Source organism: Myxine glutinosa, chromosome 5, assembly GCF_964187855.1.
Source record: "Myxine glutinosa chromosome 5, kmMyxGlut1.1, whole genome shotgun sequence".
Taxonomy (NCBI): Eukaryota; Metazoa; Chordata; class Myxini; order Myxiniformes; family Myxinidae; genus Myxine; species Myxine glutinosa.
In genome coordinates, this window is record NC_136265.1 from 134,493,665 (window position 1) to 134,634,263 (window position 140,599).

At 46.1% G+C, this 140,599-nt stretch overlaps 3 protein-coding genes, 1 long non-coding RNA gene and 2 other non-coding genes across 8 annotated transcripts in view; 2 read left to right on the top strand and 4 right to left on the bottom strand.

Annotated features, from left to right (window-relative positions):
* LDLRAP1 (low density lipoprotein receptor adaptor protein 1) overlaps nt 1-11,760 on the bottom strand; it is a 13,605-nt gene extending 1,845 nt beyond the window's left edge. The window contains exons 1-8 of the mRNA XM_068100870.2: nt 11,521-11,760; nt 6,427-6,569; nt 6,226-6,338; nt 4,154-4,268; nt 3,963-4,035; nt 3,728-3,808; nt 3,424-3,557; nt 3,248-3,282 (exon numbers count right to left, since the gene is read on the bottom strand). Coding sequence (XP_067956971.1) covers nt 3,248-3,282; nt 3,424-3,557; nt 3,728-3,808; nt 3,963-4,035; nt 4,154-4,268; nt 6,226-6,338; nt 6,427-6,569; nt 11,521-11,602 — 776 coding nt within the window. The 5' untranslated portion in view covers nt 11,603-11,760. The remainder of the gene's footprint in view (nt 1-3,247; nt 3,283-3,423; nt 3,558-3,727; nt 3,809-3,962; nt 4,036-4,153; nt 4,269-6,225; nt 6,339-6,426; nt 6,570-11,520) is intronic.
* Nucleotides 11,761-18,051: 6,291 nt separating this feature from the next.
* Nucleotides 18,052-83,807, bottom strand: LOC137428242 (uncharacterized). Its single transcript, XM_078777211.1, has 4 exons — nt 83,655-83,807; nt 61,418-61,626; nt 61,157-61,241; nt 18,052-18,989 (listed from the first exon to the last, which is right to left on the bottom strand). The coding sequence occupies exons 1-4, from the start codon at nt 83,663-83,665 to the stop codon at nt 18,761-18,763; spliced, it is 534 nt and encodes a 177-aa protein (XP_078633337.1). The 5' UTR covers nt 83,666-83,807; the 3' UTR covers nt 18,052-18,760.
* Nucleotides 83,808-84,327: 520 nt separating this feature from the next.
* Nucleotides 84,328-101,824, bottom strand: LOC137428241 (uncharacterized). The gene is made up of 3 exons (XR_010984671.1): nt 101,705-101,824; nt 101,097-101,265; nt 84,328-84,463 (listed from the first exon to the last, which is right to left on the bottom strand). It is a non-coding gene; the product is annotated as an uncharacterized LOC137428241 (long non-coding RNA).
* A 12,233-nt stretch (nt 101,825-114,057) lies between these two features.
* On the top strand, nt 114,058-114,130 carry TRNAR-CCG (transfer RNA arginine (anticodon CCG)). The gene has a single exon. It is a non-coding gene; the product is annotated as a tRNA-Arg (tRNA).
* Nucleotides 114,131-121,556: 7,426 nt separating this feature from the next.
* On the top strand, nt 121,557-121,629 carry TRNAR-CCG (transfer RNA arginine (anticodon CCG)). Its single transcript has one exon. It is a non-coding gene; the product is annotated as a tRNA-Arg (tRNA).
* A 14,775-nt stretch (nt 121,630-136,404) lies between these two features.
* Nucleotides 136,405-140,599, bottom strand: part of LOC137427038 (inositol polyphosphate 5-phosphatase OCRL) — a 112,863-nt gene continuing 108,668 nt past the window's right edge. For 2 of the 3 annotated variants that reach the window (XM_068116158.2, XM_068116160.2), the window contains one exon: nt 136,405-136,651. In XM_068116158.2, the coding sequence (XP_067972259.2) occupies nt 136,539-136,651 (113 nt within the window). In that variant the 3' untranslated portion in view covers nt 136,405-136,538. The remainder of the gene's footprint in view (nt 136,652-140,599) is intronic. The other variant, XM_068116159.2, reaches the window with a different exon arrangement.

Here is a 140,599-nt window from a genome sequence, read left to right on the forward strand (position 1 = left end):
GCAAAATATTACAAACCACAAACTATTATTAGCTTTTCAAACCGTCACTAATGCTGTTTGTAACATTAAACAAATAAATTTGGAGGAATCTCGACATCCATGAGGTAAGTTTTACTTGCAGAACTGAGCAAAGATCTACTGTAATCTATATACCCCACAAGGGTTAGAGGTGTGATCCTTTACCAAGCAGCTGGCTAGCGCTAGTCAAGCCAGCCGTTCCTAAATGGTTTTGAATCGAGTGCTTGCTGGGATGCTTAAACCACTTGGCAATCTATACAAGAAACTTTGTAAATGAGCACACACCCAATGTTCTTTAGACCCGACCATATATCAACTGTAATCTATATACCCCAAAGAGGAATGACCTTTCCTGCCGAACTCAAAGTGAGCGGGTGTTTATGCCGTAATGACATAATATACGTCATGACATAGCATGATGGCCGGACACAAAACTTTCACTACTTTTATATACAAGATATATATATACAGTATTTAACCTCCAGTAACGTTGGTCACTACAAAGGGATTAGTGTTACGATTAGATTTTCTATAATAATAACGTTACGTTATTACGAAAATTATATATATTTAAAAAAAAAAAAAAAAAAAAAAAAAACAGAGGTAAATTCCTTACTTCCACGGTTACACCGCTTCAATCCATCAACCTTCCATTCACGACATTGGGATTAAAGTGTTGAGTTATATTTACTATAATATTACTATTACAAAAACAATACTACTGAAAACACCACTGTATTAAGAAACCTGAGCTTAATTTGTCTGAAGCGGAAGGCGAGTCAACGCCTAAGGCCTATACGTACCGTATTGTTGGAAGAGACGTAACGACGATGCCTTCGATATTTGATTGTCATTTTAACAATCGGTTTGTTTGCGTTTCACACTGAATGAAAAACGTCAAGGTAGAGCATGGCGATTGTGATATACGACAGGTTCGACGATATTGCTGCAGTTTTGAGATTGGCACATTGAAGGCATTAAAGGTTAAAGGTTTCCCCCCCATAGTTAGTCACACGAGCAACATATAGGCCCATTTGTAGCATAGTTATGTCTTAGTATGTGTAAGAATAGGCCATTTCCCCTCTTAGTGCCTGCGTTGTGTAAAGACGAGAGTAGGCCCCATTCATTTTGCGTCCAATCTCCAATTCTACCTCTATGGGCGTAATTGATCCCGCGCCCCATTCGGCTGACCACTAGTCGAGTAACACGAGGTAGGCCTGAAAAGACGGGGTGCGGGGTCGGGGTGAGCGGCGTGGGGGAGACGGTAAGAGACACCAGCCAATCAGAGCTCTAGCGGCATGGCGTGAGAGGGCGTGGTGAGGCGCGTCTGGTGAGTTCCAGAAGGTTCGTGGGGCGTGCCTATATAAGTCGCTGCGCAAAGCCCTCGAAAGGACTAGGCCTTGAACGGCGGTGGCGAAAGGATAAGGACTTACAAGCAGGTCTAGCGCAGGAACACTTGATTGAGAAGGACTTGCGGAGGATACGCGCGTTGTTTGAGGACTTGCGCAGAGAGAGAAGAAGAGGCGTTGAACTGTACAAAGTACGCAGGCACAGCCAGACGCGCCGGTAACGCATATTGCGCTTTCCAGCCACGCGAGTAAGCGCGGCCATAGCCGCAAGTGAATAACCGCCAGCCACGTCAAAGTCCGCTCCCTACCAATTCGCCCCATGATAACTCGCTCCGTTCAGACACGGAGAGCTCCTGCCTTCACCTACTTCCATCTCCAAGGGACGTGCCGGGGACCGGAGAGAGAGCTGCACGGAAGCCATCCCTGGACGCGCTGGTGAACATCAACCTGCTCATCAGCAAGCCCCATGTGAGTGAGATGGGCCCGTTTGTCCTGGGTATTAAGTAAGACTGTATAAGGCTGCTCTGTGTCCCCTTTTCTTCTACCATTGTATAGTGTAAATAAATTCTGTTCTTCCTTCCAATTTGATCGTCTTTGTGATTTTGCCATTGACTAAGCGTGGTACGAATAAGAACCGCTTGAATCTGGGTCTAGTAATTAATAATAGCACGAGTCACGTGTACGCAAACCGCTCGGCGTATCACCAACACACGTGGTTCGTGTGGGGCTTATTTCCTCGCTTCCAGGGCAGCGCGAGTACTTAGGTAACAGCGAATTTGGTCTTGAAACCCTATTTCGCGCTGTCCGGAAGGGACGTAATAGGTCCCGGGTCGCGCCAGGTCAGTCAAAGACAAGGGGACTAATCCCCCCTTGGTAAGGGGAGAAGGCCGGCGGCGGATCCACAACAATATGTTTGGCATGAACGGCATATAAATCAAAATGGCGGTGCGTGGAGAGTCAGCCACAGCACCGCCATAATGACATCAGACGTAATCACATCACCCTGTCATGTGACCAGATTATCAGCTCTGATTGGTATACATTTGAGGGGACATGCATACATACGGACGGACAAAAACTGTTCTAGATGGCTCTGCCCGATGGGCTACACCGCAAAAACCTACCCCAACCCCATATACCTCCTCATACCCCAATTTTTCTAATGCCATGAACAAACATTGGTACTTCACGGGTGATGAAGGTTGTGGTGAAGTTTCATCGAAATTGCGTGTGTAGTTTGAGTAGAAAGCAAATACCTACCTCGTATTTGGGGGGGCAGGTCAAACCTGGAACAATTTGGACCCCCCCCCCATATACCCTCTTAGACTTCGATTATCTCAGTGCCATGAACAAACTTCGGTACATCATGGGTGATTAATGCTGTGGTCAAGTTTCATCGAAATAGTGTTTTTAGTTTGAGGAAAAAGCAAATTCGTATTTTTGGGGGGGGGGGGGGCGGGGAGGGGGTGGGGAGGGGGTCAAACTTGGATCAAATTTGACCCCAGTAAACCCACTTAGACCGCGATTTTTTTTTAGTTCCGTGAACAAACTTTAGTCACAACACAACAAATCATTTGTGCCAAGTTTGGTCACAATCCCTTCAGCAGTTTCGGAGAAGTTGCAAGTGTTTACGGACGGACGACATGCCATTGCATAAGCTCCCCTGAACTTCGTTCCAGGTGAGCTAATAAGCACTCAATCCCAACTAACCCCAATAATGGTCATTGTACAAAGGGCTTTGGACCCATTTCAATTCATGGTGGTCACACTTGTGCATGAGAGAAAAAAAAAAATCCAAATTATACAAACGTAAATGCAAAAACATTAACAGTTTAAATGGTACCAACGAGGTATCATTTACTCAGTCAGAAATTGCTTACTTGGCAAACGCTTCATCCAAATCATCATCGATCTCCTGCAACAAAAGTCAAGATGAGATCAGCACGAAAACAAAGTACTAGCAATTGGTCAGAGGCATCTATCAATCTCTAGAAGCACCTTACAAAGCTCAAGGCCATGGAAGCAAACGGTAACAAAACACCTGGGCCACACCTACCACGACATTATTGTTGCCAAGCGAGCCAGTCAACTGCAAAAAAGGGTTTCCAGATTGTACATGCGGAGGAGCAGCCATGGTACGGTCATCCAGGTCCAGCAGGGCCAGTGGTGGTGAGTACGGTACTTCAACCACTACATTAAAAAAATTGGCAAAATCACAATGCAGCTTCACTTTAGATACAAGACTTCCTGGTATTGTACTGGAAGTGGCAAAACGAAGCTTATCGTCGAAAGAGCTTCATCTCAATATCCGAACATCTACCCAGAGCCATTAGTAGTCAAGCAGAGAATACAGAACCCACCATTTTCATTAATCAGGGCAGAAACAGCAATTTGAACTTTTTCCTTCTCTTGAGAATGCATCACTTGCTTTTGAGACTTGGCTGCAGAGAATGGTGGGGGAAGGGAGGAGGAATGGCATTGCATCTACGTACAGGCAATCCGCTCACCAAGGAGAAACAACGTTCCAAAGATTCCAAAAAAGGCATTTCAATCCTATGATAAACTACCACATCAGGAGCATAATATGGAGACTACCTTCCTTTGCAGTTTGCCAAAACTCAAAGGCCACACGGAATGCCTGAGCCACCGTTAGTGTCACTGCCTGGGCCTAGTTGAGTATAGAAACAAAACCCAATCATAAATAAATAAATAAAAAATATGCACCAACAAAGCAGAGCATAAGTTTCACGAAATTCAAATTAAACAGCAAACAGGTGTCTACTTACCACCTTCTTCTTGGAAGACAGGAAGGCATGGCATTCCAGTGTCTCACTGTGCACGCTCTGTGCTACGTAGGCAAACACCTTGTCATATACCTTATCCGCAGTGCAATACGATATCCTGGAAAAGTTGAAAATTCAACACCTTTCAGTGACAAAATATAAACATTGAAGGCACACTTGTACACCAAAGATCACTCTTTTAGAAGACAGTCCGTTGCAGTCATGGTCAATACGCCCAGGAATGCAAATGATACCCAGACCATATTGAAGCTGCCGTTTCCTCAGATTTGGCCCACGCATGGATTTGCACTGTTCCAAACACCACAACACGAGAGTTGGCAGTAAATGCCAAATAAATAAATAAAAACGACCCAAACAAATTGACTACAGTACAACTTACTAGCAGAGAATAGTTAACCTAACCATCAGAAGTATTACTTCCATAAACACCTTCAACAGGAACTACAAAACGGGAAAGCACCTCAAAATATGTAGGCCATCTGCATGGCACTCAAACTAAACCTAAAAAACAGTTCACAGAAGAATAAAAAGCCAAATTTATCAATAGTTATGTTTGTGGGGTAGTGATATGTAGAGTCAGATAGATTTGTATAAGTAGGTGCTCCGATGATCATGATGAGACCCATCACCATGTAATAAGTTTTGTCACCAACACCACCATGGGCTACCAATCCCGCCTGGCAGGCACACATCGCTCAGGCAGGCCGAGAGCTACGCCCAAAAGGACTGATTGGGCGGGAGTTGACCAACAGGATGGCTGGGGTAAGAAGGGACTCGCTGATTGGCCAGGGCAGAGCAAGAAGGCACCGAATGATTGGCAGAGAGAAGGGCGAGCAAGAAGCGGCACGCCGATTGGTGGAGAGCTGGACGTGGCCTGCGACCATTGGTGGAGAAGCGCTGATGACGTCACGACCCGATGTTAAAAACTGACGGACATTTTCTCTCTTGTTCATTGCTCAGACCACTGGTTCGCTGCTGGTTCCCTCGTTCTTCTCCCTCGCACTCTTGTGCCTGTTCTCGTTCTGGACCTCGGGACGATTGTGCTTGGACCGACCGTGTTCAGACGCCACCGGGAGACGTGCAGAGTTTTGCCAGCAGAAACGACACGCGGCAGTGCAAACGGGCGCAACGAGGCCTCTCGCAACACTAGACGCATTCGCAGACCCTGACGAGACCTCACCAGTGATCAGAGCTTAAAAACACACACACACACACACACACACACACACACACACACACACACACACACACACACACACACACACACACACACACACACACACACACACACACACACACACACACACACACACACACACACACACACACACACACACACACACACACACACACACACACACACACACACACACACACACACACACACACACGCGTTGTGTGTGCAGGAGCGCTCCATATAAGAAATTTAGTTTATCGTCACGCTTTTCTTTGTCCCGGCATCCGTTTTAATAAACCCTTTTGTTATTTTACCTGTACATTTCTAAACCCGGTTTTTGTCCGAGTTCTTTTCTGCAGGTTGAAGACTGCCCGGCGTGATCGCTCAGGTAAGTGCTTCAGCTTCCTCCCCTTTCCCTTTCTTCCCCTGCATAGATGAAGTCCACAATTGAACTGAACACTTCAGAGTTAAAGCTCGCTATTGGCCATTCGTGATCCCTGTGGTGTTCACCTGGGGAATCACATGACATTATTTTACTTTCTCAACAATTTGAAGAAAACCTGATGAGAAAAGCTCAAATGCTAAAAATATATATATATTGCCTGTAGACACCAAAACGGTAAATATAGAAATACGGAAGAGATCAAAACATGGCCCTATCATGCCAACAAGGCCTATTTCTAATTGCCAACTGCTCAAATTATTTGTTTTCTCCATATTCTCAAGGTTCGTTGAAAACCAATGACGAAAAAGTTATACAGACACAGACAACAGTCTCTCGCTGCACAGGTGGACTGAACACAAACCGCCCATCGAATCAGCTTTTCTCGACTGATACTTGTCACGTCGGTCACAGTGCAGTGCAAATGGATTTTACCGAAAAATAGAAATGCTCTCTATAAGCTCATGGGTCTCCAAGTCCTGCAGCAAAATACCCTTCGGTGAAACGGTCAGCATCACTTTCCGAAGTTTCTTACTGCTGCCTTTGGCCTGAAAAGAAACAAGGGGGACATTTTGGAATTTAACAAAATCTAATGTAATATTGTACTAGATCAAATGGGCACCACATTTCCCTTACCATGACTACTATCCTTTTAACAGCCATTGCAGCCATGTCTTCTCCTTTTGGCTCCTCCACCAGTGTCATTCCCAGGTATTTCAAGGAAAAAGCCATTCCTTCCAAAAGGGTCTCCTTTGTGTCCGTCCAGTTTTCAGGGAGTTCTACAAAAGATGAAAATGCGTTTGAGATCATTTTGCAGTCAGACCTAAACCGAAAAGTGGAACAAACAGTGGTTACTACAAACAATGTCTGAGACAACCAAACACCCAACCCACACCTAGGGCACATCACCTTTTGGTCTACACCAGCAATAGGCTCTTTACAAAATGAACACGAAGGTCGATACTTTGAATGCTTCTCGATCACAAAGATCAAAACCCACATCATATCTAGAGTGAAATCAATACCCTGAGAAAGAAAATATGTTAACCCAAAAGTTTTACATTAGCAACTAAAACGGCACTCGGTAGAGCGAATTCCTCCACCAGGCTGAACAGTTTATGTTTTGTATCCTACTGATAGGCCGGATCTGGATACAGACCTGAACCAAAATCCAATCGACTTGTTCTTGTCACCTGTCCAACTCATATACGTAGCTTTGACATAACTCGTCCACAACTTTTTGAAATATCATGCTATGTATAATGGTTGGCCCAATGGCCCAATGGCCCAATGGCCCAATGGTCTCAATGGTCTCAATGGTGAAGAATTGATTTTAAAAAATGTTTTAAATTCTCGTATCTGGATCAATATCTTCACCAAAACCGAATCAATTATTTGTCATACTTGCAACATGTCTACCAAGTCTCGTCCAAATCCATCCATAGCTCATTGGAGATATCCTGATCACTCGAACATGACTGAAATCGCACTCCAATTACAGACTGGGGTAAAAACAACCTCCATTAGGGTGGTTCTTAAAAATGAAAGTTAGAAAAGTCATGCTCCTAACACTTTTAATTTTTGTATGTATGAAAAAACCCCTGTGGTGAAATTTTAAGACATTTCGACTAAACTTAGGGGTTGCACACGGTTTGTAATTTCACACATTTGGCTCGCATAAATGTTTGGAGTTGATCATTTCTTCTCCACTGCTATACTTGTGATTTTGACCATTACAGCTGACCTATGACCTTGCTATGTACTGCACATTTTGAAGTTGTTTTTAAGTTAATTGACTACAGTACAGCTGTACTCTGGTGTATGCAGTTTCTCTCATTGAAGAATGCAATTGTCTCCCGACAAGGGATGAACAGCAAACCCAGTATCTGCTTCAAGTTGTGACAGAACATCGCAAAAGGTTTCCCCGATTGCAGCAAATAAACGCTTATCGGACACAAACATCGAGTGGCAGGCAACCATGAGTCACTGTGCAAACCCTAAAACTATGTATTCAAAACATATTTCAAAGGCAGAAGTTTTACCTTCATACCAAAAAAAATGAAAGGTTAGGAGTAAAACAATTGAATTTTTTTTTTGCCTTATGTAGCTAAGAACCACCCTAACCTCCATGGCATTTGTTGATTGAGGCAATAATAAAACGAATGAAATGCCAAGTTACCACTTTACCCATTGTTTAATCACAAACCCCGGTTCAATTCATGGAAACAAACTCAAGTGATTATTGAACAAGGTCAGAGTTCAAAGGCAACTCCAAAAGCTTGTCGAGCAATTATTGGGGGGCAGGAGGTCATGTTGACTCAACATTTAGGGAAACAAACCCCATAAAGGATCCGCTAGACCCCAGGTGACAAACTATTCTGCACTGAACACGTGAGAAAGGGCAGGAGATGAAGGGGAATATTGAAAAAATATATATGTATTCTTCTTTTAATTAAAATAACTAGGGCATGCCCGTACTATATATATATCTAAAATTATATCCCCCCCCTCTATTTACATGAAATGGTTTGGTCCAAAGCGAACGGCTTGCGAGTACGGTGACAATCCCCCCCCTCTATTTACATGAAATGGTTTGGTCCAAAGCGAACGGCTTGCGAGTACGGTGACAATCCCCCCCTCTATTTACATGAAATGGTTTGGTCCAAAGCGAACGGCTTGCGAGTACGGTGACAATCCCCCCCCCCCCCCCTCTATTTACATGCAATGGTTTGGTCCAAAGCGAACGGCTTGCGGAGTTTGGTAAAGAAATCGCCATAGCTCGGTAACTACTTGTCCGATTAATATGAAACCTTGAAAAGGCACATCCTCGGGTCCCCAGCAATATACCTGGCAAGTTGCAAGTATATCGGACCGGTAGTTGTCGCGAAACAGCGGTCACAGACAAACACACAGACACACAGAGATTACTGGAATTATAGATAGATAAATAAATAAAAAGCAAACGAACACAAACTTAGCCCCACCCCCAAAAAAGCTTAAATAACGTTTCATTGGGGCAAAGACAATGACGTCACGTCCAGCAAAAATGAACACAAGGTTTAAAAAGCTTATTCGCTCCAACGACCAGAAAAAAAACAAAAAACTAGAACGCCACTCAGTAGAGCACATACTCCCGCCGTGAGTCAAGTTGGAATAGTACGATTTCACAAAAGTTTGAGGGAGTAGTTCAGTGACAACACAAGACAAGACAACACAACACAAGACAGACACTGCACAGATATATTGTTGTGGTTTTGGAATAAAGGATAATTCCCCCTCGTAGGTAGACGCACCACAACATGAAGCCTCGCGATAGTTCAGTTATTCTTAGTCAGTCTCCCTTCGAGCAGGCCCGTCAGTAGGGCTGTCTTTTGGCGATAGCATGCCACGTGGCAGGCCTGAACAAGTCTGGCGAGGCCTAAGGGAGGCGCTGCAGGAGAGAGTGGCCGGTAAGCAACAAGCCACCAATCAGGGCTCGAGGGGAGTGGCTAATCACAACGATGTGGGGTTTGGAACATTCGAGTAGGGCCAGGGCGGAGCCATATAACCCTGCTCCGAGCCCTCCCACCTCAGTTCCCTGTGAGACGAGAGTCGAGTTCTCAGATGAGTTGGGAGATGAGTTGAGATGAGTTCAAGTTCCCTGTGAGCGAGTTGAGTTGAGCTTGAGAACGCACGAGAACACGCCGCAGAACGAGTGCATTGAATTGCCGGTTATCGTGATTGTACACGAACTTTCCCCGTGCCCTGCGCTGTATTAATCGCGTGCTCGAGACGACCCGTGCCGGGCCACAGACGCACGATTTCTTCCTGCCTACCTTCGCCTGCATACATGCCGTGACCGCCAGAGAGTGACGCTGGGTGAGCTGCCCCGGAGCGACCGACGACAAAGTGCGTTTGGCGCCCGAACCTCTTCTCTTCTTCTCCCCGTGTGCGTGAGTGGGCCCTGTGTCTGGGGATAAGTTGATTGATTAAGCTTCTGCTCTGTGTCCTTTCCTTCTGCGAATCATTGTACATAAATAATAAATAGTGTTATTCCTCCGATTTGACTGTTCCCGTCCCTGCCATTAATTGGCCTTGCATGGTACGACTAGAACCGCTCAAATCGGGTTCCATAAAAGTAACGGCACGAGTCACATGATACGCATACCGCTCGGGCGTACTCGATTAAGCGTGGCTTGTGCGAGGTTCGGGTCCCCGCTTTCGTGGCAGCGTGGGTTAAAGGTACGTGCAACGTTGATCCGATACCCTTTTTCACGCTTGCTCCGGAAGTGGCGATTCGGCCCTCGTGGACACGAAGACCCAGGGGGGAAAAAGGGGTTTAATCCCCCTTGTAACGGGAACGGGCTTCAGGAGATCCGCAACAATATATATATATATATATATATATATATATATATATATATATATATATATATATATATATATATATATATATATATATATATATGATGTTTTTTTAAAAAAGGCAATTTCACTTACATTTTCGGATTCAGCATTCAATTCTATACAAGCGAGTATATTTTGAGGCATGTGCGACTTCAAATAAAATTGAAAGCCAGGAAAAACGTTCGTTTCATTCCTTAGGGATACAACATGTAAAACTGACCCAAACGTGAAAACAAAACTCGCTCATTTTAAGTCGTACAAGCTAATGCGACCACTCATTCTTCTAGGAAGAATCCCGTGCACATGCTTGTCACACTTATAAGTCACCTAAGTCTTTATAAGTTCATCAAATACTGACACCGCGATTGACATTCCCTGAGGTAAATGTTCTCTTCTAAGGTTAAAAAACAAACAAAAAAAAACAGTTTTAAAGCATTATACGTATCAAACGATACATTTTATGAAACGGGGAAACTTAATACACTTTGGCGTTTTTAAAATGACAGAATATATCTTTATTAGAAAAAAAAAATGAACATTGAAGACGATGCGAAACAATACACTGCTCTAACACATAACCACGAGTTTAAACTACATTTACAACAAATATGAAAACTATTTTCATATCACAATGTTAAATATGGAATATATAGAAGATAATGTTTAAAAAAATGAGCCCCATCTTCCAATGGTAAAAAAATTCCCAAAATTTTCTCCTGGATCCAGAATAATAATAATATCCTGAGCTTTACGAAAAACTAATCAATTCTTCTTTATCCCAAGGGCAATCATCCCACCAATTTTCATCCAAAACTTTTCCAGATATGTTGTACGTGTACGTACGTGTGTACACACACACGTGTACACACGTGTACACACACACACACACACGTGTACACACACACACGTGTACACACACACACACACACGTGTACACACACACACACGTGTACACACACACACACGTGTACACACACACACACACACGTGTACACACACACACACACGTGTACACACACACACGTGTACACACACACACACACGTGCACACACACACGTGTACACACACACACGTGTACACACACACACACACACACACACACGTGTACACACACACACACACACACACACACACACACACACACACACACACACACACACACACACACACACACACACACACACACACACACACACACACACACACACACACACACACACACACACACACACACACACACACACACACACACACACACACACACACACATACACACACACACACACACACACACACACCTCCCTGGCGGGAGTAACAAACCCCTCCACCCGCCATTCACTTACTCTTATGGCGACTTCCACTCCATTGCTTCGCCTTGCTGGGTGTGCGAATGATGGCCCTGCCCGCGGATTTCAACGCGTCCATGACGCTCACCACGATTTGAGGTTTAAATGGAACCAAACAGATGAACAAGACCCCTAGAGTTCCGTGACCGAGCTCGCACCGCCTACTACGAGCCGTGAACGATGAACCATGGCGAAGATAACCTCACATCACACGGGAAGTTGTAGCCAAGTGGGCGTGGCGAATCGTCTCGGGTAGGATAAATTATGCTAATACGTTGAGCGGACCAATGGGAACGCGCTAAAGCTCTGACGCTTATCAATATGTACATAGAGTGTTGTGGGCAAATCAGGACGTAGAACGCCCACTAATGCGTGTTCTATGCTAATTTTGCACATATTTTACGTTCGTGCACATTGAGGGCGTTTAAATATCAGCAGCTGTTTCGGCACAAATAGGTTTTTAAGATCGTTTTAGTTCCGGTTTTAGTTCCGATGAATTAACAATTTCTTTGTTTTAATGCTTTGTATCATCAATCACTTTGCATGTGGTTGAGAATGAGAGAGAGAGGCTGAGCATGAGGTTGAGAATGAGAGTGAGGATTTGGATGAGGATGATGAGGGTGAGGTAGAGGATGATGAGGGTGGAAGTTTTGAAGAGACCTTGTAGGTTGTGACCACATTTACGTCACATTTAATTCAAGCACTTCGATTGCTGAGGTGTTCTGTGTGTTAAACGGTGTTAGGGTTACGATGATCAGATTTATCATTGGAGACAACGACTCGTGAGTGTGAGGAGATGAGGGTGAGCCTGTGAGGGAGAGGTTGAGGGAGAGGCGGATGAGGGCGAGGGGCTGAGGGTGAGGATGATGGAGATGAGGTTGAGGGTCACGGTGAGATGAGGCCGACGGTGAAGGTGAGGATGAAGATAAGGGAGAGGAGGGTGAGGATAAGGGTGAGGAGGCTGAGGGTGAGGATCACGGTGAGATGAGGGTGAGGATGAGGTTGAGAATGAGAGGCTGAGCATGAGGTTCAGAATGAGAGTGAGGAAGAGGATGAGGAGGATGTGGGCGAGGTTGAGGTAGAGGGGATGAGGGCGAGGTAGACGGGGAATGAGGTAGAGGAGGATGAGGACGAGCACTAGAGAGAGAGAGAGGATGAGCATGAGGTTCAGAATGAGATTGAGGAAGAGGGTGAGGTAGAGGGGATGAGGGTGAGGTAGAGGATGATGAGAGCGAGGTAGAGGGGGATGAGGAGGGTGAGGTAGAGGAGCTGAGGGCGAGCATGAGGTTGAGAATGAGAGAGAAAGAGGATGAGCATGAGGTTCAGAATGAGAGTGAGGAGGAGGGTGAGGTAGAGGGTGATGAGGATGACGTAGGGGGGCTGAGGGCGAGCGTTAGGGGAGTGAGGATGAGGTAGAGGAGCTGAGGGCGAGCATGAGGTTGAGAATGAGAGAGAGGATGAGCATGAGGTTCAGAATGAGAGTGAGGAAGAGGAGGAGGGTGAGGTAGAGGGGATGAAGGCGAGGTAGAGGAGATGAGAGCGAGGTAGAGGGGGATGAGAGTGAGCTAGAGGAGGGTGAGGTAGAGGGGATGAGGGCGAGGTAGAGGGGATGAGGGCGAGGTAGAGGGGAATGAGAGTGAGCTAGAGGAGGATGAGGGTGAGGTAGAGGAGGATGAGGGCGAGCATGAGGTTGAGAATGAGAGACAGGATGAGCATGAGGTTCAGAATGAGAGTGAGGAAGATGAGGATGAGGGTGACGTAGATGAGGGCGAGGGTGAGGAGGGTGAGGTCGAGGGCGAGGTAGAGGGTGATGAGGGTGACGTAGAGGGGGGAGAGGGTGAGGAAGAGGATGAGGGGGTGAGGTAGAGGAGATGAGGTTGAGAATGAGAGAGAGAGAGAGAGGATGAGCAAGAGGTTCAGAATGAGAGTGAGGAAGAGGAGGACGCGCAGGGTGAGGTAGAGGGGATGAGGGCGAGGTAGAGGGGATGAGGGCGAGGTAGAGGGGATGAGGGCGAGGTAGAGGGGATGAGGGTGAGGTAGAGGGGGATGAGGGTGAGCATGAGGTTGAGAATGAGAGAGAGAGGATGAGCATGAGGTTCAGAATGAGAGTGAAGAAGATGATGAGGCTAATGAGGATGAGGTAGAGGATATGAGGGCGAGGTAGAGGGTGATGCGGATGACGTAGAGGAGGATGAGGGCGAGGATGAGGCCACGGGTGAGGAGGGTGAGGATGAGGACGAGGTAGAGGGGAATGAGGTAGAGGGTGAGGATGAGGGCGCTTTGGCGGTTAAAGACCAGAAAGCACCTCGATGGGGGTTAGGTCACAGGTGGGTTGGGTTGGGTTGGGTTATATGCAGGTGGGCAAGGCAGGCAGGTGGATGGGATAGGCTGCTTGTATGAGGTATACAGGTGGGCACTGTACGAATGTGGCAGAAATTGAGAGTTGAGATCATGTATCAGATGTAGAGAAATACTAGTCGGAATAGTTCGCGCTGGGGTCGCGCAGTGCTTCGGCCTCAGCAAGTAAAACAAGAAAGTGTGACGTCAGCACTCGGACTGCTGTTGGAGTGTTGGTGTGTTTCCCACCTTCCACTGTTCTACCTGTCCTCTCCCATGATCTAGCTCTTTCCCATGAGCCTCAACTTCAACAATAAATATTGATGCACATTTTTCAGAAAGTAGCATCCCAGAAGTTGTGGGTTCAAATGGATTTCAAATCCGGATAAACGCAGAAGTTTAAACTCTTTGGATACCGAGTTCGTGTCCAATCAGAATCACTGACTCGTCGATATATTTAATTAAAAACCCCACCGACTCATCCATCACATTCACAAAGGGTAATGGGGTTGCCCCAGCTGGTGTGGGCCACCCTTTGTATAACTGTATGTTGACGCTTAACGTCGTCAGGGCAACTTGGGTTTGGCGCCAAAATCCCTCAAACCGAAAACTTTGGTGAATTTGGTTTTGACTCTGGGTGAGGCTGCACCTGCACCAAGCACCCCACAAAAGAAGGTACCGACCACAATCACCGCTCCGACCACCTGGGGTCAAGTCACGACATCGTTTCAGTTGCTTTACATTGGCCGACAACGAAAGGGTTAATGAAGCGAAGGTCACGTGGTCCGAATCGAATGGAGGCTTGTGTTAAGGCTAAAGCGCAAGACAAGTCACGTGGGATGGGATTAGATAAAGGTACGGGAAGACGATGGAGAATCACCACGATGTTAGAACGAGACGGTTACAGAACAACAACAACAACAACAACAACAATAAATCCCCTGACCGACCATTGGAACTCACAGTTCAGTTCAAAACTCGAAGGGCACTCGGTAGAAAGCATACCTGATACCTCCACCAGGCTGAACAGGTTACGGTTTGTATCCCACTGATGGACCGGATCCAGGTTCGGATCTTCACCAAAATCGAATCGTTTTGTCCTTGTCACACACTGACATACACAACCTGTCCACCAAGTATCGTGCTCACAGACAGCCAGACAAACGAGGTCGAGGCTCCTGGAGGAGCTGGAACACAGAACAGACCACAACTTAACAGGATAAGGAGAACATAGTAGAAAAGGGGGGAAAACACAACAACGGCAAGGAAGAGGAACACAACGAAGGAACGTGGGGAAGACTGAACGTGGGGAAGAATGAATGTGGGGAAGAATGAACATGGGGAACAATGGAACGTGGGGAAGAATGGAACGTGGGGAAGAATGAACGTAGGGAACAATGAACATGGGGAACAATGGAACGTGGAGAAGAATGAACGTAGGGAACAATGAACATGGGGAACAATGGAACGTGGAGAAGAATTAACGTAGGGAACAATGAACATGGGAGAACAATGGAACGTGGAGAAGAATGAAAGTAGGGAACAATGAACATGGGGAACAATGGAACGTGGAGAAGAATGAACATAGGGAACAATGAACATGGGAGAACAATGGAACGTGGAGAAGCATGAACGTAGGGAACAATGAACATGGGAGAACAATGGAACGTGGGTAAGAATGGAACATGGGCAAGAATGAACGTGAGGAAGAATGAATGTAGGGAACAATGAACATGGGGAACAATGGAACGTGGAGAAGAATGAATGTAGGGAACAATGAACATGGGGAACAATGGAACGTGGAGAAGAATGAACGTAGGGAACAATGAACATGGGAGAACAATGGAACGTGGAGAAGAATGAACGTGGAGAATAATGAATGTGTGGAGGAATGAGCATGGTGAACAATGAACTTGGGGAACAATGGAGCGTGGGTAAGAATGGAACATGGGCAAGAATGAACGTGAGGAAGAATGAACACAGGCAACAATGAACGTGCGGAACAATGAACTTGTGGAACAATGGAACGTGGAGAAGAATGGAACGTGGGGAAGAATGAATGGATGGAACAATGGAATGTGGAGAAGAATGAACGTGGGGAAGAATGAATGCAGGGAACAATGAACGTGCGGAACAATGAACTTGTGGAACAATGGAACGTGGAAAAGAATGGAACGTGGGGAAGAATGAACATGGAGAAGAATGGAACGTAGAGAAGAATGAACGTGGGGAAGAATGAATGCAGGGAACAATGAACGTGGGGAACAATTAACTTGGGGAACAATGGAACGTGGAGAAGAATGGAATGTTGGGAAGAATGAACGTAGGGAAGAATGAGTGTGGGGAACAATGAATGTGGGGAACAATGAGCGTAGGGAACAATGGAACGTGGGGAAGAATGGAACTTGGGGAAGAATGGAACGTGGGGAAGAATGAAGTTTATCAAGGGTTTTGTCAAGGTGTGAACAAAGGGAACTAGAGGCTGCTGTCTGTACCTGTCAGAAGGATGAGGGATGTCACGAGTCACGACAGAGGGTTGAATCATCAGCAAAGAGATAAAGAGGTTTTTCCAGAGAGTCAGAGAGATCATTGATGAAAACCAGGAATAGGATTAGGATCAGAACACTACCTTGGGGTACTCCAACCTGGGCAGGGAGAGGAGATGAGAGGATTCCAATGAGAGCCACACGTTCGCTATGAGAGTAAAGGAAGTCAGGAATCTATTTGTAGAGTTCACCTTGGATTCCATAGGTAGACATTTTGGAGAATAAGACGTGATACCAGACTGTATCAAAACTTCGAGATATGTCTGGACCACAGAGACGGCCCTGAGCTCATGTCTGACATTAATGGCCTTCATCCATTGTTGGGAACACGTCCAAAGTAGTTTGACCTCGTCTCAATCCGAACTGAGGAAGTGAGATGAGGCCGTTCAATAAAATAAAGGATTTGATGTCAACAGTGTTGATGAATTCCATGACTTTCTTCAGAAGTACAAAGTAATACTAATAGGATTCCATGGCTGATGACGTCATAAGCAGAGCGGAATTAAAGTTCAAAACTAATGAGACGAGACGTTCAAAGAGTTTTGATGTTTCAACAAAACTTTATTTTCGAGCTACCTTTGGATGTAATGTGACTCACACTCACCTGATAATCCTAAATCTGTCACATCGAATCCTTAACGTGTTCGAGAGTGCAATTATCTTTATAATTCTTCTTCTTCATTAAAGGCCGCAATTATTCCCACGTGCTTGTCGCATGAGCCGGCTTCCCTCAAGTCTTTCACGAATCGGATGGCCAGGCCTGACGTTCGGCTAAGGTTAGAGCAGGAATTTGTAATCTGTTCAGGATGCCGGCGATAGCTCGCCTACTCTTCTCGAAGGACACCGTGGGATGTTTAACGACCACCGACTAATGCCGGCAGACGGGATGCCCAGCTTAACGTCCATCCGAGGGACGGCACACACCTTATGATTCACCTTAATACCTGCGAAACACCAGCATGACAGTTTGTAGCTGGGTCGGGAATCTATACCAGTGTAGACGGCTCAGAGCAAAGTGTGTGTACCTCAAGGCCATGTCCTTCCAGCCCTCATACGAGTCATACCTGCAACCTGCAGGTGTAATCGACCATAAACATGGGGAAACACGTTCACGGGCTGAATCGCCTGCACGGAATGGCAATTTAACATGTATCTTCAGCTCAGAGAGAGGGATGTACACGGAGAGGTAGTGGTGCGTGTATGTGTGTATGTGTGTATGTGTGTATGTGTGTGTGTGTGTGCGCATGTGTGAAAGTATGTGTGTGTGTGTGTGTGTGTGTGTGTGTGTGTGTGTGTGTGTGTGTGTGTGTGTGTGTGCATGTGTGAAAGTATGTGTGTATGTGTATGTAAGTGTGTGTGTGCGCGTGTGTGTATGTGTATGTAAGTGTGTGTGTGTGTGTGTGTGTGTATGTATATATATATATATATATATATGTGTGTTTGTGTATGGTGTGTGTGTGTGTGTGTGTGTGTGTATGGTGTGTGTATATGTGTGTGTGTGTGTACGTGTGTATGTGTATATATGTGTATGTGTATGTGTATGTGTATGTGTATGTATATGTATATGTATGTGTGTGTGTGTGTGTGTGTGTGTGTGTGTGTGTGTGTGTGTGTGTGTGTGCGTTTACCATTTGAGATATTGTCATCAATTTTTCACCAAAGCTTTATTATGACAATACAGAGAAGACAAATTTATTAATAATTTTCTCAAAAGGTTGAAAGGTTAAAGGTCAGCATCACCTAAAATCATCAATTTTCATCCAATTGACCTGAAATTTAAATTTACGATTTGAGTTTTATCATCAAATTTTCAACAAAGCTTTATTATGAGAATATGGAGAAGACAAATTAAGATTTTGTCAAAAGGTCAAAGGTCAGCATCATATAAAATCGTCAATTTTTATTCGAATGACTTCAAATTTTAAGAATTTACTCATTAGGTCACTGAATTGGTTCAGCAATCAAAAGCTACAAACTGATTGTTGTTTTTTAATTCAAAAGGTCAAAGGTCAAGATTGCGTAAAATCGCCAATTTTCACCTGATTGACCTGAAACTTTAAGAATTTTCATATTGGGTCACTAAGTTGGTTCACTAATCAAAAGGTAGGCGTCAATTGTTTTTTTTATTATCAAAAGGTCATAGGTCAAGGTTGCGTAAAATCATTAAATTTTCATTTTGTATTTTTTGTTACTGTTTTCGTTATTTTGAGCATACAAAACAAGACGAAGACATCTGAATGCAAATGGACGAGGATGGGCTTTGCATTTTAAGATTCTTTCCACAGTTTCTTGTTGGGATCTGAAAACATGATATGCCTGTGCAGGTGAAGGTCGTACAGGTTATTGGGGTCTCGTTAAACAAAAGTAGTGTTCGGGATGTTCGGGATATTGGGGATGTCAAAATCTCGCAGAAAGTCGCTCCGCCGCTCCAAGACGATCACACTCACGGACTCACAACTCTGCCTCCGTGGCACGGGGACCGGGGGTCGATCCCCGACCGAGACCCTGTTCGATCTTCGTGCGGAATGCACAGCCCTGGGTATCTGCCGAAGACCTCGATTGACGTGTGCACCGCCTTTAGACCTGCACGTAATGAATGATCCACTTTTCAAGTGCACAATGACTTAACAATCCTCTTCAACTACCACTTCAACATCGTTAAGATGAATACCCTTCGTGAAGAGTTTTGATCCTTTTAACAGAAACAAAATAATCAAAACAAAAAGGAACTTACACACACACACACACACACACACACACACACACATCTATATATATATATGTATTTATTTATATAGATTACGTATTTATGTCTGTGCAGTGTCTGTCTTATCTTGTGTTGTCACTGAACTACTCCCTCAAACTTTTGTGAAATCGTACCAAGCCTCTGGTATGCACATATCTCTCCCGTCGGTATGTCCTAAGGGTATTTTGTTTGAAAAATTTTCCAATATATATATATATTTTGGGAATTTTTTTGGGAATTTTTTTTTTTTCAACTTAAGTTTTCAACTTCAATTGTTTATAAAACGTAATATCACGTATATTACAAATACATTTGTGCATTATGATTGTTTGAATTATGATTGGTGTTAACCATGGAAAAACAGCAACTCAGGTTCAGTCATTTATCTATATATCTACATATCTGGGCAGTGTCTGTTGTCACTGAACTACTCCCAGAAACTTTTGTTTCCGTGGTTGTGAAGTGTTTTGAATCACATGGTGGTGAGGTGTTTTTAAATGACGTGGTGGTGAGGTGTTTTTAAATGACGTGGTGGTGAGGTGTTTTTAAATGACGTGGTGGTGAGGTGTTTTTAAATGACGTGGTGGTGAGGTGTTTTTAATTATGTGATGGTAATGTGTTTTCAAATGACGTGGTGGTGAGGTGTTTTTAAATGATATGGTGGTGAGGTGTTTTTAAATGACGTGGTGGTGAGGTGTTTTTAAATGACATGGTGGTGAGTTGTTTAAATGACGTGGTGGTGAAGTGTTTTTAAATGACGTGGTGGTGAGGTGTTTTTAAATGACGTGGTGGTGAGGTGTTTTTAAATGACGTGGTGGTCAGGTGTTTTTAAATGAGGTGGTGGTGAAGTGTTTTTAAATGACGTGGTGGTGAGGTGTTTTTAAATGACGTGGTGGTCAGGTGTTTTTAAATGACGTGGTGGTGAGGTGTTTTTAAATGATGTGGTGGTGATGTGTTTTTAAATGACGTGGTGGTGAGGTGTTTTTAAATGATGTGGTGGTGATGTGTTTTTAAATGACGTGGTGGTGAGGTGTTTTTAAATGACGTGGTGGTGAGGTGTTTTTAATTATGTGATGGTGAGGTGTTTTCAAATGACGTGGTGGTGGTGTTTTTAAATGATGTGGTGGTGAGGTGTTTTTAAATGACGTGGTGGTGAGGTGTTTTTAAATGACATGGTGGTGAGTTGTTTAAATGACGTGGTGGTGAGGTGTTTTTAAATGACGTGGTGGTGAGGTGTTTTTAAATGACATGGTGGTGAGTTGTTTAAATGACGTGGTGGTGAAGTGTTTTTAAATGATGTGGTGGTGATGTGTTTTTAAATGACGTGGTGGTGAGGTGTTTTTAAATGACGTGGTGGTAAGGTGTTTTTAAATGATGTGGTGGTGATGTGTTTTTAAATGACGTGGTGGTGAGGTGTTTTTAAATGATGTGGTGGTGAGGTGTTTTTAATTATGTGATGGTGAGGTGTTTTCAAATGACGTGGTGGTGAGGTGTTTTTAAATGATGTGGTGGTGAGGTGTTTTTAAATGACGTGGTGGTGAGGTGTTTTTAAATGACATGGTGGTGAGTTGTTTAAATGACGTGGTGGTGAGGTGTTTTCAAATGACGTGGTGGTGAGGTGTTTTTAAATGATGTGGTGGTGAGGTGTTTTTAAATGACGTGGTGGTGAGGTGTTTTTAAATGACATGGTGGTGAGTTGTTTAAATGACGTGGTGGTGAGGTGTTTTTAAATGACGTGGTGGTGAGGTGTTTTTAAATGACATGGTGGTGAGTTGTTTAAATGACGTGGTGGTGAGGTGTTTTTAAATGACATGGTGGTGAGTTGTTTAAATGACGTGGTGGTGAGGTGTTTTTAAATGACGTGGTGGTGAGGTGTTTTTAAATGACGTGGTGGTGAGGTGTTTTTAAATGACGTGGTGGTGAGGTGTTTTTAAATGACGTGGTGGTGAGGTGTTTTTAAATGACGTGGTGGTGAGGTGTTTTTAAATGAAGTGGTAGTGAGGTGTTTTTAAATGACGTGGTGGTGAGGTGTTTTTAAATGACGTGGTGGTGAGGTGTTTTTAAATGACGTGGTGGTGAGGTGTTTTTAAATGACGTGGTGGTGAGGTGTTTTTAAATGACGTGGTGGTGAGGTGTTTTTAAATGACGTGGTGGTGAGGTGTTTTTAAATGAAGTGGTAGTGAGGTGTTTTTAAATGACGTGGTGGTGAGGTGTTTTTAAATGACGTGGTGGTGAGGTGTTTTTAAATGACGTGGTGGTGAGGTGTTTTTAAATGACGTGGTGGTGAGGTGTTTTTAAATGACGTGGTGGTGAGGTGTTTTTAAATGACGTGGTGGTGAGGTGTTTTTAAATGACGTGGTGGTGAGGTGTTTTTAAATGACGTGGTGGTGAGGTGTTTTTAAATGACGTGGTGGTGAGGTGTTTTTAAATGACGTGGTGGTGAGGTGTTTTTAAATGACGTGGTGGTGAGGTGTTTTTAAATGACGTGGTGGTGAGGGGTTTTTAAATGACATGGTGGTGAGGTGTTTTTAAATGACGTGGTGGTGAGGTATTTTTAAATGACATGGTGGTGAGGTGTTTAAATGACGTGGTGGTGAGGTGTTTTTAAATGACGTGGTGGTGAGGTGTTTTTAAATGACGTGGTGGTGAGGTATTTTTAAATGACATGGTGGTGAGGTGTTTAAATGACGTGGTGGTGAGGTGTTTTTAAATGACGTGGTGGTGAGGTGTTTTTAAATGACGTGGTGGTGAGGTATTTTTAAATGACATGGTGGTGAGGTGTTTAAATGACGTGGTGGTGAGGTGTTTTTAAATGACGTGGTGGTGAGGTGTTTTCAATTTCGTGGTGGTGAGGTATTTTGAATTACTTTGTGGTGAGTTAAAGTATTTAACACACAACACAACAACACAACACAACAACTCAGGTACAGTCATTATCCTCAGCTAAAATAAGCCCGTTCCTCAGTAACGACGCGTGGTGAGGCGAGCGTAGCGAGCCGAGCCAAGCTAGTATGTATGTATATATATATATATATATATATATATATATATATATATATATATATATTGTTACAGACGTGGCTTGGATGTTATTCACCGAGCGGTTTATTGGTATGACCACGTCTGCACAAGTTTACCCGATTGTGCCCGAACGTTGACTAGTCGCGCTATGCTGGCTCAATAAGAAAAGAAGACACCCGGCTGGACTACAATAACACAATACGACACCAGGGGTTCAGTTCTCAAGACCTCCGAGGAGGTTATATTAAGGCGGAAGGTTAGATTACAACTACAAGAGGGACAGCATAGAAAGACAAGCACTTAGACACAATCTTATATTATTCCCAACAGACGACAGATAAACGGGACAAAATGCTGACTCACACGGGATTGATGGCAAGAAAGGCAGGTAGCGATGGCTCAAGGTGCACTCTTGGCTCAAAGCAGGGTCCAGTACGGTCCGGTCTCAAAGATGCGGGGAGGTATCGTCGCGCTGGGGGTGGCGGTGGCTTCCTCTGCTCTCCGTAGTTTCAGGCGCATCTGACTCAGCGCTCGCAGGTGGCTTTCCTTCTCCAAGCTGGGTGCGCATCTCTCTTTCCATCCGGCGCGTGGCCGCGTATATCCGGCGGGGAGTGACACGCCCTCGGCTCGTTAGCTCCGCCTCGTGGAATCGGCACGTTGCTTCTCATTGGGTGCGTGCGGGGGGGTTACCAGGCTCCGCCCTTGACGAGGAGCTGACAAGGAGCCCCTTCGTGGTAACCCCGTGGAGCGCATGGTCTGGAGCTAATCGAGCCGGTGTGAGGACGCATCCTCCCCCGCTCCGCCGCCATCTCCTCCGTTGTTGTTGTAATTGTTGGGAAGAAGATGAAGGAGGTATGGGAAAGGTCCTAAACTCACTACTGATGCCATATAATCACATTCTGGTGCAACGAAGAGTCATAATTAATGGAGACGAGGCCTTAACTGACATAGATTAAGAATAACTAGGAAGATGTCCGAAAGTTGTCTACGTGTGGTGCGGTGGACCTGGGCACGACATTTAATGGGGGAATAAGGGGAAGGTCGGCTCTACTGATTGTTATTTACATGCAATGGGACTAGGGAATGGGGGATTGGGGAAAGTTGGGGAGTATTGGAGAAAATAGGGGAATATTTACAAGCGGATATGGAGGCCAAATTCCATATTCGCAACATTGCACCCTTCTCTACCCTCGGGGCGTCCCGACCCGATAAATTTTTACCTACTTTAGTGTGGCACGCAATGTAGTTCCCTCTACCATTAACTCTACCCTGAGTGCGACAGTTTTACAGATATTCACAAATGAGTAAATATGTCCCCCTGCGACGTTGCACCCTTCTCCTCACAGAAACACACCCACAGGATAACCGAATCCGGAAAGAATCCTCAAACTAAACATACAGCCGGTATGGGAGCATTATCTACAAGATTACGCTGATATCTACACTACGATCCAGGACCTGTCTTTGGAGGAACACATGCAGATGTTATGCATAGAGAGAGCGCGCTTGCCAACATCGATACACCAACCCACGAGTGCTCTGTGGCGCGACGCCTTTAATAACGTGCAGAGCACCCTTCCCGAGCATCAACAGCACCACCCCACCACCAATCGGTGCAGTCACCATTGTTCATTGGAATAAAAATAAATTCGACAACCCCTAACCCTGCAGGTGTCTCTTGCTCTTCTTGTGATGCACTTGGTGGTGTTAACTATTAGTGGTTCACCTGTATGGCATAGGTGCCACGTTGACCCATAGGGTCCATCCCCGGGTGGTGCTTGGCCGCAAACGAACTGCGGTCCATTGTGGGTGGCCACAAACATTGCGGTCCATATGGTGTATCGATCCCGGCAGCAAACAGCGAAAGTGCAGGCCCACAACTGCGCAGCCAGCACCTCTCTCTCCTCTCTCTCTACCCCAAAGCCAGACCCTCGAGGTGGGTGACAAAAGAAGAACCAAGTGAGTAAGGTGGTAAGGGCGCAAAAGTGCACGCAATGTAAGGTGATGCACACTGGGGGCACATGGGAACCAGGTGAGACAGGTACGTTCCTATCGTACGCCCCCCCCACCAGGTAACCTACATGGCCCCTCCCTTACCCCTTACTGCATCCACAAAACACAACCCTACTCATAAACATCTACTTTACAAATCAACAAACATCCCTACTGTCTTCCCGTTCCTCCCATAAACCAAATTCGTCTTCTCTCCCTCCTAACCAATCAAATTTGCCATTTTCAACTCTCATCAAAATTTGCCATCTCCAACTCAACATCATAATTTGCCATCACCCAATTCATCATCAGTCCTCCTAGGGAGGGAGAGATGGAATCACTCCAATGTCTCATCCACGTCGTGATGCGTCTCACAAATCCTCACAGCAATCCTTACTTCTGCACAAAACAAAGGAAACACAGGTGTGGAGTCATCATCATCACCTCAGGTAAGTGGCTGCGTATGGTGCGACAGGTTCTTCAATCCTAACTATTTCCTAAATGACCTTTAACAACTTTACACTACCGGGGTCTTTCTCCGGCCAAACCATTGGCCCTCTTACTCTATGGGTTCTAAAAACCAATTCCCATTGGCCAAACTGTGGTGCTCTTCAATTTGGGGTCTCACTCCCCCGATTCATCTCCCGGTGCCCTCGTACAATTTCTGGCTGCGACGTGTACCTCTCCCAGTGGGTCTACCCACCTGCACACCTCCACCACTGCAGTTGCCTCCGAGCTTACCTGCTCCTTACCCTAACCTAACTAACTGGGGCAGGCCCTCTGGCACTCTCCCCACTCGGTGCCCTCTCTGGCACTGGGCTACCCGGGTCCGTCCTCCGGATCCTCGGGCCCCATCCACAACTCTACCGGCTCCCAGAGCCCACCTGCGGCCTCACCTGGCCGACATCCTCACAGTGGTGGAGTGCCCAACCAACTACACACACTAACAGGCTACACGCCCAGCCATTTCCACAACACTAATGCACCCATTCACAACACCATTCTGCAACCGCACCACAAATGCCAATATCCATCCACAATTTACCTGTACCCTCTACCTAACACTTACACTACCCGCCCGGGTACTCGTGAAAGGGGGTCCACTCTTCCCCCATCCACACCTTCGCACCATGCACACCACTCCGTACCACTTACTCCAACTCTCTCCACACACCTGTACTTGCACACCTGTGCTCTCACACCTGGTGCCACCTGCACCCTTCTCTCCCCAAGCGCATTCGCGCTGATCCACAACACCCACTACTCACCACACTGCTCCACACACCTGTCCAGTTGCACACCTGTGCAATCACACCTGTTCAATCCGTCACACACACGGCATCATCTCAGCTAACTACTCCCTTCTGAAACTTGCGCTTCCCAGTCGTCCCTTTAAACTATTGCGCTCCCACGTCATTATCATCACACTAATCTACCTGCGTCCCCACTACAGGTATCAGTCACTAACTAACCTTAACGTTACCTAAGGTCATCTTCTCTAGATCCCTACACACAATATCCTAACCCACCCGGGCTAGTTTTCACTGCCATACACCCCATAAGCTATTGCTCCTTTGCCCCCCATATGGGAAGGATGGTGGATTTGCATCCCCCCACATCGGGGGTCTCTCACTACCAATTTTGCACATCAAATTTCAACAAATTAAAAATTTGCCAATCACTGCCCATCATCTGCCAATCACTACTGCCAATCCCTTGCCAATCATCAAATTTTTGCTTTTCTCTAATTTTGGGTCCAAAACACTAACCTCATCACCCAGTCTACTCACTAATACCTCTCGGTGCGCCAATCCCTGTCCAAAGCCCGGCTTCGTAAAGCCAAGCAATGGATGCTGGTTGTTTTGTGCCAGCGGCTGGATGCGTCCGGCACTCGGTGCAGGGACGGGGGCTTACCCGGGCCGAGATCCACGCATCACCTCGGCGTGGAGCCATCCAATGTCCCGATCTCGACCTGCCGGAATGCCTCAACAAAAGGTGGTCGCCATGACGACCCTTTCTATCGGGCTGCCAGCTCCGCCTAGTGGAGCCTGGACGCGGCCGTTCAAAGCGAGGCCCGGCACGCACCGAGGGCCTGCTTCGGCTAAAAGTCGCTCTAACCTCTAACCCGTGTAACGTCGATGCTTCACCTGACGCTTACACCCCGCAGCCCGTTCCTTGCTCACACATCCAGCTGTGCCCATGCTCCTCGTACCCTTCCTTACACACCCAGGTACACCCATTCCACTCACAGCCTTGGACACACACCTGACCACCGAACACTTTGGCACACATTCGTTGCTCGCACACCTCACCAATACACCTCTTCGCGCCCCCCTCCTCGGTCACCTCCTCTGTGACAATCACAGGTGTGCTCTCATTCGCACACCCAACCACGTGCCTCACCACCAACTCCAGCGTGCATTCCCACTCACGCTCTACCATTCCAGGTGTGCATCCTTCCATCCCAGGTGTACATCCTCGCTCACCTGTCACAACTAACTCACGCTCCATGTCACTCTCACTACTTTCACCTCCATTCCTGACAACGCACTCACCCTTACTCTTGACAGCACACTCTTTCCCCATGCACCTGCCGTCACACACCTTTCTCGCGCACACTCTCCCGTTACACCCTCTGTAACACTCACCACAGGTGGACACTCTTCCTTACTTCTGACAGCGCACTCTTTCCTCATGCACCTGTCGGTCACACACCTTTCTCGCGCACACTCTCCCGTTACACCCTCTGTAACACTCACCACAGGTGGACACTCTTCCTTACTTCTGACAGCGCACTCTTTCCTCATGCACCTGTCCGTCACACACCTTTCTCGCGCACACTCCTGCGCACACTCTCCCGTCACACCCTCTGTAACACTCACCACACCAACGCTTCCATGTGCTCCCTCGCACACGCGCTACGACCGACTCATTCTCGCCAACACCCTCACTCCTGGGCACACACTTTTTCCTCACACACCCCAGAGTCGGACTTCTCGCACACCTCCTCTTTCGCACACCAGACCTGTCACACACCTCACCAACGGCCTTTCACGAACACCCGGATCCAAACAATCCCCAAGCTTCTTAAATCCCCTGGCGCATCATACGCACGACCATATTGGTCACCACTTACACCGGGTCCTCTTCCTCTTCGCTTCTCCTCCATCACCTGCGAATCCCTCATCCGGTTAATGAGCACATCATCACGATCCAAACACAGACTTTGGACCAATTCTTTTATCTCCTCTTTTATCTCTTTGTTATCCCCTCTCCGTCGCTTCTTAATTTCGCTCATCCCTTCTTCCACTTCTTCTAATTTGTGCTTCACCTCTTTTATTCCCCGGTACGTCTCCTCAAGCTCGTCCTCCAAGGCTACCTTGACCGTTTCCATGTGCGTCCTCACCTGCCGGTCCTTCGTCTCCATTACCTCTATCACCTCGTCCAACCTCGTTGTCAGTCCCTCACGTACCATCTGACATTCCCTCTTCGTCGCTACAAGTCGTTTTTTATGTCGTTTTGTGTCGCTTTTAAACCTCCTAATACCGCAGTGTTCCTTCGAACCTGCTCCACTAACTCCGTTTGTCCCACCGTCAGCTGCTCCACCTCCTGCGTCAGGTCCTCTACGCCCCCTTGTAACTTTACAGTCCCCTTTCTCACCTCCTTCTCCATGTGCTCCTTACAGTGCCTCACCTCCTCGCGCACACCTCCGACCTCCTCACTCACTCCTCTTCTGATCTCTTCTCCCATCACTTGCATCTCCTGCCCAGATGCCACCCTCATCTGCTCCATTTCCTCCCTGTGAGCATCCAGTTTGGTTTCTACCCCCATTCTGACCCCCTCTATCTGCTGCTCCATTTGTTTAACTTCCCTTTCCGCTTGGTCCCTCATGTCCCTCAATTTGGTCCTGGACCGACCCTGCTTCACTCTCCCCTACCGGACCCCAGCCGTCTTGATCCGCCATAGCGCGACTTTCAAAATTCGGTTTTTTATTTTATTTTCGTAAAACAAATTCAAATTTCGCCGTTATAATTTCGCGCGGGAAACGCGCTCCGAATCGATTCGGTCGAGCGCCGTACGCGCTCCGGCTCGATTTTCCCTCCCAAAATTTGGGCCTAACTAATTTAGTCCCGGGTTCGAATTCCACTCCTCGACACCAATTGTTACAGACGTGGCTTGGATGTTATTCACCGAGCGGTTTATTGGTATGACCACGTCTGCACAAGTTACCCGATTGTGCCCGAACGTTGACTAGTCGCGCTATGCTGGCTCAATAAGAAAAAGAAGACACCCGGCTGGACTACAATAACACAATACGACACCAGGGGTTCAGTTCTCAAGACCTCCGGAGGAGGTTATATTAAGGCGGAAGGTTAGATTACAACTACAAGAGGGACAGCATAGAAAGACAAGCACTTAGACACAATCTTATATTATTCCCAACAGACGACAGATAAACGGGACAAAATGCTGACTCACACGGGGATTGATGGCAAGGAAAGGCAGGTAGCGATGGCTCAAGGTGCACTCTTGGCTCAAAGCAGGGTCCAGTACGGTCCGGTCCGGTCCAAAGATGCGGGGAGGTATCGTCGCGCTGGGGGTGGCGGTGGCTTCCTCTGCTCTCCGTAGTTCAGGCGCATCTGACTCAGCGCTCGCAGGTGGCTTTCCTTCTCCAAGCTGGGTGCGCATCTCTCTTTCCATCCGGCGCGTGGCCGCGTATATCCGGCGGGGAGTGACACGCCCTCGGCTCGTTAGCTCCGCCTCGTGGAATCGGCACGTTGCTTCTCATTGGGTGCGTGCGGGGGGGTTTACCAGGCTCCGCCCTTGACGAGGAGCTGACAAGGAGCCCCTTCGTGGTAACCCCGTGGAGCGCATGGTCTGGAGCTAATCGAGCCGGTGTGAGGACGCATCCTCCCCCGCTCCGCCGCCATCTCCTCTGTTGTTGTTGTAATTGTTGGGGAAGAAGATGGAAGGAGGTATGGGAAAGGTCCTAAACTCACTACTGATGCCATATAATCACATTCTGGTGCAACGAAGAGTCATAATTAATGGAGACGAGGCCTTAACTGACATAGATTAAGAATAACTAGGAAGATGTCCGAAAGTTGTCTACGTGTGGTGCGGTGGACCTGGGCACGACATTTAATGGGGGAATAAGGGGCAGGTCGGCTCTACTGATTGTTATTTACATGCAATGGGACTAGGGAATGGGGGATTGGGGAAAGTTGGGGAGTATTGGAGAAAATAGGGGAATATTTACAAGCGGATATGGAGGCCAAATTCCATATTCGCAACAATATATATATATATATATATATATATATATATATATATATATATATATATATATATATATATATATATATATATACATATATATATATTGTTACAGATCGCGGTTAGATGTTATAGACCGAGCGGTGGTGTAAGACCGCGACCTAACAAAACTCACCCGATTCACCCAGACTTTGGCCGTATCGCACCCCAGCTGCTCAATGAGGGAAAAGACGAAAACGACGCAATGCAAAGAGGAAAACGAAGGCAAAGAAAGGTTTGGCAATACGACTGAATTTATTGACTATTTACACACAAGCAAAAAGAAAGCAGTCACGTTTATTTACAAGCACATAAGACGCAGGTGACACAGGGAAAATACTAGCTTATACAGACTTAATTAACCCAGGACAGAACAAACAAAAGACGACTCACACGGGGAATTGCAGGAGGTGGATGGCTGGAGGTGAACGCTTGGTGGAGCCAACGCGGAGCTTGGTGGAGCTGAACACTTGGTGGAGCCAACGCGGAGCTTGGTGGAGCTGAACGCTTGGTGGAGCCAACGCGGAGCTTGGTGGAGCTGAACGCTTGGTGGAGCCAACGCTCGGTGGAGCCAACGCGGAGCTTGGTGGAGCTGAACGCTTGGTGGAGCCAACGCGGAGCTTGGGGGATTGGTGTGACGGGTTCTCTCTCCTTCCTTAGTCCCACCCAGTCCAACAACTTCCTCTCTTGCTTCAGGACTCTTTCTCTCTCTTTCTTGGTCCCTCACTCTTTACCACCGACTCCTCACCGCAACCAACGCAACCACTTGACCACCACCTCTCCTGACTGACTCTTCACCACTCTGCACTTGACGACCGACTCCCAACCAACTCAGACCAACTAAAAGTCCAACTCCAGGCCTTTCTGTCTTCTGCTCTGCTCTCCTCTGTAAAAACGCATCTCCTTTGGCCACACCCCTGCCTTGGGTTATATAGGCCCCCGCCCCTCAACCTTTGCGAACCTCCCCGACCGCTCTTCCTCCGCCCTCTGTAGCCAAACCCCTGGCTCATGGTTGGTCGAGCGGGGCTGGTTCACTCCTCCCCCTCTATGACGAGGTGGAGACACGCCTTTCTTCCCTGACTCGAGCCTCGTGGTCAATGGCGGTTATTGGAGGGGAGGTAATATGGGCAATCGAGGCTCGGCAATGACGAGAGGGGATGTAATATGGGATGGAGATTTTGGGGATGGGAAGGAAAGGGGATCTATTCTCTTTCACTGGTGCAATGGAGTACTTTCAATTAATGGGAGACACAGCCTTATCCTAAAACACAGAATAAGAGATAACTATCAACAGGTATATTCTATTACTTGGCTGACGTGTATGCTTGTGGACTATGGGACGCCCTTTTGGTCTTTACACAGCTCCGGAGGCAGGAGGCACAGAATAAACAATAATCACAATAGTACAGCACACAATCAAAAAATATACAGTCCTCATATCCACAACACTGCACCCTCCTCCTCTTAGGCACGTCCCGGGCCTACAACTTTTATTTAGTGTGACACGTAGGTGTAGTTCCCTCTACTTTTAACCTGACCCTGAGTGCGACAGTTTTAAAACATAAATAAATGTGTCCCGCTGCTCCATTGCACCCTGCCTAACAGACTTACGCCCACAGTTAACCGAATTGCGGAATGGTCTTCAAACTATACACTGACGGTGGGGAGCATTATCTACAATTGACGCTACTTTTATTTACAAAACTAACCCAGGACCTGTAATTGTTCTTTCTGGGGGGGAGACAGTCTGCTCTGCATCAATGCACCATTAAAAGCACCCAAAAACGCACCCAAGCACCAATCGGTGCAGTCACCATAGTTCATCAGTGTTCCATAAAAATAAACCAACAACCCCTAACCCTGCAGGTGATCTCTTGCTTCTTCGGCTCCCTCTGCTGGTTATTATTATTTGTCTTCCAGATGTTGTCATTCTCTTTTGCTTTGCTTACTGGCGGCCTATTTGCAATAAAGTGTGCCCAATGTGTCCTTCTTATTTATTTTATTTATGGCCCACAGGGCCGACTAGTGTGGTTCACCTGTGGGGCATCGGTGCCCTGTGGCCAAGGTCCGCCAGCAAGATTTCGGGCCCTCATGGCCGGTTCCAGCAGAGGGGCCATGCCCCAACCCATGGGGTCCATAAGTGGTGCTCGGCCACAGGCATGTGGTCCATAATGTGGTGCATCGATGCAGACAGCTGGTTCTGGGAATTTCGGGCGCACAATGGCCGACCCACGCACGCTCCCCTCGGCGCCCAACGGCGCACAGGTCATGTGGGAGACAAAAGAAAGACAATTGAGCGAGGGGTAAGGTCACAAGGGTACACGTCAAAAAGGCAATGCAAGGCGAAATGCGTACGGAGGGCGAAGTGAGAAAGCTCGTCCCTACCGTACGTCACCCCCCTGTTACCTAGCCCACCCTTGCCCTTACCCCATATGTACAAAACCTACACATTACCAATTCGTCACTACTGTCACGTCTTCCCCATATTTCCCCTATACCAAATTCGTCTCCACAATCCCTCTACTTCAAAATTTGCCATCACCAAATTCATCATCAATCCTCATAAGGAGGCAGAGATGGAACATCAAAGCACAATGTCACACCCACGTCATGATGCATCTCACAATCCGAACATTTGCATCATAAAAATAATTAAACCATGGCATGGTGTGGAGTACCTGTCACCTCAGGTGAGTGGATGCAGATGGTGCGAGGAGACTTCATCCTAACTACTTTCTAAATGACATTAACACACTTTACACTACCCGGGGTCTTTCCCTGCCAATCCATTGGCCAACTTACACTATGGGTTCTAATAACCAATTCCCATTGATCAAACTGTGGTGCTTTTCAATTTGGGGTCTCACTCCCCCGATTCATCTCCCGGTGCCCTCGCACAATTTCTGGGCCGCGACGTGTAACTCTCCCAGCAGGTCTACCCACCTGCACACCCCCACCACTGCAGTTGCCTCCGAGCTTACCTGCTCCCTGCCCTAACCTAACTACCTGGGGAAGGCCCTCTGGCGCTCTCCCCACTCGGTGCCCTCTCTGGCACTGGGCTACCCGGGTCCGTCCTCCGGATCCTCGGGCCCCACTGACACTAACAGCTCCCAGAGCCCACCTGCGGCCTCACCTGGCCGACATCCTCACAGTGGTGGAGTGCCCAAACCAACTACACATACTAACAGGCTACACGCCCAGCCATTTCCACAACACTAATGCACCCATCCGCAATACCATTCTGTCACCCGCACCACAGATGCCAATATCCACTACAATTTACCTGTACCCTCTACCTAACACTTACACTACCCGCCCCGGGTATCCGTGATGGGGGTCCACTCTTCCCCCATTCACACCTTCGCACCATCCACTCCACTCCACAATTTCCACCATTCTCACTCCACGACCATCCATTCCAATACTCCAGATATTCCACACTACCATTTATTCCACACAGCCACATACACCTGTTCTTCATTCACCTGTCGTTGCACACCTGTGCAATCATACCTGGTGCCACCTGCACCCTCCTTTCTTCCTGGACCATTTGGTCAACACCACACGCAATCACCACTACTCCCTCATACACTGCTCCACACACCTGTTCAGTTGCACACCTGTGCAATCACACCTGTTCAATCACACCTGTTCAATCCTCACACACACGGCATCATCTCAGCTAACTTCTCCCCTCTGAAACTTGCGCTTCCCAGTCGTCCCTTTAAACTATTGCGCTCCCACGTCATTATAATCCACACTAATCTACCTGCGTCCCCACTACAGGTATCAGTCACTAACTAACTTAACGTCACCTAAGGTCATCTTCGCTAGATCTCTAACAATATCCTAACCCACCCGGGCTAGTTTTCACTGCCATACACCCCATAAACTATAGCGCATTTGCCCCACGTCTGTGAGGGATGGTGGATTTGCCATCCCACCACATCGGGGGTCTCTCCACTATCAATTTTGTTCGTCCAAATTCCAACCAATTCAAAAATTTTCCATTTACTGCCAAATCTACCCACTATTATAAATTTCGTATCAAATCACTACCATCATCATCCGTCTACTTATTACATCCTCTCGGTGCGCCATGACATCATTAAACTCGGTTTCGCAAAGCCGAGCAATGAATTCGGGTGGTTTGGTCGCCTGCAGGTTGAATCCGTCCGGCTTTCGGTTCAAGGGAGGTGGTTTGGTTGGACCGAGGCTCCACGCACCATCTCGGCGCGGCACCTTGCGGTCCCGGGCCCGATGGCTCAATCTCCCCCGGTCGGAACCCCGTCCCCACGAGGGGGCACCGTTCCGCCTCCTCCCACTCGCCCTTGAACCGGACCGGTCGCCTCGCCCGGCAAAGCCCGGACTCGACCGTGCGGGGCGGGGCCAAGCCCGAATCGGCAACGACGCTTCGAAGAGAAGCGACGCAGCATCGATCCGCGCCGGGCCTCGCACCCAACCAAGCACCGCTCGCACCGAGTGCTCGCATCGGCTATCCGTCGCTCTAACCACTAAACCGGTCACCGTCGGTGCTTTACTTGCATACTTACAAGCATACGCTACCCCTTTCACCCTCACAAAACCTGGCGTTCCAACGCCGTCCGTACATTCCACCAACGCTCTCTCTGTTACACACCACACCTCTTGCGCACACTTCGGTCCACACCTCTCCTCCGTTACGTCCTCCGTAACACTCACCATGGGCGTGCACTCCGTATTGCTCTCACTCCCTGTGTCACACCCCGTACACACCGACGTGCATTCTCGCTCGCACTCGGTTTCACTCCCACACTTTATAACACACCCACTCGCCGACGCACACTTTTTTCTCCCACGCGTGCCATTTCCACTCACACGGGACCCTTCACCAACGCCCGGGTGCTTCCTCGATCCCAAGCGCGCGAAAATTCTTTTGTCGCTAAACATCCTCCTGCAAAATCTACCCGCACAATATACAGCACGACTCACCTGGGGGATCCTTTTCTCCACGCGAACCTGCAAACTTCCATTCGGGTTAGCGAGTACAGCATCAGGATGTGCATTTAGACTTTGAGCAATTTCCATTCCTTCCTCCGATTGTTGCTCTTTTAACTTTAAGTCCCCGGTCTCTCCAATTTCAACTATACCCATAATTTCTTTGTTCACCTCGACGACCGTTGGCTTTAATAAAATTCCCTCTACCTCATCGGTCGCCGGCTTTTTCAAACCCCGTGTCGCGATTTCTACCCCCGTCATTGTACCCGTGCTTTCCTCCGCTTCGCTCAACCAGCGCTTTTCGACCCGCTTTACCTCCTCGTGCACCCGTGGGACCTGCTCGCCCAACCTGCGGTCTCTGTCCCTCTGCTCCCTTTCCTCCCTATCGGCCCTCATTCCGTTCGTTATTGCTTCCATTTTTGCATTCATTTCGGCCATGAAGGCTTGCATCTGGGCCACCGTTGGTAGTACAAAGGGTGCGGCCGCAGCTGCCCCCTCAACCACGTGCGCGAGGCTGCCATTTTGTGCACCTGATACACCCTCAACCACACCTTCTTTACTCTCCTCCACCATTTTTTTTCCTAAGTCCTGGGTCGATTCTACCCCGTCTATCTCTCCCACCGGCATCCCGTCGCCTTGAACAGCCATGGCGCGATTTCAAAATTCGGGTTTTGCTTTAAAAAAACAAATTTCGGCAGCTCGTAATTTTGACCAAAATTTTTTTTCTAGATGTTTTAAAAATTTGGTTCGGGCCCCGAATCCCACTCCCAGACACCAATTGTTACAGATCGCGGTTAGATGTTATAGACCGAGCGGTGGTGTAAGACCGCGACCTAACAAAACTCACCCGATTCACCCAGACTTTGGCCGTATCGCACCCCAGCTGCTCAATGAGGGAAAAGACGAAAACGACGCAATGCAAAGAGGAAAACGAAGGCAAAGAAAGGTTTGGAAATACGACTGAATTTATTGACTATTTACACACAAGCAAAAAGAAAGCAGTCACGTTTATTTACAAGCACATAAGACGCAGGTGACACAGGGAAAATACTAGCTTATACAGACTTAATTAACCCAGGACAGAACAAACAAAAGACGACTCACATGGGGAATTGCAGGAGGTGGATGGCTGGAGGTGAACGCTTGGTGGAGCCAACGCGGAGCTTGGTGGAGCTGAACGCTTGGTGGAGCCAACGCGGAGCTTGGTGGAGCTGAACGCTTGGTGGAGCCAACGCGGAGCTTGGTGGAGCTGAACGCTTGGTGGAGCCAACGCTTGGTGGAGCCAACGCGGAGCTTGGTGGAGCTGAACGCTTGGTGGAGCCAACGCGGAGCTTGGGGGATTGGTGTGACGGGTTCTCTCTCCTTCCTTAGTCCCACCCAGTCCAACAACTTCCTCTCTTGATTCAGGACTCTTTCTCTCTCTTTCTTGGTCCCTCACTCTTTACCACCGACTCCTCACCGCAACCAACGCAACCACTTGACCACCACCTCTCCTGACTGACTCTTCACCACTCTGCACTTGACGACCGACTCCCAACCAACTCAGACCAACTCAAAGTCCAACTCCAGGCCTTTCTGTCTTCTGCTCTGCTCTCCTCTGTAAAAACGCATCTCCTTTGGCCACACCCCTGCCTTGGGTTATATAGGCCCCCGCCCCTCAACCTTTGCGAACCTCCCCGACCGCTCTTCCTCCGCCCTCTGTAGCCAAACCCCTGGCTCATGGTTGGTCGAGCGGGGCTGGTTCACTCCTCCCCCTCTATGACGAGGTGGAGACACGCCTTTCTTCCCTGACTCGAGCCTCGTGGTCAATGGCGGTTATTGGAGGGGAGGTAATATGGGCAATCGAGGCTCGGCAATGACGAGAGGGGATGTAATATGGGATGGAGATTTTGGGGATGGGAAGGAAAGGGGATCTATTCTCTTTCACTGGTGCAATGGAGTACTTTCAATTAATGGGAGACACAGCCTTATCCTAAAACACAGAATAAGAGATAACTATCAACAGGTATATTCTATTACTTGGCTGACGTGTATGCTTGTGGACTATGGGATGCCCTTTTGGTCTTTACACAGCTCCGGAGGCAGGAGGCACAGAATAAACAATAATCACAATAGTACAGCACACAATCAAAAAATATACAGTCCTCATATCCACAACAATATATATATATATACTGTGTGTGGTGTGGAAAAATATGGCACACATTTCAGGGTGGAATAATTTGATGATAATGGAAGGTAATGTTTTTATTCTGGTTGTATCAGACGAATTGGAGACGAAAAAAAAAATGATCCTCAAGGGTGTCAGATTGGACACGTGACCAACTCGCATTTGTGGTTCACCGGTATTTCTTCCATCGATACATTACACGATTTCAGCAAAAGTCCAATACAATACGGGACTTTGAAATGATGGAGCCTCACTCCAATTCACGGACTGGTGTGTTATTGATGTTGTTGGTGTTGTTGTTGTATGGCCCCGGACAGTTCTTTTGAAAAGCCCGAGAGAGGGAGAGAGTGAGAGATAGCGGGAGAGGGGACAGAGGGAGGAAGGGAGGGAAGGACAAAGGGAGGGGAAGAGATGGAGAGAGTGAGGGAGGGAGTGGAGGCATGTGAGGGAGGGGGTGAGAGATAGTGGGTGGGGGAGAGAGGGAGAGAAGGAGAGAGGGAGGAAGGGAGGGAAGGAGAAAGGGAGGGGAAGAGATGGAGAGAGTGAGGGAGGGAGTGGAGGCAGGTAAGGGAGGGGGTGAGAGATAGCGGGAGGGGGGAGCGAGGGAGAGATAGTGGGAGAAGGGAGAGAGGGAGGAAGGGAGGGAAGGAGAAAGGGAGGGGAAGAGATGGAGAGAGTGAGGGAGGGAGTGGAGGCAGGTAAGGGAGGGGGTGAGAGATAGCGGGAGGGGGGAGCGGGGGAGAGAAGGAGAGAGGGAGGAAGGGAGGAAAGGAGAAAGGGAGGCGAAGAGATGGAGAGAGTGAGGGAGGGAGTGGAGGCAGGTGAGGGAGGGGGTGAGAGATAGTGGGTGGGGGGAGAGAGGGAGAGAGGGCGGAAGGGAGTGGAGGCAGGTGAGGGAGGGGGTGAGAGGGAGAGAAGGATAGAGGAAGGAAGGGAGGGAAGGAGAAAGGGAGGGGAAGAGATGGAGAGAGTGAGGGAGGGAGTAGAGGCAGGTGCGGGAGGGGATGAGAGATAGTGGGAGAGGGAGAGAGGGAGAGAGGGAGGAAGGGAGTGTAAGCAGGTGAGGGAGGGGTGAGAGATAGCGGGAGGGGGAGAGAGGGAGAGGAGGAGAGAGGGAGGAAGGGAGGGAAGGAGAAAGGGAGGGGAAAAGATGGAGAGAGGGAGGGAGTGGAGGCAGGTGAGAGACAGAGAGAGAGAGAGAGAGAGAGAGAGAGAGAGACAGAGACATAGACCGAGACCGAGACCGAGACCGAGACCGAGACAGAGAGACAGAGAGAGAGAGAGAGAGGCAGCAGGGAAGAATGGGGATGATTTTGCCCTCCACTTGCTTTGGAAGGTACAACTACCATGAGGTGGCGTCCCTGATAGTTGCTGGTGTGTGTTTTAGTTTGTGTGTGGTTGTTTGTCACACTACTCCTAAAGTTCTGGGCCGATTACATCCAGACTCTCCACATGGAATCAGCATGACCCCATTTCGTGTATACAGGTGGTTTTATCTTTGCCGGTGGTCTTGGGGGGAAGGTGGAGGGGAGACGCAAGTTCTCGAAGTAAATGTGTGTAGTGTAGCACCACTCCAGGTGAGAGAGGGTATTACAAGTCCCACCCTTTACAGTGTCCCTGGGGCACTTTGAGCCTTCATTTGCTAGCACAAGATCTGTAAGTCAAATAGTTTTTACAACACTAGTAATAGGGCAATATCCGTCCACAACTACCCTTGACCATGTTGTGGAACATCGGCCGAGGCCATCACTGTTGTTTTTTCTACCGCCCTCACTTTGCACCTTTAAATTCGTTTTATCCACAACCGCTTAAGCGTTTGATTCAAAACTTTCAACATAGGAGCACCTACACATGGATTTTTTCTTTAATCAAAGTTCCACGATGATTGAATGGAAGATGTGACCGTCATTCCAAAAAGCCTGTTTTCTGTAGGCCCGGGTTGCAGGGTGTTTCCCGTAGCAGGAATAAACGGCTTTGGCCAAATAACTATATAACAAATTTCCGCATCTTTGCGCATTTGTTAGTTTATTCCTGCACATGTTCTGGACCCAATCAGATTCGTACATGTGCAGGAACAAATTTGCAAAGAAAAGGTCTGGATCTGAACCCATGGGTATGTCCACTGTCTGCTGGAGTATGTTGGGTTCTGAACCCATGGGTATCCCCACTGTTTGCTGGAGTATGTTGGGTTCTGAACCCATGGGTATCCCCACTGTTTGCTGGAGTATGTTGGGATCTGAACCCATGGGTATCCCCACTGTCTGCAGGAGTATGTTGGGATCTGGACCCATGGGTATCCCCACTGTCTGCCGGAATATGTTGGGATTTGAACCCATGGGTATGCCCACTGTCTGCTGGAGTATATTGGGATCTGAACCCATGGGTATCCCCACTGTTTGCTGGAGTATCTTGGGATCTGAACCCATGGGTATCCACACTGTTTGCTGGAGTATCTTGGGATCTGAACCCATGGGTATCCCCACTGTTTGCTGGAGTATCTTGGGATCTGAACCCATGGGTACGCCCACTGTCTGCTGGAGTATATTGGGATCTGAACCCATGGGTATCCCCACTGTTTGCTGGAGTATCTTGGGATCTGAACCCATGGGTATCCCCACTGTTTGCTGGAGTATCTTGGGATCTGAACCCATGGGTATCCCCACTGTTTGCTGGAGTATCTTGGGATCTGAACCCATGGGTATGCCCACTGTCTGCTGGAGTATATTGGGATCTGAACCCATGGGTATCCCCACTGTCTGCAGGAGTATGTTGGGATCTGGACCCATGGGTATCCCCACTGTCTGCCGGAATATGTTGGGATTTGAACCCATGGGTATGCCCACTGTCTGCTGGAGTATATTGGGATCTGAACCCATGGGTATCCCCACTGTTTGCTGGAGTATCTTGGGATCTGAACCCATGGGTATCCCCACTGTTTGCTGGAGTATCTTGGGATCTGAACCCATGGGTATCCCCACTGTTTGCTGGAGTATCTTGGGATCTGAACCCATGGGTATCCCCACTGTTTGCTGGAGTATCTTGGTGCCAAATGTAAAGAAACTGTTGTTTAGAAGAAATCGAATACTTTCTTTAAGTTTACCTTTTGAAAAACTACATGAATATTGATTTCCCTTTACAGACCAGTGTGCTCTTTGTTGATAGACTGTAATGTATACTTTATTATCTCCGACAAATGCTTTGTCTATTGCTCTGTCCAATGCGATTACTAGCTTGTCATGTGGAATGTTTGTGTACAATGTGGAAAAATCTGAAATTGATAAACATTTAGTCTTACCCTTGTTATTAATGTTGTGGACACTGTCGATTACCGGTTTGGAATTGTCAATGATCCAGAATTTCTTAATACCAGAATAAAACTTCACTTTTTCGTGGGAGTTTTTAAAGCATTTATAGATTAGTTTCATTGCCGCTGTAATACTGCCCGACAAAGGTTTCAAACTACATTCTCTACTTGCGATGATGAACCTCATCTTACAAGGTAATCATCATCATATCATCATCATAGTAATTTAGGGTGTTTATCTGGAACTAAAAGTCTTCTTGCTTTGAGTGATCTACAAGTATATGGTGTTGTATCAAGTCTATTTTATTTGAAATTCCCAACTCAAAGCCCAATTCTTCCAAAAGTGTTTCAATGTAGAATGTTTTGCATACAAATGCAATATTATTATCTGCTTTGTCAACTGGATTCAGATAAAATTTGATAGACAGATTGGGGGTGTGACAAGGACAAATTCATTACATTTTGGTGAAGATCCGGATCCGGCTCATATGAATTTGTACGTGATTCTTCACCATTAAGTGATGGGGCCAAAAATGATACATAGGACGATATTTCAAAAAGTTGTGGATGGATTTGGACGAAATTTGGTGGACAAGTTGGGTGTGTGATAAGGAAGAAATGCTTCAATTTTGGCGAAGATCTGGATCTGGATGTGAGAATTTAGAATTTTAAAAAGTGATTCTTCATAACTAATTGAAAGACGGGGCCAAAGACAATATATAGCAGGACATTTGAAAAAGTAGTGGACGGATTATGACGAAACTAGGTGGATGAGTTGGCTTCGTGACAATAGCAAGCAGATTCGATTTTGGTGAAGATCCGGATCCAGATCTGGCCTATCAGTGGATAAGTAACGTAAACTGTTCAGCTTGGCGGAGGTATGCACTCTTCTGAGTGCCGTTCTAGTTTCTCTCGTGGCCCTGGAACCAAACAAACAAGATATTTACAATAGCCCTCTCAGCTCTCTCAACCAACCTCTCCCGCCCCCCCCCCCCCCCCCCCCCCACATGACTAATAGTAAATGTAATCATTTTAAAAGTTGATTTTAAACTTACCCTGAACTTTCACAAGCCCTAGATATGACCTTCTCATCAGTGCTAAGAAGTACCCAAACGAGATACGATGTCTCCCTCAAACTCTGACCACAGCTTTCTCTCAAGTATCCAAGTATTTTCAGCTTCTTTTAGATGCTTAGTGAGCCTTTTTAGGTAACAATCCTTACCGCACACGCACGATAGAAGTTCACATTCCCCCAAAGATCGCCACTTCTAGGGGTTTCTGCAAATGCTCATTGAGCATTAAAATATATTTATATTTCAAACGTGTCCCATCTTTTTGCCACACCCTGTAGTTACTGATATCTGTTATTTCATATGTTTACAGTGATCTAAGGTTAATGAAGGAGCTTTTACATATAGCACATGGAGTATAAATATGTGAGGAGACATGATTGCACCTTCAACATTAATTACAAGAGATGAGAAGAGGATTGGCAAATACATACTACTACTACTACTACTTCACATATCCAGCTAAGGGGCATGAGGGGGTTGATCCTTTTGCACTTTGTTCCCTTGTGACGAGGGAACGCAAGACTAGGACAGGAATTTTGGAATTTTTTTGACACTTCGTGAAGGACACCGTGGGATGTTTAACGTCCACCAACTAATTCCGGCAGACGGGATTCGCGTTTAATGTCCATCGGAGGGAAAGCACACACATCGGTGGGATGACAGTTGATAGTAAAACACCGGGATTACAATTTATACCTGGGCCGAGATTTGAATCCAGGCTCGACAGCTTAGAGGCGAGTGTGTGTACCTTTCGGCCATCGTGCCATCAAATGGACAACAGGCCAACAAGCAAATTAACTAGTTAATTGTCTGTGTTCAATTATTAAATAAGAAAGTCTCATGTGGGAGGCCCTGTCAGCCCAATTAGGTAAACAGTGGGTTAGGGTAATTGGGTAAGCTGAATAAGTCCATTAGGCTCACTGTTGGGTCGTTTCTTCCTTCTGGTCTTGGTGGTGACGTGGTATGAGTGCTGTCAAAGGCCACTCAGTGATGCAGCAGATATCCGCCCGTGGGTGGACGTAATGCATTACTTGCTTTTCATCCAATGGATGATTCACACAAAAGTCGGAGTACAGTATTTAATTAGCATTTTTAGATATTCTGTATTTGCAATATAATGCATCCCATCCCCACTCCTCCCCACCTTCACCCCATAACCAGGAAGCCTGCACCAAGGACACTCAGCACACATGTTAGTCTATAGATTTTGCAGTTTTCCAACCAATGTCACACAATTCCCCAAAGGTGGGTGTACATTTGGTGAGTATTCTGATCCCATTAAAAATCATGCTTTTCACTCATAACATTTTGAAAAATGGAAAAACCGTTTTGATCCCAACTCGTGTACGATAAGTTGGTGAGGCATTATTATATCGACATTTCACGTGCAATGTTCATATATTGTAATGTTGCTGGGCATCGCAATCGACTCGTGCAAGTGCAAAACGAACACCAGTGCACTTTCCATAGCTATGGTGGTCACGTGAATAGATATACAGTCTATATATATATCTATATATATATCTATATATATATATATATATATATATATATATATATATATATATATATATATATATATATATATATATATATAAATATAAATATATATATATATATATATATATATATACAGTATGTATATATATATATATATATATATATATATATATATATATATATATATATATATATATATATGTATGTATATATATATATATATATATATATATATTGTTACTGATCGCGGTTTAGATGTTATGATGGGCCGAGCGGATGGTCCAACCGCGACCGTTACAGGATCCCCAATTGGCCCGATTCCACCCGACGTTGACCAGATCGCACCACAGATATTCAATTGGGAAACCTCTAAAGCGACCGAAAGAGAAGGAAAAAGAGAAGAAGACAGAGTACGGAGGAAGAACAGATTTATTATACACACACAAGCAAAAAGGAGCAATCAAGTTTATTTACAACACATAAGACGCAGGTGACACAGTGCAAATACTAGCTTATCCAGACTTAATTAACCCAGGGACAGAACAAACAAAACAAACTCACGTACACAAGAAGGGTGGAAAGGCAGGAGGTGGATGGCTGGAGGGAGAGGAAGGTCCAAGGGGGTCCTGCAGCACGATCGGTGCGTTTAGCAGCCGCCGTTCCTTCACGGCCTTGCTCAGTACCGCCGTCCAGGCCCAAAGTGGCTGTTGTGGCTGCTGTGGACGTCGCGTGCTTTCCCAGGACTTGTCCGACTCGTCTGGTCCAAACCCTCAACTCTTTCTTGGTCCACTCACTCTTTACCACCGACTCCTCACCGCAACCAACGCAACCAACTGACCACCACCACCGACTCCTCACCGCAACCAACGCAACCAACTGACCACCGACTCCACTGACTGACTCCGACTCTCTACTGACCCTCAACGCACGACTCTCTCACGCCACTTGCGCGCGCGCCTTTATAGCGCCTCTAGCGATCAAGCCGCCGGCCTTCAGGACACGCCCATCGGTGTGCTCACCTCGGCCCTGGTTGGTCATGCGACCCTCTGGCTCCGCCCTTGATGACGACGGGCGGGCACGCCCCTCTTCCCCTCTATGACGAGGTGGAGGACACGCCTTTCTTCTCCGACCCTGCCTCGTGGTCAATGGCGGTTATTGGAGGGGAGGTAATTGGCAATCGAGGGTTGGCAATCACGAGAGGGGATGTAATTGGCAATCGAGGGTTGGCAATCACGAGAGGGGATGTAAAAGGAAATGGAGATTTTGGGGATGGGAATGAAAGGGGATCTATTCTCTTTCACTGGTGCAATAGAGTACTTCAATTAATGGGAGACACAGCCTTACCCTAAAACACAGAATAAGAGATAACTATCAAACAGGGGTATTCTATTATTTGGCTGACGTGTATGCTTGTGGACTAATTATGGGATGCCCTTTCACTTTTACACAGCTCCGGAGGTAGGGGGGCGCAGAATAAACAATAATAATAATAATACAGCACACAATCAAAAAAATACAGTCCTCATCTCCGCAACAATATATATATATATATATATATATATATATATATATATATATACATATATATATATATATATATATATATATATATATATTGTTACGGTTTTTAGAACCTTCACTAGTAAATTTTAGTGAATGTTTCCCTTATAAATGATCCCCTGTAAATATCCCCATCAATTGGCTTTGTTAAAGATCGCACCCTAGTTAGTCCATGTACAACACGTAGCGAACCATAGGACCTCTCAGTAGTTATTTCATTATTATGTGTTTCAGTTAAGGATCTGTTCCCAATAGTTGAATCTGCGTTGCATTAATCAAATAAGATAGGCCCCTTTCAATTTCTCCAATCGACTCACCCGCTCTTCAAAGTAACAGTAGGGCAGCGTTCGCTGCTCCTTGCCTTGATTCGGTTGTTGGCCCCAAACCGCCATAAGCCATGCGGTCTGAAGCCGAGGAAGAAGGGGGCGGGGCCACAAGAACAAGGTGTGGCACGTCGACGCATCATCAGAGGTGGAGTCAGCGAACCCTTTGCCGACCAACCAGCGCCGAGGTGAGCCAACCGGTAGGCGTGTCATCAGAGCCGGCGGCTTGATTCCGACACGGACAATAAAAGCGGCTGCAAGGGACTGCTTCGGGGGTCGAGTGAGAAGGTTCATGAAAGAGTTGAGTGAGAAGGTTCATGAGCAGTTGAGGAAGAAGACGTGATCCGGCAGATCAGTGAGGTACCCGACGAGGATACGGAGCATTGAAAGGTGGAGAGTGGGTCCGTTTGACGGCGACAATCCCGTGCTTCATTCGCATTGTCTGACCGTGTGAGATACGAGACCAGAAGCTGCCGCTGGCTGTTCGCTTCCAGCCCGGAGCATGGACCTGGAGTGGACCTCAATGCTGTGCCTCTGCCAGAACCTTCCAGCCCTGCTGTCCTACCTGGACCTTCTCCCTCTTCCAGTCATTCCTGCCTGCTATTCCCCTTTCGTGTAAGTCCGTGTGTTCTGTCCTGGGCGTTGATAATTAAGACTGTTTAAGGCTGCCTGTTTATCTTCTTCTTCTTCTTCTTCTGTATATTACTTTCGTTTCTTCTTTGGTTTTGGTTTTGTACATAATTAATAAATGTCTGTTATTTCTTACCCTTTTGGTTTCATTCTCCCCCGATCGCTTTAGTCCGTTCTTCCCATTGAGTACCTGTGGCACGATTCGGCCAACGCGCAGAATCGGCTTAGTCAATTGCTAACGGCTCGAATCGCGGATTGCTAAACCGCTCGGCAAATACCATCTTGTCCGTGGTTCGAGCGGTACTTGTCTCCCTGCTTTGCAGAGGGATTGGTAAAGGTATTCGGGAGAACACCTTGACCAATAACCCTGACCAATTTCACCCCGCAAAAGAGCGTTATAAGTACCAGGACTAGAGACGGCTAGCTTAACAGGCCAAGGGGATTAACCCCCCTTGCTAAGGGGAGTGCTGTCTCTGAGATCCGTAACAATATATATATATATATATATATATATATATATATATATATATATATAAATGTATATATATATATATATATATATATATATATATGTATTATATATATATATATATATATATATATATATATATATATATATATATATATATATGTATATATATATATACATACATATATTGTTGCGGTTTTGAGTTTGTACAATAAAGGTTAAATTTCCCCCTCATAGTTTAGTCACACAACAACATGTTGCCCCACGATAGTTCAGTTATTTCTTAGAATGTGTAAGCATAGTCCTTTTCCTGTGTTAGTTTTGCATTTTTTTTTTTGTGTACAACATCGAGGTTCGTGTAAGAGCTAAACACACAGCTAAACAAACATCAAAATCCTTTTTTTTGTATACAAGATCGAGGCTCGTGTAAGAGATAAACACACAGCTAAAGAAACATAAAAATCCTCTTTTTTCTTTCTTTTTTTGTATACAAGATCGAGGCTCGTGTAAGAGCTAAACACACAGCCAAACAAACATCAAAATCCTTTTTTTTTTCTTTCTTTTTTTTGTATACAAGATCGAGGCTCGTGTAAGAGATAAACACACAGCTAAACAAACATAAAAATCCTCTCTTTTTTCTTTCTTTTTTTTATACAAGATCGAGGCTCCTGTAAGACCTAAACACACAGCCAAACAAACATCAAAATCCTTTTTTTTGTATACAAGATCGAGGCTCGTGTAAGTCCTCAACACACAGCTAAACACACATATTGTTCATATGTGTTCTGTACCGTCCCCCAAACAGTGATGACTCCATCTACATTTCACTGTCTGACAACATGGACCAACTTCTATCCACTCATCCAAACTCTCTCTTCCTCATATGTGGTGACTTCAACTGTCATCATGCCACCTGGTTGGGTGTGGGTTCCTCTCTCACCAGTCATGGCACCTCAGCAAAGGACTTCTGTGACTCACTGGGATTGACACAATCTGTCAATTTCCCGACCCGGATCTCAGCCAATGGAGTATCTTCTCTTCTAGACTTGGTTATGACAAACTTCTCTGCTAATGTCTGCTGCTCTTCTTCTGCTCCAATCGGTTCTTCTGATCATGTGCTTGTCAAAGTGGACATCTCTCTGGCCATTCTCAGAGAGCCTCCTCAGCGTCGACGAGTCTGGCATTTCACTCAGGCCGACTGGGACGGTCTTCAAGCAGCCATCAATCATCTGGATTGGTCTCCCATCTCCACTGCCTCTGACATCAATTCTTCCTGGGAATTCTTCCAAAGCAAACTGATCTCTCTCATGCACAGATTTATCCCATCTCGCCTTCAGTTGTCTTACCCTTCCTCCCGTCCATGATACACTGAATCTTATGGTGAGGCAGTTGCCCTGAAACAACTTGCCTTTGCCTCTTGGAAGGCTAATCCAACTGAAGGCAATCTCAGTTCCTTCCACCAAGCTCGGAACAAGTGTGTGTCTACCCTCAGGAGTGCCAGGAAGCACTATCTCTCCTCACTCAAGAATGAACTCTCAAACCTGTCTCCTTCCTCCAAATCCTGGTGGCATCTGGTCAAATCCGTTTCTGGTGTTTGTTCCCCCTCCATCCCCTCCCTTACCTCAAATGGCCACACAGTTGACATCGCACGTGACAAAGCCGAATGCCTCAACTCTGTGTTTGCCTCAAAATCCTTAGTCCCAAACCCATCCCTCTCTGTTCCCACCTTTCCCAGTCGAACCCAACTGCTCCTGGACTCTGTGTCCTTCTCTCCTGACAAGGTGGAGGAGTTTTTGTCAAACCTCGACTCTGATTCTGCAACTGGACCAGACGGCATCAGCCCACGGGTCCTAAAATCCTGCTCTGCCGCTCTATCTCACCCTCTCTCTGTTCTTTTCACCCTATCTTTTGCTCAAGGTCATCTGCCAGCATCCTGGAAATCAGTAAACATTACCGCTTGACACAAAAAAGGTGCAAAAACAGATCCTTGCAACTACAGACCAATCAGCCTGCTCCCAATTATCAGCAAAGTCATGGAATCCATCATTGCTTCGGATATGAAATCTTTCCTCTTCTCCAATGGCTTGATCTCTGATCATCAATTTGGTTTCAGACCAGGTCACTCTACTCTGGACATACTGCTTCTGCTGTCTCAACAATGGATGGAGGTCCTCAATGCCAAACAGGAAATCAGAGCTGTCTCCCTTGACATATCACGTGCCTTCGATACGGTCTGGCACCCAGCTCTGCTCACCAAACTCTCCTCCTATGGTATCCATGGAAATCTCCATGCATGGCTTGCGGACTTCCTCTCTGGTCGTAGTCAACGTGTGGCCCTGAATGGATTTCTCTCATCTCCCCTTCCTGTTCAGGCTGGAGTTCCCCAAGGCAGTGTGCTGGCCCTGTGCTTTTTCTGGTCTTTATCAATGATCTCTCCGACTCTCTGGAAAATCCTCTCCATCTCTTTGCTGATGACTCCACTCTCTGCCACTCCATTCCTCTTCCCTCAGATCGGCAGTCTGCAGCCTCCTCACTCTCTGAAGACCTGGACAAAATCACAGACTGGTCAAACAAGTGGAACATGTCTTTCAATCCTGACAAATCTCACACTCTTACTATGTCTCTCCGAAAAGATCGACTGGACAACCCTCCCATCTACTTTCTCAACAATCCTCTCCAAGAAGTTCTGTCGCTCAAGCTTTTGGGTCTCACTATCTGCCATGATCTTTCTTGGGAAAACCACATTTCCAAGCTGGCCTCCAAAGCCAGTCGCCGACTGGACATCCTCCGTAGTACAAAGTCCTTCCTAGGCACACCTGAGCTCCTCACCACATACAAGGCTTTCATCCGCAGCTCAATGGAATACTGTTCTCCCCTATGGGCTGGTGCTCCTGCCTCACACCTGGCTCGGCTTCACGCTGTTGAATCCAAAGCTTTCAGAATCATTGGAATCTCCCGCGATGAAGCTATCTCTGAGGGCCTTTCACTCACTCACCGCAGGCAGGTAGGTGGTCTTTCTGTCTTCTACCGACTCCTCTCCGGCCTTGCTCCCCCAGCTCTCTCTGTGCTCTGTCCCCCAAATATTCCTACAGGTCGCACAAGATCTGCCAGCCACCCTCTGATGGTTAAACTGCCGAAATCTCGGCTCTCTGCTCACCTTCACTCTTTCATTCCTCTTTTCTCCCGCCTCTGGAACAAACTACCACACTCACTTCAATCACACTCCTCCCTCCAGGTCTTTAAAACAGCTGTTAACCACCACCTCTTATCTTCCCCCATCCAAAACCTTGATCTTTTCTACCCCCACTAATTCACCCCAGATCCACCTTGTTTGAAATTCCAACTTCTTTCCTGGAAGTCCTGGCAGTGTCTATATGTGTTTATACCTCTCCCACCCCCCCCCCCCCCTTCCCATGCCTCCCCCCCAAAGCCCTCTCCCTCCCACAGTTCTCTCGATGTCTCCATGTCTCTCGGTCCCTGCTCTCAAATGTTGTGTTTGTGTCCTTCCCCCTCTCTCCCCATCTTGTCTACCGCTCCCGATGTTATTTGTTTTATGTGTCTGTTTGTCTTTCTGTGTGATTAATGTTCGCTCTTTCACGAGCCTCGATCTTGTATACAAAAAAAAACAAAAAAATAAAATAAAATAAAAACATCTAAATCCTCCTCTTTTTTTTCTTCTTTGTTTTTGTATAAAAGATCGAGGCTCGTGTAAGTACCAGCTTGCTGGGATGAATGATCATGGTGTGTACCCCGATTTAGAATAGGTACACCGTATCCCTGCGCATCGTAAGAACGTGACCAACGGTTGGCGTCAGGAAGGGCATCCGGCCATAAAAACATTGCCTCAAACAGGGAACCATGATTGTCATGGGGCCCGCAAGGCTAACCCCCGCTCTAGCGGGGAAAATGGCCTTAAAATGATCATTCATTCATTCATTCATTCATCGAGGCTCGTGTAAGACCTAAACACACAGCTAAACAAACATCAAAATCCCTTTTTTTTGTATACAAGATCGAGGCTCGTGTAAGAGCTAAACACACAGCTAAACAAACATCAAAATCCTCTTTTTTCCTTTCTTTTTTTGTATACAAGATCGAGGCTCGTGTAAGACCTCAACACACAGCTAAACAGTAGAAAAATGAGAGTTAGGTCCTTTATTGCCTTATGCCGCCTTATGCCACCTTATGCCCCCTTTGGCTTTTTGGCGCAAATTAACATGAGGCAAGCCTGGCAAATCGAGGCAAGACCGAAGGAGGGCGGAGGAGAAGCAGACGGTAAGAGCGAGCCGCCAATCAGGGCTCGAAGGGAGTGGCTGCGGCACTGCGTCACAAGGCGCGATTAGAACATTCGAGAGGGCTAAGGGGGTTGGCAATATAACCTGTTGCGCGAAGCCCCCACCTCAGTTATGGGAGGGGCGCTTGACAAGTGAACGAGTTATGGGAGAAGCGCTTGTGAGAGTCAAAGTGGTTCTGTGAGAGTGCAATTCTGCGGGTGATGAGTTTGAGAAGTTGTGAGAAGGGCATGCGCTGGGTGTTGAGCTTGAGTAGTTCTGAGAGAAGACGTGCATGAACCAAGCTATAAGCGCTCTTACCAATTAGACGCTCGGTTGAGCTTGAGGCAGAGCCTCTATTGGGTTATGCGAGTGATAGCGCTCCGGCAACTAAACGCGCTGTGGAAAACCGCCAAGCCGGCAAGAGACGTGTACAATTCCCTCCTGCCTGCTGTGCCCTTTGTTCGAGAGACGTGCTACAAGGACCCCTCCCACCGCCTGCTTTCCTTCATCGCGGGACGTGCTGTGACCGTGGAGAGCCACGCCAGGTGAAGCCGTTCCTGGACGACCAAGGCAGCGAGTGAACATCATCCTACCTTCATTTCCCCTCTGTGAGTGTGATCGGGCCTGTGTCTGGGGTTAACATAAGACTGATTAAGACTGCTCTGTGTCTCTGTGCTTTTACCGACTTGTACATAGTAGTAATTAAACCTGTGTTCTTCCTTTATTCGACCGTCTCGTCTTTTCCATCATTGACTAAGCGTGGTACGAATATAACCGCTCTAATCGGGTTCCAATACTAGAAAACTGCACGGACCACGTGGTACGCAATCTGCTCGGTGTACTCAAATTACACGTGGCTCGTGTGAGGCTTGATTCCCCGCTTCCGCGGCGGCGCAGCTTTTTAGGTACGTGCGAGAATTGTCCCGAAACCCTACCTTGCATTTGCCCGGGATGGGCGATTCAAGTCTCTCGGTTGCGCCGGCCCAAAAAGAACAAGGGGCTTAATCTCCCCTTGATAAGGGCAGGAAGGGCGGCGAAAACCGTAACATTTGGTAGTCAGGAGTGGGATTTTTGGACACCAAAATTTTGGACACCAAATTGTACATATTGGCCATAATATTTGGTGTCCGGGAGTGAGATTGGACCGGGAGTGCGCTTCACGCACTCGAAAATTATGAGCGGCCGAAATTTAATTATTAAATCCAAAATTTTATATTTGTACCATGGCTAGCCAAGGCGGTCGAATGCCGGTGGGGGTAGAAGACGAGGTAGAGGTAGAATTGATGACCCAGGACCCACAGGAAGAGTTGGTATAAGAGGAGGAAATTGATGAGGGGGCGGCAGCAGGGGAAGAAAATGGTGGCGCCTCGCACGTGGCGGCGAGAGCCGAGCCCGCGGTGCCAGCGGTTTCGGACCTGTACATACTCCTAACTCAATTACGAGCAACCATAGAAATGGCGAGTGACAAATCCACCCGGGACATGAAAAAAATGGGTGGTCAAATGAAAGAAATGAAGGGCGAACTGAATGCGAAAATGGACGCCCAAAAGAATGACATAAATAAAATAAATGAAAGAATGGACACCCAAGGGGAGACATTAAAAAAGATGAAGGAGGAATCCAGGTGTGATATGGAAAAATTGGGGGAGGACATTAGGCGCAGGTTGAGCGAGGAGGTCGCAATGGGACACGACGAGGTGACGTGGTGTGAGGAGCGCGTGGAGATCGAGGTAGAGCATTGCACAGCTAAGTTGACTGGGGCTATAGAAATCGCGATGCGGGGTGTAGAAGAGCCGATGGTCACCGAATTGGACGAAAAAATTTTATGCGCGCCGGCGGTCGTCGAATAAATAATTCAAATTGAAGAAACAACTGGGGCCGAAGAGATGGCAGAGTCAGAAAATAAATCATGGGAGAAGGTAATGGAATGCACACAAAGTTTGCATTCACACCGTGATGCCGTGCTTGCTAACGAAATTAAAAGTTTGCAGGTGCTGGTGGAAAAGGAGGTCCCCAAGGTGAGTAGAAATTATGGCGCGAATGTGTTTGGCGCGAAAGGGTTTTTGGCACGCTTGGGAGAGAAACGAAACCCGGGCGGTCGCGGAAGGTACATCGTGCGGTGTACGAGGACGACTGATGCGCGTGTGAGAGAAAAGTGTGCGCCGAGGTGTGAGAGAGAAAAGTGTATGATGGAATGTGCAAGAGAAGAGTGCATGGAGAAAAAGTGTGCGATGATTGGGTGTGTAACAAGAGAGTGCACACCCGTGGGTGTTACAGACTGTGTGCGGGAAGAGTGTGTAACAGGAGAGTGTGTTACAGAGAGTGTGCAGGAGTGCACACCAGAGCGTGTTGCAGAGTGTGTGCAGGAGTGCACACCCAGGGGTGTTACAGAGTGTGTAACAGAAGAGTGTGTGCCAGGGTGTGCGCGAGGGTGTGCGATAATGAAGTGTGTGGAAGGCACATGTGAGCCTGCTTGTGCGGTAGAAGAGTGCGTAGAAGAAGAGTGCGTACTGAAGTGTGTGAGGGGAGTGAGTGCGCCTGGGTGTGCAGGTACGAGTATGGAGTGTGTGAGAGGCACGGGGGCGCCTGGGTGTGCGAGTGTGGAGTGCGTCACGAATAGTGAGAACGCGGCTCAAGCATCGACACCGAACGGGGTAGCGTTTAGCACGACGGATAGCCGACGTGAGCCCTCGGTGAGTTATGTGCAGCAGGGACCGGCTGGGATCGGTGCCGCGGCGGTTTCACAAGGACCGCCATGCATGACCCGTGCCGGCCCCCGCACTGTATGGTTGGTGCCGTGCCATGGCGGCAAAGGCAATCGGTGAGGTTCAAGGGGAGGTAGGAGATTTCGGAGCAGCGCACCCTAGCGGGTGCGGTGCTCCGACCGTGGGCGGTTGGGTCACCGTGCTTGGGACCGCGAGGCCCCGCGTAGGGATGGAGCCCTGAACCTCGGCCCATTCATACCGCCCCCCCCTGGATCGAAAATGCCGGACGGACACCACATACAGGAGACCAACCACCCGCATGGATTGCTCAGCCTTTCGAAACCAAGCCGTGATGACAATGTATATCCACATGAAGAGGCTCGTATAGTGTAGCGGACGGATGAGAGGAGTGTACCCTACATGGAGGAATGGTAGTTTAACCATTCCTCACACACCAGGGCCCATGAGCATTAGTTTAGTGGGATGGCAGTGACAGGCACATGGAGGTGCCAGCCATGGTTACCTCCATGGGGCACCGAAGCTGGCCGAGGGAGGGCTAGGATAATGTTAGGGAATTAGCAGACTGTAGAGACAAAAGATTTAAGTCGTGACATCTGAACTATAGTGGGGACGTAGGTAGTTTAGATGGATGATAATGACGAAGGGAGTGCTTAGTTTAAAGGGAAGACGGGGAAGCACGAGTTTTAGGGGAAAAGCAGTTAGATAGATGATGCTGTGTGTGTGAGGAATTGTGTGAGAATAAAAGGAATTGTGTGTGGAAGAGAAATGGAACTGTGTTTGAGGTGTGCGAGGAAAAAGATGTGTAAGCACAAAGGTGTGCGAGGAAAAAAGGTGTGCGAAATAAATGCTGTGTGAGAATATTTGGTGTGGAATGCTTGGTGTGGGAACAAAAGGTGTGGAATGCATGGTGCGAAGGATTGAATGGGGGAAGAGTGGAACCCATTCGCGAAAGCCCGGGGGGGTAGTGTAAAGCCAGGTAGAGGGTATAGGCAAAATTTGTATGGATATTGACACCTGTGGTGCAGGTAGTGTCAAAGTAGTGCTTTGGAGGGTGCATGAGTCAGTGACATGGCTGGGCGTGTGGTTTAATTGGTGCGTATGGTTATTGGGGCACTCCGCCGCTGGTAGTTTGTCGGCCAGGTGAGGCCACAGGTAGGCTCTGGGATCCAGTTAGGGTAGTTGTGAGTTGTTGAGTGGGGCCCGAGGATCCCAGGAGAGGACCCGGGTTGCCCGATGCCAAGGTAGGCATCAGGGGGTAAAGAGACAGGAGGGGGCTTCCCCAGTTAGGTAGTCGCAGGAGCAGGTAAGCTCGGGTGGCGACTTCAGTGGCGGAGGTGCACAGGTAGTTGGACCTGCTAGTGGAGCCACACGACCCAGCCCCGAAATTGTGCAAAGGCACAGAGTGAAAATTTGAGGGAGTGAGACCCAAATTTCAAGGGCACAACAGAGTGGTCAATGGGAATTCGGGGTTTTTAGAACCACATAGTTTAAAGAGGCCGATTGGCAGGGTACGACCCCGGGTAGTTTAAAAGTAAAATGTCAGTAGTGTAGTTAGGAGAAGAGAAATCCCTTCGCGCCATCCACAGCCATTCACCAAGGAGGACGAAGCTCCACACCAGGGCTTGGTAAACTGTTTGAGTAAGTGAGACGCATCATGACGTAATGGGACATTGTGTTTGTTCCATTCCTTCCTTCCTGGAAGGGATTTGGAGACGAATTTGAATTATAAGGGGATATGGGAGACAAGACGTAGGGACGATTTTGTAAATACAAGGAAGGGCTAGGGTAGTGTAAGCCGACGATGGGGGGGGGGGGGGGGGGTATGGAAGGCTAGGGACAAGCCTGCTCTGCTCGCTCTTCCGCGCCCCTTGCACTGCATTACCTTGTTTTGCTGTGTACCTTTGCGCCCTTTCCGCTTTGCTGGTCGTGCTTTGTCTCTCCCCCCACCCCAGGACCATTTTGGAGGTGGAACTGTGCAGCACCATCGACCTGTGCAGCACCCTTGCTGCACTTTGCGACATATGTGCAGCACCCATGCTGCACTTTGCTACATCTGTGCAGCAGCCTTGCTGCACTTTGCTACATTTGTACAGCACCCCTTGCTGCACTTTGCTACATCTGTGCAGCACCCCTTGCTGCACTTTGCTCCATATGTGCAGCCGAACGGCACAGCATTTGCTGCAATATCCTTTTGTTGTAACTTTGCTGCACCTGTGCAGCACTTTGCTGCCACAAACACTTTGATGCACTATATTACACTTATGAACCACAAGTCTTGTGGCCTTACACCTCTGCTGTGCAGCACCTTGCTGCAGCATCACCTTGCATCTTCGGACCACTTGTTTTGAGTGGCATTAATGTCACGCAGTTGGACCACATGAGGTTGGCCCTGCTTGGCAAAGACATACAATAAACGCATTTGTTGTGCATTTTTATTATGGTGTGCTAGGGACGAGAAGATTTGTAAGGTAGATAGCCCTGAAGATCAGGAATAGCCTGTATGCTGGTCCGGGGGCTAGCCGGTTTGATAGGCACACAGAAGAAGCAAGAAGCAAGATGCAAGAAGCAAGCAGCAAGTGTATTGAATTTTTGAGTGTGTTTGGTTTTGCTGTGCGTTCTCTCCCCTCCAATCTTCTTTCCAAAAAGGACAGGTCCTGGGTCATAGAACTGTAAATAAATGAAGTTTTTTTTGTGCTTGTATAGTCAGGTTCACTATGTTAACAAATATAATTTCGTTCAAAATTTTGGTGGATTAGCAAAACTATACATTTTTGGAATATTCAGAGCATGAGGAATCCAAAAATTAATGTTTACATTTGCGTAGACACCTTTGCGAAAATGACACTCAGGACAGTGATGAAGATAGTCAGGTTCACTATGTTAACAAATATAATTTCGTTCAAAATTTTGGTAGATTAGCAAAACTATACATTTTTGGAATCTTCAGAGCATGGAGAATCTGAAAATCAATGTTGGCATTTGCACAGACACCTGCATGGCCGCCATTTTGGATTTTGAAAATGGCCGCCATAAAATACATATTTTGCGCGATCTCGGCTTCTAGTCAACCTAGAGACTGAATTAAATATGCTAATCCTATGTTTTCTGGGTCAAGGAATCCAATAAAGGCCTCAAAATAGTGCTCAGGATTATAGAAAAGCAACAAACAAAGGTAATTGAAAACCATTGTCTTTATATTTGTGATATAACTGTATTACATAATACATGATATTGCAAGTCCTTTGAAGTTATAGGTTGTTATAGGAAGTTATAGGTAGTATCAGATTGAACTATAAGTCCTATACACAGGATCTACGAGTTCTATACCGTTCAGGAATATGCTTTTACAGATCTTCATCACTGTCCTGAGTGTCATTTTCGCAAAGGTGTCTACGCAAATGTAAACATTAATTTTTGGATTCCTCATGCTCTGAATCTATCTATAATTCCAGTAATCTCTGTGTGTATGTCTGTGTGTCTGTGTGTCTGTGACCGCTGTTTCTCGACAACCACGGGTCCGATATACTTGAAACTTGCCAGGTATATTGCTGGGGACCCGAGGATGTGCCTTTTCAAGGTTTCATATTAATCGGACAAGTAGTTACCGAGCTATGGCGATTTAGCCGTTCGCCGTTCGCTTTGGCTTTGCGAATGGACCAAACCATTTCATGTAAATAGAGGGGGGGGGGTTCTGTGGTCGTTGCGAATGGACCAAACCATTTCATGTAAATAGAGGGGGGGTTCTGTGGTCGTTACTGCCACGTGGTTTCAAAGTTTTTTTTTGTTGTTGTTGTTTGCACGCATGTTTTTTTGCACGCACGTACGGGCACCCACGTACGGGCACGTCCTAGTATTCCAAAAATGTATAGTTTTGCTAATCTACCAAAATTTTGAACGAAAAAACATAGTGAACCTGACTAGTATATAAAAATGCTGCCCACCAGCTATATGTTTAGTTTGACAAATTCCGGATTCGGTTAGTTGTGGGCTTGATTCTGTTAGATTAGCTACTCAACGCAATAGGAGGGACATATTTAGTGTTTTAAAACTGTCGCACCCATGGGTTAGAGTAAATGTTAGGGGGAACCACACCTATATGTCACATGTAAAAGTAAAAGTAATTTTCCAGATCATTCGCAAAACCGGTCGTTCCATTTTTGTTGGGTTTGACTCGGGGACGAGTCTGACGAGGGAGAGGGGTAGTGTTGTGGTTTGAGTTTGTACAATAAAGGTTAAATTTACCCCTCATAGTTTAGTCACACAACAACATGTAGCCTCGCGATAGTTCAGTTATTTCTTAGTATGTGTAAGCATAGTCCTTTTCCTGTGTTAGTTTTGCGTTGAGTAGACAAAATGAGAGTTAGGTCCTTTCTTGCCTTATGCCGTCTTTATTCCCTTATGCCGCCTTACGCCACCTTATGCCGCCTTTGGCTTTTTGGAGCAAATTAACACGAGGCGGGCCTGGCAAATCGAGGCAAGACCGAAGGAGGGCGGAGGAGAAGCAGACGGTAAGAGCGAGCCGCCAGCTCGAAGGGAGTAGCTGCGACACTGCATCACAAGGCGTGGTTAGAACATTCGAGAGGGCTAAGGGGGTTGGCAATATAACCCATTGCGTGAAGCCCCCACCTCAGTTATGGGAGGGGCGCTTGACAAGTGAACAAGTTATGGGAGGGGCGCTTGACAAGTGAACGCGTTATGGGAGAAGCGCTTGTGAGAGTCAAAGTGGTTCTGTGAGAGTGCAGTTCTGCGGGGTGATGAGCTTGAGAAGTTGTGAGAAGGGCATGCGCTGGATGTTGAGCTTGAGTAGTTCTGAGAGAAGACACGCATGAACCAAGCTATAAGCGCTCTTAGCAATTAGACGCTCGGTTGAGCTTGAGGCAGAGCCTCTATTGGGTTACGCGAGTGATAGCGCGCCGGCAGGTAAACGCACTGTGGAAAACCGCCAAGCCGACAAGAGACGCGTACAATTCCCTCCTGCCTGCTGTGCCCTTTGTTCGAGAGACGCGCTACAAGGACCCCTCCCACCGCCTGCTTGCCTTCATCGTGGGACGTGCTGTGACCGTGGAGAGCCACGCCGGGCGAAGCCGTTCCTGGATGACCATGTCAGCGAGTGAACATCATCCTACCTTCATTTCCTCTCTGTGAGTGTGATCGGGCCCGTGTCTGGGAATAACATAAGACTGATTAAGACTGCTCTGTGTCTCTGTGCTTCTACCGACTTGTACATAATAGTAATTAAACCTGTGTTCTTCCTTTATTCGACCGTCTCGTCTTTTCCATCATTGACTAAGCGTGGTACGAATACAACCGCTCTAATCGGGTTCCAATACTAGAAAACTGCACGGACCACGTAGTATGCAATCCGCTCGGTGTACTCAAATTACACGTGGCTCGTGCGAGGCTTGATTCCCCGCTTCCGCGGCAGCGCAGGTATTTAGGTATGTGCGAGAATTGTCCCGAAACCCGACCTTGCGTTTGCCCGGGAGGGGTGATTCAAGTCTCTCGGTTGTGCCGGACAAAAAGAACAAGGGGCTTAATCTCCCCTTGGTAAGGGCAGGAAGGGCGGCGAAAACCGTAACAATATATATATATATATATATATATATATATATATATATATATATATATATATATATATATATATATATATATATATATCAACAACATACGGCGTGATGAGTGCTGTCCCGATCTCCTGTGGACACAAAGTCCTAGACCAAAGAGTCACCTCCATCACCCAGGCATCAACCCGGCCACTCTGTCAGCAGACAGATTTGCTTCTTCAACATTGGTTTGATTCTTCGACTTCAGTCGACATTGGTCCAACATCAAACAGAGCCGCCGATCCGGATTTCGTGCTTATTTACCCTCTGTGCCTTTTTATATAAAGAAGGTAAAAAATCAAAACATTTAAACACAACTTGGGACAGGTACTCCAACCCCATGGCCAAAGCACACAGTCCAACAAGACTGTCCCATAAGCATAAACATGCACCTCAGCTGGAAGGCTGAAGCACATGGTCAATCAAAAAACAAAACTAATACATCCTAATCCAAAAGGGCCAGAATGCATGGTCATACAATTCGACCCCTCCTCCACAGGAGTGAGTCCCCACGACTTCAACACCATGCCGTGCTGATTTCGGCCTTTACCCTTGTCAGGAAGGCACACTGCATAAACATCCAACCAATGAGGACGAACTTCATCTATTAAATGAACAAGTACAAAACGTTTTAATTAAAACAAAAGCCGCATCGATGTTACACAATGCCTAGATGCAGCTGTGCCTATAACGTCGATGTTATAGGCACAGGACATTCCTATTGATTCGATTACTTGATGTTATTTTTGTGCAAAGTGAAAATATATCTCGGCAATTTCCCGTGTGTGGCGACGAATTTTTAATATATCTCGGCATTTTCCCGTCTGTTATTTCAGGCGGTGTATGACTGACCATGCCGCGATTTAAAAAAAATATATCTCGGCAATTTCCCGTATGTGGCGACACGTGAACGAAGCTATGCTCCTCTCTCCACATTATTGTGACGACGTATAAATTAAATATTTCATCGTGACGATTGTCATCAAATGGACGAATTTTTAATATATCTCGGCATTTTCCCGTCTGTTATTTCGGGCGGTGTATGACTGACCATGCCGCGATTTAAACAAAATATATATATCTCGGCATCTCGCGAACCCACCTGTTCAGCACTGCATTCAACATTCAACCCACAGCATTTAACCCCTGACTATCACTTCTCCTTCTCCCTCCTTTTGCTTTAAATATTTCCCTATTGATTCTTGTCTTTTTGCAATTGTTGTTTTCATGTTTTGTTATGCATTATGTTTTGCACTCTGTCAAAGCGCCTTTGGGCTTCATGAAAAGTGCTATACAAAATAAATGAATTATAATTATTATTATTATTTTCCCGTCTGTTATTTCGGGCGGTGTATGACTGACCATGCCGCGATTTAAAAAAAAAAATCTCAATGGACTTGAAGTTACAGGCCTTTGAGAATTCATTTCGTTCTATAAAGGGCAACTTTCATCGGAATTTCTTCCCGTTTTTTTTCAACTGAGTCTAAAACTATGTTAGCGACTGTGAAAAATGAAATGATATATCGAATTTGATTTGAAATAAAACTGTGTGAGAGAGGAAGACACCACGGGCCTACAAAACAGGCCTCAAAGCTATGCGAGTTAATAAAATGGTGGATATTTGTTTATATGAAGCCTCTCCCACAATGGGTGGAGCTATGGTTCCCAGAATGGGTGGAGCTTTGAGGTTCTGTCTTCTCTGCAAGAAGAACAAGAAGAACAAGAAGAAGAACAAGAACAAGAACAAGAACAACAGCAGAGGGCACTCTATGACCAGCGTCTTGCGACGCGGCTAAAAAGGCACCTCCTGGCTTTAATGGTGAGCACCAGCCACGGATTATGTCTCACACGGTGAAAACCACGTAATCGCAAAGAACGATCAGCCTGTCTGCCACCCAGACCATCGTTCCAAACAATGCAAATCAAAACTAGATTTTGATTGGTGAACCAATTCTGTGACCCAATATGCAAATTCTTTAAATTTCAGGTCACTTTGATTAAAATTGACAATTTTATGTAACCTTGACTTTGACCTTTTGATCAAAAAAAAAACAATTGACGTGACGTTAACATATACGTTAACATGACGTTAACATATATGTTAACAATTACGTGACGTTAATTAACGTGACGTGATGTGATGTGACGTTAATTACATAGTTAATGTGACGTTAACAATTTCATTAGTTAACCAATTATATGACCCAATATGCAAATTCTTTAAATATCAGGTCAATCGGGTTAAAATTGGCGAATTTACGCAACCTTTATCCAATATTGATCTATACATTATATCTACAGTATTGTTATGTTTTTTGTCTCCGTCCTGATATAAAATTTTGTCTCCGTCCTGTCTCCGTCGTTAGATATAAAAATTTTAGGTATTTGAAGTAGTGATAAATGTAGGGGTGTACTTACTTTTTCCACATGCGAAATTTGCATTTATGTTTATTTAAATTATACAATGGACTACAAAATGTAAATGTTTAATGATATTTGTTATATTATATCACCTTTATCTATCAATATTGTTGAAATGAAGATCAAATAGCTGTATGTTGAAATATGTTGAAATAGTCTGAAAGAAGACTTTCTGGTGCACCAGAAACCGGTCAGTGCGGCACACTTGTGACCAGGTGTGTTTTGAACTTATATGTATATATATATATATATATATATATATATATATATATATATATATATATATATATATATATATATATATATATATATATATATATATATATACAGACACATGAAACGTTGCAAGTAGACTTTTTCAACATATTTCAACATACAGCTATTTGATCTTCATATATATATATGGGTGTGTGTGTATGTGCGTGTATGTTAGTTCGTCAATCATATACGAGTGTTAAATGACTGTGAAGCGTTATGAAAAGGAAAGTGCAAGTATTTTGACGGGAGTGCAAGTGTAAAACATGAAAAGGAGGGCATTATATCACTGTTTAGACTTTAGAATCACGATACATGATTGTTAAATGGTGATGTAGGATTTTATTTTTGTTCAGCGAGTGTCGTATTTAATGTGTGAGTGGTACGTACCCCGAGCGAACGAGGAGAATCAGGAAGCAGAACATGAATAGGATGAAGGCAGCGAGTCCGAACCAGAACGAGATGACGATCGAATCTGCAGGAGGAGAGGGGACAGGGGGGATTTGAAACGAGAGAAAGAAAACTCGCAGAACCCGCAGGATGAGGGAAGACTCGGCGGGAATTACAACACGAGTCAGGTCGTCGAGTCAGACAAACGGAACTGGCCGGTGTTACAGGTGTGGAGCAACATGTTTCATTCACTATACTTACACCTGTTCACACGCAAACCATCGAATGAGATAGGAACGTAGTCGTAATATTGAAAACTCCAGTAGTAGTCCAGTGAGTGGTTGTCCCGGGCGGGGTCGGCCTTCGTACGGTCCCCGTAGTTCATTTTCCGTGGTGGTTCGAACTGCAGGCGAAGGGATCGCTGCAGGTGCTGGACAGCTCCAGATGGGATTTCATCCTCGTAGACCTGCCTGAGGCACGACAGGCACCGCCCCCTCTTGAGGCAACGTCACGTGCATTCCGTTCATTCATAAAATCCGCTATAACTGCCTTCAGGGAGAGTCCTCATTATCAAGCCAACAAGAATAATATTCTGCTCAATAATATCCTGTGATTTAAAAAAATAAAATGACGTCAGAGGTGTTCCACATTGGCACTATCTCTAAGGTTGCACTTTAAGCTGGATACTTCATTCTATTGCCCGCCGATGGTACAACCAGCATAACGTCCAACCATGGGATGGAGTACTCCTTAATGCATCCCCTTAACCTGCAAAACACCAGGGTAGCAGCTTGTAACTGGGTAGAGATGCCATATTCGAAGTTAGACAGCTCGGAGGTGAGTCCAAGTACCTCGAGGATATTTTGTTATTGGGGGGTTCGTATGTGGAATACCCTTCCAGGTAAAGTACTGAAAGTAAAGATGTAGTTCACAAGTTTTAGGAAGAATTAGAAATGCATGAATGGTGTTCAAAAGTTATACAAACGAGACATTCACGATAGTCCGAGGCACTCCAAAAATGGCGTATGCAGTATATGAAAATAAAATTTCATTCATATATTTCCTCACTAATTACATATACATATACATATACATATAAACAGTGCCTTCAGAAAATATTCACACCCCTTGACTTTTTATGCCTCTGCCGACAGTCACCGGAGGCATTACGTTTTCAGGTTGTCCGTCCGTCCGTACGGGCTAAACCTCGTTTTTCTCAGCATCCACATGTCCAATTGAGACGAAACATTCAGGGTAGGAGTGACACCCATGCAAAATGTTTATATGATAATTATGACGTCATAGGTCACGTGGTATGGCAGCCATCTTGGATTAAAAGCACATAATTAAAAACATATTTCTCGGAAACCGCTGAATGGAAAAATTTTAAACTTGGCACATTGTCAAGTACTCCCAATGGGGAACAAAAGCATGATAATGATGACATCATCGGTGAAGTGGTATACCAGCCAAAATGTTTTAATCTAATGCCTTATCCTAAAAATCTGAAATTGCATGCACATGATCTATGGCCCATTTGTATTGAAATATTAAATTTATGACATCATATGTCACATGGTTTTGCAGCCATATTGCATTGAAGGAAAATATTAAATAATTATATCTCCGAAACCGCTCACCCTATCGATGCGAAATTTTACAAATATCTAACAGCACTGTTGCATATAGTTTGAAAATGATGATGTCGTAGGTCACGTGTTTTTGCCATCTTGGATAGAAAAACGAACCTTGTCCGATCAACACGAAACTTCACAAACGTGATCCCCTACCCATACATATGCAGAGCAATGGCATCTATCCGTTGTGGGACTACGCAGAGGCATATTGGCGACACAATCGCATTGTTCTAGTTTCACTATTATTCACACACGATAAATACTATAAAGTATTCACATTTTGTTTTTTTACTGCCAGAATTGAAAATGGATTCAATTGAGATTTTTTTTGCCTCTGATCTACATATAATACCCGATAATGTAAAAGTCGAATTTATTTTATATAATATTTTACAATTAATTAAAATGAAAAGCTGAAATGTCTCGAGTCAACAGGTATTCAACCCCTTTGCTATGACACTCCAAATTGAGCTCAGGTCCATCCAATTTGCTTTGATCATCATTGAGATGTCTCTTCAACTTGATTCGAGCCCACCTGTGCCCAATTCAATTGATTGGACATGATTTAGAAAGAAAAACACCTTTCTATATAAGGTCCCTAAGATGATAGTGTACTTCAGAGCATAAACTCCACCGTGAAGTCCAAGGAACTGTTTGTAGAACTCTGAGATATAATTGTGAGGACGCATAGATCTGGGAAAGGGTATTAAACAATTTCTAGAGTGTTGAAAGTTCCTATGAGCACAGTGAGTTGCATCATTATAAAATGGAAAGAATATGGACCTACCCAGACTCTTCCAAGAGCTGGCCATCCTACCCAACTGAGCAACCGGGCAAGAAGACCTTGGTCAGGTTGATGACCAATAAACGAATGACTACTCTGAAAGAGCTACAGAGTTTCTTGGCTGAGATGGGAGAACCTGCCAGAAGGACAACAGTCTCTGCCGCACTTTACAAGTTACAAGTCTCGGTTTTATTGGAGAGTGCTCAGACGGAAGGAACTCCCGAGGAAAAGGCACAAGACATCATGCTTGGAATTTGCAAAAAGGCCAGTGAACGATCTGAGAGCATGAGGCAAAAAATTATGTGCTTTGGTGAGTTGGTAGCATCAGGCAAAGTGTCATCGGACGCTGAGAAGAATTCTCCTGGGAGACAATGCGTTGCACTGTACACTAATTCTACAGGAGCATCCAAGGTCATATTTTCAATGATCATCCATGATGAGAAAACAATTGAAGTCTTTGGCCTGAATGCAAAGCACTACTTCTGGCGGAAACCGAGCACAACTCATCACCCATCTAAAACCATCGCTACCGTGAAGCATCGTGGTGGCAGCATCATGCTATGGGGATGCATTTCAGAGGCAGAGACTGGGAGACTTGTAAGGAGAGAGGAAACCATGAATGGAGCCAAATACAGGCAAATCCTTGAGGAGAATCTTTTTCAGAGTGCAAAAAACCTTAGGCTGCGGTGAAGATTTACGTTACAACAGGAAAATGACCCCAAGCACACAGCCAAAGCAACACTGGCATCGTACAGCCAAAAATGCAAATGGCATCTTCTGTTACGGAGCCGGCAAGCTGGGAGCAGCAATTCACATTTATTACCATATCTGATGCAATGTAAACGCTCTAATGGCACGAGGTACTCCATTTGAAACTATTTACTTGATATATGTATATTTTTGATGCCTAGGGTCCGTAATAAAAATTTGGATTGCCGTAAAAGCCAGTGACCAATTGCAAATTAATAGTATAAACTAGGAGCCAGAACCAGCTAAAAATGGTTTTGTTGAACTCCCACTACTCAGTTGGTTTGTCACTCCAGGCTACTTGAGGGATGTATCTGGAACATTTCTAGTGCTGATGTACAGTTTAATTGTGGTAAAAATAAAATTTTACAGCCAATTTTCCATTAGGGGGTTTTGGCTGATAAGGCGCAAATCTTAAAAATCATAATTTTTTTGGTCTTGTCAATTCACATAGGCCAGATTCATTACGAGCCATTACTAATTATATTCGCATGCTGCTATGATAGTAGTTATTGTGTTGTTGCTCAACAAGTTTATATTTGAATGAGATATGATATATAAAGTTACCAATAAACTCAAAATTACATTTAAAATACCTCCGTTTTCTATATTTTTTTGCAGCGTAGCCCATGGGGGAATGCCGCCTGGAACAGCGTATATATGTATGTATCTACATCCCTTCCACCAGCATTTTACGGGTTTATTACCCTCTACCATCAAAGGTGGATGTAGGTTACCCTTGAATGTCTTTGTTTGTTTGTTACTTGGCCCAAAAAAAATTTTTGGACAAGTATGTTGATCCCTCCGGTTTAAGTGTGTTTGTGTGTTTGTTTGTCTGTCCGCTCACATATACTTGCCTGCAGGTCACAATTTTAAACCGATCTTCACGAAACTTCACCAAATGGTAGAGTCGTGGTCCGACAAAATCCTATATCTTTTTGAGGTCAAAAGGTCAACATAGGCCAAAGATCATCCACGTTTTTTTCAAATTTCTAAAATCCTCAATTTTCATCCGATTGACTTGAAATTTGAATAGGATTAACATATCATTAACTGAATTCAACCAACAATTACTTTGAGGTCAACATAGGTCACAAGGTCAGCATAGGCCAAAGGTTAACCACTTTTTCAGATTTCTAAAATCCTCAAGTTTCATCCGATTGACTTGAAATTTAAATAGGATTTTCATATTAGCTAACTGAATTCAACCAGCAACTATGTTTGAGCTCAACATAGGCGAAAAGGTCAACATAGGCCAAATTTCTAAAATTGTCAATTTTCATCCGATTAGCTTAACATTTGAAGACGATTTGCATATCAGATCACTGAATTCAACCACCAATGGATTTGGATGTTCTCTCTTTACAAGTGTCACTCTATGAGTGATTTTTCATTTGTCTGTTTGTCTGTCTGTTTCTTTGTTACTTGGCCAAAATAATAATAATTTTTTACAAGTGTGTTGATCATTCTGGTTTGTGTGTTTGTGTGTGTGTTTGTCTGTCCGCTCACTTATACTTGCCTACAGGTCACAATTTGAAACCGATCTTCACGAAACTTCACCAAATGGTAGAGTTCGTGGTCCGACAAAATCCTGTATATTTTTGGGGTCAAAAGGTCAAAAGGTCAACATAGGCCAAAGGTCAACCACTTTTTTCAAATTTCTAAAATCCTCAATTTTCATCCGATTGACTTGAAATTTGAATAGGATATACATATCGGCACACTGAATTCAACCACAAACTATTTTTGAGATCAACATAGGCCAAAAGGTCAACATAGGCCAAACGTCAACCACTTTTTTCAAGTTTCTAAAATCCTTAATTTTCATCCGATTGACTTGAAATTTGAATAGGATTTTCATATCAGCTAACAGAATTCAAACACCAACTATTTTTGAGATCAGCATAGGCCAAAACGTCAACATAGGCCAAAGGGCAACAACAATTTCGAATTTCTAAAATCTTCAATTTTCATCCGATTCACTTGAAATTTGAATGTGATTTTCATATCAGCTAACTGATTTCAACCACCAACTATTTTTGAGATCAACATAGGCCAAAAGGTCAACATAGGCCATAGGTCAACAACAATTTCAAATTTCTAAAATCCTCAATTTTCATCCGATTCACTTGAAATTTGAATGGGATTTACATATCAGCAAACTAAATTCAACCACCAACTATTTTTGGGATCACCATAGGTCAAAGGTCAACAACAATTTCAAATTTCTAAAATCCTCAATTTTCATTCGATTCACTTGAAATTTGAATGGGATTTACATAGCAGTTCAATGAATTCAACCAACAACTATTTTTGAGATCAGCATAGGCCAAAAGGTCAAAATATGCAAAGGGTCAACCACTTTTTTCAAATTTCTAAAAGCCTCAATTTTCATCCGATTGACTTGAAGTTTGAATTGGATTTTCATGTCAGCTAACCGAATTCAACCACCAATTACACAAGAGGTCAAAAGGATGCTCTACTGAGTGCCCTTCTGCTTTGTTCTCTTTTGCTAAGTGTCCCTCTGAATAAATGAATGAATGAATGAATATGAATGATCGTTTTAAGGCAATTTTCCCCGCTAGAGCGGGGGTTAGCCTTGCGGGCCCCATGACAATCATGGTTCCCTGTTTGAGGCAATGTTTTTATGGCCGGATGCTCTTCCTGACGCCAACCCTTGGTCACACTCTTACGATGCACAGGGATACGGTGTACCTATTCTAAACCAGGGTACACACCGGGATCATTCATCCCAGCAAGCTGGTGCTCAAATTTGCCGACCACGGAAGGATGACAGGCTGAGTCAACCCCCCTGGCGTTAATTCAGCGATCGACCGGGATTACGAACCCAGGATCCTAGGATCCCAAACCGGCACCCTAACCGCTAAGCCAACACCAGGCTTTATGAGTGTCCCTCTATGAGTGATTTTTCATCTGTTTGTCTGTCTGTTTGTTTGTCTGTTTGTGAACAAGATATCTCAAAAAGTTGTGGACAGATTCGGATGAATTTCGACAGAGAGGTATTATATGTGACGAGGACGAAATTAATAGATTTTGGTGAAGATCCGGATTCTGATCCGGCTCGTAGAATTTTTAAAGTGATTCTTCACCATTGGGAAATAGGGCCAAAAACTATATATAGCAGGATATCTCAAAATGTTGTGGACGACTTATGACTAAAACATGGTGGATGAGTTGCTTGCGGCACCAATGCTTGCTTGCGGCACCATCAGCGGCACCAATTGGATAGTGGTCAAACTTGCTTCAGCCCAACATGATTATTGGAATCACCTCCACCACCAAAGGTGGATGGAGCGTCTATTTTCACTAGTGTTTGACTGTGTGCACAATATCTCAAAAGATTATGGACAGATTTGGACGTATCCTGGTGTACAGGTTGTGTGTGTAACAAGGACTATTGCATTCAATTTTGGTGAAGATCTGAAAATGGATTCGGATACGCGAATTATTTAATTTTGAAAGTGATTCTTCAACGTTGAGTGATAGGGCTAAACTGATACATAGCATGATATCTCGAAAAGTTATGGACAGATTTGGACGAAACTTGGTAGACCAGTTGGGTGTTTGACAAGGACGAATCGTTTCGATTTTGGTGAAGATCTGAATATGGATTCGGATACGAGAATTATTTAATTTTTAAGTGATTCTTCACCATTGAGTTTCTTGGCTGAGATGTTAATGACACCCAAATTATGTTAATGATGAAGGAATTGATCAGGCGAAAAGCGATATATAACATGATATTTTAAAATGTTATGGATGCGTTATGACTAAACTTGGTGGAGGAGTTGGTTAGGTGACAAGAACAAGCCGATTAGATTTTGGTTCATGTCCGAATCCATATCCGGTCTATCATTGGGATACAAAACCTAAACTGTTCAGCCTGGTGGAGGTATGCGCTCTACCAAGTGCCGTTCTAGCTCCCTTTAAAATTCGTTTTCTCTGTAACCGTTGGTCCGATTGACACGGAATTTTCACCATAGGAGGGCCTCCTTCTGTAGAAGTTTTGATTCATAATTATGACCTCATAGGTCACGTGGTATGGGCAGCATCATAGTAAAAAACGAAAAACTTTAAACCTCTATTTCTCCGAAACCGCTCCATTAACAAAATTGAAAGGTGTCTCACTGTAAAGTACACCCCATGGAGAATAACATATACTAATGATTATGTCATATGTGCCTTCATTATGACGTCATAAATCAGGAAGTAGAACGCTTAATCTGATCAGTATGAAATTTCTTGAGTGTGATTTCAGGGTAAATTGTTCGAGAAAACAAATTGATGACGTCATCGGTCACATGGTGCAGCAGCCATGTTTTTACAGCGCAGCCCTTAGGGCAATGCTGTTTGGAACAGCGTTTGTCTGTCTGTCCAGTGTATGTATGTATGTCCCTCACAAATGTCCACCAATCAGAGCTTTGGATCTGGTCACATGACAGGAAAGCAGATCCTCCACTCAGCATATTGAAGTCTGGATACGCTATTGTTAGACTATCGGTTTTGTTTTTAACATAAGTTGACAGTAATGCACATGGATGAACCGCAAGTTTAACGATGCTATCAGAGCATCTGCTAACTAAATATATGTAATTTTCAAGAACGCAGATTTTATGGCATTTAAAGAAATACATAGGTGTTTCCATTCCCCTACCCATAAACCACAAAAACTGCGCAACTTCAAGAAAAATTATATTAAAATGTTTAAATTCAGACATGCACACATTTATGATACTAGCAACCGTACCTGCCCTATGGGTGGGGCTTCAATTGAGAAGCCCAAATGAAAAGGCAAAATATGAGAAATTGAAGGCTTTTTTTATTTTAAACGATTCATATAACATCCGTTGAATCATATCACATGCAAATCATCAAAATCTAAACAGTACATGGCGCCCATTTTGAAAAAAGATTGAATTCTGCAAAACGGAAATGGCCGCTACACGTCTTTCTCAGTCGCACGTTTATGTGTGAAGAGTGCGCGCCGAATCTGTAACACGGAAGCGGCCGCTACACCTGTTTCTCAGTCGCTTTGCACGCGCTGCCATGTTACTTCGGAGCCGCACGTTTATATCGGAAGAGTTCGTCAGGAGTCGATCTACTCTCTCCTGGTATGTAGAATTTCAACAAAAGCCACATCACTGTTCATATCGGTAAATATTATTCCATCGTGTTTGGAAAAACTGAAAAATTGGAAAATTGGAAAATTGGAAAAATTGGAAAAAAACAATCTAGCCTATTTTAATCCAGGGGGTCCTAGGATTACCCACCCAAAATATCGTTACGATCGGTTCAGCCGTTTTTGTGGTATCTTTGAACGGACAGACAGACGGACGGACGGACATTTGGTGAATTATAGTGAGATTACATTTAATTCTATACATTTTGTATTTTACAAATGTCTGAATGAGAAGCAGTAAACTCAAATATGTGCAGGGAAAGCAGGTTGTGGCCTAGCTGCTGCAAAGAAGATCATGCGAAATGTGCTGTATAATCATATGAAATGTGTTAAAATTTTATAAGTACGGTTATTTTGATGACAATAATTTTGATATCATTTCCTGTATGAGCCCGGATATGAGATGACTTGATTTCTCACACATTAACCTAAGCGTAAAGTGAAAAGACGTAGCTATATATGAGCAGTAATGGTTAAACTGTACATTAGGGCTAGAAATGTTCCAGATACGTCTCCCAAGTAGCTTGGAGTGACAAATCAACTGTGTAGTGGGTGTTGGTTTAGCCTGTTGTTGGTTTAGCGGTTAGGGTGATGGCTTGGGATCCTAGTTTGATCCTGAGTCCTGAGTTTGATCCTGAGTCCTGAGTTTGATCCTGAGTTTCCTGAATCCTGAGAAACTCAATCCTGAGTTTGAATGCCGGTCGATCGCTGAATTAACGCCAGGGGGGTTGACTCAGCCTGTCATCCTTCCGAGGTCGGCAAATTGAGTACCAGCTTGCTGGGATGAATGTGCGAGTGTGTATCCTGGTTTAGAATAGGTACACCATATCCCTGCGTGTCGTAAGAAGCGACTAAAGGGTTGGACGTCAGGAAGGGCATCCGGCCATAAAAACATTGCATCAAAAAGGGAACCATGATTATTGTCATGGGGCCCGCAAGGCCAACACCTGCTCTAGTAGGGAAAAGGGAATTTTTTTTTTCTAGTAGGATGACTTACACTTGCCTGTGTTTACGCAAACATTAACAGACATCAAGCGTCACGCAAGTAGGCACAAAAAGGAGATAAATTGATCAATTTATCCATTCATTCACTTTGCTAAACTGTCTACTCATGAACATATTTGTCATCTAATTCGATGTTGTTTCGTACATCACGTTGTACGTGCTAGCCACAAGCTAGGGCTAGTGGTATTCAGCTGACACACGTGATGAGGGCAGTTGCGGTCCTCGCTTGCACGTGTGCTCTTCCTCTCCACCCGTATCTCTGACCCTTCCGAGCCGTCCATCTTATAGCTTTTTGGTATTCGGCCTCCGTCAGCCAATCAAATGTCTTTTGTCTACCATGTTGTTTTTTGCCGAAGGAGTCAGTTGAAATTTGAAATTGAAAGACCGACCAGGGCAGACAATGAGAAGCTTCACCAAACCGTTAATTTTATTCAAATTCCATCTGCTTGAAGAGAACGCTGCAAGGTTACATTTCCACGTGGGAGTCGTGCTGGGAGCTCGCGGCTCAATTCGCCTTTTCCACTCTGCCTAGCATGCCATGAATGCATGCCTTGTCAGGCTCAAGGAGTGGAGCCAGTTTTGCTGGTCACAGGGACCTGAAATTGAAGCACAAACTTTTCAACCCTATGGGATACTTGCTCCTCTTTGTCCTTTCATGTTTTGCACAAGTAATGTAAACAACAGGTGTGTCTAGACTGGAGTTGCATCACTATGAGCCCTCTGTGTAATAGGGAAGCAAACATGATAGAAATGTTCACCCCATCCTGCTCCCAACTCCCACACCGATATGTTCCAGACATGCCTCATTCCTTGCCACCATTTACTCCAATACCTCCCAAACTTCTTCCCCTTCCATCCAATCCCCTTTTAACACACTCAACTTCTCTCCTACCATCGATCGTTCCCGCTCTCAAGTTTAATTTTCTTCATTTGGTCGCAACCCCACACCCACTTCAATGCGTATGTAATTAATTGATGAACCTTTAATGCAACCTTTGTTTGAGAAATATTTCGGGTTTGAGATGAAAGTTTAATGTGTTGAATGAATCAAAACTCGTGTGTGTGTGTGTGTGTGTGTTACTGTGTGTGTGTGTGTGTGTGTGTGTGTGTGTGTGTGTGTGTGTGTGTGTGTGTGTGTGTGTGTGTGTGTGTGTGTGTGTGTGTGTGTGTTAGTTATACACCCCCGACCATAAGCCGAGTCGCCCCCGAGGTTGACCCCATGTCCACAGCTGTGAGGAAACTTCATTCAACATATTTAAATCAGCAAACAACAATACTGTATTAACTAAAACGGCACTCGGTAGAGCACACCCCTCCACCATCCACCAGGCTGAGCAGTTTACATTTTGTATCCCACTGATAGGCCGGATCTGGATTCGGACATGAACCAAAATCTGATCGGCTTGTTCTTGTCGCCAAAGCGATTCATCCACCAAGTTGTAGATGGATTATGACGAAACTTTTGAAATATAATGCTGCTAGCAGGATTACCCGGCATTGCCGGGGGGGGGGGGGGGGGAGGAGTGGGAGGGAGGCGGCAGGAGAGGAAAGGATGAGGAAGGGAGTGGGGGGAGTGGAAGGGGGAGGTGTGCGAGAGGTGAGGGGAGACGTTAGGGAAAGATATTGTTGCGGATATGAGGATTGTGTTTTTTTTTATTGTGTGCTTTATTATTATTATTGGTTATTCTGCGCCTCCTGCCTCCGGAGCTGTGTAAAGGTCAAAAGGGCGTCCCATAATTAGTCCACAAGCATACACGTCAGCCAATCATAGAATACCCCTGTTCGATAGTTATATCTTATTCTGTGTTTTAGGGTAAGGCTGTGTCTCCCATTAATAGAAGTACTCCATTGCACCAAGTGAAAGAGATAGATTCCCTTCATTCCCATTCCCAAAACCTCCATTCCCCCTTTTCGTCAATTGGAAACTACCTCCGCTCCAATTGCCACCATTGGCCACGAGGCAGGGTTGGGGAAGAAAGGCGGGTCCCCACCTCGTCATAGAGGGGAGGAGTGAGTCAGCCCCACTCAACCAACCACGAACAAGGGGTTGGACTTGGAGAGGGTGTGGAGAGAAACATCGAGGAGGTTCGCGAAGGTTGAGGGGTGGGGCCTATATAACCCACGGCAGGGCGATTCCAAAAGGAGATGATGAGCTTTTACCGAAACTGTGAGAGAAGTCCAGAGTTGAGCTGCAGATCGAGCCACCGAAACTGCGAGAGAAGTCCAGAGTTGAGCTGCAGATCGAGCCACCGAAACTGCGAGAGAAGTCCAGAGTTGAGCTGCAGATCGAGCCACCGCAACTGCAGCCACAGCAGCGTGAGGCCTGGACGGCAGTTTGGAGCAGGGCAGCGAAGGGGCGGCGGCTGCCCAACGAGTCGATCGGGGCAGGACTAGTTGGACCTCCCTATCCCGCCAGCCATCCATCTCCTGCCAGCCCTATCATCATTCCCCGTGTAAGTGTGCTCGTAGTCTGTCTTTTGTCTTGTCCCTGGGTAGTAACAATAAGTCTGTATAAGCTAGTATTTTCACTGTGTCACCTGCATCTCATGTGCTTGTAAATAAACGTGACTGCTGTCTTTTTGCTTATGTGTGTAAATAGTAAATAAATTTAGTAGTATTTCCAAACCTTTCTTTGCCTTCGTTTTCTTCCTTCTCTTTCGGTCGCTTTAGAGGTTTCCATATTGAATATCTGTGGCGCGATTTGGTCAACGTTGGGGGAGTCGGGCTAATCGGGGATCCTGTAACGGTCGCGGTTGACCATCCGCTCGGCCCAAAGTAACATCTTGTCCGCGACCCGTAACAATTGGTGTCTAGGAGTGGGATACGAGGCCCGAACCAAATTTTTAAAACGTCTAGAAAAAATTTAGTCAAAATTACAAGCAGCTGGAAATTTGTGTTGTTTTAAAGGAAAACCTGAATTTTGAAATCGCGCCATGGCTGGTCAAGGCGATCGGATGCCGGTGGGTGAGCTATAGGAGGGGTTAGGAGTAACCCAGGACTTCGGGGTAATGTATATGGAGGTGGTGGTTGAGGGGGTATCAGACGCACAAAATGGCGCTCTCGCGCACAAGGTTACGGGCGCGCAAAATGGCGCCTCGCACATGGCCACGGCGACCGCGCCCGCGACCGTAGCAGCGCCAACGGTGGAAAACATGCAATCATTTATGGCTGAAATGGAAGCCATTATGGACAAAATGATAAACGGAATGAGGGCCGATAGGGAGGAAATGGAGCAGAGGGACAGAGACCGCAAGTTGGGCGAAAGGGTCCCAAGGGTGCACGAGGAGGTAACGCGGGTCGAGAAGCGCCGGTTGAACGAAGTTGAGAAAAGCACGGGTACAATGACAGGGGTAGAAATCGCGACCCGGGGTTTGGAAAAGCCGGCGACCGCTGAGGTAGAGGAGGGTGTTTTATTAAAGCCAGCGGTCGTCGAGGTGAATAAAGAAAAAGCAGTGCTGGGAATTAAAATTGAAGAGATGACGGAGGTAGCCCGGGAATTGCAGGAAAAGATGGAAAATGTGCAAAGTCCCTGCTCACATCACGATGCTGTGCTTAACCCGAATGGAAGTTTGCAGGTTTTGGTGCAGGGAGGAAGAAGAACCCCGAAGGTGAGACGTGCTGTGTATTGTGCGGGGAGATTTTGTCAGAGGATGTTTGGCGACAAAAGAATTTTCGCGCGCTTGGGATCGAGGAAGCATCCGGGCGTTGGTGAAGGGTCCCGTGTGAGTGGAAATGGCACACGTGTGAGGAAAAAGTGTGCGTCGGCGAGTGGGTGTGTTATAACGTGTGGGAGTGAAACCGAGTGCGAGCGAGAATGCACGTCGGGGTGTACGGAGCGGGTGCGAGAATGCACGCTTGGAATGGTTGAGGGTGTGCGAGGAAGCACACCTGAGTTGGTCATGGCGCGAGTGTGGGAGAGCCCATCTGAGCGCGTTAGTGGGTGGATGCCAGAGTGCACGCCCATGGTGAGTGTTACGGAGGACGTAACGGAGGAGAGGTGTGGACCGAGGTGTGCGCAAGAGTGTGCGCAAGAGGTGTGGTGTGTAACAGGGAGAGCGTTGGTGGAATGTACGGACGGCGTTGGAACGCCGGGTTTTGTGAGGGTAAAAGGGGGGTAGCGTATGCGTGTGAGCATGCAGGTGAAGCATCGACGGTAACCGGGTTAGCGGTTAGGGCGACGGATAGCCGATGCGAGCACTCGGGGCGCGGTGTGCTTTGTTGGATGCGAGGCCCGGCGCAGATCGAAGCTGCGTCGTTTCTCTTCGAAGCGTCGTTGCCGATTCGGGCTTGGCCCCGCCCCGCACGGTCGAGTCCGGGCCTTGTCGGGCCAGGCGACCGGTCCGGTTCAAGGGCGAGTGGGAGGAAGCGGTACGGTGCCCCCTCGTGGGGACGGGGTTCCGACCAGGGGAGATTGAGCCATCGGGCCCGGGACCGCAAGGTGCCGCGCCGAGATGGTGCGTGGAATCTCGGCCCGACCAAACCACCTCCCTTGAACCGAAAGCCGGACGGATTCAACCTGCAGGCGACCAAACCACCCGAATTCATTGCCCGGCTTTACGAAGCCGAGTTTAATGATGTCATGACGCACCGAGGCTAGGATATAGCGAACTGTGATGATGGTGATAGTGATAGTGATAGTGATTTGATACGAAATTTAGAAAAGTGAATAGGATTGGTAGAGTGATTGGCAAATTTTTGATTTGTTGGATTTGGACGAGCAAAATTTACAGTAAGAGATGCCCCATGTGATAGGATGGCCAATCCACCATCCCTCACAGCGGGGGGCAAAGGAGCACTAGATTATGGGGTTGATGGCAGTGAAAACTAGCCCGGGTGGGTTAGGATATTGTGTGTAGGGATCTAGCGAAGATGACATTAGGTAACGTTAAGATTAGTTAGTGACAAGGATACCTGTAGTGGGGACGCAGGTAGATTAGTGTGGATGATAATGACGTGGTATGTGCTTAGTTTAAAGGGAAGACGGGGAGCACTAAGTTAGCAGGGCAACAGGTAGTTCAGATGATGCCGTGTGTGTGAGGATTGAACAGGTGTGATTGCACAGGTGTGCAACTGAACAGATGGATGGAGCAGTGTTTGAGTGATGGTGATGGTGATGTGAGTTGTATTGACCAAATGGTCCAGGGAGAAGGAGGGTGCAGGTGGCACCAGGTGTGATTGCACAGGTGTGTAACAACAGGTGTATGTGGTTGTGTGGAATAAATGGTATGGAGTATATGGGGTATTGGAATGGATGGTCGTGGAGTGAGTAGGATGGAAACTGTGGAGTGGAGTGGATGGTGCGGAGGTGTGAATGGGGGAAGAGTGGACCCCCATCACGGATACCCGGGGCGGGTAGTGTAAATGTTAGGTAAAGGGTATAGGTAAATTGTGGTTGGATATTGGCATCTGTGGTGCGAGGTGAAAGAATGGTATTTGGATGGGTGCATTAGTGTTGTGGAAATGGCTGGGCGTGTAGCCTGTTAGTGTGTGTAGTTGGTTTGGGCACTCCACCACTGTGAGGATGTCGGCCAGGTGAGGCTGCAGGTGGGCTCTGGGAGCCGGTAGAGTTGTTGTGGATGGGGCCCGAGGATCCCGAGGACAGAGCCGGGTAGCCCAGTGCCAGAGGGCACCAAGGGGTGACAGAGCCAGGAGGGGCCTTCCCCAGTTAGTTAGGTTAGGGGGAGGAGCTAGGTAAGCTCGGGTGGCAACTGCAGTGGTGGAGGTGTGCAGGTGGGTAGACCTGCTGGGAGAGCTACACGTCACAGCCCAGAAATTGTGCAAGGGCACCGGGAGATGAATCGGGGGAGTGAGACCCCAAATTGAGAAGCACCACAGTTTGGTCAATGGGAATTGGTTTTTAGAACCCATAGTGTAAGTTGGCCAATGGATTGGCAGGGAAAGACCCCGGGTAGTGTAATGTGTATTAATGTCATTTAGAGGATAGTTAGGATGAAGGATCTCCTCGCACCATCTGCATCCACTCACCTGAGGTGACAGGTACTCCACACCATGCCATGTTTAATTATTTTTTTTGTGCAAATGTTTGGATTGTGAGACGCATCATGACGTGGGTGTGACATTGTGCTTTGTGTTCCATCTCTTCCTCCTTATGAGGATTGATGATGAATTGATGATGGCAAATTTTGAAGTAGAGGGATTGTGGAGACGAATTTGGTATTGAGGAAATATGGGGAAGACGTGATGGTAGCGACGGATTGTAAAGGTGTAGATTTTGTACATATGGGGTAAGGGCAAAGGTAGTGTAGGTGACAGGGGGGTGACGTACGGTAGGGACAAGCTTTCTCACTTCACCCTCCGTACGCATTTCGCGTTGCATTGCCTTATTGATGTGTACCCTTGTGACCTTACCCCTCACTCATTTGTCTCTTTTGTCTCCCACATGACCTGTGCGCCATTGGGCGCCGAGGGGAGCGTGCGTGAGTCGGCCATTGTGCGCCCGGCACTCTCAGAACCAGCTGTCTGCATCGATGCACCACATTATGGACCACATGTCTGTGGCCGAGCACCACTTATGGACCCCATGGGTTGGGGCATGGCCCCTCTGCTGGAACCGGCCATGAGGGCCCGAAATCTTGCTGGCGGACCTTGGCCACAGGGCACCGATGCCCCACAGGTGAACCACACGTAGTCGGCCCTGTGGGCCATAAATAAAATAAATAAAACGGACACATTAGGTGCATTCTTTTATTGCAAATAGGCCGCCAGTAGGACAATGAAAGAATGACAACAACTGGAAGACATAATAATAGCCAGCAGAGGGAGCCGAAGAGCAAGAGATCACCTGCAGGGTTAGGGGTTGTTGATTTATTTTTATTATTGAACATGCATTGAACACTGATGAACTGTGGTGACTGCACCGATTGGTGCTTGAGGGTGTGTTGGAGCGTTTTTGGGTGCTTTCATGGTGCGTCGATGCAGAGCAGACTGTCTCCCCCCCAGAAAGAACAATTACAGGTCCTGGGTTAGTTTTGTAAATAAAAGCAGAGTCATTGTAAATAATGCTCCCCACCATCAGTGTGTAGTTTGAAGACCATTCCGCAATTCGGTTAACTGTGGGCGTAAGTCTGTTAGGCAGGGTGCAATGGAGCAGCGGGACACATTTATTTATGTTTTAAAACTGTCGCACTCAGGGTCAGGTTAAAAGTAGAGGGAACTACACCTACGTGTCACACTAAATAAAAGTTGTAGGCCCGGGACGTGCCTAAGAGGAGGAGGGTGCAGTGTTGCGGATATGAGGATTGTGTTTTTTTTTATTGTGTGCTTTATTATTATTATTGGTTATTCTGCGCCTCCTGCCTCCGGAGCTGTGTAAAGGTCAAAAGGGCGTCCCATAATTAGTCCACAAGCATACACGTCAGCCAATCATAGAATACCCCTGTTCGATAGTTATATCTTATTCTGTGTTTTAGGGTAAGGCTGTGTCTCCCATTAATAGAAGTACTCCATTGCACCAAGTGAAAGAGATAGATTCCCTTCATTCCCATTCCCAAAACCTCCATTCCCCCTTTTCGTCGATTGGAAACTACCTCCGCTCCAATTGCCACCATTGGCCACGAGGCAGGGTTGGGGAAGAAAGGCGGGTCCCCACCTCGTCATAGAGGGGAGGAGTGAGTCAGCCCCACTCAACCAACCACGAACAAGGGGTTGGACTTGGAGAGGGTGTGGAGAGAAACATCGAGGAGGTTCGCGAAGGTTGAGGGGTGGGGCCTATATAACCCATGGCAGGGCGTTTCCAAAAGGAGATGATGAGCTTTTACCGAAACTGTGAGAGAAGTCCAGAGTTGAGCTGCAGATCGAGCCACCGAAACTGCGAGAGAAGTCCAGAGTTGAGCTGCAGATCGAGCCACCGAAACTGCGAGAGAAGTCCAGAGTTGAGCTGCAGATCGAGCCACCGCAACTGCAGCCACAGCAGCGTGAGGCCTGGACGGCAGTTTGGAGCAGGGCCGCGAAGGGGCGGCGGCTGCCCAACGAGTCGATCGGGGCAGGACTAGTTGGACCTCCCTATCCCGCCAGCCATCCATCTCCCGCCAGCCCTATCATCATTGCCCGTGTAAGTGTGCTCGTAGTCTGTCTTTTGTCTTGTCCCTGGGTAGTAACAATAAGTCTATATAAGCTAGTATTTTCACTGTGTCACCTGCGTCTCATGTGCTTGTAAATAAACGTGACTGCTGTCTTTTTGCTTATGTGTGTAAATAGTAAATAAATTTAGTAGTATTTCCAAACCTTTCTTTGCCTTCGTTTTCCTCTTTGCATTCGGTCGCTTTAGAGTTTTCCCGATTGAATAGCGGTGGCGCGATCTGGCCAAAGTTTGGGGCAAATCGGGTATTAGTCGGGGAATAACTGTTCGGTCGCGGTAATACACCACCGCTCGGTCAAAATAACATCTTAACCGCGTCCGTAACAATATACTACATATACATCTTTTGGGGGGGGGGGGTGTCTTTGACAGGCCCCTTCGTTTTGAGGGAGAGGGGGGGTCGGGAAGTTGTAAAAAATTTCCCCTGCAAAGAGTTCTTTATAACCTTAGTGGACGATGGTAAAAAAAAAAAGGTAAAGGAATTCCCAGGTAAAAAAGGAAATTGTAATACTCTCTGCTACCAACACCAGGTGGTGCTACACGGTACACATTTACATTAATAATTTACGCCCCTCTCCCGGTCCCCCACACCCCCGAATGAGGCCGTGACCACAGAGCCTATGTTACCCTCCAGACAAAGTTGTATTTGTATTTGTATTTGTACCCCGAATAAAGTATAAAAGCGTTTATAGCTGGAGTACCCGGTGTTGCTCATTCGAAAAAGAAACATTAACGTGTTTGAAATGAGGGAAAATATTATAGAAAAGCAATTACATCCAAATCAGAATCCATCACAAATGTCAAATCAGGAATAATAAATAATAAATACTATAAATAACAATCGATAAACTAAGAAAAAGAAGAAGAAGTCTTCCCACCAACTTCGTACACTTCCGGAATGGTGTGATTCATTTGTTTAAATGTTTGCGAATTGTTTCGTATTTATTTATGTGAATGTGTACTGGTATATAATTATAACTGTCATTAATCAAAAAGGCTTTGGTACTATAGAGTGATTTTTAAAAATCCCAAAAAACGAACTTTTTAAAATGTTTTTTTTCAATTTTTTTTTTTCCTTCCCTAAAACACTCCCAGACACTCACTAATGAACCTCTGAAAGTTTGACGAAGATCCGTTCACCCATCTCTGAGAAAAATGGCGACGCACACACAGACAGACAGACCAACGGCTCTCTTTTATAGTAGATAAATCGTTTTTGACCCTATCTTTCAATGATGAAGAATCATTTAAAAATACATTTAAAAATTCTCATATCCGGATCCGTATTCAGATCTTCAGCAAACTTGAATGAATTTGTCCTTGTCTTGGACACCCAACCTGTCCACCAAGTTTCGTCTGAATGTGTCCATAACCTTTTGAGATATCGTGCACACTGAAAAACAGACAGACAGACAAACAGGAGTGAAAGTAAAAGCTCCGCCCACCTTCGGTGGTGGAGGTGATTCCAATAACCATACTGGGCTGAAGCAAGTTTGACCACGATCCAATTATGAATCCCAAATATTTATCGAATCCCACACACCGCAGGACAAAATTCGGCTGCTGAAACAATGTCTCCCACCATGGTGTCCAGATATATACGGACAAGTTGGCCTAGGCATTGACCCCAAAACGCACCATAGGATCATTTAACTTTCACAGGTAAAATCGTCCTGCCAGCTGAAGATCTCCTCCGAAGGACGTCGCGCTCCATGATGCTGTTTTTTTTTGCATACTTTAGTGTGGCTCTGGAGCTTGGAGGATAGACACACTTGTCTTCGTATCCAAACCCAGCTTTAAACTGCCATCCTGGTGTCTCTCATGCAAGGCAAGGCATGAATGTGTACTCCGAATGTGTAAAGACATCATGTCGTTGGACCAGTCTGCCAACACAGGTCATTGGTGGACGTCAAAGAACCCACGATGTTCTAAAACAAAGACAAGGCGAGTTATCGCCGGCACCCGAACCAAATTACAGATTCCTGCTTAGACCGGCTGCTGGGAAGGCAATGGCAAACCATCCAGCACAACCTTTGCCAGGACTCGGTGGCACCAACCCTGCGTAAAGGGTCTGGTAGATTGATGATGACTACAGTCACGTGAAAAAGTAAGTACACCCCATGAAAAGTTTTGACTTTTTCAACCAATTTCAACATACGGCTCTTTGATCTTCATTTCAACAATATTGATAGATAAAGGTGATATAATACAACAAATATCATGAAACATTTACATTTTGTAGTCCATTGTATCTATCTATAATTCCAGTAATCTCTGTCTGTACGTTTGTACGTTTGTCTGTGACCGCTGTTTCTCGACAACCACGGGTCCGATATACTTTTAACTTGCCAGGTATATTGCTGGGGACCCGAGGATGTGCCTTTTCAAGGTTTCATATTAATCGGACAATTACTTACCGAGCTATGTCCAAAAAACGATTCAACCAATCAGAGAGCAGCGAACTATCGCGTGTGCCGAACGTGGCGGGCACACTCTGCCTCGGATGGCACATTTGAGAGCGTATTCATTTATTTCACGTTTGCAAACTATGTTGGCGTTAAACTATGTTTTACAACTAATAAAAACGAATTTGCGATTCATTCGCTTTCCTGCGCGTTTGTGCACGCGATGGCGATTTCTTTACCAAACTCCGGAAGCCGTTCGCTTTGGACCAAACCATTGCATGTAAATAGAGGGGGGGGATTGTCACCACTCGCAAGCCGTTCGCTTTGGACCAAACCATTTCATGTAAATAGAGGGGGGGGATATAATTTTAGATATAGATATAGTACGGGCATGCCCTAGTAATTTAAATAAACATAAATGCAAATTTCGCATGTGGAAAGAGTAAGTACACCCTTGGGTCTTATAGGTGGTATTGCCCCCTTTGGCAGAAACAACCTCAAGTAGGCGTTTCTTATAACTGTCTACCAGGCTCTGACATCGATTGGGAGAAATTTTTGCCCACTCCTCCATGCAGAATTCTTTCAGCTGTGCGATGCTTGAGGGGTTTCTTGCATGCACAGCTCGTTTCAAATCCCCCCACAACATCTCGATGGGATTTAGATCCGGGCTTTGACTTGGCCATTCCAGAACCCTCCATTTATTTCTTTTCAGCCATTCCTTGGTGGATTTACTGGTACTAGGGCATGCCCGTACTATATATATATCTAAAATTATATCCCCCCCCCCCCTCTATTTACATGAAATGGTTTGGTCCAAAGCGAACGGCTTGCGAGTACGGTGACAATCCCCCCCCTCTATTTACATGAAATGGTTTGGTCCAAAGCGAACGGCTTGCGAGTACGGTGACAATCCCCCCCCCCTCTATTTACATGAAATGGTTTGGCCCAAAGCGAACGGCTTGCGGAGTTTGGTAAAGAAATCGCCATAACGTGCACAAACGCGCAGGAAAGCGAAAGAATCGCAAATTAGTTTTAATTAGTTTTAAAACATAGTTTAACGCCAACATAGCGGCAACATAGTTTGCCAACGTGAAATAAATGAATACGCTCTCAAATGTGCCGTCCGAGGCAGAGTCTGTTCGGCACGTTCGGCACACGTGATAGCTCGCTGCTCTCTGATTGGTTGAATCGTTTTTTGGACATAGCTCGGTAACTACTTGTCCGATTAATATGAAACCTTGAAAAGGCACATCCTCGGGTCCCCAGCAATATACCTGGCAAGTTTCAAGTATATCGAACCCGTGGTTGTCGAGAAACAGCGGTCACAGACATACAGACATACATACATACATACATACATACATACACACAGAGATTACTGGAATTATAGATAGATGTTTAGGGTCATTGTCATGTTGCAAGGTCCACCTTCGGTTGAGCTTCACCTTTCCGACAGATGGCCTCACATTATCCTCAGGCACCTTCTGGTACAATGAAGAATTCATAGTGGATTCTATGATGGTGAGCTGCCCAGGCCCTGATGCAGCAAAGCTGCCCCAAACCATAATATTTCCACCACCATGCTTTACAGTTGGTATCAGGTTCTTGTGGTCAAATGCTGTCTTTGATTTTCGCCAAACATGTCTTCTGGTACTGTGGCCAAATACCTCTACCTTTGACTCATCTGTTCAGAGCACATTGTTCCAGAAGTGCTGGTGTTTGCCGAGGTGTTCATTGGCAAACTTTAGTCTTGCCCTGATGTTCTTTCTGGACAGCAAAGGTTTCCTCCTGGCACACCTGCCATGTAGATCAAATTTGTTCAGCCTCTTTCTAATGGTAGACTCGTGCACTTTGACATCAACAGTGGCAAGAGCTACCTGTCGGTCCCGTGATGACATTCTGGGGTTCTTAGAGACTTCTTTCAGCATCTTGCGGTCTGCTCTCGGGCTGAACTTTCTGGGGCGGCCTGGCCTGAACAAGTTGGCAGTTGTTTGGAATCTTCTCCACTTGTAGATGATCTTCCGTACAGTCGAATGATTTGATTTCAAATTGTTTGGAGATCTTTTTAAATCCCTTCCCAGACTCGTAGGCATCTCCAACCTTCTTTCTGAAGGCTTCAGAGAGCTCTTTTGATCTAAGCATGGTGACGCCGCACACTTCAACAACAAAGAGCAAAACAAACGAAATGTCTGAGGTTTAAATAAGACGGGTTCCTCCAAGATCCTCTCTGATGATGTTCTAATCATTTGCACCTGAGCTGGTGCAGCTGATTCTAATTTTAGGTATTTGAAGTAGTGATAAATGTAGGGGTGTACTTACTTTTTCCACATGCGAAATTTGCATTTATGTTTATTTAAATTATACAATGGACTACAAAATGTAAATGTTTCATGATATTTGTTATATTATATCACCTTTATCTGTCAATATTGTTGAAATGAAGATCAAATAGCTGTATGTTGAAATGTGTTGAAAAAGTCAAAACTTTACATGGGGTGTACTTACTTTTTCACATGACTGAATGAGAGTGTCTCTGGTTTTTGAACCAGAAAAGATGTTTTCTGCAATTCTCACACGATCCATCCAGCTCTCTTTGACCCGCAAAATGTTGAGCACAAATACCTGTGAACCATTCTCGGTGATGTCCTCGGTCTACCTATGACTCAGGCGGGTCCACTCCGACGCCTTGGCACTCGGTGCAATGAGGAGGCTTGTGCGGGGTCTTCGGGATCCCGGTTGATCAGCAACGTCATCGCAAGCACGAAAAGGTCTTCACCGTCTCTATGGATGACATGGTCACGTGGCACAAGGTCAACGCCAAACCGTCGACCGAAAGCCTCAATGACGTTGCGCATGTCCGAGAAGGTACAAACGCTTTCGCGGTTCCTTGTCAAAATACCAAATCCACTCTGAAATCTGAAAAAAAAACTGTGATAGAAAACTAAGGTATCTAAAGCTGTTCAACAATCAAACTCCAATCTGACTATTGTGACGTCATGTACAGGTAAGGGTCAAGAAACACGAAGGTTTCATTTTTTTTGAAAAAAATATATTTATACGTCATTAGTTAACACAAGTTCTTTTATTACTAGTTTTTTAAGCTTATAAATTTTTTTTTTAACTAAAGCGTTGGTGCTTCTCGGATATTGCGGGTTACCTGATTCCGATAACCGTTTGCGCACCCTGGTACGTACATACCCAGTACAAATCCCCAATCTTTTGTACACAATACCATTTGAACATTGTCATTGTGCATTTGTACGGACATGCCCGGTGCATATGCGACTTACAGGGGCTTGCTTGCAGACCCTCAAAGGACACCTGCTCAAACGTGTACTCGTACTCAGGAGGAAGCACCGTCCCGGCACTAGACGTGAGGGATGAGTTGGACATTGGGTGGAAAAGTTTTCCAACTTCGTCTCGGGACATGGCTGCTTTAAATTTGGGGGCAGGGGAAGAAGAGGTGTACAAAAGGTCGGTTAGTATTGCAGCTCTTCCACGAGTATCCACTGGAAAGGTTTGCGCTGTAGCGGTTACCGCTGGATGCACACAATCGCCTTGCACCGGCCAGAACACGGCCAGACGCGCCTCTCCCGGGCATGCCCGGACTCACTGTTCCCGGGCACGCCCGAACCTCCCGGGCACGCCCGGTCTCGTCTTTCCCGGGCATGCCCGCTCTCGCCTTTCCAGGGCTCGCCTAGAGCGTCCGGGCATGCCCGCTATCGCCTTTTCAGGGCTCGCCCAGAGCGTCCGGGCATGCCCGCTATCGCCTTTCCAGGGCTCGCCCAGAGCGTCCGCGCATGCCCGCTATCGCCTTTCCAGGGCTCGTCCAGAGCGCCTGGGCACGCCCAGCCTCGACTTGCCAGGCCGCAGCCAAACACGCCCGGGCAGGTCCAGACTCGCCTTTCCAAGGCTCGCCCTTGACACCTGGGCATGCCCGGTATAGCTTTTGCCGGGCAAACTTCCCGACATAAATGTGTATATATATTGCTGCCCGATAAACGGGCTTGTCAGAATACCTGAGCTGTTTTGTTTCAATGAAGCAACTCGGATGAATTCCGTCTTTGGTAGCGTCAATTCTTTCGACTCGCGTTGGAGCGCAGTTCCTTCATTGGTGACCTACCGACATGGATACGGCAGTGACGCTTAAACTGCCTACCTTCTGGGAGGCTCACGCGGCTGTTTGGTTCGCTCAGGCGGACTCTCAGTTCGCCCTGCGAGGCATCACCGCGGACGACACCCGCTTCCATCATGTTGTGGCGGCGCTCGGTTCCGCCACCGCGGCCCGCGCCTTGAGCCTCCTCGAGCACCCGCCGGCTGCTGACAAATACGACGCGCTGAAGACACTCCTCCTCGACGCTTTCGCCCTCTCACCGGCAGCACGCGCACGGCGCCTGCTCGCTCTGCCCGAGCTCGGCGACACGCGCCCGTCCGAGCGCATGGACTATATGCTCTCGTTGCTCGGTGAGCACTCTCCGGATTTTCTGTTCCGCGAGCTGTTCCTTCGCCAGCTGCCTCACCCGGTACGCTTCGCCCTGGCTGGCACGTTGATCACGGATTCCCGCGCCCTCGCCAGGGAAGCCGATAAGATCTCCTCGGCGGGCCAGCACATCGGCGCGGTTACCTGGAGCCCGCTGCCGTCTGAGGCGACGCCCACGACACCCGAGCGCCCTGCGCGGTTGGAGGCCGAACTGCCGGTGCAACTGGCGGCCGCCACGCCACACTGCCCGCTTCCGACACGACGGCCGGGGCCTCCACCTGACCGGGCGTTGTGTTATTACCACGCCAGGTTCGGACACAAGGCTCGGACGTGCCGGCCCCCATGCACTTTCCGCAGGTCGGGAAACGGCCGGGCCGGCGTTCATTCCCAGCCATGAGCGCCGGCCACTCGGGCAACTTGCTGTTTATTCGGGACAAAGCGTCTGGGCGGCGTTTCCTGTGTGACACCGGCGCCCAACTGAGCGTCATACCCGCCTCCGAGCAGGACAGGCGGGACGCCGTTTGCGGCCCCTCTTTGGTCGCTGCTAATGGCTCGGCCATACGCACTTTCGGCCCACGCGTCGTCACCCTCTGCTTCGGCAGCCAGCGTTTTCAATGGACTTTTGTGACCGCCTGCATCCCCATGGCTTTGCTGGGCGCCGACTTCCTCTGCGCGCACGGGCTGCTGGTCGACGTCAAACGTCGTCGCCTTGTCAACGCCGAGACCTTCAGCTCCCTGGCGTGCACGATGAGCAGCTCCGCGCCGACCGAACTGGCGTGTGCCCTCCCGGCAGCGAACGAGTTCGCTCGCCTGCTCGCGGAATTCCCGGCCCTCACGCGGCCGACGTTTTCGGCCGTCGCGGTGCGGCACGGGATCGAGCACCACATACCCACTACGGGCCCGCCGGTCTACGCCAGGGCCCGCCGCCTCGACCCGGCCAAGCTCGCCGTGGCGAAGGCCGAGTTCGACGCGTTGGAGCACCTCGGCATCGTGCGGCGCTCCGATAGCGCGTGGGCCTCGCCACTGCACATCGTGCCAAAGCCGGGGGGTGGATGGTGCCCGTGTGGTGACTACCGCCGTTTCAACGACGCTACCACCCCTGACAGGTACCCGATCCCGCATATTCAGGACTTTTCCGCCCGTTTGGCGGGACGGGTCATCTTTTCGAAAATTGACCTGATACGGGGCTACCACCAGGTACCTGTCCGGGCTGCCGACGTCCCGAAGACGGCCGTCATCACGCCGTTCGGCCTGTTCGAGTTTTTGCAGATGCCGTTTGGCCTCAAGAACGCAGCCCAGGCGTTCCAGCGCTTGATGGACGGCGTGCTGCGCGACCTGCCGTTTCTTTTCGTCTATCTGGACGATATCCTCGTCGCCAGCACGTTCCGCGCCGAGCACCTCCTCCACCTCCGAACACTGTTCGGTCGCCTCAGCGAGCACGGCTTAATTGTCAACCCGGTCAAATGCCACTTCGGCACGACGACCGTTGACTCTTTGGGCCACCGCATCACCAAGACCGGGGCTGTGCCGCTGCCGACCAAGGTCGAGGCCATCACCACGTTCCCGCGTCCCCGTTCCATCAAGGCCCTCCAAGAGTTCCTCGGCATGGTGAATTTTTATCACCGATTCGTGCCCCGCGCTGCTCAGCTCATGCGGCCCCTTTACGAGGCCCTCCGGGGCAAGCCGGCCAAGCATGACATTGTTTGGTCCGCGGCCATGGACGCGGCCTTCGCCAGCGCCAAACGGGCCCTCGCCGACGCAACGCTGCTGGCTCACCCGGTGCTCAACGCGCCCATCGCCCTCACTACGGACGCCTCCAACTACGCGGTGGGCGCCGTCCATGAGCAATGGGTGGACGGGGTTTGGCAGCCAGTCGCTTTTTTCAGCCGGCAACTCCGGCCGAACGAGTTAAACTACAGCACGTTCGACCGCGAGCTGCTCGGGCTATTCCTGGCCGTTCGCCATTTCCGACACCTCCTGGAGGGCCGCCCGTTCACGGCTTTCGTCGACCACAAGCCGTTGGTCTACGCAATGGCTAAGGTCACGGAGCCGTGGTCGGCCCGCCAGCAGCGCCACCTCTCCGCCGTGTCGGAGTTCACCACGGACATCCGGCACGTCGCCGGCAAAGACAACGCCGTGGCCGACTGTCTTTCTCGGGCCAGCGCGAACGCGGTCCACCTCGGCGTGGACTTCGCGCTCATGGCGGCCGACCAGACCACCGACGCCTCGGTGCAGGCACTCCGTGCGGCGGACACGGGCCTCCGCCTGGCCGACATTCCCTTCGCGGGCACCGTCCTGCTCTGTGACGTCTCCCAGGGCTAGCCTCGCCCCATCGTGCCCGTTTCCTGGCAGCGCCGCATCTTCGCCTCCATCCACGGCCTTTCTCACCCGGGCCGGAAAGCTTCTCAGAAGCTGGTGTCGGCGCGTTTCGTCTGGCACGGCCTTCGACGAAACATCCGCGACTGGGCCAACGCCTGCACGGCCTGCCAGCGGGTCAAGGTCCACCGCCACACCCAGGCCCCGCTGGCACCTTTCGCCGTGCCTGAACGGTGTTTCGACCACGTCCACGTGGACCTGGTGGGTCCCCTGCCCCCCTCGCGGGGGTTCACCCACCTGCTCACCATGGTGGACAGGACCACCAGGTGGCCGGAGGCCGTGCCCCTCGCCTCCACCACCACCGCCGACGTGGCGCAGGCGTTCATCGCCACCTGGGTCGCGCGCTTCGGCGCACCAGCGGACATCTCGTCCGACCGCGGCCCACAGTTCACGTCTGAGCTTTGGGGCGCGGTCGCCCGTTCGTTGGGGGTCACGCTGCACCGCACCACGGCCTACCACCCCCAAGCCAACGGGTTGTGCGAGCGGTTTCACCGCTCCATGAAGACCGCACTCATGGCCGGCCTTCAGGACGACGGTTGGGCCGACCGGCTGCCGTGGGTCCTTTTGGGCCTTCGCACGGCCCCCAAGGAAGACCTCCAGGCGTCCGCCGCCGAGCTCATCTACGGCCAGCCGCTCCGCGTCCCGGGCGAATTCGTGCCCGACGCTACCAGTCCCTGGTCCGCCGCTCGCCAGCGCTCGGACCTCCAGGAGGCCGCCCGACGATTTGCCACCGTGCCGACGTCCCGCCACGGTGGCCCCCAGTCCTACGTCCCCCCGGCGCTTCGCACAGCGGAGTACATCTTTGTGCGTCATGACGCGCACCGGGGGCCACTCCGGCCGCCGTACGACGGGCCCTTCCGGGTCCTGCGACGGGGCGACAAGTCTTTCATCGTCGACTTCGGCGGCCGGCCGGACCGGATTTCTGTGGACCGCCTCAAACCGGCGCACATGGACGTCGACCGACCACCACGGTTGGCCCTTCCTCCGTGGCGAGGCCGCCCCCCGTCCACAGTTCCCCCCGCTCGACCACCCACCACCACGTCGGACCCCTCCCCACGACCCTCCAGGGGTCGCTTCGGCCGGGTCATCCGGACCCCCCTTAAATTGACCCTGCCGGTGCAGGTCGATTCTGGAGGGGCGTGTGTAGCGGTTACCGCTGGATGCACACAATCGCCTTGCACCGGCCAGAACACGGCCAGACGCGCCTCTCCCGGGCATGCCCGGACTCACTGTTCCCGGGCACGCCCGAACCTCCCGGGCACGCCCGGTCTCGTCTTTCCCGGGCATGCCCACTCTCGCCTTTCCAGGGCTCGCCCAGAGCATCCGGGCATGCCCGCTATCGCCTTTTCAGGGCTCGCCCAGAGCGTCCGGGCATGCCCGCTATCGCCTTTCCAGGGCTCGCCCAGAGCGTCCGGGCATGCCCGCTATTGCCTTTCCAGGGCTCGTCCAGAGCGCCCGGGCACGCCCAGCCTCGACTTGCCAGGCCGCAGCCAAACACGCCCGAGCAGGTTCAGACTCGCCTTTCCAAGGCTCGCCCTTGACACCCGGGCATGCCCGGTATAGCTTTTGCCGGGCAAACTTCCCGACATAAATGTGTATATATATTGCTGCCCGATAAACGGGCTTGTCAGAATACCTGAGCTGTTTTGTTTCAATAAAGCAACTCGGACGAATTCCGTCTTTGGTCGCGTCAATTCTTTCGACTCGCGTTGGAGCGCAGTTCCTTCAGCGCCACCTATTCCCGAAGGTACGGTTGAAATCAGTCCTTGTGTCAGAAACGAATACGCGTCTACACTCGTAGCTACTTTCATATAGATCGTTCGCTCAGATCTACTCTATTCTAAATACCACACGGAGCAGTCTTGCTTGCGAATGTTTCTGAAATTACTCGAGTGTATTTTTAAGAGGTTGTTGAATTTGATAACGTTAGGAAACAAAACCCCATAGTTTAGGGAACGTTAGGTTTTTACCATAAACACAATGGATTAAGTGTAATACCACAGGAGTGTGACATCATCCTAAGGCTCCCGACACAAAAACCGGTGACAAGGTATCTCAGGTGTGTTGGTTGCCCTTCGTATCTGAAAAAGATCATTCACATGAAACATGTGAACCACCTCATCAATATGTTTATCGTGTAGAAGCTGAGACAGCAACTGCTGGAATAGCTAGTTGTGTAACCTGGTGTCAATCAATTTTCCCCTCATCAATCTACACTTAATACCCCATAATGACAAAGAGAAAACAGGATTTTAGAAAGTTTTGCAAATTTATTAAAAAGAAAAAACTGAAATATAACATTGACATAAGTGTTCAGAACCTTAACTCAGTACTAGTTGAAGCACCTTTGGCAGCGATTTCAGCCTCGAGTCTTCTTGGGTATGACGCGACAAGCTTTGCACACCTGGATTTGGGGATTTTCTGCGATTCTTCTCTGCAGATCCTCTCAAGCTCTGTCAGGTTGGAAGGGGACCGTCGGTGGACAACCATTTTCAGGTCTCTCCAGAGATGTTCGATTGGGTTCAAGTCAGGGCTCTAGCTGGGCCACTCAAGGACCTTCACAGAGTTGTCCCTAAGCCACTCCTGCATTGTCTTGGCTGTGTGCTTAGGGTCATTGTCCTGTTGGAAGGTGAACCTTCGGCCCAGTCTAAGGTCCTGAGCGCTCTTTTTCAGGTTTTCATTAAGGATATCTCTGTACTTTGCTCCGTTAATTGTTCCCTCAACCCTGACCAGTCCCCCAGTCCCTGCTGCTGAAAAACACCCTCACAGCATGATGCTGCCACCACCATGCTTCACGGTTGGGATGGTAATGGACAGGTGATGAGCGGTGCCTGGTTTCCTCCAGACATGACGCTTAGCCTTGAGGCCAAACAGTTCAATCTTGGTTTCATCAGACCACAGAATCTTGTTTCTCAGTCTGAGAGTCCTTTAGGTGCTTTTTTGCAAACTCCAAGCAGGCTTTCATGTGTCTTTTACTGAGGAGAGGCTTCCGTCTGGCCACTCTGCCATAAAGCCCAGATCGGTGGAGTGTTGCAGTGATGGTTGTCCTTCTGGAAGTTTCTCCCATCTCCACACAGGATCTCTGGAGCTCAGCCAGAGTGACCATCGGGTTCTTGGTCACCTCTCTTATCAAGGCTCTTCTCCCCGAATGCTCAGTTTGGCTGGGCGGCCAGCTCTCGGAAGAGTCCTGGTTGTTCGAAACTTCTTCCATTTAAGAATTATGGAGGCCACTGTGCTCTTGGGAACCTTCAATGCAGGAGAAATTTTTTTGTAGGCTTCCCCAGATCTGTGCCTCAACACAATCCTGTGTTACGGATTCCGGATTTAGGTGAATTACTATTCAGGTCATTGCTTATTAATGTTTATTCTATTAAAGGTTGTTGTGGTTAAATGGTTAGAGGCGCTCCTGATAACAGGAGACCGGAAACGGGATGGTGAACCGGAAGAAGAAAAAAAGACACGAGGTCCTGGAGAAGCGGCCATCTTCTTCTTCCTCGCCCAGCTCCGACATGAGCGGTGTCGATATTGATTAGCGTTGGGAACGCTGAGTTTGAAAAGCCCGTCTGGCGAGAGGAGTTACCTGCGCGGGGTGATTGCCTGTTACGTGTCAGGTTGCCGTGGCTTCCTGGAAGGAACCAAGCGTCCGGCACTGTTCGCCTCGACGCCTCCGAGGGCGTGTACGGGTCGCACCTTGGGCCTCGCGCGCTTTGCGAGCCGCGCTTTGCTTTGCCCGCTTTGCTTTGCAAGGAGGTGTGCGCTGGAGCAGCTGTTCCCGGTACGTGACGTGCACGTTTGGAGCACGTCAGCCAGGGGTCCGTTCAACCGCCCGTGTGCGGAGAAGTCGACCTTCACCTTGGTCTGGAGGGGCCCAGAGACATTGTGAGGGACAGTGACTATTGAGGGGTCGTGAGTGGGGAAAGGGGGGAAATATATGAGATGGCCATCTGAGTAATATTGTTGATTGATTGTTGAGTGTTGTTGATTGATTGGGAATATATTATCCATTAATCCGGATCCTTGGTGTGGGGGTTTCTTATTGACTTGAATTGTTGTGTCTTTCATATTGATTGCGTTACGAAAGCGTATAAATCCTATATCTTTCTGGCGGGGTTCCTCCCACGGTCCGGGGGTCACCAAGACCAGGTAGTTACCGGGAGGACCACGTAACACCTGTCTCTGAGCTCTGCAGGCAGTTCCTTCGACCTCATGGCTTGGTTTTTGCTCTGATATGCATTGTCAGCTGTGAGACCTTATATAGACAGGTGTGTGCCTTTCCAAATCATGTCCAATCAATTGAATTTACCACAGGTGGACTCCAATCAAGGTGTAGAAACATCTCAAAGATGATCAAGAGAAATGGGAGGCACCTGAGCTAAATTTCAAGTGTCATAGCAAAGGGTCTGAATACTTATGTAAACGTCTGCACAAGATTATACTCGATATTATACCCGAACGTTGACTAGTCGCGCGATGCTAGGTCAATGACGGAACAGACACACGGCTGGGATTAAAATGACGACACCAGGGATACGGTTCTCAAGACCTCCGGAGGAGATTATATTCGTTACGGAAGGTCAGATTACAGGGACGAGAGGTACAACATAGAAAGACAAGCACTTAGACACAATCTTATATTATTCCCAACAGACGACAGATAAACGGGACAAAGCTGACTCACACGGGGATTGATGGCTAGGAAAGGCAGGATCGATGGCTCAAGGTGCACTCTTGGCTCAAGGACAGGGTACTGTACGGTCCAGTAGATGCAGGAGGTTTCACAGCGCTCGAGGTGGCGTCTTGTCGTCTCAAGCTGGGGGCGCATCTCACGTCACATCCGGCGCGGGGCTGCGTATATCCGGCGGGGAGTGACACGCCCTCGGCTCGTTAGCTCCGCCTCGTGGAATCGGCACGTTGCTTCTCATTGGGTGCGTGCGGGGGGGTTACCGGCTCCGCCCTTGACGAGGAGCTGACAAGGAGCCCCTTTGTGGTAACCCCGTGGAGCGCATGGTCTGGAGCGCGTTGTCTGGAGCGCATTGTCGATGGCGGCTAACCGAGCCGGTGGGAGGACGCACACTCCCCCCCGCGCAGCGCCGTGCCCCTCTGTTGTTGTAGACGGGGAAGAAGATGGGAGGAGGTATGGGAAAGGTCCTAAACTCACTACTGGTGCCATATAATCACATTCTGGTGCAACGAAGAGTCATAATTAATGGAAACGAGGCCTTAACTGACATAGACTAAGAATAACTAGCAAGATGTCCGAAAGTTGTCTACGTGTGGTGCGGTGGACCTGGGCACGACATTTAATGGGGGAATAAGGGGAAGGTCGGCCCTACTGATTGTTGTTTACAGACAATGGGACTAGGGAATGGGGGATTGGGGATAGTTGGGGAGTATTGGGGAAAATAGGGGAATATTTACAAGCGGATATGGAGGCCAAATTCCATATTCGCAACATTGCACCCTTCTCGACCCTCGGGGCGTCCCGACCCGATAAATTTTTACCTACTTTAGTGTGGCACGCAATGTAGTTCCCTCTACTATTAACTCTACCCTGAGTGCGACAGTTTTACAGATATTCACAAATGAGTAAATATGTCCCCCTGCGACGTTGCACCCTTCTCCTCACAGAAACACACCCACAGGATAACCGAATCCGGAAAGAATCCTCAAACTAAACATACAGCCGGTAGGGAGCATTATTTACACAGGACTACGCTGATATTTACACTACGATCCAGGACCTGTTTTTGGAGGAACACATGCAGATGTTATGCATAGAGAGAGCACGCTTGCCAGCATCGATACACCAACCCACGAGTGCTCTGTGGCCGACGGCCTTTAATAACGTGCAGAGCACCCCTTCCAAGCATCAAGCACCACCCCATCACACAGTGAGCACCATCCGGTGCACCAATAAAGTGTTTATAAATCATTGTGTGGTGTCGCAGCCGGCCGATGTTCTGCCGCTGGTCTTGCCTTCGTGTGGTGCACTTGGCCTTCTTACTTCTTTTCAAAAATAAAGAAAGGCGCCAACCGCGTCCATTTCTGTATTTTGTCCTTCAGTGGTGTCAACTATAAGTGGTTCACCTGTTTGGCATAGGTGCCACGTTGACCCATAGGTCCATCCCCGGGTGGTGCTTGGCCGCAAACGAACTGCGGTCCATTGTGGGTGGCCACAAACATTGCGGTCCATATGGTGTATCGATCCCGGCAGCAAACAGCGAAAGTGCAGGCCCACAACTGCGCAGCCAGCACCTCTCTCTCCTCTCTCTCTACCCCAAAGCCAGATCCTCGGAGGTGGGAGACAAAAGAAGAAACAAGTGAGTAAGGTGGTAAGGGCGCAAAAGTGCACGCAATATAAGGTAACGCACACTGGGGGCACATGGGAACCAGGTGAGACAGGTACGTTCCTATCGTACGCCCCCCCCCCCCAACCAGGTAACCTACAGGGCCCCTCCCTTACCCCTTACTGCATCCACAAAACACAACACTACCCATAAACATCTACTTTACAAATCAACAAACATCCCTACTGTCTTCCCCGTTCCTCCCATAAACCAAATTCGTCTTCTCTCCCTCCTAACCAATCAAATTTGCCATTTTCAACTCTCATCAAAATTTGCCATTACCAATTCATCATCAGTCCCTCCTAGGGAGGGAGAGATGGAATCACCCCAATGTCTCATCCACGTCGTGATGCGTCTCACAAATCCACAGCAATCTCATTTCCTGCAACAAAACAAAGAAAACACAGGTGTGGAGTCATCATCATCACCACAGGTAAGTGGCTGCGTATGGTGCGACAGGTTCATCAATCCTAACTATTTCCTAAATGACTTTAACAACTTTACACTACCCGGGGTCTTTCTCCGGCCAAACCATTGGCCCTCTTACACTATGGGTTCTAAAAACCAATTCCCATTGGCCAAACTGTGGTGCGCTTCAATTTGGGGTCTCACTCCCCCGATTCATCTCCCGGTGCCCTCGTACAATTTCTGGGCTGCGGCGTGTACCTCTCCCAGTGGGTCTACCCACCTGCACACCTCCACCACTGCAGTTGCCTCCGAGCTTACCTGCTCCTTGCCCTAACCTAACTACCTGGGGAAGGCCCTCTGGCACTCTCCCCACTCGGTGCCCTCTCTGGCACTGGGCTACCCGGGTCCGTCCTCCGGATCCTCGGGTCCCATCCACAACTCTACCGGCTCCCAGAGCCCACCTGCGGCCTCACCTGGCCGACATCCTCACAGTGGTGGAGTGCCCAACCAACTACACACACTAACAGGCTACACGCCCAGCCATTTCCACAACACTAATGCACCCATCCACAATACCATTCTGCAACCGCACCACAAATGCCAATATCCAACCACAATTTACCTGCACCCTCTACCTAACACTTACACTACCCGCCCCGGGTACTCGTGAAAGGGGTCCACTCTTCCCCCATCCACACCTTCGCACCATGCACACCACTCCGTACCACTCACTCCAACTCTCTCCACACACCTGTACTTGCACACCTGTGCTCTCACACCTGGTGCCACCTGCACCCTTCTCTCCCCAAGCGCCTTCGCGCTGATCCACAACACTCACTCTCACACACTGCTCCACACACCTGTCCAGTTGCACACCTGTGCAATCACACCTGTTCAATTCTCACACACACGGCATCATCTCAGCTAACTACTCCCTTCTGAAACTTGCGCTTCCCAGTCGTCCCTTTTAACTATTGCGCTCCCACGTCATTATTATCCACACTAATCTACCTGCGTCCCCACTACAGGTATCAGTCACGAACTAAACTTAACGTTACCTAATGTCATCTTCTAGGGCCCTATCAATATAACCTAACCCACCCGGGCTAGTTTTCACTGCCATACACCCCATAAGCTATTGCTCCTTTGCCCCCCACATGGGAAGGGTGGCAGGGATGCCATCCCACCACATCGGGGGTCTCTCACTACCAATTTTGCACATCAAATTTCAATAAATCAAAAGTTTTGCCAATCACTGCCCATCATCTGCCAATCACTACTGCCAATCCCTTGCCAATCATCAAATTTTGCTTTTCTCTAATTTTGGGTCCAAAACACTAACCTCATCACCCAGTCTACTCACTAATACCTCTCGGTGCGCCAATTCCTGTCCAAAGCCAGGCTTCGTAAAGCCAAGCAATGGATGCTGGTTGTTTTGTGCCAGCGGCTGGATGCGTCCGGCACTCGGTGCAGGGACGGGGGCTTACCCGGGCCGAGATCCCACGCATCACCTCGGCGTGGAGCCATCCAATGTCCCGATCTCGACCTGCCGGAATGCCTCAACAAAAAGTGGTCGCCATGACGACCCTTTCTATCGGGCCGCCCGCTCCGCCTAGTGGAGCACGGACGCGGCCGTTCAAAGCGAGGCCCAGCACGCACCGAGGGCCCGATTCGGCTATAAGTCGTTCTCAACTCTACCCCATCTAACGTCGATGCTTCACCTGGACGCTTACACCCCGCAGCCCGTTCCTTGCTCACACATCCCGCCGTGCCCATGCTCCTCGTACCTTTCCTTACACACCCAGGTACACCCATTCCACTCACAGCCTTGGTCACACACCTGACCACCGAACACTTTGGCACACATTCGTTGCTCGCACACCTCACCAATACACCGCTTCGCGCCCCCTCCTCGGTCACCTCCTCTGTGACAATCACAGGTGTGCCCTCATTCGCACACCCAACCACGTGCCTCACCACCAACTCCAGCGTGCATTCCCACTCACGCTCTACCATTCCAGGTGTGCATCCTTCCATCCCAGGTGTACATCCTCGCTCACCTGTCACAACTAACTCACGCTCCATGTCACTCTCACTACTTTCACCTCCATTCCTGACAACGCACTCGCCCTTACTCCCGACAGCGCACTCTTTCCTCATGCACCTGTCCGTTACACACCTCTCTCGTGCACACCCTTGCGCACACTCTCCCGTCACACCCTCTGTAACACTCACCACAGGTGTGCATTCTTCCTTGCCTTTGACAGCGCACTCTTTCCCCATGCACCTGTCCGTCACACACCTTTCTCGCGCACACCCTTGCGCACACTCTCCCGCTACACCCTCTGTAACACTTACCACACCGCGCTTCCATGTGCTCCCTCGCACACGCGCTACGACCGACTCGCTCTCGCCAGCACCCTCGCTACTCCTTGGCACGCACTTTTTCCTCACACACCCCTGAGTCGGACTTTCTCGCACACCTCCTTTTTCGCACACCAGACCTGTCGCACACTTCACCAACGGCCTCTCACGAACACCCGGGTCCATCTCGACCCCCAAGCTTCTTAAATCCCCTGGCGCATCATACGCACGACCATATTGGTCACCACTTACACCGGGTCCTCTTCCTCTTCGCTTCTCCTCCATCACCTGCGAATCCCTCATCCGGTTAATGAGCACATCATCACGATCCAAACACAGACTTTGGACCAATTCTTTTATCTCCTCTTTTATTTCTTTCTTATCCCCTCTCCGTCGCTTCTTAATTTCGCTCATCCCTTCTTCCACTTCTTCTAGTTTCTGCTTCACCTCTTTCATTCCCTGGTACGTCTCCTCAAGCTCGTCCTCCAAGGCTACCTTGACCGTTTCCAGGTGCGTCCTCACCTGCCGGTCCTTCGTCTCCATTACCTCTACCACCTCGTCCAACCTCGTTGTCAGTCCCTCACGTACCATCTGACATTCCCTCTTCGTCGCTATCAAGTCGTCTTTTAGTTCTTTCTGTGTCACTTTTAACCCTCCTAATACCGCAGTGTTCCTTTGAACCTGCTCCGTTAGTCCTTTTTGTCCCTCCGTCAGCTGTTCCACCTCCTGCGTCAGGACCTCTATGCCCCCTTGTAACTTTACCGTCCCCTTTCTCACCTCCTTCTCCATGTGCGCCTTACAGTGCCTCACCTCCTCGCGCACTCCTCCGACCTCCTCACTCACTCCTCTCCTGATCTCCTCTCCCATCACTTGCATCTCCTGCCCAGATGCCACCCTCATCTGCTCCATTTCCTCCCTGTGAGCATCCAGTTTGGCTTCTACCCCCATTCTGACCCCCTCTATCTGCTGCCCCATTTGGTTAACTTCCCTTTCCGCTTGGTCCCTCATGTCCCTCAATTTGCCTTCCATGGTGTTTTCTAACCCCTCTAACCCTTTTTGCATCCCTTCCATTTGATTCTCTTGAGCGGCCATTCTGTTTTCTACCCCCATTAACCCATGTTTCACCCCTTCTATCCCATTGTCTAACCCCTCTAATTTCTTGTCTAATCCCTCACCGGTACCCCTCGCTTCGTCCCTCATTACCCCCATTTGGCCCTCCATCCTATCCATTTTTGCATTCAGTTGGGTCAAGAATAATCTGAGGTCAAACCCGGTTTGCCCAGCGTCCCCAGCCGCCACCGCAGGCTCGCCCTCCGCGGCGCCGCTATTTTGGGACCCTTCAACCACGTGAGCGAGCGCGCCATTTTGCGCGCCCGCTACTTCGTGCGTGACGGCGCTATTTTGCGAACCTGCCGCCCTCACTGCTTCGCTCTCCTCTTGTCCCTCAATTTGGTCCTGGATCGACCCTACCTCACTCTCCTTTACCGGACCCCAGCTGTCTTGACCCGCCATAGCGCGACTTTCAAAATTCGGTTTTTTTTTTATTTTCGTAAAACAAATTCAAATTTCGCCGTTATAATTTCGCGCGGGAAACGCGCTCCGAATCGATTCTACTTGTTACAAATTTGGGCCTAATAAATTTAGTCCCGGGTTCGAATTCCACTCCTCGACACCAATTGTTACTGACGTGGCTTGGATGTTATTCACCGAGCGGTTTTGGGATGACCACGTCTGCACAAGATTATACTCGATATTATACCCGAACGTTGACTAGTCGCGCGATGCTAGGTCAATGACGGAACAGACACACGGCTGGGATTAAAATGACGACACCAGGGATACGGTTCTCAAGACCTCCGGAGGAGATTATATTCGTTACGGAAGGTCAGATTACAGGGACGAGAGGTACAACATAGAAAGACAAGCACTTAGACACAATCTTATATTATTCCCAACAGACGACAGATAAACGGGACAAAGCTGACTCACACGGGGATTGATGGCTAGGAAAGGCAGGATTGATGGCTCAAGGTGCACTCTTGGCTCAAGGACATGGTACTGTACGGTCCAGTAGATGCAGGAGGTTTCACAGCGCTCGAGGTGGCGTCTTGTCGTCTCAAGCTGGGGGCGCATCTCACGTCACATCCGGCGCGGGGCTGCGTATATCCGGCGGGGAGTGACACGCCCTCGGCTCGTTAGCTCCGCCTCGTGGAATCGGCACGTTGCTTCTCATTGGGTGCGTGCGGGGGGGTTACCGGCTCCGCCCTTGACGAGGAGCTGACAAGGAGCCCCTTTGTGGTAACCCCGTGGAGCGCATGGTCTGGAGCGCGTTGTCTGGAGCGCATTGTCGATGGCGGCTAACCGAGCCGGTGGGAGGACGCACACTCCCCCCCGCGCAGCGCCGTGCCCCTCTGTTGTTGTAGACGGGGAAGAAGATGGGAGGAGGTATGGGAAAGGTCCTAAACTCACTACTGGTGCCATATAATCACATTCTGGTGCAACGAAGAGTCATAATTAATGGAAACGAGGCCTTAACTGACATAGACTAAGAATAACTAGCAAGATGTCCGAAAGTTGTCTACGTGTGGTGCGGTGGACCTGGGCACGACATTTAATGGGGGAATAAGGGGTAGGTCGGCTCTACTGATTGTTGTTTACAGACAATGGGACTAGGGAATGGGGGATTGGGGATAGTTGGGGAGTATTGGGGAAAATAGGGGAATATTTACAAGCGGATATGGAGGCCAAATTCCATATTCGCAACAATATTGATTAGCGTTGGGAATGCTGAGTTTGAAAAGCCCGTCTGGCGAGAGGAGTTACCTGCGCGGGGTGATTGCCTGTTACGTGTCAGGTTGCCGTGGCTTCCTGGAAGGAACCAAGCGTCCGGCACTGTTCGCCTCGACGCCTCCGAGGGCGTGTACGGGTCGCACCTTGGGCCTCGCGCGCTTTGCGAGCCGCGCTTTGCTTTGCCCGCTTTGCTTTGCAAGGAGGTGTGCGCTGGAGCAGCTGTTCCCGGTACGTGACGTGCACGTTTGGAGCACGTCAGCCAGGGGTCCGTTCAACCGCCCGTGTGCGGAGAAGTCGACCTTCACCTTGGTCTGGAGGGGCCCAGAGACATTGTGAGGGACAGTGACTATTGAGGGGTCGTGAGTGGGGAAAGGGGGGAAATATATGAGATGGCCATCTGAGTAATATTGTTGATTGATTGTTGAGTGTTGTTGGTTGATTGGGAATATATTATCCATTAATCCGGATCCTTGGTGTGGGGGTTTCTTATTGACTTGAATTGTTGTGTCTTTCATATTGATTGCGTTACGAAAGCGTATAAATCCTATATCTTTCTGGCGGGGTTCCTCCCACGGTCCGGGGGTCACCAAGACCAGGTAGTTACCGGGAGGACCACGTAACACCTGTCTCTGAGCTCTGCAGGCAGTTCCTTCGACCTCATGGCTTGGTTTTTGCTCTGATATGCATTGTCAGCTGTGAGACCTTATATAGACAGGTGTGTGCCTTTCCAAATCATGTCCAATCAATTGAATTTACCACAGGTGGACTCCAATCAAGGTGTAGAAACATCTCAAAGATGATCAAGAGAAATGGGAGGCACCTGAGCTAAATTTCAAGTGTCATAGCAAAGGGTCTGAATACTTATGTAAATGTGATATTTCAGTTTTTTCTTTTTAATAAATTTGCAAAACTTTCTAAAATCCTATTTTCTCTTTGTCATGATGGGGGTATTGAGTGTAGATTGATGAGGGAAAAAATGAATTAAAACGATTTCAGCATAAGGCTGCAACATAACAAAATGTGAAAAAAGTGAAGGGGTCTGAATACTTTCTGAATGCACTGTATATCCAAGACCAGACCACCTGCTAAGCGCAGACAAGCAGGAATTTTTTAATTTGTTCAGAGTGCCGGCGATAATTCGCCAAGTTTTCATGAAAGACAGCGTGGTGGGATCTTTAATGTCCAGCAACTAATGCCGGCAGACAGGCCCCCAGAGAGGCATGGCACCCACATGCCAAACACCAGAGAAAGAGAGAGTTTACAGCTGGGTGAACATTCAAACGTGGGCAGGACACATACCTCTAGGCTATCGTGCCTGTCCAGGTAGAGGTTGCGAGACGTTATAGCCTTCAAATATTATCCAATCAATTTTCGGAGACAGCTCAGTGCAAAAGCTCTGGAGGTCAATTGGGGGTCGAAGGTCAAGTGTTTCGAATGTGGAGGTCACAGTGTTTCACTTGTTCGACATCTGCTCACACACATGTAATGCGCATATATAACACCTGTGACGTTGTTTTGCAAGAGATTCAGCAGAGGCAGCACAAATATTTGTAAATCAGCCCGGACAATGGCTCAACATAACAATTCTACTGTTGCTTCTGTGAAAGCAATCAGGGGATGAGAAAAGCAAATGCACGATCCATTAATGGATGTAATGGTAGGAGAGAGTGGTGCAAAGCAATTTTCCCTTTATTTACTCTCTCTCTCTCTCTCTCTCTCTCTCTCTCTCTCTCTCTCTCTCTCTCTCTCTCTCTCTCTCTCTCTCTCTCTCTCTCTCTCTCTCTCTCTCCCTCTCTCTCTCTCTCTCTGCATTACGATGGTTTTTCGAGTACAGTGGAAGTTATAATGTTTTTTAGGAGATATGAAAGGGCAACAGAATATATCTATATATAGGTATGTGCACTCACCTAAGAGCTGCCATCCTGGTGTTTCACATGCTGGGAGATGCAAAGGGTCCACTGTCCCTTGGGTGAATGACAAGCACCGGAGGAGCCGTCTGCAAGCACTGCGTTGTTAAATATCCCACGGTGTCTTTCAAGAAGAGTAAGGCGAGTTATCGCCGGCACCATGAACCGATTACAAATCCGTGATTCAACCTACACAGCACAGCCTCACTCTCAGCAATGATGCAAACCAGTGGTTACGTACTGCACATGAATGCATGACGAATGAATAAGTGAATTGTTAACAAACCCCAAATAGAGCGATAAATAAATCGAGAAAAAAAGGAAAGGGAAAAGGAACCCGAGTTCAAGACACGACGGATGCAAAAGCCCAATTGGTGGTCGTTAAAGATCCCATCTAGAGTGGGATGAGGTGTACTAATCATAACCAAACTACTGAGGGTGTGTTCCGTTACCAAGCGGCTTGCTTATCGCTTGCTTGATACAAAGCGCTCAAGCACGAACTCCAACGGAACGGAGTGCTCAGCACCGCTTAACAACATGGCGGTCTCCATGGAAACAATGCCATCGTGATACTCAAACAAATGATGTCTGGGTCATCGCTTACAGTTTTACTCGATCCTCTTGTGACAACCTCACCATAACAAACTGATTGTGTTAGCAGCGGCTACAGAGTATGAGGAAGAGGGAAAGAAAAATAAATAAATGGGGAGGCAGAAGGAGGAACCCTCTACCAAGTTTATATATGGACCATACCATTGTGGATTTGGGGGAGTGAGGAGGTTATCCATGATAAAAAATACTTTCAAATACAAATTTTGGTTGTTAAAGCTGTTGAGGTAAAATACTGTCATGTAATTCCCCTCGGTGAATACTGGGGAATCACGGATAGCAAATCGAGCGTTATTTGAGGCGTTAATCAAACACAGACTCCACTATATATGCGCGGGAAGTAGGGAGAGGAAGAAGAAGAAGCGGAGATTTTACCTGTGGTCCCCAGCAGTCTTCAAACCTGGAGGAAATTAAACTCACGAACACTGATTTTGAATGTACAAGAATAACACGGCTTTATTGCCGGACCCCGAGAACAAAGAACGCGACGATATCTAAAACCCCTACTGAGCGTTCCTACCCACAGACTTCAACAACAGACAAATGGGGAGGATAAATTAAAATAAACGTTGTGTTTGTCGTGGGGACTTATCTCGTCTGGCTGAGGAGTGCAGGGGATCGTCAGGCTCGTTGGCGTCGTCCAGACCCCAAGCGTGCAAGCCCGCCGCGGCACTGGTGTTGGCGGGAAGAAAAGCCGCCGTCCACCGTTCGCGCTCCACTAGGCCCCACCGAGCCACTCGCTCGCCCCGGCCTCGTCCGCTGGCGTGCCACCGGCCCTCAACGTGACTCGAACGGGTCGCATGCAGCTCACTCCTCCGGCCGTGCCTGGCTCCGTCCATGCAGAATCGCTCCTTGGCATCCAGAACGGGAAGGGCAGGAGCGAAGAGATCAGAGGACACATCTTCCACAACAAGCAGGAACCAGAAGGGAACGAGAAAAGGAGGTCCAGAAACGAGAAGAAGCGAGAGAGAAAATGTCGGTCACGACCATCTGCTATTTCGCATCCAAAACGACAAGAGGGTAAAATGTCGGCTCGCGGTTCGTGGTCTCGCTCGTCCTCTGACGTCACCGGCCCTCCCTACCAATCAGCGCGTCACTTCTTGCTTGCCCCTCACGTCCCCCAATCCGAGGGAAGCTTCTTACTCGGCCTGCCTCGATCTCCCCATCAATCCTTCGACCAATCCTTCGCAAGGTGGGCGTGGCCTCAGCCTGCCTGTTCGATGTTTCATTGCCATGCCGGCATCATGCGTGGCCGCTTCCTGTCTGTTCTTCTGGTAAGTTTTATTGTGAGTGGGAAATGTAATTAGTGTGGTGCGCTAATGGGCCTAACTAGTGTCTATTGGTGTGTTGCCATACAGGACAAAGGATTTATCACAGAGGGAACGACGTACAATGGAATTTTATCCTTATGCCCTAATCTAGTTAACAAGCCCCGCCCCCTCGTGATGGGGACGAACATACACAAGCTTAATCCAACATTCGGGCTACAGAACTTATTACATCGAGATTCCCTATCACGACAGTCGAAGCACCTACCTATGCAGATCTACCTGAATCTATATATTCCCTACCCCAACATTCATAACAATACATTGAAACTCGTGCAATGCGACTGTGTCGCCAATATGTCTTTGCGTCGTCCCTGCCCGTGACAAGTGCTAGATGCCCTCGTTCACTGTCCTAAAAATAAACAAGATTAGTTTAAATCCATTCAGCTGTTTTGAAGAATCACATTTTTACCACAGGACAGGTTCACATCAATCGGAGGAGGGTTTTTATAAAATATCGGCTTTCAAGCTAATATGGCTGTCAAACCACATGCCATATGACATTTAAAAAAATGTACACTCTGCATATGTCAGGGTAGGGGATCACGTTTGTGATGTTTTGTGTTGATCGGATAAGGTTAGTTTTTCTATCCAAGATGGCTGCCAAACCACGTGATCTATGACGTCATACTTTCCAATCTAAATGCAACAATGGTGGTGAATGACATTTGTAAAAATTTTGCATCGATAGGGTGTGTGGCTTCAGATATATAATTATTTAATATTTTCCTTTAATCCAATATGCCTGCCAAAGCATGTGACTTATGATGTCATAAGTTTAATATTTCAATACAAATAGGTCAAAGATCATGTGCATGAAATTTCAGATTTTTAGGCTTAGGCATTATATTAAAACATTTATGGCTGGTAACCACTTCACCGATGATGTCATCATTATCATATTATTGTTCCCCATTGGGAGTACTTGACAATGTACCAAGTTTTAACTTTTTCCATTCAGCGGTTTCCGAGAAATATATTTTTAATTCTTTGCGTTTAATCCAAGATGGCTGCCATACCTCGTGACCTATGACATCACAATTATCATAAAAACATTCTGCATAGGTGTCATTCCTACCCTGAAAGTTTCATCTCAATTGGACATGTGGTTGCTGAGAAAACCAAGGTTCAGCCCGTACGGACGGAAGGACGGATGTATGGATGGACGGATGGACAACCCGGAAACATAATGTCTCTGGCCACCTTCGGGGGCAGAGGCATAAAAAATAAAATAACTAAACTAGAAAGTAGAATTTGACGCGAATGTATTGATGGATATACCTCTGCCCACTTTAGATGTCAATATATAAAAATATATAATACCCACTATTAATATGATCTCAATTAAAGGTCGCATGAAAATTAAAGGTCACATGAATGAGTGATTGTGCGAGAGAGAAAAGAGATAAGTAGAAGAGAGAAAAGTAAATTGCTCTCTCCCACTCAATTGAAAAGTAAATTGAAAAGTGAAAAGTAAATCTTCTTCCAACATAAATTGAAAAGTGAAAAGTAAATCTTCTTCCAAAGTAAATTGAAAAGTGAAAAGTAAATCTTCTTCCAAAGTAAATTGCTCTCTCTCATGCACAGATTTATCCTATCTCGTCTTCAGTTGTCATACCCTTCCTCCCGCCCATAGTACACAGGATCTTGTGGTGAGGCAGTTGCCCAGAAACAACTTGCCTTCGCCTCCTGGAAAGCAAATCCAACGGAAGGAAATCTCATTTCCTTTCACAAAGCCCGAAACAAGTGTGTGTCCACCCTCAGGAGAGCCAGGAAACAATATCTCTCCACTCTCAAGACCGAACTCTCCAACCTGTCTCCCTCTTCCAAATCCTGGTGGCGTCTGGTCAAATCTGTTTCTGGTGTTTGTTCCCCCTCCATTACCTCAAACGGCTACACAGCTGACTCTGCACATGAAAAAGCTGAATGCCTCAACTCTGTGTTTGCCTCTAAATCTTGTGTCCCAAACCCATCCCTCTCTGTACCCACTGTACCCAGTCGTACCCAGCTGCTCCTGAACTCTGTGTCCTTTTCTCCTGACAAGGTGGAGAAGTTTCTGTCAATCCTCGACTCTGATTCTGCAACTGGACCAGACGGCATCAGCCCAAGGGTCCTAAAATCCTGCTCTGCCGCTCTTTCACTCCCTCTCTCTGTTCTCTTCACCATCTCTTTTGCTCAAGGTCATCTGCCATCAGCTTGGAAATCAGCCAACATCACCGCTTTGCACAAAAAAGGTGCAAAAACAGATCCTTGCAACTACAGACCAATCAGCCTTCTCCCAATTATCAGCAAAGTCATGGAATCCATCATTGCTTCGGATATCAAATCTTTCATCTTCTCCAATGGCTTGATCTCTGATCATCAATTTGGTTACAGACCAGGTCAGTCTATTCTGGACATGCTGCTTCTGCTGTCTCAACAATGGATGGAGGTCCTCAATGCCAAACAGGAAATTAGAGCTGTCTCCCTTGACATATCACGTGCCTTCGATACGGTCTGGCACCCCGCTCTGCTCACCAAACTCTTCTCCCATGGTATCCATGGAAATCTCCACGCATGGCTTGCGGACTTCCTCTCCAGTCATAGTCAACGTGTGGCCCTGAATGGGTTTCTCTCATCTCCCCTTCCTGTTCAGGCTGGAGTTCCCCAAGGTAGTGTTCTGGGCCCTGTGCTTTTTCTGGTCTTCATCAATGATGTCTCTGACTCTCTTGAAAATCCTCTCTATCTCTTTGCTGATGACTCCACTCTCTGCCGCTCCATACCCATCCCTCAGATCGGCAGTCTGCAGCCTCCTCACTCTCTGCAGACCTGGACAAAATCACAGACTGGTCAAACAAGTGGAACATGTCTTTCAATCCAGATAAATCTCACACTCTTACGATGTCTCTCCAAAAAGACCCACTGGACAACCCTCCCATCTACTTTCTGAACAATCCTCTCCAAGAAGTTCTGTCACTCAAGCTTTTGGGTCTCACCATCTGCCATGATCTTTCCTGGGAAAACCATATTTCCAATCTGGCCTCCAAAACCAGTTGCCGACTGGGCATCCTCCGTCGTGCGAAGTGCTTCCTTGGCACACCTGAGCTCCTCACCACATACAAGGCTTTCATCCGCAGCTCAATGGAATACTGTTCTCCCCTCTGCGCCAGTGCTCCTGCCTCACACCTAGCTCGGATTCACGCAGCTCAATGGAATATTGTTCCCCCCCTCTGTGCCGGTGCTCCTGCCTCACACCTAGCTCGGCTTCACGCTGTTGAAACCAAAGCTTTCAGAATCATTGGAATCTCCCGCGATGAAGCTAACTCCGAGGGCCTTTCACTTACTCACCGCAGACAGGTTGGTGGTCTTTCTGTCTTCTGTCGACTCCTCTCTGGCCTTGCTACCCCTGCTCTCTCCTGGCTCTGTCCCCCAAATATTCCAACAGGTCACACAAGATCTGCGAGCAACCCTCTTATGGTTAAACTGCCAAAATAAAGACTCTCTGCTCACCTTCACTCCTTCATTCCTCTTTTCTCCTGCCTGTGGAACAAACTCCCTCACTCTATTCAATCCCACTCCTCCCTCCATGTCTTTAAAACAGCTGTTCACCACCATCTCTTATCTTCCCCCATGCAAAACCTTCATCTTTTCTTCCCCCGCTAATTTCACCCTCGATCCACTTCTTTGAAATACCAACTTCTTTCCTGGAAGTCCTTGCAGTGTCCAAGTGTTTTATACTTCTCCCACCCCACCCCCACCCCTTTCCACACCTCCTTCCCCCAAGCCCCCTCCCTCCCACAGATCTCCCGATGTCCCTGCTCTCAAATGTTGTGTTTGTGCTTCCCCTTCTCTCCCCATCTTGTCTACCGCTCCCCTTATTATATGTTTTATGTGTCTGATTTTTTGTGTGATAAATGTTAGCTCTTACACGAGCCTCGAACCTGTATACAAAAATAAAAAATAAAAAACCATCAGGTGCTTCTAACTTGAGTTAAGATTCGTAAAATGATTTTCAAAGACCACATGACCTTTGACCTGTTCAACCTGAAATCGAATCAGTTCATCGATTTATTACAATCCATAGCTTTGTCGTCAGTATGGTTGAAATCTTTTGAGTGGTTCATAAGTTATTGCAGTAGCACAGATTTTCAATTAAGGTGCATTTGACCTTAGGCCTTTGACCTTTTGAACCCAAAATTTAATCAGTTCATCCTTTGACATTTGACCTTTTGAACCCAAAATTTAATCAGTTCATCTTCGCATTACATTCCATAGTTATGCCAAGTTTGGTTATAAAGAGCATACCTCCGCCAGGTTGAGCAGATTACGTTTTCTATCCCACTGATAGACGATAGTAGGCCAGATCTGGATTTGGATCTGAACCAAAATAGAATTACCTTCTTCTTATCACCTAACCAACTCATCCACTTAGTTTTTTCATGTCATGTCCACAACTTTTTTTTGTGATCAGTGCAGACGTCAGTTTGTACTGATCAGTACAGATCAGGATTGTGTCGGGAGGCACCCGAACTAAATTTCAAGTGTCATAGCAAAGGGTATGAATACTTATGTCAATGTGATATTTCAGTTTTTTCTTTTTAATAAATTTGCAAAACTTTCTAAAATCCTGTTTTCTCTTTGTCATCATGGGGTATTGAGTGTAGATTGATGAGGGAAAAAATGAATTTAAACGATTTCAGCATAAGGCTGCAACATAACAAAATGTGAAAAAAGTGAAGGGGTCTGAATACTTTCTGAATGCACTGTAGTTAAAGGCCGCCAGTCAGCCATCTTTGGTTGGATTAAAAAACAAAATCTTCTGCTTACATATACCATCGTGTATAACCATCATAACATCCAATATAACCAATATACCATCATAACAATATAACAATATATACATAACAATATAACAATATACCATCATAACAATATAACAATATACCATCATAACAATATAACAATATACCATCATAACAATATAACAATATACCATCATAACAATATAACAATATACCATCATAACAATATAACAATATACCATCATAACAATATAACAATATACCATCATAACAATATAACCAATATACCATCATAACAATATAACAATATACCATCATAACAATATAACAACATACCATCATAACAATATAACAATATACCATCATAACAATATAACAATATACCATCATAACAATATAACAATATACCATCATAAAAATATAACAATATACCATCATAACAATATAACAATATACCATCATAACAATATAACAATATACCATCATAACAATATAACAATATACCATCATAACAATATAACAATATACCATCATAACAATATAACAATATACCATCATAACAATATAACAATATACCATCATAACAATATAACAATATACCATCATAACAATATAACAATATACCATCATAACAATATCACCAATATACCATCATAACAATATAACAATATACCATCATAACAATATAACAATATACCATCATAACAATATAACAATATACCATCATAACAATATAACAATATACCATCATAACAATATAACAATATACCATCATAACAATATAACAATATACCATCATAACAATATAACCAATATACCATCATAACAATATAACCAATATACCATCATAACAATATAACAATATACCATCATAACAATATAACAATATACCATCATAACAATATAACCAATATACCATCATAACAATATAACAATATACCATCATAACAATATAACAATATACCATCATAACAATATAACAATATACCATCATAACAATATAACAATATACCATCATAACAATATAACAATATACCATCATAACAATATAACAATATACCATCATAACAATATAACAATATACCATCATAACAATATAACAATATACCATCATAACAATATAACAATATACCATCATAACAATATAACAATATACCATCATAACAATATAACAATATACCATCATAACAATATAACAATATACCATCATACCAATATAACAATATACCATCATAACAATATAACAATATACCATCATAACAATATAACAATATACCATCATAACAATATAACAATATACCATCATAACAATATAACAATATACCATCATAACAATATAACAATATACCATCATAACAATATAACAATATACCATCATAACAATATAACCAATATACCATCATAACAATATAACAATATACCATCATAACAATAGAACAATATACCATCATAACAATATAACAATATACCATCATAACAATATAACCAATATACCATCATAACAATATAACAATATACCATCATAACAATATAACCAATATACTATCATAACAATATAACCAATATACCATCATAACAATATAACAATATACCATCATAACAATATAACCAATATACCATCATAACAATATAACCAATATACCATCATAACAATATAACAATATACCATCATAACAATATAACCAATATACCATCATAACAATATAACAACATACCATCATAACAATATAACAATATACCATCATAACAATATAACCAATATACCATCATAACAATATAACAATATACCATCATAACAATATAACCAATATACCATCATAACAATATAACAATATACCATCATAACAATATAACAATATACCATCATAACAATATACCATCATAACAATATAACAATATACCATCATAACAATATAACAATATACCATCATAACAATATAACAATATACCATCATAACAATATAACAATATACCATCATAACAATATAACAATATACCATCATAACAATATAACAATATACCATCATAACAATATAACAATATACCATCATAACAATATAACAATATACCATCATAACAATATAACAATATACCATCATAACAATATAACAATATACCATCATAACAATATAACCAATATACCATCATAACAATATAACAATATACCATCATAACAATATAACCAATATACCATCATAACAATATAACAATATACCATCATAACAATATAACAATATACCATCATAACAATATAACAATATACCATCATAACAATAAAACAATATACCATCATAACGATATAACAATATACCATCATAACAATATAACAATATACCATCATAACAATATAACCAATATACCATCATAACAATATAACCAATATACCATCATAACGATATAACAATATACCATCATAACAATATAACATATAACAATATACCATCATAACAATATAACCAATATACCATCATAACGATATAACAATATACCATCATAACAATATAACAATATACCATCATAACAATATAACCAATATACCATCATAACAATATAACAATATACCATCATAACAATATAACCAATATACCATCATAACGATATAACAATATACCATCATGACAATATAACCAATATACCATCATAACAATATAACAATATACCATCATAACAATATAACCAATATACCATCATAACAATATAACCAATATACCATCATAACAATATAACAATATACCATCATAACAATATAACAATATACCATCATAACAATATAACCAATATACCATCATAACAATATAACCAATATACCATCATAACAATATAACAATATACCATCATAACAATATAACCAATATACCATCATAACGATATAACAATATACCATCATAACAATATAACAATATACCATCATAACAATATAACCAATATACCATCATAACAATATAACCAATATACCATCATAACAGAGGAAATAGCAACAAAATCCATACTGAGTCCCAATTTATCGCATGTTAACATATAATTTCTCAAACAATACATTTCAAACTTTCCAAAAAATATAGTTTCGTTGATTGGTGGTGGTGGGGGGGGGGGGGGGGTGCTAGGTGGGGCCCTCTAGCTCATGGACTATAAACGGTGTTGGGAATTGAAACCAAGTTCACACGATGGCTTGAAGTCACGTGGTCTTCATCTGCACGCAGCGGGCATCTCATTCATTCCGACTTTCGTGGAAAAATGAAATGAAGCACAGGGTTGCGCGCTGGGAGGAAGGAGCGCGGGGTTCTTCAACAAGATTCATTTTAGACCTGGAGCGGTTCCAAGGAAGCTTCTTATCCCATAAAAATTAATGTTTTGCTGTACGGAGGAGAAAAACCTTTTGTGGACGAGGCCACCAACCTGCAAGCGATAAGCAGGTGTGATTGCCTTTCATGTCCTGAGATCCTGATGATGCAGAATGAGGCATCGAACAGTGCCGCAGGTGACAAAATGAAGGTGAGAGAGTTTAGACTTGTTGGAGATGGTAATAACAAAAAAGCACGTGACCTGAGGTGGCACGGGAGGGATGGAATCGTGAGAATGAAAGGAGGAACAACAGCGGAATATAGAACTGGAAAAGAAAAGCGCAAGACAACCAACCTGACTGTGGTCAGCAAGAAACAGACCCTGGGATTCAGGTTCCTGACACGAGCGAGATTCCAATGACATGGAGGGTCTTTCATTTCAGGGTTGCAAGGGGAGAAGGTCCATAGTTGGGAGCCACTTTGGATGGCTCTGGATAACACCTGTGTATATCGTTTTACGCCGAGGACGACCGAGGAAGGACTTGATCAGCCCTGCGGACAATATACTGACATGGCGGCTGGCTTTGGACACCTGGTTGGAGATATTGACCAAACGAAGAAATTCAATGAATAGTAAAACTAGAACGGCACTTGGTAGAGCGCAGACCTCCACCAGGCTAAACAGGTTACGTTTTGTATCCCACTGAAAGCTGAATTTAGATTCGGACCTGAACCAAAATCGAATCGATCTTTCCTTGTCACACTCCCAACCTGTCCACCAAGTTTCGTCTTAATCCGTCCACAACTTTTTGAAATATGCTAAATATCGTTTTTGGGCCAATCACTCAATAGTGAAGAATTACTAAAAATTAAATAATTATCGTATCCAGATCCCGTATTCGGATCGACACCAAAATCTAATCGATTATTCCTTGTCACAATCCCAACCTGCCCACCAATTTTCGTCTTAATCCGTCCTCAACTTTTTGAAATATGCTAAATATCGTTTTTGGGCCAATCACTCAATAGTGAAGAATCACTAAAAATTAAATAATTATCGTGTCCAGATCCCGTATTTGAATCGACACCAAAATCTAATCGATTATTCCTTGCCACACTCCCAACCTGTCCACCAAGTGTCGTCTTAATCCGTCCTCAACTTTTTGAAATATGCTAAATATCGTTTTGGGGCCAATCACTCAATAGTGAAGAATCACTAAAAATTAAATAATTATCGTGTCCAGATCCCGAATGCGGATCGACACCAAAATCTAATCGATTATTCCTTGTCACACTCCCAACCTGTCCACCAAGTGTCGTCTTAATCAGTCCTCAACTTTTTGAAATATGCCAAATATCATTTTTGGGCCAATCACTCAATAGTGAAGATTCACTAAAAATTAAATAATTATCGTATCCAGATCCCGTATTCGGATCGACACCAAAATCAAATCGATTATTCCTTGTCACACTCCCAACCTGTCCACCAAGTTTCGTCTTAATCCGTCCACAACTTTTTGAAATATGCTAAATATCGTTTTTGGGTCAATCACTCAACGGTGAAGAATCACTAAAAATTAAATAATTATCGTGTCCAGATCCCGTATGTGGATCGACACCAAAATCTAATCGATTATTCCTTGTCACACTCCCAACCTGTCCACCAAGTGTCGTCTTAATCAGTCCTCAACTTTTTGAAATATGCCAAATATCATTTTTGGGCCAATCACTCAATAGTGAAGATTCACTAAAAATTAAATAATTATCGTATCCAGATCCCGTATTCGGATCGACACCAAAATCAAATCGATTATTCCTTGTCACACTCCCAACCTGTCCACCAAGTTTCGTCTTAATCCGTCCACAACTTTTTGAAATATGCTAAATATCGTTTTTGGGTCAATCACTCAGCGGTGAAGAATCACTAAAAATTAAATAATTATCGTGTCCAGATCCCGTATGTGGATCGACACCAAAATCTAATCGATTATTCCTTGTCACACTCCCAACCTGTCCACCAAGTGTCGTCTTAATCCGTCCTCAACTTTTTGAAATATGCTAAATATCGTTTTTGGGCCAATCACTCAATAGTGAAGAATCACTAAAAATTAAATAATTATCGTGTCCAGATCCCGTATTCGGATCGACACCAAAATCTAAACGATTCTTCCTTATCACACTCCCAACCTGTCCACCAAGTTTCGTCTAAATCCGTCCAAAACGTTTTGAGATATCCTGTTCACAGACAGACAGACAGACAGACAGACAGGGGTGAAAACATTTCCCATGCAGTCCGCCATGACGAACTCACCAACGATGTGTAACCACAATTCCAAACCACAACTAACATCTCTGGCCCAGTGGTCTAATGGACAAGGCATCAGCCTCCGAAGCTGGGGATTGTGGGTTCGAGTCCCACCTGGGTCGAGCATTCTACCTAGCGAGATGAGGAATCATTTTAAGGAGAAACCGAACACATTTGTCTTTGCATGAAAGTGGCTTTGTACATATTGTACACACAGGGTGAATGAAACAGAAAGGATCAGGAAGTTTTATTATGTTGTGACTTTTTATATTTGACGTCAGAATGACATAAAACTGGCTTCGTCGTGGATAAGATAATAGAAAACCTTTCATTTAAACAAATTATAGAAAAAAGTTTAAATAAAAAAACGGCGAACCTTACTATAATTTACGGGCTGATTGATGTTTGTGTGTGTTTTTGTGTTTGTGTGTATGTGTTATGATATCATATTATCGAGTGTGTAAGGAAAGTTATAAATATATGATAACACATTAAATCCTATTGCGAGTAAAGTTGGAATCAGTGATGTTGCATTGATGGGTTGACTGACTGCCTGGACGCAACTGAAGTTGTGGATCTACTGATGTACCATCTATTGATGTGGATCCATGATCGAGGTTGTGGATCTACTGATGTACCATCTATTGATGTGGATCCATGATCGAGGTTGTGGATCTACTGATGTACCATCTATTGATGTGGATCCATGATCGAGGTTGTGGATCTACTGATGTACCATCTATTGATGTGGATCCATGATCGAGGTTGTGGATCTACTAATGTACCATCTATTGATGTGGATCCATGATCGAGGTTGTGGATCTACTCATGTACCATCTATTGATGTGGATCCATGATCGAGGTTGTGGATCTACTGATGTACCATCTATTGATGTGGATCCATGATCGAGGTTGTGGATCTACTAATGTACCATCTATTGATGTGGATCCATGATCGAGGTTGTGGATCTACTAATGTAGCATTTATTGATGTGGATCCATGATCGAGGTTGTGGATCTACTAATGTACCATCTATTGATGTGAATCCATGATCGAGGTTGTGGATCTACTAATGTACCATTTATTGATGTGGATCCATGATCGAGGTTGTGGATCCGCCGTTTGGAGAGGTCCTGGGCTGAAAGGATCGAAACCTCGAGGAAGAACGGTGCCCAGCTGATGATCCGTGCAGTCGGGAAACTAGTCACTTGCTTACGGGTTAAGGTTCTTCCTTTAGGTGGAGAAACTATGTTTGAGGTTTACAATTTAAATAAAGTTGAACATGGGATGTTGTGAAATTAACATCATTTACAACAATCCTTAAAATTATTTATATTTAAGTTTAGGAACAACCGATACTGTACAATTAATGAAGTGTGTGTGTGTGTGTGTGTGTGTGTGTGTGTGTGTGTCTGTGTGTGTTTGTTTGTGTGTATGGTTATGTGTGCGTTTGTTTGTGTGTTTGTGTGTGTGTATGTGTTTGTGTATGTGTTTGTGTATGTGTGTGTTTGTGTATGTGTGTTTGTGTACGTGTTTGTGTATGTGTGTGTGTGTGTTTGTGTATGTGTGTTTGTGTACGTGTTTGTGTATGTGTGTGTGTGTGTTTGTGTATGTGTGTGCATGTGTTTGTGTATGTGTGTGTGCATGTCTTTGTGTATGTGTTTGTGTATGTGTGTGTTTGTGTATGTGTTTGTGTGTGTGTTTATGTGTGTGCATGTCTTTGTGTATGTGTCTGTGTTTGTGTTTGTGTGTGTGTTTATGTGTGTGCATGTCTTTGTGTATGTGTTTGTGTATGTGTTTGTGTATGTGTTTGTGTATGTGTTTGTGTATGTGTGTGTTTGTGTATGTGTTTGTGTGTGTGTTTATGTGTGCGTTTGTTTGTGTGTGCTTGTTTTCTTTTCTTTTTTGTCACACTACTCCTGCAGTTATGGTCCGATTACATCCATACTTGCTACATCCGACCAGCATGACCCCAATTAGTGCATCTGGATGTTTTTTATTTGCACTTGGTCTTTGGGTTGTGGGGGAAGGGAAAGTCATAAATTATAATCGATGTAAATTCAAGAAACAGACCCTGGGATTCAGGTTCCTGACACGAGCGAGATTCCAATGACATGAAAGGCTTTTCATTTCAGGGTTGCAAGGGGAGAAGGTCCATAGTTGGGAGCCACATTGGATGGCTCTGGATACCACCTGTGTATATCGTTTTAAGCCGAGGACGACAGAGGAAGGACTTGATCAGATCTGCGGACAATACTGATATGGCGGCTGGCTTTGGACACCTGTTTGGAGATATTGACCAAACTAAGAAATTCAATGAATAGTAAAACTAGAACGGCACTTGGTAGAGCGTAGACCTCCACCAGGCTGAACAGGTTACGTTTTGTATCCCACTGAAAGCTGAATTTAGATTCGGACCTGAACCAAAATCTAATCGATTTTTCCTTGTCACACTCCCAACCTGTCCACCAAGTTTCGTCTTAATCCGTCCACAACTTTTTGAAATATTCTAAATCGAGTTTTTGGGCCAATCACTCAACGGTGAAGAATCACTAAAAATTAAACAAGAAGACGTCATGCATAACACGATACTTGCAAAATCCGAATCCGCCCCCCCCCCCCCCCCCCAAAAGTTTTCCATTGATACAGCAAATTGTCCATTTCATGAAGATTGAAATTTACAATCTCGATCAAAGCTCGGGTCAACAGGATGAAAAGTGACGATTTTTCAGATGAAAAATGATGATTTTGGAAGGTTGACCTTGAGTTGACCTTTGACCTTTTGACCTCAAAAATAGTTAGTTTCCATATTTAGTGACTCAATGTGCAAATGCTGTTCAATTTTCAAGTCAATCGGATGAAAATTGAGGATATTAAAAATTTGGCCTATGTTGACCTCAAAAATAGATGGTGGTTGAATTCAGTGACCATATATATAAATCCTCTTAGAAGTTCCAGTCAATCAAATGAAAATTGGTGATTTTAGAAATTTGGCCTATGTTGACCTTTTGGCCTGTGTTTACCTAAAATATAATACGTGGTTGAATTCAATGACCAGATATGCAAGTCCTCTTCAAATTTCAAGTCAATTGGATGAAAATTGAGGATTTTAGAAATTTGGCCTATGTTTGGCCTTTTGGCCTATGTTGACCTCAAGTATACTTGGTGGTTGAATTCAGTGACCAGATATGCAAGTCCTCTTCAAATTTCAAGTCAATCAGATGAAAATTGAGGATTTTAGAAATGTGGCCCATGTTGACCTTTTGGCCTATGTTAATAATAATAATAATAATGCATTTATTTTATATAGCGCTTTTCAGGAAGCCCAAAGACGCTTTGACAGAGTGCAAAACATAATGCATAGCAAAACATAAAAACAATTGCAAAAAAGAAGAATCAATAGGGAAATATTCAAAGCACAAAGGAGGGAGAAGGAGAGGAGATAGTCAGGGGTTAGATGCTGTGGGTTAAATGTTGAATGCAGTGTTGAACAGGTGGGTCTTGAGTGATGTTTTGAATGTGGTGAGTGAGGAGGAGTCTCTGATGGTGTGAGGTAGCGACTTCCAGAGGGTGGGAGCAGCGATGGAGAAGGCCCTGTCCCCCCGGGATCTAAATTTGGTCCGGTTGGGGGGTGGGGGGGGGGGGTCAGGAGGTTGGTACCAGCAGAGCGGAGGTTGCGGGTGGGAGTGTGTCTGGAGAGGAGGTCAGCCAGGTAGGATGGGGCCAGGTTATGGAGGGCTTTGTAGGTCAAGAGGAGGATTTTGTACTGGATTCTCTGGGAGATGGGGAGCCAGTGAAGCTTGTAAAGGACGGGGGTAATGTGGTCACGGGTCCGGGAATGGGTGAGTAGACGGGCAGCGGAGTTCTGAATGTATTGGAGTTTATTGGTGATTGTTGAGGGTGAACCATAAAGGAGGCTATTGCAGTAGTCCAGACGGGAAGTGATGAAGGCGTGGATGAGGGTTTCTGCAGCCACGGAGGAGAGGGATGGACGGAGACGGGCGATGTTTTGCAGGTGAAAGAAGGCTGTCTTTGTGATCTGTTTAGTGTATTTGTCGAAGGAGAGGGTTTGGTCAAAGATGATGCCAAGATTCCGGATGTGAGGGGAGGTGGATACTGGGAAACCGTCGATGTTGAGGGCAAAGTTATGGGTGGACTTGGTGAGCGTTTTTGGGCCAATGATGATTATTTCAGATTTATCACAGTTAAGTTTGAGGAAGTTGATTTGAAGCCAGGATTTTATTTCAGTGATGCAGTTTGTCAGGATAGAGTGGATGGCGGTGGAGATGGACTTGGTGGAGATGAAAAGCTGGATGTCATCGGCGAAGCAGTGGAATTGGAGACCATGACGGCGGATTAAGTGACCGAGGGGGGACAGGTAAAGGATGAAGAGGAGGGGGCCAAGAACTGAACCTTGGGGGACACCTTGGGGGAGGGGAGCAGTAGGGGATTTGCAGTTATTGATGGAGATGAACTGACGTCTGTCAGAGAGGTATGATTTAATCCAAGAGAGGGCAGTGCCGGTAATGTTAAAGGTGGTTTCAAGTCGGGTGAGGAGGATGGTGTGATCGATGGTGTCAAAGGCGGCGCTGAGGTCGAGGAGGATGAGAATGTTGAGGTTGCCAGCGTCAGAGGAGAGGAGAAGGTCGTTGGTGATTTTGAGGAGAGCAGTTTCAGTACTGTGGTTGGAGCGGAATCCGGCTTGGAATGTTTCATACAGGTTATTGGCAGAGAGGTGATGTTTGAGTTGAGTGGCTACAGCGCGTTCCAAAACCTTTGACAGAAAGGGTAGGTTGGAGATGGGTCTGAAGTTATTTAGGGTGTCAGGGTTTAGTCCAGGTTTTTTTCAGAATGGGGGTAACAGCAGCAATTTTGAGGGATGGTGGGACGATGCCTGTAGACAGGGAGGAGTTTATTGTTGCAATGATAAGTGGAGAGAGAGCAGGAAGGGAGGCCTTGACAAAGCTGGAGGGGATGGGGTCAAGAGTGCAGGTGGCAGTTTTCATTCTGATGAGGAGTTCAGAGAGGTCAGTAGGGGAGACTGGGGAGAATTGAGACAGGGGATGGCAGGATAAGGGGGGGCAGGTGGTTTGAGGGGGAGCAGGTGCGGCGGTGGTCAAGCTGTTGTAGATGTTTTCAATTTTGCGTTGGAAGAATGAAAGGAAGGAGATGCAGTTGTCTATTGTGAATGACTGGGTGGTGGTGTTCAGGGGGCTGAGGAGTTTGTTTATTGTAGAGAAGAGTGCTTTTGGGTTTCCGGAGCCAGAGTGGATAATTTGAGAGTAGTAGGCGGAGCGGGCGCGGGCATCTTTATAGTGTTGTATGTGGTCCTTGTAGGCCTGGGAGTGAACTGTGAGACCTGTTTTATTGCGGAGTCTTTCAAGTTGGCGAGCACGAGTTTTCATCAGGCGGAGTTCAGGGGTAAACCAGGGAGCAGAATGGGTGAAAGAAACTGTTTTGGTTTTTATAGGCACAAGTTGGTCAAGGCAGGAGGAGAGAGTGTGGTTGTAGTAGTCAGTGAGGTCAGAAGGGGTGTGGAGGTCAACGAAGGGAGAAGTGGACATTTTTTCAGAGAGGGTCGATGAGAATGAGGTAGGTGAAAGAGCGTTTAGCTTACGGAAGTTGATAGTGCGATAATGCCTTGGTGCTGGGGTGGGGATGTTGATGGTCAGAGTGATGGCTAGGTGGTCAGAGAGAGTGAGGTCGGAGCCAGAGAGATGGTGCAAAATTAGTCCAGTAGAGCAGACAAGGTCCAAAATGTGACCACGGTTATGGGTAGGAAAGTTGACATGTTGAGTGAGGTTAAAGCAGGTGAGTAAATCAGTGAAGTCAGTGGTTAGCGTGGAGTCAGTGGAGTCCATGTGGATATTGAAATCACCAAGGAGGAGGATTGAGGGGGAGAGGGAACATAGCTTGGTCAGAAAGTAGGAGAAGTCAGACAGGAATGATGGGTGTGGTTTGGGAGGGCGGTAGACAACAGCCATGACTGACTGTGTGTGACCAGAGAGTTTAAAAGCCAGGTGTTCAAATGATGGAGCAGATGAGATGGAGATGAGGTTGGTCTTGATGTCTTGTCGGTGAATAACGGCAATTCCACCACCTCGGCCCTCCGAGCGTGGTTTATTGATGTAAGAATATCCATTGGGTGTGGTGAGGTTGAGCGTGTAGTAGTCCAGTGGTTGTTGCCAGGTCTCAGTGAGACAGAGAAAGTCCAGTTTATTTTCCAGGATGTAGTCGTTCAGGATGAGGCATTTGTTGTTGAGGGACCGGGTATTGAACAGGGTGAGCTTGATGTTGTTTTGTACGGCGGGTATGAATCCAGGTGATTTGGCCAGGGTTCGCAGACAGGAGGTGCGATTTTGTGCGTTGTTGTGACCAGGTGTGTTGGGACGATGAGTGGGAGTGCGCTGAGCCGACCAGAGGATGGGGATGGAGTGACCTGATTGTAAATAAACAAACTTACGACCGGAGCCACGGTGAATGTACCTGGGTCGACGCAGGAGTCCATTCGATTTGATTGCAGAGATGCATGATGGGGTGGAGCGGGTTTTAAGCAGGAGAAGCCTTGCGGCGGAGTACCGCAGAGCCATGCCAGCAGGAGCGAAGGGACGAGCACGAGGCCAAGGGTGAGGAGGCGAAACAATCGTCACAACCCACGGGAGTGGGCCCGAGGAAACAGCGAAGGAGCCGAGCAGGTGAAGCCAGGAGCAGATAGATGTTGACCTCAAATATACTTGGTGATTGAATTCAGTGACCAGATATGCAAGTCCTCTTCAAATTCCAAGTCAATTGGATGAAAATTGGGGATTTTAGAAATTTGGCCTATGTTGACCTTTTGGCCTATGTTGACCTTTTGGCCTATGTTCACCTAAATATATAATTTGTGGTTGAATTCAGTGACCAGATATGCAAGTCCTCTTCAAATTTCAAGTCAATTGGATGAAAATTGAGGATTTTAGAAATTTGGCCTATGTTGACCTTTTGGCCTATGTTGACCCCAAAAATACTTGGTGGTTGAATTCAGTGACCAGACATGCAAGTCCTCTGCAAATTTCAAGTCAATCGGATGAAAATTGAGGATTTTAGAAATTTAGCAAAGTTGGTGACCTTTGGCCTATGTTGACCTTTTGACCTATTGACCCCAAAACAATAGGCTTCTTGCTTTTGACCAACTCTACCATTTGGTGAAGTTTCGTGAAGATCGGTTGAAAATTGTGACCTGTAGGCCGGTGATAAACATACAGACAAACAGACAGACAGAACCACAAACGCAACCGACCAATATACTTGAAAAATCTTCGATTTTGCAAGTAATAATTATCGTATCCATATCCCGTATTCGGATCGACACCAAAATCTAATCGATTCTTCCTTGTCACACTCCCAACCTGTCCACCAAGTTTCGTCTAAATCCGTCCAAAACGTTTTGAGATATCCTGTTCACAGACAGACAGACAGACAGGGGCGAAAACATTTCCCATGCAGTCCGCCATGACGAACTCACCAACGATGTGTAACCTCAATTCCAAACCACAACTAACATCTCTGGCCCAGTGGCCTAATGGACAAGGCATCAGCCTCCGAAGCTGAGGATTGTGGGTTCGAGTCCCACCTGGGTCGAGCATTTTCTTAGCGAGATAAGGAATCATTTTAAGGAGAAACCGAACACATTTGTCTTTGCATGAAAGTGGCTTTGTACATATTGTACACACAGGGTGAATGAAACAGAAAGGATCAGGAAGTTTTATTATGTTGTGACTTTTGTTATTTGACGTCAGAATGACATAAAACTGGCTTCGTCGTGGATAAGATAATATAGTCAGGCAGCTTAGGACCGGATTTGAGATGGATATATGGACGTTCCGGACAAAAATGCCAAATTTTCCCTACATGTTACCCGTTCGTTGCCTTAGCTTTCCATTTTTGATGGGAACCACTTCCTCCGAATACATTATGGCGGCCATCTTGGATTTTCAAAATGGCCGCCATGTAAAAACCTATATCAAAGCTTCTAAGACACTTAGAAGACACTATATTGGTGTCTAAACATACATTTTCTGGGTCAAGGAATACAACTATACCATTTAGAAAAGCAATAGACGATTTTTATTAACACAAAAAAGGAAATGAACATAAAACTTGAAAAAATAATTAAACGGAAATCTGTTCTTTTCTCTAGTGGATTCTTTCTCTACATATGGTTTCAGTACCATAGCCACTGAAAATACTGCAAGGACTATAACTATATCAACTGTAAATGTGACGGTATATTGTCATCACACACCACTGCACATGCATTTTATTCCCAGCCGACTTCTCACAGTGACAACTGCAGAATTCAGTGCACTCCCAACGTGCCTTTCTGCATGCGCACCAAGCGACACATCCACTTTGAATCTTGCAGCTACATTTGACTAGTTCACTGCAGACCTCGGAGACCACAGGTAACATGTTCCACACAGGAACCCATGAATTGCTGTCCTCATCGAGAGTCCAGCCCCAACCTTCTGGAGTAGGTGTGTGTTGTTCAATCTGCTCACTGGTGCACCATATTCCTGCCTGATATGCAACTCGCTTCGTGTGCTGCAATAGTGCATCCCTGTGTTGGGAGAAGTCTCTCCATTGTCTTCTCCCTTCTGGCAAAACAGCTCCTTTCTCGCTTCATCCACATGTTGCAGGTCACTGGTCTTATCATACAGGATAACAGTGAAGCGTTCCAGCAGCTGGAAATGTTGAGCACCAACCTCTACTTCTGTGTAAGGATGAAGTGCCATGTAGGTAAAGGCACATGTCACATCGTGATAGCAGTTCCAAGACTCCCATGCTGACTTATTGCCTCTTCCAAAGAATGCAGATGTAGTATCGCATCCCGTGAAACTGTGAAATATAGGGAGGGCCAGGGATTTCTCCCTACCCAGGTCTTCGTAGATATCATTGATGTGATGATATGTAAAGTTCTTGCCCGTACCAAAGGCAACCTAAATGCTCACATCTTGGCACAGGGTGATCAGGTGATGGAACTTGCCAATGAGAATCACCACGACATCCGTGTCAACAGTGCGCACCAGACAGTTGGTACAGCCATTCTGAAGAGCATCCTGTAAGTGGATCAGCAGCCTGGTGTCCTCTTCCTCATGATCACGTGGTGCCATGGATCTATCGGTTCCTCGAAGAATAGCTGTGACTCCAGATGTGATGATGATTTCCTTCTCTTCAGGACAATCCAAAGTGGCAATCTTGTTGGAAAGGAATGCAAACAGTTCCTGTTTGTTGGCTGGGTCACGTAAGAAATGGGCCCAGTTTCCTGGGAGCTTGTTCTTGCCCACAACCTTTCTCCGAACACCCTTTCCTTGCTTTTCTCGAGTGGATTCTTTGATGCTGCTGGGGATGTATGTGTCCCATACTATATCAACTCTTTTGGAGTTTTCTAGTTGTTTTATGATGTATGGAACAAAGAACCGATCAGCATACTCATCAAATGTCACAATGTTGGTAGTGGGGAGCTAGTGCACCACGGCAGCTCCATCAAGAAGCTTCACACCAATGGAATCAGGAGGATCATTGTGGGTGTTTTTGGCCAGAATGTTCATCAAATCAGATTTATTTCCGAAACACAATTTTCCATCATCAGATAGTGAAGGGGGAAAGCATGGTTCTCATGGCTGAAGAATGTACTCATGTCACTATAGTGTAGCAGCATAGCAAACCTGTTGTGCATTTTGTGATACAAGCACCAAATTTGGCACAAATGTACATTAATATGTTGCGAACATTTTCAGATATTGGGCCACTTGAAATTCCGTAATTTTTTTTTTCAATTTTTTTCAAATTTCGTAATTTCAAATTTTTCGGGTGACACCGTCACAATTTCGGTCTTCGAGGCCGGCCGATATAGTGGGGCGGCTTAGCCCAAATATTCAAAAGAATTGTGCATTTTGTGATACAAGCACCAAATTTGGCACAAATGTACATTAATATGTTGCGAACATTGTGTGGTCAGCAATGAAGACGAGAGTCTGAATTACATGTATGCAAAAGACCTTGTGAACCAGTGAAGCAAATACACGGGTAAGCATGAATTAAATCTAGGGCATGATATAATTTCCATGATGTTTACCTCTACACTCAATGGTGGAAGGAGGTAATGTTTTGATCCCAGCTTGTCTGTATGTCTGTTTGTCTGTTAGTCCACAAAATTCCAGACAAAGCTTGTAGTAGTGGTAGTTGTAGTGGTAGTGGTGATAACAGAAATTGTTATATAGAACTGAACTTATATTATTATTATATGCAGAAAATAACTTCATTTCTATATGCCCTGCAGTGGACAGGTTAATTGGTTTATGCACTGAAGGGGTCACCCTGGTGTGCACTGCTGTGTTCTGCCTCACTGAGTTGTTCAGGTATGATGTACTCAGCACAAGCTTCCGGTCGGCCCGGAGGTGGGGGTGCGGGGCCTGTCACGGAACGTCAAAACAAACGGCCTGCCGGGGCCGCCCAAAAGTCGGGCGTGAGGGGCGCGTCCACTAATGGAACGCCTCTCGCTTCCCAGATCGAGGGCCACGTGGTCAGGAGAACCTCGTCCCTTCCGGTCACACTTTGCCTATCGGCCGGCCTCGAAGACCGAAATTGTGACGGTGTCACCCGAAAAATTTGAAATTACGAAATTTGAAAAAATTTGAAAAAAAAAATTACGGAATTTCAAGTGGCCCAATATCTGAAAATGTTCGCAACATATTAATGTACATTTGTGCCAAATTTGGTGCTTGTATCACAAAATGCACAATTCTTTTGAATATTTGGGCTAAGCCGCCCCACTACTAACCCTGTGCTGCATCACGATGTACAGGTTGGACTTCCGCTTCCGGTCTTGCCGGCGAGGTTTCGTTTATTCGCAGCTGTCCATGCTCTCCATCGAAATCGAAGTTAAGTAATTGTTCCCATTTGTATTTTCGTTATAACTATTTATTTTATGGTGTGTGTACGTTTCGTGTGTCCCGAGGAAGATTTTCGGTGCAAATCTTTCATACCTGTATAGAAAATCATGTTAATTCATCTCGTGTCTTTTGAGGCCTTGTACAGTGTCCAACCTTGACGCTTTGTTTTTCTCTCAGCGGTCCGTCGTTTGTGCTCCAATAACTTTCGTTCTCTGTTTTTCCCAATCTTTTCACCCCATAGCCTACTTCCTTGTTTAAAATCTCAACTAAAAAAAAAACAAAAAAACAAAAAAAACATTTCCTTCTCTGTTCTTATTCGTTGTTCTCATTCGTTTATTCGTTCTTATTCGTTCGTTCATTCTTCGACCACGTGTTTCTCCCCCATTTCCCCCGATAGTTTTCACTGTTAAACTTTAAAATGTTTACACTTTCCCCTCAAGTTCTGTATTCCGTCATATATTATAACACCTTTTTCTTCTTCTTCTTCTTTAAAAGGTTGCTTTCGACTTGCTCACCAAATCTATTCATCCAAAAAAAAAATTCCATCTCTTACAGTGCCTCTTTTCTACATTCCCTAAACTCTCCTGCACTCCATCCTCCCTCCAGCGTCCTGAAACGTATTTTTGACTCGAAGGTCACAAGAAACTCATTTTGCAATAAATGTTCGTTTCCCATTAATCGTACTCTTTCTAAAATCCAATCTCACCCCTCCCCTCCAAATCTTCCCCATAACCCCTCCCCTCCAAATCTTCCCCATCACCCCTCCCCTCCAAATCTTCCCCATCACCCATCCCTTTCAAATCTTCCCCCTTGCCCCTCCCCTCCAAATCCTCCCCATCACCCATCCCTTTCAAATCTCCCCCCTTGCCCCTTCCCTCCTAAACTCCCCCCCACACCCCTCCAAGACTCCCCCTCGCCCCTCCCCTCCTAGACTCCCCCCTCACCCTCCCCTCCAAATCTCACCCATATCCCATCCCTTTCAAATCCCTCCCCTTGTCCCTTCCCTCCTAAAATCTCCCCACCCTCATTTCTTCTCAATTTCCCCGCTCTCACTCCCCCTCCTCAAAGCGTCCTCCCCACTTCTTCCCCCTTCCAACTCTCACCTCCATCTCCCCCAACCTTCTGCCTCGCTCTTCCCCCTCCTCAAATAACACCTCATTGTGCCTCACCCAATCACCATCAAACCTTTTGTCCGACCCATCCTTCCCTTTCTCCGAGCTATTCTGAAATCTCTGACACACCTTCAACAGCTCTCCCTATCTCTTCCACATCTTACCCTACCCCTCCTCCCCCCTGTTCTGTATCCGATGCTTCCCCTTCCTCTTCATTAACGGTATGGACCTCAAACATCCGGGGCCTTCGTTCAAACTTAACTGATCTCTCCATACAGGTTGCTTCTGACAAACCGGATGTGATCTGCTTCACAGAAACTTTCCTCCTTCATGATGTCTCTGATTCCTTAGTATCTCTCCCAGGTTACTCCCTCCTCCGGTATGATAGACCTGAGCCTCGTCCTGGAGGTGGGGTTGCTATCTTTATCAAAAACTCTCTTCCTCACTCGCCCTGCACTGCACTCTCTCCACCTCACCCCCAGGAATACCTCTGGATACGGCTTCCCCTTCGCTCCCACCTCTTGTTCATATGTGTGTTGTACCGTCCACCAAACAGTGATGACTCCATCTACATCTCGCTGTCTGATAATATGGACCAACTTCTATCTACTCATCCCAACTCTCTCCTCCTCATATGTGATTTCAATTGTCACCATGCCAGTTGGCTGGGTGTGGGTACCTCTCTCACCAGCCATGGCTCCTCAGCAAAGGACTTCTGCAACTCACTGGGACTGACACAATCTGTCAATTTCCCGACCTGGATCTCAGTCAACGGAGCATCTTCTCTTCTGGACTTGGTTATGACTAACTTCCCTGAAAATGTCTGCTGCTCTTCTTCTGCTCCAATCGGCTAATCTGATCATGTGCTTGTTAAAGTGGACATCTCTCTGACCATTCTCAGGGAGCCTGATCAGCGTCGACGAGTCTGGCATTTCACTCAGGCCAACTGGCACGGTCTTCAAGCAGCCATCAATCATCTGGACTGGTCTCCCATCTCTACCACCTCTGACATCAACTCATCCTGGGAATTCTTCCAAAGTAAATTGCTCTCTCTCATGCACAGATTTATCCCATCTCATCTTCAGTTGTCATACCCTTCCTCCCGTCCATGGTACACGGAATATTGTGGTGAGGCTGTTGCCCAGAAACAACTTGCCTTCGTCTCCTGGAAAGCAAATCCAACGGCAGGAAATCTCATTTCCTTTCACAAAGCCCGAAACAAGTGTGTGTCCACCCTCAGGAGAGCCAGGAAACAATATCTCTCCGTTCTCAAGACCGAACTCTCTTATCTGTCTCCCTCTTCCAAATCCTGGTGGCGTCTGGTCAAATCTGTTTCTGGTGTTTGTTCCCCCTCCATCCCCTCCCTTACCTCAAACGGCTACTCAGCTGACACCGCACGTGAAAAAGCTGAATGCCTCAACTCTGTGTTTGCCTCTAAATCTTGTGTCCCAAACCCATCCCTCTCTGTACCCACCGTACCCAGTCGTACCCAGCTTCTCCTGGACTCCGTGTCCTTTCCTCCTGACAAGGTGGAAAAGTTTCTGTCAACCCTCGACTCTGATTCTGCAACTGGACCTGATGGCATCAGCCCACGGGTCCTAAAATCCTGTTCTTCCGCTCTTTCACTCCCTCTCTCTGTTCTCTTCACCCTCTCTTTTGCTCAAGGTCAACTGCCATCTGCTTGGAAATCAGCCAACATCACCGCTTTGCACAAAAAAGGTGCGAAAACAGATCCTAGCAACTACAGACAAATCAGCCTTCTCCCAATTATCAGCAAAGTCATGGAATCCATCATTGCTTCGGATATGAAATCTTTCCTCTTCTCCAATGGCTTGATCTCTGATCATCAATTTGGTTTCAGACCAGGTCACTCTACTCTGGATATGCTGCTTCTGCTGTCTCAACAATGGATGGAGGTCCTCAATGCCAAACAGGAAACTAGAGCTGTCTCCCTCGACATATCACGTGCCTTCGATACGGTCTGGCACCCCGCTCTGCTCACCAAACACTCCTCCTTTGGTATCCATGGAAATCTCCACGCATGGCTGGTGGACTTCCTCTCTAGTCGTAGTCAACATGTGGCCCTGAATGGGTTTCTCTCATCTCCTCTTCCTGTTCAGGCTGGAGTTCCCCAAGGCAGTGTTCTGGGCCCTGTGCTTTTTCTGGTCATCATCAATGATCTCTCTGACTCTCTTGAAAATCCTCTCTATCTCTTTGCTGATGACTCCACTCTCTGCCGCTCCATTCCTCATCCCTCAGATCGGCAGTCTGCAGCCTTCTCACTCTCTGCAGACCTGGACAAAATCACAGACTGGGCAAACAAGTGGAACATGTCTTTCAGTCCTGACAAATCTCACACTCTTACGATGTCTCTCCGAAAAGACCGACTGGACAACCCTCCCATCTACTTTCTGAATAATACTCTCCAAGAAGTTCTGTCACTCAAGCTTTTGGGTCTCACTATCTGCCATGATCTTTCCAGGGAAAACCACATTTCCAAGCTGGCCTCCAAAGCCAGTCGCCGACTGGGCATCCTCCGTCGTGCAAAGTCCTTCCTTGGCACACCTGAGCTCCTCACCACATACAAGGCTTTCATCTGCAGCTCAATGGAGTACTGCTCTCCCCTCTGGGCTGGTGCTCCTGCCTCACACCTAGCTCGTCTTCACGCTGTTGAAACCAAAGCGTTCAGAATCATTGGAATCTCCCGCGATGACGCTATCTCCGAGGGCCTTTCACTTACTCACCGCAGGCAGGTTGGTGGTCTTTCCGTCTTCTACCGACTCCTCTCCGGCCTTGCTCCCCCAGCTCTCTCTGGGCTCTGTCCCCCAAATATTCCTACAGGTCGCACAAGATCTGCCTGCAACCCTCTTATGGTTAAACTGCCAAAATCAAGACTCTCTGCTCACCTTCACTCCTTCATTCCTCTTTTCTCCCACCTCTGGAACAAACACCCTCACTCTCTTCAATCCCACTCCTCCCTCAAGGTCTTTAAAACGGCTCTTCACCACCATCTCTTATCTTCCCCAATCCAAAACCTTGATCTTTTCTACCCCCGCTAATTTCACCCCAAATCCACTTTTTTGAGGTGCCGACTTCTTTCCTGGAAGTCCTTGGTGTCCTTACGTTTTATACCTATCCTGCCTCCCCCCAGGCCCTCTCCCTCCCACACATCTCCCGATGTCCCTGCTCTCAAATGTTGTGTTTGTGTGCTTCCTCCCCTTCTCTCCCCATCTTGTCGACCGCTCCCCTTTTTATATACTTTCTTTGCTTGTTTGTTTGATTTGTTTGTTTGATAAATGTTAGCTCTTTCACGAGCCTCGACTCTGTATAAGGTGAGAGAACAGAACAACATCATCCATGAGTAGGGAGATCTTTCCCACTTGTTTGGTCTTGGCTTTTGGCCATGGACAACTGAAGAGATGAAGGGCATTCTTTTTAATCGGCTCATGAATGGAGGATGTGCGATCAATAATAACTTCTTTGAAATATTTGGCATAATGACCTTTCCTCGACAATGTACTGTTCGCACCGTGTTCACCACAGATTCATCAAAAACATTCTGTGTGTCTCGCGCCAGTAACTCATCAGTCATCAAGGAAAGAGTTTCCCAGCTCATTGATGAGCTGAACCAGATTCACAGCCTGCTCCTTGAAACTTCTCTGTGTGGAAAATACCTCTTCATGATGATCACCACAATCTGAGTCTTTATATTTTGGGAGGTAGTCCTCTTCAAACTCCTTCAGTAACCTTGCTTGTTCAGGCCCTGAGACCATCCATTTCCTGAAGGCTGAAGAATTTTCGGTCAGACCAACTGCACCCCCAGAACCCTTGACCGCTTCATTACTTGCAAAATCGAAGATCAAAGATTTTTCAAAGATTTTCAAAGATTTCAAAAAGATCAAAATCGAAGATTTTTCAAGTATATTGGTCGGTTGCGTTTGTGGTTCTGTCTGCTCGTCTGCCTGTCTGTTTGTGCGCAGCACTACGTTTACACCGTTGCACATAGAATCGCCAAACTTTACACACATATTTGTCTTGCCCTGGAATAGACTGTGCCCACTTTTTAACTCCATCGGCCCAAGGCCTCCATTATGACGTCATAATTCGATAATTCGACAAGTACAAAACTTCATCCGATAAAGATAAAATTTATTGAGCATAATCTAGGAATAAATTTAGTAAACAAGTAATGACGTCATCGGTCACGTGGTTCGGCCGCCATATTTGTCCAAAATGGCCGACAAAAAAGTACATTCCGGCAAGTCCTCGGTCTCTGACCAATTTTATCATGTTTGTTTGTCTGTTTATTTGTCACTGGCCTACAGGTCACAATTTTCAACCAATCTTCACGAAACTTCACCAAATGGTAGCGTTGGTCAAAAGCAAGAAGGCTATTGTTTTGGGGGTCAAAAGGTCAAAAGGTCAACATAGGCCAAAGGTCACCAACTTTGCTAAATTTCTAAAATCCTCAATTTTCATCCGATTGACTTGAAATTTGAAGAGGACTTGCACATCTGGTCACTGAATTCAACCACCTCGTATTTTTGAGGTCAACCTAGGCCAAAAGGTCAACATAGGCCAAATTTCTAAAATCCTCAATTTTCATCCAATTGACTTGAAATTTGAAGAGGTCTTGCATATCTGGTCACTGAATTCAACCACCAATTATTTTTTAGGTTAACATGGGCCAAAGGGTCAACATAGGCCAAGTTTCAAAAATCCTCAATTTTCATCCGATTGACTTGAAAATTGAACAGCATTTGCACATCGAGTCACTAAATAGGGAAACTAACTATTTTTGAGGTCAAATGGTCAACGGTCAACTCAAGGTCAACCTTCCAAAATCATAATTTTTCATCTGAAAAATCGTCACTTTTCTTCGTATTGACCCGAGCTTTGATCAAGATTGTCAATTTTAATCTTGATGAAATGGACAATTTGCTGTATCAATGGAATTTTTTTATTGGGGGGGGGGGGGGGGGGGTTTGGAAGTATTGTGCTCCGCATGACATCTTCTTGTTATTTTGTTCATGGGCTTGGTCGATAATCTGTTGGTGGTTTTGTGGATGACCCAGTAACTGTGATCCTCAAACTCTTTGAGAATGGGTACTGGCAGACTCTCCATGTCTCGGATGTGTATTAGAACCACCGTGCATAATTGTGGTGGCTTAGAGGGAAGAACCATGGAACCAAGCCCTTGAGGCTTTCAACATACAGAGGAAAATTCCCCTCACGGTGTGATCTGATGAAGACGAGTCCCAGGAGTTCCATGTTGAGAACTGTATCCCAGTACTGGAATGTTGGACTCTTCTGTACCATTTCCTGCCTCCACACCTCCTTGGCTCCATCACTGTGTGTTCTCTCAGTGTGCAGAAAAGCATCCTCCTGGAGCTTTGCCAGTGCCAAAGCAGTCACCTGGTGAGTGTGCCTTGTTCTTGTCAGATGTGAGGCCTTCAGAAACGAGTCGGCGGTGCCTGATGATGCAATGGCAGCTTGTGTCAGCGCATTGATCCATCCGGATCCCTCCAAATAGTCCACCATACGTTTTCCACATCGCCATCTCTATGTGCAGGCGACCAAACATTGCTATGAACTTATCCTCTCCGTGTGTGTCAGGCCAGTTCCACTGAGTGAACTTGGCAAAAGAGCATAGAGTGGTGCATCAACAGCTATAACTGGTATCTGTCCAGCATTGAGAAATTATGGAGCCCAATGCAGCACATTAATTCCATTTTTGATCATAGCTGCAGTAGCTGCCTTCTCATAGAAAAGGGGCAAGAGCTGTGTAAGGGTGGTGTGCTGATCTACTGATGCATCTTGCATGGAGGCATGGAATGCTGACCAAGTAATAGTGTCAAATTTTTCAACTTCATCTTTCTCCATCTGTTGTCTAGCATGCTCCAGCCAGCCCTTCTCCTTCAATTGTGTGCCTACCGGTTGTCCTTTTGGTGCTGATGCATTTGACAGTTGGGGGACTGACACTTTTGCTGTCTTCAAAGCCACAGCTGGCACTGTGATGAAGCTGTCTGGCAACTGGTGATTCTTCTTGGTATCAGCCAAAGGCAGTCTGATGTCGTTCTGCTTCTCTCCCAAATTAGACGAAGTGGGAAACTGAAATAGACTGATGCCTGTGCCACAAAATGACCCATCAGTTGTACTTGAAAGATCGTGATCCAAGTTGCCAAGCGCACCAACAGTAAACAGTCCACGTCACAGCTGAGCAGGCACCACAGCTCATTTGTCCTGAAAGTTCTCACAGACAGTCGCAAGCTGGCTCTCAAGCTGAAGAACTCTGTCATAGCTTACACTGACACCCACGTCATATAGCTGTGTGAAGATCTTTTTAGACATGGTCTCTGTGTGAATCTTCATTGCAATGTACAGCGGCAATGGTGGTTCACTATCCAGGGAATGCTGACACTTAGCAGAAGTCCACACATGTTTCTTGAAGTTGAAGGGAATGGTCTGAGAGCCTGTGAGGTTTGCCTGCGAGTCTGTGGCATCTTAGTCTTTCAGGTCAGCACCATTCAACAGCATAGACGTAAGGGTCTTGAGAGTAGATGGCACTGATCCTTGTTGACAACCAGAAGGAAATTTGCCATCAAAGTGGAAACCTTTGTAGCTGACAATATGTTTGCGCACTATCTTGGCATCCTTCGCCAGCAGTAATGCATCACCTTCATAATAGCATGCCATGGCTGGCTTTAGCATTTGGCGCATACCATGTTCAAATAGCAGAATCTTATTTTTGCCATCACTTTGCTCTTGTGTTTGCGGGAAGTATGCTAGAACTTCCTCCTTGAGTCGGGTTCTGTTAGTCTCCTTATCAACACCAAGGTATCGTACGTGGTTTTCATACAGCTAATGCAAGACCGAAAATTTGAAGTAGAAGGTCCCATCTTCCAAGTTTTCCACATGAGTAAAGAGCTCCACAAGTGCTCTTGCCTTTATCTTCTTTTCCTCAGAAGAGCCTCCCGATTCCATCATTACTTGGTGTACATAGGGTGTCCTTCGCGAAGAGGAGGCGAGCTGTCGCCGAGACCCTGGCCAAATTAGATTCCTGCCCTAACTGTAGTCGAAGAATATGAAAACATAGGCCTCACCAGCCGATTCATGAAAGACGAATCAAACTTCCCCTCGGCCAACCCCGCAAGAATAATTGTGACAATTGAAGAAAAGAAAGAAAAATAAAAAGAAGAAAATAAAGAAAACGAAAAAAAAGAAAAGTAATAGAAAGAAAGAAAAAGAAATAGAAAACAAAGAAAGAAAAACAAAGAAAAGAAAAAGAAAAGGAAGAAAAAGAAAGAAAAATAAGAAAAGGAAATAAGAAAAAGAAGAAAAAAAAAGAGGCGTTAGCTGAATTCCAAGCAGTTGGAACATGACCTCGGGCAAATTATAATGAATGGAGCAAAATGGTTTTTTTGTTAGTTTGTTTTGTTAATTGTTTTTGAAAAACAATGTTTTGATTAAATCAGTCAGCAAAGGGACAGGTACTTTTGCTGGTTAGGTATAAAGCAACAGCACTGGAGTTAGATTGATATCAGTACAGGTATAGGTAGAGGCAAGTTAAGAAAATAACCCGGCAAGCAAAAATATAGTAAGAGAAGGACATGGCTAAGGATATTAATCATAATGACAAGACATTCTTTAAATATATAAGGGGTAAATAACAGGTTAGGACAAGTGTGGGTCTATTGAGGAATAGCACAGGGAAAGTGGTTAGTGAGGAAGATGACAGGCTTATTAAACAGGTATTTGGCTTCAACGTTTACACAAGAACAGTCAGGGGAATTACCAATGGCTGAGAGTATCTATCAAGCAGGTGAGGAAGGTCTTTTACAGAAAATCCAGGTTGGAGTGGAGGAAATAAAGGAACAGGTGGGAAATCGAAGAGTGGATAAAGCTTTGGAATCAGATAATATGCACCTGAGAGTATTGAGGGAGGTGGCTGAGCAGGTAAGCGAGATGTTACTGGATATCTTTAATAGCTCACCAGAGTTAGGACAAGTAGGTACCCGAGGATTGGAGAGTAGCAAAGGTAACTCCGGTATTTAATAAAGGATCCAGAGACGAATTGGGAACTATAGACCTGTTAGTTTAACTTTAGTTGTGGAGAAGGTGGTGGAGAAATTAATTAGGGACCAGATGAGGAACCATTTAAAATTTAAATAAATACAAAATAATTAAAGGTGTTTATGGACATGAGGTTACCAAAGGGACGTCTTGTTTCACAGATACATTAGAGTTCTATGAAACAGTTTCTGATTGGGTGGATGAGGGAATGGCAGTGGACATAGTATATCTAATCAATCTAGACTCTAATCTAGATGAAGGCATTTGTTAAGATTCCACATTGGAAGTTGTTCGCCAAGGTGAGGGCTTGTGGAGTGGCTGGTCAGGTAGCTACCTGAATTGGAAACTGGATTGGTGATAGGAAGCGAAGAGTGGCTGTGAGTGGAAGGATGTCTGGCTACGAGGATGGAAGTCGTGGGGAACCTCAGGGATCAGTACTCGGACCATTACTATTTATAATTTACATCAATGATTTGGATAGTGGGTGAAAAGTAGGTTTTCCAAATTTGCAGATGACACAAAGCTTGGAGGTAAGGTAGATAATAGAGAGGATGGTGATCAGATTCAGGAAAGTGAACATACTTTAATGGATGAGGTAAAAGACTGGCAGGTGTAATTTAACCTAACAGGTGTAAGGTGCTGGGGATGGTAAGAATAATGAAAATGGAGATTACATGATGGAAGGGGCAATCTTGGAGCATATCATATAGGAGAAGGATCCCCATGGTGGTGCTAACAGATGTGGCAGGAAATCAGACAGGACAATGCCAGGTAGCTATAGGTAAAGCTAATAGGGTTTTAGGCTGTATTTGTAGGGGCGTAAATTATTATACATCAAAAGAGGTAGTTTTAACACTGTATTGGAATTTAATGAAACCTCATCTAGAATATTGTGAGCAGTTTTATAAATATATTTCCCCATTTTAATTTATCACCCTTGGGATATCGCTGAGCCTGCCTCATTGTTCTAAAAACCCATGAAATTACATTGTTTTTATGGATATATGTGCTGTGGCGCAGGCATGATGGGCCAAAATGGCCTCCTCTTGCATCTAGTTTCCTTGTTATTATGGAGGCTGCACTTTATACGAACAACTCACGCGGAAAACATGAACCGCTGTGAGCTTGGCACGAGTGGCAAGTAAAATAAATAAATAAAAAAACCCTTTCCACACCAGCTTAAGGCACAATAATTCCAAAGATGCGACACGATCAAATTAGAAAATGAAAATACAACTAATCCAATATGTACAACACGTTTATTGTGAGCACATTTACAAAATGTACACAACAACAATATTTGCTACTGTATTTACAAATGGTCATGGTAGAACCATCCCGAGACATTTCGCACCAAACATTTAGCCTTCAAGTCTACACTGTGTATACGCACAGGTAAGTCTGCACATGAGACTCACTGGCACACTATCTGGATGCAATATTTGTTTATTTTGGGGAAGAGGGATATCAAATCCATGCCTATAATTTAATTACAAGCAACTTACAGTCAAGAATCTTGATCACAAACCTTACATCGGGCCTACAAAGTCATTTGCTTTCAGTAAAAAGTACAAAAAAGACAAACAAACAAAGGCAGCTTATTATCATTATTATTATTTAATTTCTCAAGCAATTATTTTAAGGGAACAGTCTGACTTGGCACTGCACCGGTTTCATGATGAAGGCATGCGACCCTGCACCAGTTTGTCGAGAACACTGAAAACCAAGTCTCGGAATGCTTTGATAAGCGTGTGTAAACATGGATAACATACGTGCATTCAGAAACACCTATAAAGGAAGTGAGGGTTCGGGATCGGGTAAAGACAGGGCAAAATGCACATAAATACAAAACCCCACTCATGTTTTCCAACCAGCCTCCCAACCCCAAAAAAAAAAAAAAAAAAAAGGGAAAACACGAGCTTCGCACCTCAACGGTACTCAAATCTACAAATCACAAAACCAAGCTCCTCTGAGTGGGTTTGGAAGGGATACAATGTGAAAGCAAAGATTCACCTATCCACTGGCTCACAGCCAATTACAACCAAGCAGTGCACATTAAAAATAAAAGTCGAATAAAAATAGTTTGTTTAAAATGCACACAAAGGTTAACACGTGAAAGTGACACAAGACGCACTGTAAAACAATATATATGTATATATATATATATATATATATATATATATATATATATATATATATATATACATACATACATACATACATACATACATACATACATACATACGAGTGACAATACGAACGTCAAAAAAACGTGATCAAAATATTCCCCAAGCGATTGCCAACGGGCCACAAGGATTAGAATAGTGTATGTAAACGAGCAAGAGTTACAAGTCTCAGGATATTAGCTTATGGTGACACTGGAATAGGAGGAAGGGTCGCTTCGATCATCTCAGCTGCCATTGCGCAGAAACATTAGCATGAAGATCGTGCCTTTGGCTCGTTCCCCGGCATTGCGCTCACGGCTTGGCGGAGGCCGCAAGAAAAGGCTTCCAAAGAGAGAGGCTGCAGGGAGGATGGATAAATAAATAAAAATGAGTGTACCCAAAAGAGGGACATCTTACTATAATTCACCAAATGTCCGTCTGTCCGTTCGAAGGTACCACAAAAACGGCTCAACCGATCGCAACGATATTTTGGGTGGGACCCCTGGGAGTAAAATAGGCTATATTGTTTTTCCAATTTTTCCAAGTTTTCCAAACATGATGGAATAATATTTACCGATATGAACAGTGGTGGCTTTTATTGAAATTCTACAAATACTGTTTAGATTTTGATGACAATTATGAACCTGCCGTGAATGCGAAAGTGGACAGATGACGGCAATGCACGGGTTTGATAATATCCCAATACAACCGTCATTCAATTGTAATGTTAAATCGTTAAACGTTAATCGTGTTAATCGTTTTGTTAAAGTATCAATTGATGATTGGAATTGAGTGAATACAATTACGATTTTGAATTCGTAATTGTATTCACCCAACCATACGGAACTTCACATCAGGATTTAAATATTTGTTTATGTCACGAATGTTGTTAAAAGTTTATTTTTTATATTAATGTTATTTCATTTGTGATTGGAGTTATGCTGTTTGGAATGAAAAAAGAGATATCGAGTTCAAGTGAATGACGAAATGCCGTGACGGTTTCTACTTTGTAAATGTGAATTCGCGGATCGCCATTGACTGGGTATGGAACAAACGTACCCGTTTGTTTGCCAACGGGTACGTTTTTCATGGAAGTCCTTCACAAACTTGCTGTCCATGTCTGACGTGCGACTGAAGGTGCTACAGGAATGTGGAATTTATTGGTTTCATGCTTTAGCATTCGCCATTTCTGCACTGTGTGTTTGCTTCTGGCCTCCCACCCGTGCGTAGCACGGGTACCTCACTGGTAATCTAAATACACACGCACGTACACACGGACCCTGCCGGAGATCTTACACACACTGGGGCACGGGCCCAGAAATGCTGAATGAGCTACAGATGCAAACAGCATGATTATTCACCACGAATCAATGGTTGCTGCTACCTGGTGGTATCTTCCTGTCAAATGACAAACAAATATGGCAACTCCATGCTACTAATCAGCAATTCAATCAGGATGACGATGGTGGATTTAAACGGAAGCACAAGTATCCAAATAAAAGGACAGCGTCTGTCTCGATTACTATGTCCTCCCTCACTGTTTCACAGTCACGAATCTTTGTGGTCATAATTAGCAAGCGGTTGCGTGAATACGTACGCACGTACACGTCATACGTGTCTGCATTGTTTAAAAAATTCATTGGTAGCAATGTGTTGCTGTTATGGTTCTGGCCTGGTTATGTTGAGGAGTCCATATGAAGCTGCCAATGTACCGGTACTTTTTTTTTCTTCTTTTTTTTTGTATACAAGATCGAGGCTCGTGAAAGGGATAACATTCATCACGAAAAATCAAACAGACACATAAAACATATAATAAGGGCAGCGGTAGACAAGATGGGGAGAGATGGGGAAGCACACAAACACAACATAATTCTTCAGGAAGTAAGTTCAGGAAAGTACTTCAGGAACTTGTGCATTTTTACAGGAATAAGTGTTGGTAACAATGACGTCATTGGTCCCACCACAGCACTTCATTACGACGCCATGATTCGATAAGTACAACGCTTAGTCCGATCAGTTTGAAATTTCTTGAGCGTGATCTATGCAACAATTATATTGGAGAATGTAAACTTATAACATCATTGGTCATGTGACTTGGCAGCCATGACTGCGTAGGGTAAGTATTCTATGAACACCATCTAGTTTTGTATTACGGTTTCAATTTTTAATATTAAGTTGTGGACAACCTGTACACGAGCATAATGAACCAAACAAAGTATAAAAATCAAGTGTATGTGACGAACTCCAAGTGACGGGAATCTGGGTCATCACAAAGGGAAAATAAATAAATAAAACACACAAATGTGCTTTTGTAATGCAGAGAGGTTCAAATCCTGTGTGGTTAAGTTTTAATGTTCCGCTTTTAAGCTCAACCCCATGAGCCTTTGAGGTGAGGCAGAATGGCAGCACATTTGGCTCTGCAGTTGGGTAGAGTACGTCATGCATATGGAGTTCAAAACCTTTCCTAGCCTACAACATCCTCATGAATAGAAGAAAAGAAAAAAAACGCCTTTTAAGGCCATTTTCCCCCACAGAGCAGGGGTTGGCCTTTTTTGGGGCACCGTGGTCCCCTTTTTGAAGCAATGTTTTTTGGCTGGATGCCCTTCCTGCCACCAACCCTGTTGGTCGCCTCTTGCGACACACAGGGAATTACCAGTGAGCTGGTACTCAATTTGCCGACCTCGGAAGGATGACAGGCTGAGTAAGCCCCCGGGCATTAATTCAGCGATCAACTGGGATTCGATGTCAGGATCCTAGGATCCCAAGCCGGCACCCTAACCGCTAAGCCAACACCAGGCTTGGAATGGAAAGTCTTATTGCTTCAGGGTAAATATATAAAGATAAGCAATGAGATTTGTAAACTATCCTACAAAACGGTGACGTGCCTTCACTATACAGTTCACATAATGTCAAGCTTCTTCATATGGACTCAACACAGCCAGGCCAGAACCATAAAAGCAAGTCGTAAGTAGGACAAAATGGAAGCCTCTGCAAAACCCATTTTTACAGCCGATTACAATATCCCCCCGTTTTTTATTTTTAAAGCATGGGGATAATAACACATTGGAGTAATGAAGCTTTTGTCCCAGCAAGCATGAAACAACTTTGCCTCCATTGCAGCTGTTGTCCACATGACCAGCAAAGGCTAGATAAATATTTGCAGCCACGAGTTCTTTTCAAAATCCTCACGTTATTTGCCAGCAATGAAGTTGCACGAACACTCGGGAAGGGCTTTTTAGGCATTCAAGAAGCTCGAACCAAAAGTGATTTGTGCCAGGTATGGATTTAAGGCTGCACGGATGTGCGATGTGGATCAGCTTTGGAAATCATTTACTCGTCAAACTGAGCATATGCCGCTGGGCCATTAGGATCACGGCATGAGGGTGCTGCAGAAATGGCACCATAATAACTATGAAATCACCAGAAATTACACTATTTCCTACCTACCAACAGGAAATGTACTTCAGGAACCACATATGTACACAAGTAATGACGAGAGTGTTTGGGGGGAGGAGGGAAGCGAGCCAAAATAAAAAAATGAGAAAACAGGAGGGAAATAGAGCAGAGAGAAGAAAAGGGTTGGAGGTGGTAAACTCAAGAGTGGAGGTGAAGAGGATAAAAATGCTGCCATTTTAATGTATATAATTAGATGGGCAATGCAGAAATAGAGGTTTGGAAGAAGGTGAAGAATCTTCCAGAGAATAGGAGCTACCAAAGTACTCGTGGCAAGGAATACACAGGTTAGTTTGCCATTGCCCTTATCAGCACTTGGAATAATTTTGGTGCAAAACAAAATTTGGGAAGGGTGCCTGCATGCAATATCCTCCTTATGTGCAAGAAACCGTGGGATCTGTAACACCCAGCAGCGCAACCTGAACGCTCGACTTAAAATCCCAATGAAGAGTTTAAAGAAAGGTAATTTCATGTTCATGCTGAAAACATTATTGGCTGGAAAGATGGCCACGAGGTATGCACACTCGCATCGGTCGTTGTGGGTTTGAATCTCGGCCCAGCTACTAGCTGCCATCTGATGTCTCTGCAGGCGGAGCGAGGCAACAAGGTGTGTGCCATACCTGTGATGGACGTTAAACTGAGCATCCCATCTAGCGGTATTATTTGCTGGACTTTAAACAGCCCACTGTGTCCTTAGCCAAGTGTAGGCTATCGCTGGCCAAATTCCAAATTCCTGCTCCAACATACATACATACATACATCTATATATATAAAGTAGAGTTGGCCTCTGTGTCTGTATCCTGATCTATCTACGATCTCTAAGATCTCGAGAACCCGTGGACGGATTTGCGAG

What these genes read in the sequence shown, in the direction of transcription:
- LOC137428242 (XM_078777211.1), bottom strand. An exon ending in TGGTTTGCGTGTGAACAGGT is followed by an intron (nt 61,242 to 61,417) that starts GTAAGTATAGTG and finishes CTCCTCCTGCAG; the next exon opens with ATTCGATCGTCATCTCGTTC. An exon ending in ATTCTCCTCGTTCGCTCGGG is followed by an intron (nt 18,990 to 61,156) that starts GTACGTACCACT and finishes CATTACGTGCAG; the next exon opens with GTCTAAAGGCGGTGCACACG.